At 35.6% G+C, this 144,179-nt stretch overlaps 1 protein-coding gene across 2 annotated transcripts; it reads right to left on the bottom strand.

The window, feature by feature from the left end:
• Positions 1-5,303: 5,303 nt before the first annotated feature.
• Positions 5,304-80,241, bottom strand: LOC149801961 (organic cation transporter protein-like). 2 transcript variants are annotated; one of them, XM_089956359.1, is made up of 10 exons: positions 80,130-80,241; positions 43,689-44,381; positions 40,349-40,580; positions 35,353-35,542; positions 32,777-32,909; positions 29,958-30,058; positions 26,982-27,202; positions 21,679-21,799; positions 19,919-19,991; positions 5,304-13,477 (listed from the first exon to the last, which is right to left on the bottom strand). In XM_089956359.1, exons 2-10 carry the CDS (start codon positions 44,058-44,060, stop codon positions 13,220-13,222), a joined length of 1,701 nt encoding a protein of 566 aa, XP_089812485.1. In that variant the 5' UTR covers positions 44,061-44,381; positions 80,130-80,241; the 3' UTR covers positions 5,304-13,219. The 2 variants fall into 2 exon arrangements, with proteins under 2 accessions (XP_089812485.1, XP_089812486.1); XM_089956360.1 differs by lacking the exon at positions 80,130-80,241 and adding an exon at positions 80,017-80,105.
• Positions 80,242-144,179: the final 63,938 nt, after the last annotated feature.

The raw sequence follows: 144,179 nt of genomic DNA on the forward strand, positions 1-144,179 counted from the left end.
ATGTCTTATTGACTTTTATGCCATGACTCCAAGTCTTGTTGACTTTTATGCCATGACTCCAAGTCTTGTTGACTTTTATGCCATGTCTCCAAGTCTTGTTGACTTTTATGCCATGACTCTAAGTCTTGTTGACTTTTATGCCATGACTCCAAGTCTTGTTGACTTTTATGCCATGTCTCCAAGTCTTGTTGACTTTTATGCCATGTCTCCAAGTCTTGTTGACTTTTATGCCATGACTCTAAGTCTTGTTGACTTTTATGCCATGACTCCAAGTCTTGTTGACTTTTATGCCATGTCTCCAAGTCTTGTTGACTTTTATGCCATGTCTCCAAGTCTTGTTGATTTTTATGCCATGACTCCAAGTCTTGTTGATTTTTATGCCATGACTCCAAGTCTTGTTGACTTTTATGCCATGTCTCCAAGTCTTGTTGACTTTTATGCCATGTCTCCAAGTCTTGTTGACTTTTATGCCATGACTCCAAGTCTTATTGACTTTTATGCCATGACTCCAAGTCTTATTGACTTTTATACCATGACTCCAAGTCTTATTGACTTTTATGCCATGACTCCAAGTCTTGTTGACTTTTATGCCATGACTCCAAGTCTTGTTGACTTTTATGCCATGACTCCAAGTCTTGTTGACTTTTATGCCATGTCTCCAAGTCTTGTTGACTTTTATGCCATGACTCTAAGTCTTGTTGACTTTTATGCCATGACTCCAAGTCTTGTTGACTTTTATGCCATGTCTCCAAGTCTTGTTGACTTTTATGCCATGACTCCAAGTCTTGTTGACTTTTATGCCATGACTCCAAGTCTTGTTGACTTTTATGCCATGACTCCAAGTCTTGTTGACTTTTATGCCATGACTCTAAGTCTTGTTGACTTTTATGCCATGACTCCAAGTCTTGTTGACTTTTATGCCATGACTCCAAGTCTTGTTGACTTTATGGAATGAGTCCAAGTCTTATTGACTTTTATGCCATGTCTCCAAGTCTTGTTGACTTTTATGCCATGACTCTAAGTCTTGTTGACTTTTATGCCATGACTCCAAGTCTTGTTGACTTTTATGCCATGACTCCAAGTCTTGTTGACTTTTATGCCATGACTCCAAGTCTTGTTGACTTTTATGCCATGTCTCCAAGTCTTGTTGACTTTTATGCCATGACTCCAAGTCTTGTTGACTTTTATGCCATGACTCCAAGTCTTGTTGACTTTTATGCCATGACTCCAAGTCTTGTTGACTTTTATGCCATGTCTCCAAGTCTTGTTGACTTTATGGAATGAGTCCAAGTCTTATTGACTTTTATGCAGCGAGTCTGTCTCTATTTCTTTTTGTATTTGATACAAGGAGTCATGAGACCTTCAGCCTGTGCAGATTTGATGATTATGTAGTGCTCATTAAGCTGTTTCATTTTTTATCAAATACTTTCTCCTATACTTTTCTGTGTATTGACAATTACTTGGGGATGGATTGTAAACTTAGGGTAATGCAAAAAAAGCACACCAACTTATAAAGCTGTAACTGATTTTGAATTGCTTGGACCATTAAGCTACATAAAATATAGATTTGTCAAAAATGGCCAGTATTCCAAATTTGTCACTACGCAAACTGATGAGGCAATTTGTACATTTGTTTTCTAAACTGTTACATTTAAAAGACAAAATGACTCATTGGCTTGCATATACCTGGCAAAATTAAGTGTAGCTTAGTCACGAATGCATACAATATGGATCACAGTGATCAGCTATTTGCTTTGATTGTCTAGTATTCATTATAATGGATCCCAGGACAAAGACTATGACTACAATCAAATATGTATGACATTCTACATGTGCTAAAGGTAAAAGAAATTACTGAAGCATGAAGTGTAGGTTACGGTGTCCTACTTTTGACATGACAGTTTAGTTCTCTCCAAGTTAGATCCACATACTTGACTTCAAGACGATACAAGTGAGAGTGCATAAAATATTCACCTTATGTAAAGTAAAACTAAACCAAGGAATGAGGGAGAGAAGCGCATACAGATGGATAAATTGGCGGGCAGATAAGATTACCACTAAATGCCCCAAGCAATTTATTGTGGATCATGACGAAAATAGTGTGTAACCTTTGAAAGCTGTCAGAAGTTGGTTTAAGATAGCACTAAAGAGAATTTCAAAACTATGACTTAATACAGCAAGCATAAAGCAAAAACTTTAATTTTTACTTTAAACTGTAATCAAGATAAATTAAAATTGTATTAAAAACTAACTTAAAAGGGCTGGAAAATGCTTGTAAAAAGATGAAACTGAAATTAACCAAACCCTTATACTTTAGCATGCTGTTAACATGTAAGAAACCTTAAATGCAGACTTCAACCTCATAATTTTTCTCCCATAATTTGCATAGAACAAGAGGCCTTTTAAGGAATTGACTCTCTTTGGGCCAAAAATAATGAAAGGAATCCAAGATAAGATCATTTCTTATTTTTAATTTCTAACTGTTGAAAGTGTTACTGATTTTCTAGAGTAATAAAGATTTTCAAGATGGCCACTGTCATGTAGGAAGTAAGCTTTCTGCATCATTTTAATTTAGGACCAACTCTACATCACAACAAGTCTTTTGCTGAAAATCACATGTCTATATGCTATATGACCATACATTCAATAGTAATAACAAGATTTTCAAGATGGCCACCATTCAGCAAAGAGTGTTGTGTCCAGAGTTGTGAAACTTGGTGAGGGAATGCATCCTGATGAGTACTGCTCATTCATCACAGAAGTAGGTCACTCAAACTTAGATTTCATGTTTTGCTGACTTTGTGTTGAAATTACGCTTTCAGTTTATTCTCAAGCTCTTTTCATGATAAAATCATCAGACTATTGATTGTGTGCATTACTGCTTGTACCATGTCCATACCACTGAAGAATGTCACTGTGATCTACATTTTACATTTAACTGACTTTGGTTTAAATGCTATTGCATTTAAGCTCACAAGAAAATAGTTTTTTTTTTTTGGTACCATGTATATATGCTTGTTACACCCAGATTAATGAATCTTGGTGAGGAAATGCACTTTGACGATTACTACCCACCTTGTCACAGTAGTAGTCAATCTGACCTATAATTCATTTTGTGTTTTTTTTTCTTCTCAAGTTTATAGAGTTTCATGGCTTAGGTAAAGTCTTTGCATTTTGCTTATAATAAATTGGTTTTTTTTGCGCCTGATATGCATACTGTTAGTCAAAATTCATGAAACTGGGGGAGGATATGTATCATTGAGTTATACACTTCTGTAGCAAAAGTTGGTCACTGACCCATATTTCATGCTTCACTGACCTGAATTCAGTATCGGGCACTCTTCATGCCGGAATCATCAAACTAGATGATTATGCATACCACACCATTACAACACATTTTACTAATTGATCAATTTTGCATTTAGCTCATGACCTAAAACAAAAATTAATGGAATTCCTTCCAATACCCGACTTGTTCATCAGAAGAGTGATGCATACCCTGCCAGTGTCCACCAAGACACGACTTCCATCCGGTGAGATAGATATTTTTGGACATGTATTAAGGAACCGCATGATAATGTTGCACCAGAGAAAATCTTGAACTTTTCGAAGAAATACAGTTTATAATTAAAAAAATTGACACTACATTTGATGAATTTTATATTTTTTACCTTTATCTGTTATTTTATATACATTTTTTCAAAACTCAGATTTTGATCAGACTTGAAATATGGGATTATATGATTAAAATTGTGGATGGATTTGATATCGGGTGAGAGTAGTGCATATTAATGATTTGGCAGATGCTGTTACCATTCTGGATGCTCTTTCTTATTGGAGTTTGATCTGATTTGGAATATATGCTTATGCTTACATGAGTTTCATGTGTGTTGGAATATATGCTTACATGAGTTTCATGTGTGTGCAAATGTCAATAACAAGTGGCCTTATTGGATGAAAAGTTTACACCATTCTCATTTAGGTTAAACCAGACATCATCATAAGAAGTCTTTTGATGAAAAATCCAATGTTGATCATCTATTGTGCAGAATAATAACATTTTCAAGCTGGTCGCTGTGCTGTGTCACACTGTCATTATTTTCATTTAGACTATTTAGTCTGTAAGACATCATAAGAAGTCTTCAAGTGAAAACTCCACGTTCACATGACTTTTTCATTCATGAGTGGCAAAACAAGATTTTCAAGCTGGCTTCTGTGGTGGTCATATTGGATGTCCAAGCAGCACATTTTCATGCAAAACCATCTAGACACCTTGGGATGAATGTGCAGGGCAATGCTCCAATCCGTTTACGTGTAGCAATAACTAACCTGTGCCAGTAGACAATGGGTCATCACACAAGTTCTTTGGTCTATGACTAGTAAAGCTATAAAAAAAAATGCTGAGCAGCATTTGACCAATTTTGACATAAAGCATAGGGACCTTTACATATTGAATAAATGATAAAGATGTGCAATCATGTATTAATGAAATTCAAAAACAATAGTCCCTCAAGAGACAAAATAAATTCCAGGAATCCAAGTCAATTTCAACTGATGAATATTGAAACCATCACACATGTATTTGAAAAACTCACCAAATTTGGTAACAAAACTATTTCTAAGTTGTCATGGTAGGAGACAAAAATATATATTTCACCAGGCTAGATATTTGTGGACAGTTTAACATTTTTGTTATTAGTATTATATCACCATTTTAGGTCGGTGATTTCCCAGGTGTTAAGTATGCAATGGATTTCACAAGAATCATTAAGGGTTAACTGTTGTCTTTGCCTGATGCATTATTTAACTATAATTTAGTGACTGGTGCATGAAAAATGTGCCACTAGAAGATCGGCATCCTACATAAGGAAGTTGTGAATAATGCAGTTCAAGAGAAATCAAGTGACCTACATATGGTAGTTTTGAGTAATGCAGTTCAATTGAAATCCAGTGACCCACATATGGTAGTTTTGAGTAATGCAGTTCAAGTGAAATCCAGCTATTAAGTTTTGTGACTTTAAACAACAGCAATGTTCAAAAGATGCAGTTGGTGCAGACACAATGATAGAAAAATAATTAACTGTAAGAGTGCAAGTTTCATGACCGCCTATCAAGCATTGTCTGAGAAATTGGTCTAAATGCAATAGACTTAAATATATGCCCACACTAATGCCACCAAAAATAACAAAAACAGAGATAATAATACAACTGGAAAAGCAATACCTTTGTTTGCTCATGTTTTGCAAGCATACATCATGACTAAATTTAAACCCATCTTAGATGAAAACCAGAAAAAAAATGAATAAATAAAAATATTTCTTTATTACACAAAGAATAGTGGTTCAAATACTGATCTTAACATGTTATTTAAATAAAATGTAAAACCACATAACATTACTAAACCATTTTTGTTTCATGTTTTGCAATCGCAAATAAATGAGAAGTGTTCATAGCAACATTCCATTAAGTTTGCCTCTTCAGACTGTATAAACATTTTACATAAAATACTTTGGAATACATTAGGCATAAAAACATTCACAAAAAAAGAATCCAAGCCATTTTGCCCACTATCCAGTTTGCACTCCAAGTCATTTTGGCCATGCCTTTTGCCCCTAACTCGTATACGAAGGACATTATTATAAATTTGTATAATAAATCTAATGAAATGACAATTTTGCTAATAAGAGTGTAACTTTGTGGATGTGTCTATGATCAGTTTATCTGAATTGTATGTTTCTTTACTACAATTCAATTACTCTATTAGGGCTCTGACCACTTTATTTTCTGCTGAAATAAAAATGAATGTTTGAGAAAATTAAGCTGTTTAGTGTGATTGATGACCAGCTGCATAATATAAGTATTTCTGGACTCTAGTTTGAAAACAAATTTAATAATCAAAACCGGGTGATTCTGTGAATTTTTTAAACAATAAATATTTCTAATATGGGGTACTGGTAAAGCTACCTTAATCAGCAGCCTTGCATTGGGTAATCACCATTTCTATGTAGAAAGTGAACTTACTGACGGAAGTCTCTGAAAATTAAAAGAAGCATTCCATGCTGATATTGCAACCAATTACTATATCCTGAAGTATTAAATATAGCATTATAGCATCCAATAATGATTCATTTTGAGACTGGTACACTGCTCAATTAATAATTAGTGATCTGATTCCTATACCAAAAATGTGATTTAATACTTCAGCCATATTACTAACAAACTAAGTATAAAAGCAATTGTGTCTCAATCCAAGTCTTCTATTTTGGAATTTGTGCAATTATTTGCCCCTACTGCAGTCACCATGTTTAAAACCTACTTTCAAAGGTTTCATGTGCACCAAATGTGTAAACAATGTGTAAACCCAAGTAGTTTGCTCACAACATGAATTTATTGGTTATATCGAGGATCGGTTAGGTTATGGCACTAGTAAGTGTACAGTAATGACAAAGGGAGGTAATATGCAAGAATTACATTGACAATGAGTGAACTTCTGGAAATGTTGGGATGTTTTGCAGCTATTCCATCCAGGATACTATTCTACTGGAAAAATTCAGTGTACCATACATCAGGGTGTATCATCATACATCAAGATGTATATCTGGCTTCAATCTGTGCAAAATGAGCTGTTACAGGAGCGGGAGATCACTGAGCCCATGACACCCTTTCTCTGAAGAAGGTAAATGCAACCCCATCTGCAAAACCATGCAGCTTTGTTTTTTTTTTGTTGCTGCAAAAGTCAAAACTGTTGGGTCTATTGTCATTTTTTCTCGAGTGTGAAATAGTTCTTAAATTTGTAGAAACACTTGGGTCATCATGGGTATGATCCACCCATATTAACATGGAGAACAGGAAGAAAGCTAATAATGTAAAATAAAGAAAATATTCATCAGATTCTATTTCAATTACATGATTGGTTAACATGCAAATAATTATTAATAACCCATGTTCCGACTCTTTGGAAACGGGTATATCCATCCATTTTCCATAAATGGTAATAAATGTGATTTTTCAAGGATAATTTTCAGACTGAAATGCAATATTTGAACCCATTACTGAAGTTTGGAAAGATGACAAAACCTTTTTTAATAGAAAATTTGTAAAAAATTGTTTTCATTATATTATTATATCCAGTGCACATGGAAAATTGCTATCATTAATACCTTTTTCAATATAAAGCACACAACAGTCAGGATTACAACTTTCATATTTTAAGAAATGGTATTTTGCAACAAATTAATTTACGTTTTGATAATTGGACATTCACAAATTACTACATGTAATTTAAATATTAATTCTGAATTGATATCGGATGCTGGGTTAGATGACCTGCCAAAATGAAGCCAAAAATTGATGCAAAGTTTCAGAAATGTTGGCTGTTACAGTACAAAATGGTTATAACAAAACACCATGATGACAGGCCTTTTGTGTAATATTTGTATTTTAAAAAAATGGGGAAGTATAACTTTTATGTTAGAAATCAGTGTTTGACTTTTTGGGCTACGTGACAAGATGCATCACCAGATCACTGGTAGTTTGGAGCAGAGATATTAATGAGACAATTCCTGTGAACTGTGGAAAAAATGCCTTCCCAACTTGAAGCTGGCAAAGCTAGTCATGCATATCCTCCTGTGAAAGAAGGATCTCAGCACAGAACAATATTCATACACACATAAGGAGCTGCTTGAACTCAGATTAATGCTTATATAACTAGAAGGGGAGTCAAACAATTATTTTAATTTCAATGGAGACCAAACAGAGTGGAGCAGGAAAATGGATATTTAAGTGTTAGGTAAATATTTAACTATGGCATTTCCCTACCCCCATTTATGTTCCCCTTGGTTTGCAGACAAGGGGAGAGATCCACTTCAGATAAAATTCTGTCATCATCTCTGCAACCTAGTTTAAGAAGCATTAAATCTGAACTCGTTTTATAAGTAAATTACAGTAACTCGATGTACAAGGGCCTCAACACCAACATCCTTTGTTGATGCATCTAACAAGTTTAGATAGGATGCAAAATGACTAGGGGTGAACATACTTGTAAGCAAAACTACCTGTTATTTATAAAACCACATCCTTTCTTCCTGAAAACATGAAGATATAATGCAAACATGTGACAAAGTGATCATTTATAAACACATTTCATTTCAATAAACTGCATGAATAAAATAAGCAAGATAGTTTGCCAACTGTCAGTTGGATTTACTACGAAAACAGCATCACACCAAATCAACATGCCATCAACATTTCAGTATCCTTTGATGTAGCTATGCACAAAAGTAAAATTTTTGAAAAAATATACTATCTACTTGCAAAACAAAAACAACTTACTGCAACATTTATAAACAAAAATTTGTTCAATTGAATAAGATACCATGTAAAGGAGCAACGAAAAAGAGAAGGAAAAAATATGTCCAAAAAGATTTTGTTCATGGGTGTGATGTGGATGGTATTGACAAAATGTATGAATCAGCAGCAGTATATCTTGGAAGGTTTCTAAAATGTCTGTATTTTCTGCTTGCATAAGTAAATCTTGCATGAGATTCATCAATTTCACCAACACAAGTCTTAATCTAGACTGAAGACAATTTTATGTAAGACAAATTTCAGCCAATCATATCACTGTCAAAAGGAACTATAACTTTAGGATTTCTTCTATAAAAAAAAGCAAATTAAGTAAGTTTGAATCATTCATAATAATACCAAAATAACTGTGTAGGATTTATACAAGACAATGCTGGCCATGATCGGCATGCTGTGTTTGCCCTGAGCTACCAGTATATTTCAAGTCCAAGTTGAAATAAATAGAAAACATGTTAACAGTAAGTTGAATATAAAATATGGCTAGATGTATGGATGGACACGTTATCGCTATGTTGAGCTTCAGCCAAGGCAGGTTAAACAAAATTGCTATGCTTGCAAAATATCACTTTGTCGTTGGGAAAATATAAATTTCTAATGCTGAAAACAGGTGACCAGATGAAATATAGTTGGAAACCAAAAATATTCAAATAGTATACAATGGCAATGTGGGTGCATTTCCATTTTTGTTAAAAACACTTGTAGAAAATCTAGCTATGATGTTACAACATTTCTAATTAAAGTTACATTTTTTAAAACTAAAACTGTAACAAATTGTTGATATCTGTGCTAGAAAAGTGCTGTCTAGGTTTTCGACAAATAGGCACTTGTTACTCCTCTCAGTAACTGGGGTGCATTCATGTGACTTCATAAAGTAACTCCACTTTATTGGACTAGGAAGATACAGAATAAGAAAATGCTAGCATTGTCTTGTACCTTAGCTTCATAATGATTGATAGTCATATCAAACTGATAGAAAATAATTAGTTAGGCTATATATCCTCCACATATATCACAATAAAATGTTAAGCAAACAAAAATACATTCTCGTGTACTGGACAAGGCACAATATACAATGACAGTTACGAACAAATAATAACAATAATGGGTAAATGTACTCCATCCAATGGAATACTAGTATTCAATACAAGCAACACTTTGGCAAAATGGAACCATTATATTGGCAGTCAATCAAATATTTTATTTGGTAGTATGAATAAGTGCTTGTCATGTCTCTGCTCAAGAAATATGAAACTTTGGTGGATGTGGGTGTCTCTCACAAGTTCTCATGCTATTTACTCTCCCATATAAGAAAATGGGGGATCAGTGGCGAAATACCAATGCCAATGTGTGCACTAAAACACAATTCTGTGAATTATTGTCCCCAGTCTACCATGCTGAGGTAACTAAAAGTACATGATGATGAAATATGACTGTTGTGATAGAGTTGCGGAATTCAAGTTGGGCAGAAATGGAACTAACAAGTTTCAGGGCTGTACCTTAAACGACATTAGAGTAAAAGTGCCGAAAAGAGGAAAAACTGACTTGTGATCACAACTATGATGCACAAGATGTCACCAATAAAGAAATGTAAGTGTAACATGGGTTCATATTTGAACATAAACATCGTTTAAAATGCAAAGCAGAAACTAGAAATCATAAAATATATATACTCGAGATCTTAACCTTGAAGTCAGGATCCCAAATGTAGAATGCAATACTTCTTCAAATGACAATGCACAAGAAGACAAATTTCATTTATTTATCTTAAACATATTATTATGTTATAGAGCAGAAGGAACAATTTTAGTGAAACCTAAATTAAATATGACCTTGACATGGTAGAAAAATCCTATAATGTGGTGTGCAACACATCATCTAGTGATGATACACAAGTATAAATTATTATGTATTCCATTATACCAACGGTTCTGATATTATTGAGTTTAAAGGAAACTGATAGAAAATTTAAAAGACTGATCCCCAAGATCCTTAACTTTCAAGAGAGATTTTCAATTCAGTACACTTCTTATGATAACACAAGAATACCAAGGTTTATCCCTTAATCTCACATGACTAAAAGAAAGGTGTGATGGGAAACTTAAAATACTTGTGTGTGACCTTGACAAAACCCCATAATGCAGTTGGTATGTATACACTGATTTGTAAGTATACGAAGCTGCATTAATTTCAATCAGCTCTTAAGTTGTAAAAGAAGGATTTGACAAAAAATTGAAAAATACTGACATAGACCTAGAGGTCTCAAATGTGGTATGCGAAACTTCTAATGATGATGTACAAGAATATAGAGCAGCAAGGAAAATGTGATGGAAAACTTAAAATACAGACAAATGAATCTGAACTTGAGGACATGACCCCTATATGCATCATGTGAAATGTCCTCAATGTTTAAGAATACAAACTTGAATTCCTTAACATCATAAGCAAGGATGCAGATAAAATATTTAAAGACAAATTTACCATCTTAATTTTACTATCTTAATTTAAAATTGTTGAAACCACAATAATTTATGACATTTTTTTAAAACTTGTTGTTGTTGTGGGGTTTAACGCCATTTTTCAGCACATGATAGGCTATACATGGCGGCCAGTATTAATGGTGGAGGAAGAACCCAGGAAAACCCCGGGAAGAACCACCAACCCACGAGAAGCTACTGGCAAGCTTTCTCACATACCCACATTAGCCGAATCCTAGACTCAAACTCACACAGACAGGGGTGAGATGGCAGTGATCCGTAATGGTGAGCGCTTTAGACCACTCGGCCACTCTGGGCCTCCTTTTAAAACTTTAACTGAATCTAAAAAATATGTCCATACAAAAAGACACAATAAATATGCTTTTATTACTGAAGCATCATTATCTTTTTTTGTGTTGGATGTGAGCATTAATTAAGCCCTTGGAAATGTGGTAGATGGATAAATATATAATATATTTAAAAATAAATAGAAAAGGGTTTAAATTGTACAGTTCTTGAAATATGGTATGCAATTTACATATTTTTTAACTCCATCTTTTATTATCAAGTTTATATGGGCATCAAACGGGGGAAAAATGAACAGACACAATAACACTATCAAACCTAGACAGAAAAATGTTCATAATCATATCAGATATAGATCCAGCGATTACAAAATTTGTACCATATTTGATTACAATGCAAAAATTTGAGCAGGAATGAGATCGATGGGTTCCAGAATGTAAAAGTGATCACATTTTGATGGATTTACAGATATGCAAAATTTATGTCAAGAAGAGTTCCATGAATGGCACATGATATGCCTGTCCCATGCAATAATCCACATTGTAGGTACTAGTAGAAATGGTTGACTCTGGGCATTATTGATCAATAGGTCTCAGCGATCTGGACCCTTTGGTCAAGGTATGCAGTCATGAAATAAACTTCTAAGACGGCCTACCATGACTGTGCCCTTCTAATCCTCAGAATCTATAGGTTTCTTTATTACCCTAAGTGCAAACTATCCTGTTTTGTCAAGGAACTTTAGAACCAAATTTACTGTACAATATTACATTGTTTAAAAATTATGTTGACACAATTACATTTACCCTCTTCTATGCCTCAAGTGCAAGCCTCCCACAAAATAAAGTTATGCTAAAAACATTTTCTTCTTTCAGTCATAGTGACCTTGACCTTTGATATTTAACCCCCTCCCCCGCAATTGATAGGCTTCTTCCTTACTAAAAGTGAAAGTCATCTATGTTTGATCTACAGCTGTAAAGTAAAATTAACGTTGCTGTGTGGAAAACATTTTTTCTTCCTTCTGTCAGTGATAATGACCTCTGACCTCTTGATGCCATAGTGATATGTTTCTTTCTTACCCCAGGTGCAAGCCATCCACAAAGTTTGGTAACTGCAGATGCAGGAGAACTCTAGTTATTGTAGGGAAACAAAACTGGTATCATCTGGATAGAACGACAACAGCATACCATATTTTGCTCCACTTTATCACTGGCATATAAGAATGCTAAGCAAATATGGGACATTAGTTTTATAATATGAATTTAGTTTGCAATGGCTGTGAACGAATCTTTTGTTATTATAAATACGCTTTTTTATGAAATGATGGCAGTTTATTGCTTTCATTAAAACATGGAGTCGAGATGATTTCATGAATAAAAGGTCATGATGTGAAATGAGTCATTTCATAACCTGAAATGAGAAATGTGTTCATGTAACACAGATGCCCCATCCTAATGGCCAAAAAGCTAAAAGTGAAACCTAGCTAAGTTGTGGTGGACAGACAAAAGGAAACACTATATGTTCCTACCAATGTTGAGGTGGGGCATAAGCCGACATGGTTGTATAAAATGTGACATCTGTGATAACAATGAGCTCGTATAATGCCTTCAGAATTAGGAATGTGTCAATATGACACAAATGCCCCCAGCAGCATGATGCAACTGATGGGAAATGTTTAAGGTGAAAACAAGGACCATAAGCCTGTAAAATCTGTGTCGGCTTATAGTGAAATTTGAACTTGATGTAGATCTTAATGCAAAACCTCATAACAAATTTGTATTGAATCCATGGAAGTCCTTCAAAAGTTACTGAGCTGAAATGCAATTGTAACTGAAGGACAAAACTCTAAACAGAGGCCACAACTCTTGCTAAATTTTGTCAGAATATGATGAAAATCAAGCTTGTCCTACGTCTACTTAAGATAAAACCTTGTAACAAATTTAGTGTGAAATCCTTTAAAACTTGCTGAACAGAACAAAATTATGATACAACTGAACAACATAATTTTAAATGAAGAGGAGGGGTATAACTCTTAAATTTTGTTGGAAAATGGTGTTACAAAATGGAATACATGTACTCTATTTCTGTACTGTATTAGATTCAGCATTCACTGAATAATCTGTATTGTCCAATGTTAGGGTCTGAAGTGGCACAGCTTCTTCCATTCCATTTGACACATTTGAATCGTTTGCTGTAGAAATGATCTCAATTTTTATTTCCAAAGTGTCAGGAAGAGATTTCCCTTTTGTCTCTGGTAGAAACCAAACAAGCACTCCAGCTACAATGGCAGCACAACCAAATATAGTAAATGGTAATGGGCTGGCGATGGTCTCACCCTGAAGAAATATGAAAAGACAAATACTAGTATATGGTAATGGGGTGACAGTGGTCTTTCCTCTGAGGAAATGTGAAGAAAAAAAATACCGTTGATTATGTCTCAGAGGAAACATTGAGGTAAAAAACCTGAAATTGTGGAGCAGATTCAACTTAATAGCTCATGACTCGTAACACTTACATTAAACAAAGTCAACATACACATAATGACTATTTAGGGGACCAAGTAAAAGTCGCGATTATTAAAAGATGAGCTATTAATATAACAAAAGTTTTAATAATAGCATTAAATAGAGTTAACCTGTGAATAATAACCACTCTGGGCACCACTTAAAAGTTGTGATTATGAACAGGCGAACTACTAATATCTCAAAACTTTTAATAGTAGCATTAAATAAAGTTAATCAGTGAAAAATAAGCACTCAAGCACCATCTGCAAGTCATGGTTACGAACAGGTGAGCTACTAATAGCTCAAAACATATAATAGCAGCAGTAAATAAAGTCAACCTGTGAACAATAACTACTCAGGGGATCACCCAAAAGTGGTGATTATTAATGGTGCCTTTTACGCAAATTTATATTAATGTGAAGTGGGATCTATTAAACCTGACCTTTATACATTGGTGACATTGTTATGCATGATGTCACTGTAGCAGATGTTTCTTAGATGTTCCTGCACTTTTACCAACCAAACTGAAGAATAAGATCAACAATTACTGAGTCTGTCGTGATGGCTTCTGAAGCAGATATAATTCGAATTGATGATTTTATTGTTTAGTATATTAATTAATGTCTCTAAAATGGCTAAATGCTATTTCTTGTCTGCAACCATCCAATAATGAACATATACTATTTAAGAATTTCCAAATTTTGAACACAACAGCTAAACAATGATGCTGTGGCTGATAGCACAGCCCATCACAGCCACTGATCTCCCTCATGCCATGTATGATGCTATGTCAATAACATCTAAAGAGTCACGCTGTTGCTGATAGCACAGCCTGTCACAGCTACCAATCTCATGATTTTTGTGATGCTATGTCAATAACATCTAAACAGTCATGATGTTGCTGATAGCACAGCCTGTCACAGCTACCAATCTCATGATTTGTGTGATGCTATGTCAATAACATCTAAACAGTCATGATGTTGCTGATAGCACAGCCTGTCACAGCTACCAATCTCATGATTTGTGTGATGCTATGTCAATAACATCTAAACAGTCACGATGTTGCTGATAGCACAGCCTGTCACAGCTACCAATCTCATGATTTGTGTGATGCTATGTCAATAACATCTAAACAGTCACGATGTTGCTGATAGCACAGCCTGTCACAGCTACCTATCTCATGATTTGTGTGATGCTATGTCAATAACATCTAAACAGTCATGATGTTGCTGATAGCACAGCCTGTCACAGCTACCAATCTCATGATTTGTGTGATGCTATGTCAATAACATCTAAACAGTCATGATGTTGCTGATAGCACAGCCTGTCACAGCTACCAATCTCATTACTTGTGTGATGCTATGTCAATAACATCTAAACAGTCGTGCTGTTGTTGATAGCACAGCCTGTCACAGCTACCAATCTCATGATTTGTGTGATGCTATGTCAATAACATCTACCCACTTATGCTACAGCTGATGCCACTGCCTGTCACAGCAACAAATCTCCCTCATACTTTGAGTGCAGCTATGTGGAAGAAAGTAACTGTAGGACCTGCTGGTTACACAGATCAGGAAGCTCCAATGCAAAGATAACTGTTATATGTCTAATTTAAAAGAATCCATTATTTTATGCGTCAATTAAAAAATTCAGAGACTGTAATTTTGTGCTTTCATTATATTTTTGATCTCATAAAAGATTTTTTTAAAAATGACACTATTTAATGTTGCATTGAGAGACATTAGGACTCAAATCCCAGACATTTTCATTCGTCATCTAATGCATGATTACTCTGCTGCATAATCTCCAAGTTCATTTCATGGTAACTGGGAATGTAAGATTTTCTGGGGTACCAATTTTCATCAAATCTGTGTGACCATATTGAGGGTTTGTCATATTTGAATTTTTAATGTAGCTTGAATACTTTTCCAATCATATCACTACAATGTCTGCAGTGTGAAAGTTTAAAGTGATATCTAGCAATGGGGCATCAAGTTGCAGACAAGTAGCATCATATCCCACCTAATCACATTATCCTGACACCAGGCTGCAGGTACCATTTTTACGAGTCTTTGATATGATGCAACAAGAACTTTCTGACGAAAACCCCATGTCAAAATGACTTTCCATTTAAGTGGAGTAGCCAAAACATTTTCAAGATGGCCAATGTGGCAGCTTTATTTGACCCCATTTCAGCACCATTTTTATTTAGGCCCAAGTGGACATCATAAGGTTTTTTGGTGAAAATTCAATGTCAATATGATTTTCTGTTCTCAGTAGCAGCAATAGAAAGATTTTTTAAATGGATGATGTTGTGGTCATATTGGTACCATCTAGGACCAAGTAGACATCATAAGAAGTGTTTAGTGAAAACCTCATGCTGATACAATTGTCCAATCATGATTAGCTATAACAAGAGTTTTAAGATGGCTCATGTATGGTGGCCATATTGGATGTCACATAAGCACCATGTTCATTTAAGACCAACTGGATATCATAAGAAATCTTTTAGTGAAAACCCCACATCAATATAACTTTATGTTCTGAAAAAAGTTGTGATAAAGAAGATTTTCAATATGGCTGCTGTGATGGCCATACTGGACTTCAGTTTGGTACCATTTCTATTTAGAATCAAGTAGAAACTATAATTAGACTTTTAGGAAGTCTTTCAGCGATATATCCATCCATTCAGGAGGTGTAGTGATTACAAGATTTTCAAGATGGCCACATTAGTTTCGCAAGCAGCACCTCTTTCATCCAGGACCAACAAGATCATGGGATAAATGTGTGTGTGAAGTTTCATGGCAATCCTCCAAGTAGTTTAGAAATAGTGTATTTATAACAAACTTGTTCTAACGCGCCAAAAGATGTTGATGGGTGATAGACGACAAACCACCTCATAAGCTCTTGTGGTCCATGACCAGTAGAGCCAATAAATGAATGAACACTAAATGGACAATGCCTTGCACCAGTCACAAAAAAGATTCTGAAATGTTCTCTTGTCACCACTATAAATGCCACAAGTAATGTGATAACCATATCTTATTATCAATACTCAATCAAATGCAGACTGGACACAAAACAAAGTGGAAATTTAATTACCAAATGAAAATAAACATTACTAGCCTTAAAGCTGTCAAGTAATTGCTAACACAGCTGCATAAAGCACTGGCAGATCATAGTCTATTCTTTTCACTGTAATTTCTATGTGTGTTTGATCTAATAGTTTATTATGAAATGACAGATCTGGGTCAACATCATTCACATTTGCATATGCACTGTTCACGTGAGTGTCATTAAGTTTAGTTCATTAAAATAAGGAAACTTTTCAAAAGGTTAACTAAGTTTTTCAGATCCCTGCTATTTAAATTTGTTAAAACTGAATTTGAAGCAGAAATGCTGTACGGGAAATAAATATTTTTCTTTTTCTTCAGTACCCTAAAATGTTTTGTTTCTCATGGATTTTTTCATCAATATTAGCATACACACAGGTCAGCTAGAACAACAAAATAAATTAAGAACTTGGAAAATACCTCTTACAAACCCTCTATTTTCTACTTATTTATTTTCCAATTGACAGATTTTTGCAAAAGTAATAATATTACCCTGTATGATGAAACAATGTGTCTATGCAGGCAACAGTCACCAATTTAGACCCATATATGACATCACATAATGTACCAGTTCCATCAATTCAGACTCAAAACCTCAAAATATAAAGTTAGACTTTGAGTTGCTCAATCACATTGAAATTTTTTATGTACAGTACACTTCATTACAGTCCATGGGTTTCACACACCAATTGTTGCCACAGGCCATGAGAGGGTCAATATTTCATGAATGGATGTGAATATTTACTTGTCCAACATACCTTTATAAAAAGGTCATTTTGGAGGTGCAAAACTAGTGACAAAAAAACCTACCTTGAATCAAACTTTTAACAATGGTGGCATCAAATTTAAAGAAAGTTTCTGCATGTAATTTTACTATATGGAATATTTTGTGATAAGGATGCACTGCACCAAAGACATTTAAGTAACTTAGGTAGAAGCTATTTTCTTTGGTTTTCTTGTCTGAGGTGTTTTGATCTCTTCAAACAGTTGTATTTTGGATTAGGAAAAAATGGAAGATAAATTATTTTCAATGTTACATTTGGCTGATCAGTACAGTAGGACTAAACTCAGAATACCAAGTCTTGTGTCGATGGGGTTCAACTCATGATATAATACCTAGTCTTGTGTCGATGGGGTTCAACTCATGATATAATACCAAGTCTTGTGTTGATGGGGTTCAACTTGTGATATAATACCTAGTCTTGTGTTGATGGGGTTCAACTCATGATTTAATACCTAGTCTTGTGTCGATGGGGTTCAACTCATGATATAATACCTAGTCTTGTGTTGATGCGGTTCAACTTGTGATATAATACCTAGTCTTGTCTCGATGGGGTTCAACTCATGATTTAATACCTAGTCTTGTGTCGATGGGGTTCAACTCATGATATAATACCTAGTCTTGTCTCGATGGGGTTCAACTCATGATATAATACCTAGTCTTGTGTCGATGGGGTTCAACTCATGATCTTGCTAGCAAGATATTTTATATTTATATAGTAAAACTTAAGTTCCTTGATTCAGTCTCTTGTTTCATGGCAATGGTCAACTAAATTTGGCAATTTACATGGTTTTAAGCCTAATAATGATAGTTAATTTATGCAGAGTGAGGGTGTATTTTAAAGTAAAGTTTTGTACATCTAAACTCTCCAAGTAAAATGTAACAATAAACTGGATACCATATGTACTCGATTATACACAGAGTCCAACTGCAAATGGCACAGACCAGGATCTACTTTCAGATAATGCACTGGCAAATCTGGGTCTGTGCAGTTTGTTCAAGTAATCAGTTGAACACACAAAACAGACCCTGGTCTGAGTGCACATTATGCTTTGGCGGATTCGGATCTTTGTTGTTTGCAGTTGGACTCATCTTATAAGCGAGTATAGATGGTACATCGAAATGTAAGTCTGGATCAGGCATATTTTTATATGATTAGTTGAATGATGCTAATTTATTAGGCTTTGAAACCCAGAAATTCCAAAATTATTCCATCTTATCATGCATACAAATCATAATATATACATGAAAAAATCATATAGGACAATGCCAATGCAAATTTCTGACTGCTAATTATACTATATGATCTATAAAGTAGGCCTAAAGGATGGGCCAGCTAGGCTTAAAGGATAGGCCAGTAGGCCTAAAGGATGGGCCAGCTAGGCCTAAAGAATAGGCCAACTGGGCCTGAACAAATGTACCATAGAAACCATCATTTCACCACGACTGATGTATATGATTTTTGCTTTGAATTTGTCACTTATCATTTGGAAACTTTTTTAAAAGGTTATGTCTTGAATCTTCATTATTGCAGGATTGAACAAGTGGCATCATTTTACAGGTTGTTGTTGTTGTTGTTGTTGTGGGGTTTAACGCCATTTTTCAGCACGATAGGCTATACATGGCGGCCAGTATTAATGGTGGAGGAAGAACCCGGAAAACCCCGGAAAGAACCACCGACCCACGAGAAGCTACTGGCAGGCTTTCTCACATGCCCACATTGGCTGAATCTTAGACTCGAACCGCCGCAGACAGAGGTGAGATGGCAGTGATCCGTAACGAAGAGCGCTTTAGACCACTCGGCCACTCGGGGCCCCCATTTTACAGGTACAGTGATGCCTGACAAACAAGGAATTTAGCATAAGTGTTATAGCTATGTACATTTGGAATGAACAAGTGGCATCATTTTGGCTTCCAAATGACTGTACCCATGATGATTTGCAAACTTCCTATTAGGTCTATTGCTTCAGTTGGCTGACACATATAGCCACAGAGTGTCCGTCTCTTTTTAGTTTCAACATAGCTTTAACAGTTTAAGTCATATAGCTACAATGTATGTAGTGTGGCAGTTTATAGTGATGCCTAGCACTGGGGCATCATGCTGCAGACATGTGGCATCATGTCCCACCCAGTCACATTATCCTGACACCAGGCTGACCTTCCCCCTAAAACTAATCTCTATTTGCTGAGCACCAAATGAGGGTTTTGTAAGTACCATTTTTAGAAGACTCTGGTATGACTTGGCCGGGGTTTGAACCCCGCAACCTCCCACATCTGAAGCAGGCACTCTAGATACTTAGGACACTGCACATACTGGTGAGATTGTATTTTTATTACATGTATGTCAATGAAGTATATACCACCGCAGTCAGGACTTACCAATAGCACAAACTGAGGGGCCACAATTCCTCCAACCCTGGCAGAAAAGGAGCAGGAACCAACTCCAATATTCCTGAAGAAAATTTAACACAAAACAAATGTAAAATGCATGTAGTTTTGTTGTTGCATAATGTTTTTGTAATATTTTTACTGCCAATCACAAAATATTGGCATTAACATGTGTGAATTTGTACTCTTCAGATATTAGAAGCCTCTATACTGTTACAGCTCTATGGTCTAAAACTAAGTAACAGAGCAAAACCAACAAGTTCTGTAAACATTTAACAAATAATTTATGTGCCTTGAATACAAAGTGAACAGAAATTGAAAATTAAAAGTTCTATCACAAGTTCACAATATTCTGAATGAATCCCAAGTCTTGAATGAGCTGATGTACCAATGGTCTCGATTTATCCCAACAATATAATCCAGAATGCCTTTGAATGAATTCACAATAATCCTAAAGTAGTGTTTAAGTCCAGAATGTCAATGAGCACTCAGCAATTGAAATTAATAATTTAAATAAATGATTCCTCTCAAATTAAAACTGAATAAAGTAAATGATTCCAGACAAAACACTCTTTTATATACAGTCCCATTTGACCCATGTCGCAAAAGCATTTTCTGAAAAACTCAGTCATCTTAATGGAAAATTATACCAAACTGTGAACAAGTTCGCTTTCAGAACCTGCTAAAGGTCATAATCAAGGCTTGACCTTGAGCTCAAATATCAGTATACAACTTATTTATAACTTACAAGACAAAAGTCAGTAACACTATGGAACTATATCCTCAATATTGGGGAAAGGTTAAGTATAAAATACAAATTAAATATACAGAACATAAACTAAACCAAAGATGTCAAACTAATGAGTAGAGAGATGGATGTGAGAATCTGTTTCAATCAAACACTGCCAAAATTGTTCTGTCTGTAATTTTATTTAAAATCCTTCACTGTCAAAAGGAATGTGTTATCTACCCTTCGACAGTATTCTTGTTTGAGTGAGTCATGGTAGGTCAGCACTGCACTGGTATATTCTTTAGAAATGCACATTTCCTCTGCATGCTATAGTCATTAATGTGTTACAAGTACCACTGCAAAAACCAAACCAACCAACAAGCATTAGAATGTGACCATATTTCTGTGCCAACATAATGTGAGCACATCACTTTTGTGCAGAACGTGTACAATCATTACCACAAACTTGTATTTTTGGTCATTAGTTCAAACTGCTTGGTAGTAATATGATGGAATTAAAGATTCACTAAACTTTAGCAGCACTAAAAATATTGTGATTTAGGGTTTGCATGGTCTGGCCCCTGCAATATAAACCAATAAGATGTAAAGAACCAAGATGCTGCACAAAACAGGAAAACACAAAGGAATCACATGTAGTATTAAGTGATTTACTCAGAGTCTGAAAATTCCTAAATAGGGTCCAGATAATTAGTGGTTAAGTCACTGACTAACTTCTATCACCTGTCAAATTGGGCAATGCAATAGGAAAACAAAGAGTAGAGGTAAAATGAGTGCAGTATTGGTTTTTTAATTGCCTACAAGTTCCATAATATTAAAGCACAAGAAATACTATCTTTTATGCAAAAAAGGAAAATGTTACTACTATAAGTTTTTTCACTATAAAGTAAAACCATGTTTTTGCTATTCAGTCTGAATACTGCTCGTTTATTTAAAACTTTTTGTTCAATCTGCGAAACGTTTACAAAAACACTGATTTGCAGTATACAAATATAATATTGACCTGATGACAGTGGGAAATATCTCCGCAGAGAAAACCTGAAGTGCGGCCCATCCCCCTGAGATTCCAGCTTTCCCAATCATGGCCAGTGTGACAGTCAGCCAGGGCATTGAGTCTGACCTTCCTGTAATGCAAAAAATTACATTTTACTGATACAGTAAAACCTGTTATTAGCGACCTCTGCTATGAGTGACCACCTGTCATTTCCAACCACATTCATAATGCATGGATCGATTTTATTATATAAACGCTCTGTTATAAGCGACCACCTGCTGAACGCAGCCAGCGATGTCACTGCTATGAACGACCGCATCACAAAAAAAACAAGATTGACACCACTGACCTTGACTTAATCATTTGTAAACACGAGAGCTCAGGATACATGTAGTACATGTAGTATGCATAAAAAGTGCACATTAAATAACACTACAGTTGAACAACCATATAGCGAGATAAACACCATTAACCATCATGTAATCCTTTGTAACAAACACAGCATAAATAGTAAAGATTGTTCTAATAAGGTGTTTATAAAATTTTGTTTGGCTAGCAACCAGTTTTGTGAAATTTACAAGTTCAGCATATGGTGTCATTTGTAAACTGCAGTAAACCAGACTAAAGTACATGGTACATGTCACTAACTGCCACTGAAGTGCCTAAGTCATGTAAATAGCCAGTAAGATTGACCATTTTTTCATCAAAGGGAGTAAATGATGGACATACACTGTCAATATAGAGGTTTGTATTTTTTCTTTATCTTTGTGAAAACTCACGCAATGCTGGTAGTCCTAATGTCCCAGTGAGAAATCTTTTGAAAGGGCTTCAGTGTTGGGTTGAGTCTTTCCAGTTAATCCGTAAGTGCCTGGTGGGTGAATGAGCTCTTTGTCTTTAATACTAGTAAGTGAGAATCATTTCTGGATTCTTTTTTATAAATTTCTTTTGTTACAGTGTTTAACCAAGCCACCATGTGTTTACCCGGGTGCAGATGGTCACAACCTTTGTTTATTGAGCTTTAACACTGGTGATTTAAATTTCCTCTCAAAATAAATGTATTGTTTCTTGATGAGTTAATTATGCCTTTTGGTTTCATTCATTGGTACATAATATATATTTCTTCCACATTTCCCCAACACCTGATCAAAACTGAAATAGATCTAGTCGTTATTATGTCAACATTAATAACAATGGCATAATCTTCAATGAAAAAAAGAAAAATTCTAAGACTGGAAGAAAGAATTAATGTAATTGAAAGAAGTGAAAATGGGGAGACCACTCACAAAATAGCAGCCAGCTTAAATGTCAGTAAAATGCAAGTTCAGAATGTTATCAAAGACAAGGAGTCCATTAGAAACGAATGGCAGAAAGGTGCACAAGCACAGAGGAAATATGCCAATGTTAACAAGGAAGCATAATGATTTTCTTAAAGAAAAGCAATTAAGTGCATAGAATAAGATACATATGTCATAGCTAACTGTGCAGTTTTTTTTACATTTGAAACAACTCTAAATGTATGGCCATGTGAAGTTACCTTATGGATATGATAAATATTACTTCTGTTCATTTCACAAATCATATACATGTACATGTACTAATACATGTACATATTCATGTGATGTTCAAATATAAATTTGATTCACGTTATTTGACAGATGTATATCTTTATTATGTAAAGTTATTTTGAGAGGAATACATGCAATATTTAACAAGATTTTTGAATAATGGATATGATACATGAACAGTGAGTATGGGTATTTTTTCTTCTTCAACAATGCTAACTATTAACCCTGGAAACCAGTCCATTTTCACACATCTCTTATGGGAGACCACCTGTCTTGAGAGGCGGCTTTTGGTTGGCAGAAGGGGCGGTCTCTCACAATAAGTTTTCCTGTAGTGCTTTAAAATTAGTTGAAATTTAGTGTCCATCATCACCATTAATCATTCTCACAAATGAAGATTAATAAAATGGGCTAGGAAAACTGCTGCATGTTCTGAGTGAAAGCATACAGTTACTGAACACTTTGAGAAAAGCATTGTTAAATGGTTATTTCTGCTCCCACAGCCAAAAAACACCCAGACAAAAGAACAATTGAAATTATGAATTTTTGTTGCATTTTGAAAATAAATTTTGTGAGCAAATTATGTTTCTCCAAGAAATCTTACTGGATCATATTAATGTTAGGAAATAACTTCCACTACCTTCGGATCCCAGAATGATGAATATTTCTTCTTTCACATTGATATACAATGCATAGACAAAGGGAATATACTCTTACCCATTATCTCCCCTTACCATAGCTAGATGGCTAACCATCAACTGGAAGTTTATCAGTTCAAGCTGAAAGATACATGAACATGGATGCTCGCATTTGCAGGGAGGCGTGAAAAGGTTCAGTAGTAATATCGTGTAATTATATTTTCCCCAAAACATCCTCGATCACATGAACATTAGAAGAACAGGTAAAAGGAGACGGAAATGAATGAAAATCCAACCAATAACATGAGCGCCATTCAAAGGAAGAATGACAGAATTACATATACGAAGGATAAACCACTCTCCTAACACAGCACAAAAGAATGTCATGCAGGACATGATGACCATACATAGATAGTAGGAAAACATGACTTTCTATTACAAGAGAAGAAAGGGAGAACCCAGCAAAAACACTGACCCCACACCCAACAAGAGATTGTGCTGATATAAAGTGTTTCTGGTGGTCATCTGAGCTTCATGCACTGGACCCACCAGATTCAAGTCTCATGTCTGCGACACTAGATCTCAGAGGTAACAAGAGTCCCTTGACAGGACTGATGCTTTACTGGCTGAAATGAATTTCCAGAAATTCAATAAAGACAATTTCTTTCTTTTAACTGTAGTGTTGAAACCCTCTTCAATATTCTTCAGTGATATCAAACTTCTCAAATTAGCACCTGTGGCAGACATATTGGATGTAAACTTGGCATTTTTATTTAGAACCAACAAGGCATTATAAGAAGTCATCTGGTGGAAAACCCCATGCTGATAGGACTTCCTGGTTTAGAGAATCAATGGTCACAAGATTTCAAGATGACTACTATGATGGCCGTATTCAATGCATTTCTAGACATGTTATACTGACTTTCTATATTGATAGGTACAAACAATGCAGATTTTCTTGGGGATTCAAGAGGCAATGCTGGACAAAGTAATGGGTAGAGTTTCTTACCTATGTCTACAGTATGGCGCACACGGTTTTTCAATTCCCAATTTTCACAATTGGGGTGAAGAGAGTGGATTGTGATGTGGTTATGGAATATATCTTGAAAGAGTTATGAACTGGTACCTGAGGCATATCAAAAGAGGTTTAGTGATTGTACAAAAACAACTGAAAAGACCTATGTCAAATTTGCATGGGAAAAATTAGGACAATTTAACAGGTGGCATGCACCTAAAAAGGTTGATAAAGATTAAGATAACATTAGGCAACTTACATTAGTTGAAGCTTCTTAGCAGGTTCTTAGGAAGAAACCAATTCTGTCTCAAATGAGTACTTACAAATTTCGATCTGGCAATATTTCAATATATAATATGCAGAAATAAAAAAAAATATGACTGGTACGTTGTCAATTTTAAGAATACCTATTATCTTGGTTTAACAATTTTATGGGTGCTTTTGAATTGGATTTATTACACACAGACACTCAAAAGGCAATCATCTTTGACGATGACTACAAAAAAACACCCACTTTTTATACATCTGCAGTACTGGAAGATTTGACAAGCACCAATCTATAAGCATTATGACTTTATGGTCTTAAAGCAAATAACAGAAAAGAGCAAAAGCCAACAAATTTGGTAAAATCTAATAATAATTTCTTTTCCTACAGTACAATGTAAACATTTTAAAAGAATTTACAGTATTGTGAATTAAATCCCAAATAATCCTAACAGTGTTATCACAAGTTCAATAGTATAGATTTATAGTGTTATAAATGAATTCCAATCTTGAATGTGTTGATGTACCAATAGCCTGGAATGTAATGATATGCAAAAAGTCTTGATGTACCACAATGATATAATCCTGATTGTCTTTAAATGAATCCACAGTAATCCCAAAATACTGATTTATCTGACAGTCATGGAGCACTTTATAAATCCAATGCATAACTGAAATAAATAAATCCTCTCAAACCATATCTGAACACAAGCAAAGACTGATTCCTCAAAAGATGTTTAAGATAGGAATGAGCGATTCTATGGTAAAGAACCCTCATATGAGAAACTAAGGCACAATCACAGAACCTGGATGAGAGTCACAAGTTCATTTCAAAAACATTCTAAGTTGTAAACAAGGTCAGGTCCTTCACTGAAATTTTAGAAGCAACCAATCAGAAATCAGGACGACCATAAAATTTCCAAAGAAGCAATATGTACAAAAAAGGATATTATTTTTAAAGACAAACCCACAAACATGGGCAAAAATTGCTATTTTCTACGTTGTTTACAAATTGACATTTACAATCAATAATCTGAGACACAATATAGATGTACATAAGTCATAGTACAGTTTCATAATAAGAAATGCAAAACTCTGCTACAAACTGGTGATAAAACAAGAGAAAAGAGATTGGTTATTCCGAAATAGCCCTGTTCTTTAAGGTCCCTTCTTTATACAATGGACAATCTCTATTACCACATCTTAATGTTGAAATGTGTTCCTATGTAAACCAAACACTTTTTAAGAAGGGCAAAAAAAACCTTTGGAACAGCATGTAATAAGCAAAATTCATAGAGAGCATAATTAGCTATTTGTGGTTTCTGGATGTCAAAAATGTTTTCCACACCCACTTGTTGCTATGAATGTCCAAACAATACTATAGAGGCAACCACAATTAAATTTTCCACAAATTCTGATCAGACATGACCCAAGAATTCTGAAGATGTCTCAAACGCCAAGTAGGGAAGTCACACAAATTCTTGGGAAACCTCCCAAAGCACAACTTCGGTGTAACATGTCATAAGAAGCATGAAGTTTGATTTAAACTGATCTCGGGATATAAGCGGAGATGCGGTAGACAACTTTTACTACTGTTGCTATGGAAACCAAATAGCTGCAACAGCTACCATAAAAAACCCACAACACAAGTCTGATTTTTAAAAACGTTGTAAGCTACAGTCATACTTAGTCTGATAAAAACTGACTTGACAGTTTTGGAGATGTCATGAGTGTAGTAAATACTGAAAGACACACGGAAAAAAACTTTGAGCCAATCATATGCTCACATGAACTCGAGTTAGGTAAGCTAAAAACAGGATTTCAAGTACTCACCTGTGACTTGTTCCACAATCAATATGGAGAAGCAAAATACTCCAGCTATCAACATCAACATGGAAACTGTAAGTCGTCGACCCAGTCGATTATGAACCAGAACAACAAAAACTAAAGCAGGAATTTCCACCAGTCCTGATATGAATATGTTCAGGTAAAAGTTCCCTGTCAGGTTCTTAGTGTTGAAATTTAATCCATAGTATACACAGCTTGCTACAAACCTGCAAAAAAGAGAAGCAAATTCTGTGAATGTTTGTCTCCTACTACCATAGTGCGGAGTTCACAATCATGAAATCCATGACCTTTCAGAAAAAGTTGTGACGTTACTTGGCAGACATTGACAATAACTAGGTTCCATTGCCCTATCTTAATAAAGCATTAGAGAAGTGAAGAAAAGAGGTAAAAAAGGTAGTGAATGGCACATTATATGCCCACTCAGGGTTTAATAGCCCTCTGTGTTGATATCTTTAATCTGTGTGCAAAAACCATTTTTCTTCTCTCACTCACAATGACCTTACCCATTTACCTTTTCATCTAAAATAAATAGTCTTCTTCCATATCTCAAGTGCATGCCACCCACAAAGTCTGGTCTAGGTCGGTGAAGTAGAACTAATGTTATTGTGCAGAAAACATGTCTTTCTTCAAAAACAGTGGCCTCAATCTTTAGACACCAAAACAGTGACATTCAAACACTGACCTCAATCTTCAGACACCAAAGCAGAGAGGATTCATCCTTATTCTACGAGTAAGCGATTCATAAATTTTGGTTCAGGATTGTGATGATGAACAATTGTTGTGGTGCAGAAACCATTTATCTTCTTTCAGTCATAGTAACCTTGACCATTGAACTTTAGACCCTAAAAACAATAGGCTTCTTCCATACTCTAAGTACGAGACGTTCTCAAAATCTGGTTGAGGTATGTGATATAGAAATTATGTTATTGTTCTGAAATCATTTTTATTCTTTTAGTGACAGTGACCCTTACCTTTGCACTTTTGGCTCTAAAATCAAATGGTTTGTTCCCCACAGCAAGTACAAGCCATCCACAACGACTGGTAACTGTAGATGGTAGAGAACTCGAGTTATTGTGTGGAAACTATTTCTCTCCACTCAGTCACAGTGAGTTTAACCTTTGACCCCGAAATGAAAAGAGTCCTTCCTTACTACAAGTGCAATCCATCTACAAAGCCTGGAAACTGTAGATGGCAGAGAACTAAAACAATTGTGTTGAAACCATATATCCTCATTTAGTCCCAGTGACATTGACATTTAACCTTTTGACCCTGAAACTGACAGTGATCTTCCTTGCCCAAGGTGCAATCTATCAAAAAAGTCTGGCAACTGTAACTGGTGAAGAATCTGAGTTATTGTGTGGACACCCTTTTCTTCTTTCAGTCCCAGTGACTTTGAGTTTTTGAACATGAAATCAATAGGGTAATTCTTTACTCGAAATGCAAGCATCCAAAAAAATTGGTAACTGTAGATGGTGGACAACTTGATTTATTATGTGGAAACTAACTTGGTAACAGATGGATGGAAGGACACAAGGATTACTACATATTCCAGCCTCTGTAGAGGTGGAGTATAAAAAACAATGCATAGAGAAAACAACAATTAACAATTAAGTGGTAACTGGAAGCATTTGGTAAATAATGCAGACATACCAATTCTATGCAGCTCACTGCACTAATGTTTTCAAGGGAAAATCCAAGACCCAGAACAAGTGATGCCATACATGATGACAGAATCTGTTTTAATGATCAAAGAAATGGCCATGACACAGAACTACTGATGCAATACGTGATGGCAGAATCTGTTCATAATCTGGGGAACAACCTTGACCCAGAACTACTCATGATATATGTGATGGCAGAATCTGCATTAATGATCAAGGGAACAGCATAGACACAGAGGTACTGATGATATATGTGATGGCAGAATGTGCATTAATGATCAAGGGAATTGCATAGACACAGAGGTACTGATGATATATGTGATGGCAGAATGTGCATTAATGATCAAGGGAATTGCATAGACACAGAGGTACTGATGATATATGTGATGGCAGAATGTGCATTAATGATCAAGGGAACTGCATAGAAACAGAGGTACTGATGATATATGTGATGGCAGAATCTGCATTAATGATCAATGGAACTGCATAGACACAGAGGTACTGATGATATATGTGATGGCAGAATGTGCATTAATGATCAAGGGAACTGCATAGACACAGAGGTACTGATGATATATGTGATGGCAGAATCTGCATTAATGACGCATAGACACAGAGGTACTGATGATATATGTGATGGCAGAATGTGCATTAATGATCAAGGGAACTGCATAGACACAGAGGTACTGATGATATATGTGATGGCAGAATGTGCATTAATGATCAATGGAACTGCATAGACAGAGAGGTACTGATGATATATGTGATGGCAGAATGTGCATTAATGATCAAGGGAACTGCATAGAAACAGAGGTACTGATGATATATGTGATGGCAGAATGTGCATTAATGATCAATGGAACTGCATAGACAGAGGCACTGATGATATATGTGATGCCAGAATCTGCTAATAATCTGATGAACAGCCCTGACCCAGAACTGCTGATGCCATATGTAATGGCAGACACTAATTTAATGATCATGGGAACCGGCTTGACCAAGAACTACTGATGCTATATGTAATTCTAGAATCTGTGTTAATGATCATAAGAACTGACTAGGCTCAGAATTGCTGATGCCATATATCATGGCTAAATAATGATCATGGGTAACAGTCTTGACCAAGCACTACGGATGCAGCAAAGGATGGAAGACACTGTGTTAATGATCAAGAGAACAACCTAAATCCAGAAATACAGATGAAATATGTGTTGATGATGTTGGGCACAAATAACATACATTATTTTATTAATGAAATTACATTGAAAGGTCTGTTATGATGTGATAACAAAATACATACCAGCCATACATCAAAATCAAAGTATTTTTAGTTGCAAGAGGTGTCCTGCACAGATGCCAGTAGCTGTATTTTCTCCTCCCTTCTCTCAGCTTTTTTTCTTTCTAAAATAGACATTAATTCATGTGTGAAATTTTAACAAGACAGCTCTGGCCTGCATGTTAAGCTCATGATTAAATTACTGCTGAAAAATGTGACCTTGATACCAAGGTCAAAAGGTTGAGCAAGCATACCACAGAATGAATTATCTTGACTTCACTTTGATTCATCTAGAATATGACGAAAATCCACCAAGGAAATTTTAAGTAAATAACAAATTTTGAACCCAAACCCAAAGTTTCTATCACTATTACTGTGACCTTGAACTTCAGCATAATGGTTCATATCAAATACTGAATTATCTCATATTCATAACTACTGATGTCACTAATAAACAAAATCGATCAAATGGTTTTAAAAATATAAGCAAATGAAAAATATGAAAGCTCAACCCAAATTTTCTTCGACTAACCCAAATTTTCTTCGACTAAAACCTTGATCATGATGCCATGTTAACATGTTAAATGGTGCCAGAGGACATATCATGGAATGAACTGTGCTGGCTTCATGATGATTCATGCAAGTACAATGCCAACCTATCAATGGGTTTAGGAAATCTATTAAATTATAGGCTTGAAAGAAGGCAACAAATGACAATTTTGAAGGTTTACCTGCAAACGTTTCCAATACATTTCAGTCAATGACTGGAATTATGTATCACCATTTCTAAAAAAAAAACTTCTGCTGACATCTAACAATCTTTGGGTTTTTTGCAATCATTTAAATGAAACAGATGAATCCTGTTTATAGACAAGTCGTCATTTCCTTCTGTAATTTTTATATGATATTATAAGAGTTATTTGAAAGAAGTTGGAAATCTACATGACATGATTATTATAACTGACAGTGTAGCTTGCAACATAACATCAAAGCATACAACAAAAGAACACACTGACAGAAATTCTACCCATTGTTATACAACATGCTATAGCTGCACTTTAAATAGTACTTTATTTCATGTGTATTCTTCTAATGTAATAAAACAAAATTACTATCATTTGTCAATCTAGCTTATATTTTTGGGTGTTTCATTGCAGAGCAACACATGATGGTTACTTAGAGTCAAGGCAATTGGAGACATGTGCTTTGCCCAAGGACACACCATGGCAGCCAAATAAAGCCATCTAATGGTAGGATTCAAACCTTAACTTTTCTGGTTGTGAGTCTGGCATGCTAGCCAGAGTCATCATAGCTTTTGCCTCTACTAGTCACTCTTACAACGTAAAAGTGGACAGGTCAGGCCTATTCTTTAGCCTGTGGGGTCATTGGCAAACTATAGGATTGAGAATCCTGCACATGAAAATGATCATTGCAACTAAGACATTAAATGCTGATTTCTGATAATGAACATCAACTTCAGATGTCACTTTTCATCAATCTACAGGAAGCTTTTTCAGAGTAAAGTGTGGTATTCAGCTGGCCTTTTACTGACCACAGGTAATATATTACAGTGAACCAAATGTCTAACGGTGGCAACAATGCAATAATGACACTCATTAAAGTTGAAAAGCAATCTTGTATACTGACTAATCTCCATAACAGGATCCAAACTGTAACCATGGCAATTTTATATACTAACCAATTTCCAAAACATGATCCAAACTGTGACCATAGCAATCTTATATACTGACCAATTTCCAAAACATGATCCAAACTGTAATCATAACAATTTTATATACTGCCATATCTCCCTAATAGGACCCAAACTGTTACCATGACAATCTGATACTTTGCCCAGTCTCCATAACAGGATCCAAACCCTAAACATTACAACATTGGACATTATAAAATTATGGTCCTTTGTTGCAGCCAATATGAAGCCCAATGAACCAGTAAAAATTATATTCAGTGGTGTAAAGCAGAGGTCAACAATAGACTGTATTTTCTGTTTGTTTCTGAAAGACAAATATTTCATCTAGTTCCTTAGACTTCATGAAGCCAGAAACAAAAGGCCTATAACTATATTACTACATTTGTATAATTATATTAGTACAATTGTATAACTATACTAGCAGGGCCAACAAGGGGGTGGGGGCAAACAGGGATATATCCCTAGGGCCTGGGCTGAACAACACTTTCTAATTTTATTAAAGAAAAATTTGTTTGAACAAGAACTAGGAGAGGCCCTGGTGTTTCTTACCCTTGGGCCCATGATCGCTCTCTACGGCCCTGTATACTAGTACATTCGTATTACTATATTAGTACATTAGTATTACTTTATTAGTACATTCATATAACTATATTAGTACATTTGTATTACTATATTAGTACGTTTGTATAACTATATTAGTATATTTGTATAACTATATGAGTACTTTCATTTGTGTAAAAAGTTGCAATTTAACTTATTTTAGGACAGTGACAATAAAACTGCAGGATGAAGTGAGATTGTGGTGAAAAGCACAAGTCAACTACATCCCAAGTCAAATTATTTGATTCTCAAAGATCACTCAAGACTTGAGTTTTCAAACTAAACAAAAGCAAAAAATATAGGACACAAAATTATGTCAGTTACATCATGAGTAGAACTGTTTATCACATATCACACCGAAATCCTGTCACATACATGGTTGTTAGAAACACTGACAAGATGGCTTAATAAACATTCAGTCTGAGTCTGAGTCATTCTGGCTCTTGCAATCATACTGAGGTATTATTTGGCCTACACAAATCATACCAGTGAGAACTGACAGTAAATGTGTAAAGAAAAAACTGAAGATTACCTCAGCAAATTGCCTGAGTTTTGAGAAATCTGGGATTGGTTTCTTGTTGTATTTAGCCATGGCAGTAAGTATCTTTACAGCTTTCTTTATTCTCCCCCGACTTAAAAGCCATCGTGGACTTTCTGGAACAAACCTATATCAAAAGAACTAAATTTTAAGTATTCCATGAATAAAACAAGTCAATGCATGAAAAGAATTTGTAAACAATGTTTTACAAATAAATTTTGATTAGAATTCTGCATAATGTTATGCCTATAAACAATGGCCATTACATGACAGACCTCTGCCCTCACGTGACACTTCTGCCATCACAAAATAGACTTTTGTCCTCATATGACATACTTTTACCCTCATATGACATACTTCTGCCCTCGCATACAGACTTCTGCCCTCAAATGACAGACCTTTGCCCTCATATGACATACTTCTGCCCTCACATACAGACTTCTGCCCTCATATGACACACATCTCCTTCACATGATAGAATTTTTCCCTCATATAACTCTTGTAAATAGTACAATGTAATGCTCAAAATCACATTCACTCAAAGTCTCATCAATATAAAGCATCATCGCAAATTTGGTCCTGGTATCTGGTGGCAGTGTGACTGATTTTCTTTTTTAAAATATGATCACTTTCTTGGCATAAAAAGGATAGGTCATTTATACAACTGACATTATCCCCTGAATCTCTCCCAGTCCTTGGGGAGAAGACAAACATTCATAACTTTACAGCCCCACCCTTACCATATATACACTAACTTGGTATTTCAACTTATGTTAATCCATGCAGTTAGCATGGATTTCTGAGTCTGTTATTACAATACCCCACCACCACACCTTGTGCCTGAAATAGTAACTTGGAAATAAGTGAGATATCCACCCCAAGGGAGCTGCAGTGGTTCACTGGTCAAGGTACTGGACTTGTGACCAGAAGGATCAGATTCAATACATTCTACTGACAGTAAGACAAAAATACTATACTATTTTATAGTTGAAATTTACTGCCTTAAAAAAGAAAACATTAATTTTTTTTAAAAAAAGGTATTTTTATGCATTCTATCCCTTCATTACAGAAACAAGTGGGAACCAGTCTCATGGGAACTGGAAATGTTATAGCATAATGACTGGTGAAATGATGCATGGCTGAGTGACCAGAGTAAGAAGGCTAACATGTACTTAACAAACTGTTAATTGATTACGCTACTGTTATAACATGATGAGTTTATGGCCAAATGTAGATGGTTTTATTAGGTGTTACAAGTAATAAAGGGATCAAAGGTGGGCCAAGTAGGCTTTTGAGTCTGAATAGAAACTGGCTGATCTTTGGCGGAGTTGAGATGAAAAGAAGCGACCAACCCATTAATTATTTTGGCAGAAACACCAAAGAATTTTGACTTTTTATTTTGTTTAACTGTTATTGTGTTGTTCAAAATGTTTTAGAGGAATATTTCAGGGTAGCCCATATATTTTTTAAAGCTCAAGTCATGTCAAAATACTGTTTCAAGAGCTTTCTCCCAATGATAAAAGAACCCTGGCTAAGAAATATGAGGTTCAGGAATACATCTTGAGTCAAACTCAGGAACATTCTCCTTGGGGTGAACTTGTCTGAGAGATATACTGGAGAGCAGTCAGCAGCCTTGAAAAAAAGTCACAGAAAAAGTGGAGTTTTAACTTCTCTGTGGGCTAAATGTGGTTGTTTAGTCCATGCCACATTCTGATGCTGGTATGGAAAGGACATAATTCCATTTCTCACAAATTAAAGTGATTCAAGGGGAAATCTGGACCAGAAAACTAGTACTGGCAGACTATTAAGTGTGAAACTTAAAAATCACAATGAATGACATTAGTGGTCACCACCAAGTGATCATGTGAAGGAATATAAAAATGAATGTGGATTTTATTTTGTTTAAATAATCTTTGCAGTGAAATATGATATATACAACCCTTTCTCATTTATTTAACTGACAACACACCAACTCATAGTAGCTAATCATTATTGTACCATTATCCATAAGACACTGATTCATGTTCAAAAATTGATGTTTTATTATAGTATGAAGGGAATACATACTATGGCCAAACAAATGCACTTGTTTTCTTCAATTCTTTCAAAACATTTTAAAGTTATGTCCATAAAAATCTACTGGTTTAGAAGCCAATTTACTCATAATTTTTTTTATAGATCTATTGGTTTGATGTCCTGGTTCTGTCACAAGCATGAGATTTCATTTACCAGGTCTGGTGAAAATCTGATCAGAAATATGGACTCTAGAGCTCTCACATACAAGATTACCTTGTTAATAAAAGATGATGTCACTCACAATTAAATTCATCCAAGATCTTGATATAAGCTTACATACCAAATACGATAAAAATTTATTAAGAAAAATACGGCCTCCGAGTGCTCAAAATTTCAGCTTATCATATGCGGATCACAACATGAATAGGTGCTTCATACAAAATGTACCTAATGTATTGGAATCCACGACTGTTGGTGCATCATACAAAGGGCAGATGTACACCAAGGGACTTTAGAAAGAGGGATACCAGTCAACAAACTGTAGTAAAACTTACCACCAGGAGAGAAGAATAAATGCACTTGCTGTAGAGGTTCCTATCACAAGGTACTGCCAGTCTCTGATAAGGTATCCCCACAAGGACATGAACATCAGACCTACAGCCCACAATCCAATACACCCACAGAAGGTCCTCCATTCTGGTGTCACAAGCTCCAGGGGAAGGACAAAGTTGACCACCAGTACACCTACAATATAAAACAGAAATGTACTGCACAAAAATTATACTATCATGTTTCAGAGAAGTTACAATCTTATTGATTTTTTAAAGTGACATGTTTACAACCTGAAAGTTTTGCCAAGATATCCCATTTTGCATTTGTATTACACCTCTCCCTCGATAACTCGTGCACAACGGGGTCCATAAATATAGACCACACTATAAGCAAGGCGTGAGTTACCGAGGGACCTCCAAAAACTGAACAAAAATGGCTTTGACATCAAGAATACTGGGGGGGGGGGGGAGCAGCATTAGGGAACTGGGCTGCTTATTGACTGAATCCTCATTTTACAATCATGTCCATAATAATATTTAATAATGTGCTTTTTGCTATTTAAGTTGTTTGTTATTCTGTTTAAATAAACATTTATTTTTAAAATGTCCAACATATTAAAGATTGTTCCAACTGGCTTCAACATCCATCATGTGTATGTGAAAAAATCTGTGTATTACATCACTGCTTTTTGTTTTCTTGACGAGTCTGGTTCCCTTAATGGTGTTTAATAGCATCTTGCCAAATCGGGAGTCCACAGAGCAGGGAACTAGACTAACTATTGATACACCACCAAACAAGATTTCTTTTTATCAAAAAACACACAAACATTTATTTAGTGAGACAATCATCTACATTGAAACTCAAATTTTGTATTGCTCAATTACATCCTTCAGGATATCTCTAAGTGCCAGTTCAAGAATTATCTGAAACTCGCTTGCCCACAATGGTCAGTATCTGTGAAATCAAGCTCTTTATTTTATGAAGTATTCATTTCTTTGTCTGCCTTGTTATCTTTGATCAGTTATGAAAGAGTCGGTTAATTTAAGGTAGTTTATGTTACATACACAATAACTTTTATAAGTGTTCAATTAATCAAATGAAGTGAGATCACCCAACATACGACAGGAGCTGCTAGATTTTAAGTTTGTAGGATTTTCATGCCTTTTAACTTTTCTTTTACTCCATCTCCTTTACTTGATTCAAAAGACATAATTAATGTGATAATACAAAGTAGGTCAGCTTTTAATTCAGTGCAACAATACAACAAATACTTCCAGAAGTCAGTTATCAAAACATGGTCAGCACTTAATTAGGTTCTCAGAGAAATACTCGCAGACATAGCTGTTACGCTAGATTGACGCATTTTACATTTAAGTACAAGAGGACACATTGCATTTATGACGATTACATTTAAATGGAACTAAAAGATAGAACTAGAACACAAATTTCAACTGATAACAACATTATTTAATTTGTATTTATTTATTAAAGTACTGCCTCCACTCAGATTGAGTGACATTTTTATTGATCAAAATTTCCTTACATATCATTAATTACGGTGTACTAGGAATGTCTTTTGGAAAGGAAATGTAAAAAATTGTATGACCTATTTTTAAATTTGATATTTCATAGTGTTGATTAAAACTTCCAGGTACTATCTACAGTTTTCGACGATAAAATGAGCAATACATCAAAATTTCTGTTACCAATTTTGATTGCCATTTTCTTCAAGTTCAACAAATAGGGATCAATTTTTGGGGTATTTTCTGGTTTAAAAAATGGGATCCACACCTGACCCCACATTATAAGCAGGTTTGCGAGTTATCAGGGTGCGAGTTATTGAGGGAGTGGTGTATTGGGGAAAAAATATTATTTTGATGATGAAGATTTAAAATGTTATGCTTGTGAAAATCACAAAAGTGATTATGGAAAAAGCCAGAGTTTGTATGTTACAACAGATAATATTCTTTAAGAAAACTTAGCAATGGTTTGTAGTTAAGAAAACTTATCATTGGTTTGTATTCAAGAAAACTTGGCAAATAATCATTCCTTCTTAAAAACTTAAGATAATACTGGATGCCAGATTGAATAAATGTAATAATTGACTTCATCATTGAAATCTGATTTATACACAAGTGTAATCTTAACTTCTTTCCACTTTTCTGAAAATGAGTATTTTATACAAAGATTACAAATGTAATACATCCAGAAATGAATAATGCTCCAGTTTATAGTAGGCTGTCAGTGACTGTGGATTTTGTGACGTCAATTTTGAAGATATTGGGACTATTTAACTCAATTCATCCATGGTATTTCAAGCAAAATATTTTCAAAATTTTTTTCTATTCACAAGTCATACCATATTTTATGATGAAAAGAAATGGCTCTTTAACACTTTTAGTAACAAAGAAATCATTAAATTCATGAGCAATATCTTGGTTTCTCTTGACAAATGTACCATCTTTTCTCAGCAAGAAAATGTTCTTAAAACTTTAATTAATGGAATTACCATTCCCTGTTCCAATATCACTGAAAACTTTCCTCATTTCCTGGTTGTTGTTAGATGGGTCAGTAGGTTACTGAAGCTATTTTTAGGATGAATGCATCAGTCTAACTTGATTCCTCATTTTTCTTGTACTGATCAACAACACCAACTAAATCCATCACATAGCTGTCTTAGGGGGTAATCCAGTTTGATAATCATCTTCGAAACCTTTGACAATGAAAACCTTGCTATTTTTCGTACAGGCTTGGTTGATCTGGTTTGTTGGTTTTAATGGCCCTTTTAACACAGTATTGGCTATATCATGCACAGGAAATTGGAGCCAAGTTTCCTTCCTCAAGGACACTGAATATTTTCAGGAGATTTTAAGCCACATACTTTCAACATCATTTCCATGATGAGCAAGGTACTTGACTTCCGACACTAACAACAGTGCTGCTGCTATGTGATATAAAGACCATAACTTGTGTAATTGCTTTCCTTCATAAATAAAGCTTAAGAGAATGAGGTATCAAACATGTGATACAAATTATCTCAATGCTGACATACTGCAACATAATATAATACAAATGATGCTGCTATATTTGGCAAATGCACATAGTTAAAAAAAGGGAAATTAAATAAAACAAATGCTAGGAATCTACAAGTACTTTGCCTCCAATAAGATATTCTTAAAAACTGAATTCATGGACGATAAATGAAATATCAATATGCATTTCCAAAGTCCCTTCTAGAGGCTAACAAGGAATTGGTGGAACAATTGTTTCACCTACCAAAGTTTTTGCACAAAATTTTAGCAGCCTTTATATGTTGCTAATAGCTGTTGCTGCTGGGCAAGAAATACCCATGTCTCCTTTACTGCTATAACAAGCAAGACAACAAACGAGCCCTGATGTTAAAAAAGCAACACATCAATTAAAAAGCATTGCTTTTCTTCAAAAAATAAACTAGTCCTTGATTCATGGTTACAAAAATCATAACAACTGTGCGAAAGAGAGTTAAGTTATACATGTTACACAGTGAAATTCATCAATGATAAGTGGTTCTTCATTGGTCAGATAGCTTAGCACTACAGGCCTGGCATCTTCAGTGTCCGGCAATTTTAGCACTGCAGTTCTGACATGTTCATGGTCTGACAAGCTAATTCTGCACAGCTAGCTTACATAAAAGTTAATTTGCTCAAAATATGTACTTTGAGTACATATTTTGAGGACAAAGAGGACAACATGTTTAACTCATTAAAAAAATTTCAGGGAAGTAAAAATTAAACTCAGGATCCAAAGGCTAACAGGCTGTCTCGTTTCAAAACAAAGGTATAATGTAATAATCTGACTGCAGTTTATTACCAATCAACATGCAAAATCTCAGCAGTTTTAACTCAAGGCAACTAAGAAGCATAATTCTGGTAAATGAAGTTGCTAAATGCTGAAAACTGAACATTAGAAGGGCTCATCACTATAGTCAGGAAGACCTGCTGGGGGGAAAAAGAGTTCTAAGCTGTTGTGGAATGATGGAAATCAGGCTCTTTCATGGTCTCAGCATTATAAAGCTCCAAACAAAATTTATTTGAAATCCAACAAACCTTAGTAAAGTTATGCTGCAAAATGTCAGAAAATGGGTAATAAGGGGGAATTATTCCTGTAAAGGGACCATAATTAAAATGGGTAATAAGGGGGGAATTATTCCCGTAAAGGGACCATAATTGCTGTAAATGATGGAAATCAAACTCATTCAAGATCTCATTAATATAAAGCTGCACACCAAAGTTGCTTGAAATCCACCAAACTCTTTAAACGTTTTGCTGTGGAAACAAAATCTCGGTAGAGCGTCATACAGGGGGTATAACTCACGTAAATGTTGTAGAACCCTGGAGATCAAACTCACTCAAGTTCTCATCAATACAGAGCTGCTTGCTAAATTTAGCTCTAGTCTTTCAATCCTTGGAGGGGCCCAGAGTTGCCGAGTGGATAAAGTGCTCTCCGTTATGGATCACTGCCATCTCACCTCTGTCTGCATGGGTTCGAGTGTTGGATTCGGCCAATGTTGGTATGTGAGAAAGCTTGCCAGTAGCTTCTCGTGGGTTGGTGGTTCTTTCCGGGGTTTTCCCTGGTTCTTCCTCCACCATTAATACTGGCCGCCATGTATAGTCTATCGTGTGCTGAAAAATGGCATTAAACTCCACAACAACAACAATCAATCAATCCTCGGAAAATTTAAAGTGCTGAAACAAAAGTTGTGGATATGCAATCAAGAGCCACAACTTTTCTAAATGATTACAGAGAATACTGTAAATCAAATTTTGCCACCAAGATAACACTGCATAAGAAATCTACAAATCAAAAGAAACTTCTCAGTAAAGTTATCTTGTGGAAACAAATTGTTAAAGGACAGACATATGAAGAAATAGATTTGTACCCTCACAATGATTTGCTAAAAGCTGATGGTAGGCATGTGGAACTTGTGTATTTGTCAACTGTGAAGATGCTAATGATTACCTCCAAGGAGTCCACCTATGATAAATCTAAGTACTGCATATGTGTACCAGTCGCCTGCAAAAGCACTGCAGAACCAAATAATGACCAACATGGCATGCTCAATGAAGAGGATGTGACGTCGACCAAACAGGTCTGCTAGCTGGCCTGTCAGGAGAGCTCCGAGAAGAACTCCGCCCATCTGGATGGATGTTATCAACTCTGTTACATAAGCATTCCCACAAACAAGGGACCACTGCAGAAGAACACAATCAGAGCTGCTTTCAAATAATAAATATAAAGCAAAAGTCAGTTGCTAATAACTCATGAAGATGAATAAATTTCTACTTTAACATAATGTTCCTTTTTTTTAAAAAAAATCTGTACTAAATTCATGTTTATTGTACCAGGATGCTACTGTGTAACATAACATGCTGTCAAGAGAGAGAAGTTATCTGGACAGTTCTCATACAAATTAAGCAATCTGCAAAAGAGGACAACATGTTTAACTAGTATCAATAAATTGTTCATGCACCCTTAACTAATTTGTATCAAATGTCGGCATTAGAATCTATTTATTACTTTCAATTTGACTGGAGTCTGAATGTGAAATCTGTTCTTAAGAAACATGGAACATATTCATAATTTTACATTACAATTTTGTATGTAATGTAGCAAAATAAGCACTGCAAGCAACAGTGGTTTTTTTATCAATCAATTTTAGTCACTCTCTTAATTTTCGCATATTATTGGCACAATATTTGCAATCACCAATGGGCAAATAAATATGATCTACACTTTTATACTATCTTCTTAGGATGGCCTCAAGGAAGAACACTCTTTGGCTAAGTGTGGCACCCTCTAAAAATAAAGTGATATTATTATTATTATTATTATTACCGTATATACTTGTGTATCTACCAAATAATTTAAAATAATATAAAGGCTGGAAGAAGGGTGGTTTGGCTTATTCATGGGCCAAAGTCTAAACGTGAAAATTTTCAAGATTTTTTTTGTTGACTATGATGATGGCTGTAAATCTTGGGATTTGAAAAAATAATTTTTTTCCGTGTCCTAATACATACATGCAAGTGATAAAATAGACATTCTTGGTGTCCCAACACTTACTAAACTGTTATAAACTATTATGACTGCTTTTGTATGTGCATATTTTCTGATTTCTCCAACATGAAATCAAATAAAGGTAAATAAAGACTTCATAATTCACAGGCCAGCTCAAGTTGACCTGGGAGACAAGACTGTACTATAATGTACAGTACTTACACAGTGCAAATTGTGCCTAGTGTCACTTTAATCCTTGTTTAGTCCCAAACATATTAGATGCAGATTTTGCTTCATTCATTGTTTCAACCAAATCGCATTCTTCCAGATAACACTTCAGCTAGTCGGTAATAGCTGCTTCATTTACGCTGACCCAAGCACTCATGAGTTACTCTTTTTCAATGATATAAGTGATGCTACAAACTGAGGTAATCTTTATGAAAAGGTACACATGTTCAATTATGCAAGGCACAACCAGCATAAATGTTATATGTTCATGAAAGAATGGTAATAATAAAGGCTACAATTCTGAATATAGATCAACCAAGATCATCATCAATCTATTTTACTTTTGTATTTTGGCAGAACAAAATCATAAATTTCCACAAAATGGAAAGCTGGATGTTTCTGTGTCTCCTTTGTTTATATTTGGGAGATCTGTCCTTTGTTTTCCAACAGAACTACAGGCAGGTTAATCATTAAAACCCTGAAACTGACTTGGGTTAAGAAGCAATTCTGACTGGCTACTATACCAGTACTTTGATCTGTAATTACCTTTCACTGTGTAATATTACTGTAGTACGATTACTGTAGTTTTGTAAAACGGGGTGTAAGGTTGCTTACATCAAAGCAAACTACAACTCAGTTTGTATGGTATAAGCATAGTTTTTGAAGCATTATTTCTGAAATGTTATTGTTGTATTTTGGATTTATCATTGAAGTTTAGTGCAGTGGTGCCTATGATTCGAATCCAAGGGATGTACTTTATTTCAGCTTCTGTTCAAACCTACAACATACATGCAGTTAATGAGTTAGGTATTTACAATTTCAAAGCAAAATAAAAACGTAATTACTGAATGATATAAAAATCTAATGGAAAAATGTATAAACAAACAATAATCGAGTCAAATGGGAGAGGTAGTGTTAGAGCAACCTGTGAATGCTCAATTCTTGTCATTATCCAATCAAGTTATACACAAATCTGAATCAGACAAAAACAACAAGAAAATAGAAATTTAAATAAATTTTTTGACTTTTCAAACAAATTTATACCATTTCTAAGTAATAAGCATATATGCCAATCCCGAGAGTTATACAAGTAATTTTTGCTAATGTACGTTTGCCTAAATAAATGCATTTAGAACTAACCGCATGCATTTTGTGATGTCTTGTCAGACATTTGGGTTGGTTTATATGCAGGTCATGCACTTTTTAGTGTTCATTCTTATTCAGTTGGGGAGGTGGGGGGGCGGTGTATACACAAATGGGAATATAAACGAGTATATATGCTAGTATTATATTATTACAGTGTTTTAGTGTGCTTGACACTACCTAAGGGAAAAAACATACTTCCTTGCATGTTATTCTGTGTCAGCATATACAAAGTGAAGTATGGCCATTTTATTCTAAAGAAAGTTATTTCCAAATGGTGCATAACATAAACTGTACCAACAATGAAGGATGCTGAAATAAAGTTATACATAAAACATCAGAAAATATACAATCACGCTTTACACAAACAGAAAAGCCACCCAGAAGCCCATCTCTTTTCACTTGTTGAATGCATCCTTAGAATAACATAGCACTTTAATTTATGAAATGGTGGCTACTTAACACGGGGTACAAACTTTCAGAAATGTCTGTCTGGGTAGGCACTTGCTTTTGTATCATGCACATATTTTTCATCACATAATTTGCTTTACAATAATTCAAAATGTAATTTTTGTCGACTTTACAAATATGATAATGGATACAATCCCATTCATCATACCTGGTTATTCAGATATACTGTATATGTGACGGGCAGAAGAACATGGAAACAACACTGGAATAAATATAATTGTCAAAAACTAAATTATTGTGATGCTTCAAGTGAAGGATATATTAGCAAAGCTTTCTTTTGAAAATTCAATATTGTAGAGAAAATTTATTCACTGAAATTTCTGAACATTATTTTTCACATTATAATCAGCTCATCATGTTTTTTTACCAACAACATGGTCATAATGTGACATCATTTATTTTCAAATACAGTAAACATTGGCAATGTAATGGTTTGTGGGCTTCAACAATAAGTACCTACCTGTGTTACAATAGAGTTCAATCCGTCTTCAGAATGAAATTTGATCCCTGGACATACTGTATTATTCACTGGACAATAGTTTTTTACTGAAGGAACTGTTATAATTGTCTCATTGCCATATACATAATGGTATATCTCATATTCATCCCAGGAGTTAATACTTAATGTTGATAAGTTCCCTGAACTGTCTGTATAATTGACATGAACCTGTGACCAGTCTGGGCAAAACCAGTCCACCTTGGTGTTTAGAAGAATTGGTGTCAACATTGCCCAAGCAAGGGGTGTTTCAAACATGCTGATTAATATGAATGCCCTGCGCTGATATGGCCCAAATGAGCCAATCTGGCGCAAAATATCCTCATACTCGGACATTGTTTTTCGCTATATCAGTAGCTCACGTGAAGATCCAAGTTTTATGCACAGGGTATATACTTGCAGTCCACAAGGTATACACTAGCAGTCCACAGGGTATATACTAGCAGTCCACAGGGTATATACTAGCAGTCCACAGGGTATATACTAGCAGTCCACAGGGTATATACTAGCAGTCCACAAGGTATATACTAGCAGTCCACAAGGTATACACTAGCAGTCCACAGGGTATATACTAGCAGTCCACCATGTGGAAAGTCATGATAGGAGCATTATATCATTTTCAGAGATGGACTCAGACACCTTTGTGTTAGCATGAATCTGTAAGGAAAAAAAAAGAAAACTGAGAGATGACAAATGATACAAATACACAATCAGTGAAAAAAAATATCAAAGAAATGTTGTATAGCCAGTTATAAATGCTGAAATTGTAGATAATTCTGGAACTTGTTGTTCATCCAACCTTATCAGTCTAAACCCTCAACTGATACACTTTTGGTCCTTAAGCAAGCAATTATCCATATAAAATGCATAACATACTGGGAAGGCATAGATCCAGATCTATGTTTACAAACTGCATTGGTACATCAGGGTCTCCACTTTATTTTCTAATATTTCTGAGTGAACCACATAGACCTTAACCAGTTAACGCCTTCTCTGATCATGGCAGATCTGGATAGATCTACACTGTTCAAAGCTGGACATACATTATGTATATATAAATAGAATAACCTATACTAGCAGTTCCACGGCACAAACACGTTTATCATGGACATTTCTGCCCGTTCCTAAAGTTTGCCATTCTAAAAAGGCTAGACTTTTTATGTTTTACACTTAGAAGAGATTGGAGTTTCTGCATTTACCTGTATAATCTAATAGTTAATTTAACTTAAACTGATTCTTTTCATTAAAAACACTGAATAAATCAAGCTGCTGAGCAAACAATTTTTACTTTATCATATTTGTCTAATGGTGAGCCCATTCCCCTTCCCATCCATCCCACTTTGAATCTTTTTAGCACAAATATACTAAGGATCACTATCTAACTGCAAGTACACCAAAAACCTGTTGTCAAATTTATTACATTGACCAACTGGTCCAATTATAGGAAAAAATACTTTAAATGACTTTCTAGAATCAGTACAATTCAATAAGTTTTCATACAGAAGTGATGTGTGGATAAGCCACACCAGATTTATCTGTGTATAACAGCTGGAAAGACGACTGATCAGGATGTCTCACTGCAATACGCTCATGCAGATCAGGGTTTACAGTGTTAAAGTGTTCGCTGCAAAGTATATCTAAAACCAACCACATATTAACGAAACTCAACATGAATTTCTTAAACTGATACATACATGTATTGAACAGTGTCTAAATGTACTGTTACTACAAAATCTCGTGTACTTTGACAAATATTTATTGTAATGTATCAAAATTCGAGAGAGGCCCCCAAGTGGCCAAGTGGTCCAAAGTACTCACTATTACAAATCACTGCCATTTCACTCTGTTTGTGGGTTCGAGTCTTGAGCTCGACTAGCATGGGTATGTTAGAAAGCTTGCCAGTAGCTTCCAATGGGGAAGTTCTTTCCAGGCTTTTCCTGGATTCTTCTTCCACCAGTTGTAGTGGCCGACATGTATAGCCTATCTTGTGCTGAAAAATGTTGTTAAACTCCCCTAGAAAAACCACAACAAAATTTGATTTCTGAAGCTGACGAGTTTTGCGAGGACCAGGTTAGATCTGTCATCAGGTCATGTGACTGCAGAGCTTATATTTTTAAAAAAATGGTAGTCAGATTAATAAGACCACTGTCAATGGCATAAATACTGTATTCAGATTAATGAGACTAATGTCAACTGTGTAAATATGGAAGTCATATTAATGAAACAACATTCAACTGCATAAATATGGCAGCCAAATAAATGAAATGACAGCCAAAACCATGAATATGGTAGTCAAAATAATGAGACCAGCCAATAACATAAATATGATCGATTAATAAGACCAGCCAATAACATAAATACAATAGATTTATGAGACCAGCCAATAACATAAATATGATAGATTAATGAGACCAGCCAATAACATAAATATGATAGATTAATGAGACCAGCCAATAACATAAATATGATAGATTAATGAGACCAGCCAATAACATAAATATGATAGATGAATAAGACTAGAATCAATAGCATATACACCACTCCCTTGATAACTCGCGCCCTGATAACTCGCGAACCCACTTATAACGCAGGTCAGGTGTGGATCCCATTTTTTAAACCAGAAAATACCAAACATCTGATCCCTATTTGCTAAACTTGAAGAAAATCACTATCAAAATTGGTAACGGAAAATCTGATAAAGAGTTTGTTTTATCATCTAAAATGGTAGATAGGACCTGGAAATTGTAATCAACATTAGGAAATATCAAATTTAAAATGAAGTCATAAAATATTATACATTTTCTTTCCAAATAAATACCAATTAAATAATTTGTTATCAGTTGAACTTTGTGTTCTAGTAGTTTTTTTAGTTCCTTTTAAGTGTAATCATCATAAATGCAACATGTCTTCTTGTAATTAAATGTAAAATGTGTCAATCTACTGTAATAGCTATGTCCACAAGCATTTCTCTGAGAACCTAAGTAACAGCCAACAGTGTTTTGATACATGGAATCAGGTCACAATTAGTACTTCCTGTTCAGTACCCACAAATGTAGTTCTAGTCTATTTTTAGAACATTTTTTCCTCTCTCATTTTGGTGGTGATAGAATTTGGTAGGGATTTAAAGGTACTTGTTTATTCTTGAGAATATGAGCTCAGGGTGTGGTTTTATGTGTGTATTTTGGCGACAGTGCACAGTGAGTAATAAGGCCTTGGTGATGATCGAGAAGTGAAATCTGTGTTCAGTTTACATGCTGTTCTGTTGACAGTCCAGCCTCTCAAAAAATGCAGGTCAACCTTTGACAAGAACTTCACCATGAAGTCATCTTTGAAGGTATTTTAGATTAACATATGATTTGTATTGATTGTCACACAGTGGAAAGTTCAGTATTGAGAAACAAATGTAGAGAACATATAGTAAAATTAATTGTGTTCTATGTCTATATGACTAGCGGAAGCATTTGTTGTATTGTTGCACTAAACAAAAAGCTGGCTTCCTTTTCTGTTATCAAATTTATTACGTCTTTTGAATCAAATAAAGGAGATGGAATAAATAAAAAATTTAAAAGGCATACAATTCCTACATGCTTAAGAACCAGTGGCAAAGGTCATATGTCGGGTAACTCATTTTAGTTCATCAATTGAACACTTATAAATGTTATTGTGTATGTAATCTAATTAAACTAACTTAAATTAACCAATCATAGCAAGGCCACCAAGCGAAATGAGTACTTCATAAAATAAAGAGCTTTGTTTCACAGATACGGACCATTGTGGGGAAAATGAGTTTCAGAGGATTCTTGAATTCACACATGGAGATATCCTCAAGGATGATAAGAAGTTTCAAAGTTACTTGGAATGAAATCACAGCTTCAATATTTAACTAATTAAGCAAATAAAAAAGTGACTTTCAATGTACATAATTGTCTCACGACATGTAGAGTGTTTTTGTTGATAAAAAGCAATCTTGTTTGTTAGTGTATCAACAGTTAGTCTGGTTCTGTGATTTGTAGACTCCTTGTTTCACAAAATATTCTAAACACCACTCTGGGTACCAGACTAGTCAACAACACAAAAAGTCATGATGTAATACACTAATGTTTTCGTATACCCCTGCTGGTTGTTGAAATCAGTTTTGGAATCATGTTATCGATCATTCACATGTTGGACATTTTGAAAATATATGTAATTTATACAGAATAACAAACAACTTTATCAGAAAAAGCGCTTTACTGACAATTATTCTCGATGCGATTATAAAAGGAAGATCCAGTCTTTAAAATGCACAGCCCCCGCCCAATCCCACAGTTCCCTGGATGTCTAGCGGATTTTTATGAGGTCCCTTTCTCTGAGGATACAAGAAAACAACAAACAATTTCTAAATAAACAAAACAATATATTTCTTCTTTACTACAAAAACTGCAAGTCCACATTTTCAGAGATCAGTTTGCCATTGCACTAGCATCTGATTTTGGATTACAATGTTCAAAGATTTGGCTAATGTCAAATAAAGGGGAGTCAGGTTTAAAAGCCACTATATTCAAATTGTTCACTGTATATTTGTCAAGGAATTGCCACCTGTTCTTCCAGAACGCTGAAAAGTTTCAGCCCAAATTATAATTGATTTCATCCATGACTAAAAAGGGGCACAGAATCATGTCACAGAATGAAATTTCTAAATTTTGTTTTGTTTCATCCCATGTATAAACATAAACCACCTTGGGGTTTAGAAACTAAAAGAAAACAAGAACATGAACCTAAACCTTTAACAGGTTCTTTAAGTACTCACTTGTAAGTTGAGTCAAACTGCAAACAACAAAGATCCTGATCTGCAGTAGCATAATGCACTCCTAACAAAGCTGCAGAGACCCAGATCTGCCAGTGCATTATGCTTAGGAACTTTATGATACATATACTTGCAACTGCATAATATTGTATAGAATTTGTCATTATTTACATGTATCTGCATGATATTATTGAATTTGTCACTGTTTACATGTACTTGCATAACAGTGTAATCAAGTTGTCACTAGTTACATGTACCTGCATGACACTGTACACAAGTTGTCACTATTTTCATACATGTACTTGCATGACAATGTATACAAGTTGTTACTATTTAGATGTATTTGCGTGATACAGTATAAAAGTTGTCATTATTTACATGTACCTTTATGACACTGTGTACAAGCTGTCACTATTTACATGTACTTGCATCACAATGTATACAGTTGTCACTATTTACATGTACTGGCATGACACTGTATACAAGTTGTCACTATTTAGATGTATGTGCATGATACATTATACAAGTTGTCACTATTTACATGTACTGGCATGACACTGTATACTAGTTGTCACTATTTACATGTACTTGCATGACAATGTATACAAGCTGTCACCGTTTAGATGTACCTGCATGACAATGTATACAACTTACAAGCTGTCATTATTTACATGTACAAACATGACACTGTATACAAGTTGTCACTATTTAGATGTACCTGAATGATACATTATACAAGTTGTTACTATTTACGTGTACTGGCATGACACTGTATACAAGTTGTCACTATTTACATTTACTTGCATGACAATGTATACAAGTTGTCACTATTCAGATGTATTTGCATGATATAGAATACAAGTGGTCACTATATACATGTACTTGCATGACACTGTATATTTTGTTGTTGTTGTTGTAGTGTTTAACACCTTTTTTCAGCACACGATAGGCTATACATGGCGGTCAGTATTAATGGTGGAGGAAGAACCCGGGAAAACCCCGGAAAGAACCACCGACCCACGAGAAACTACTGGCAAGCTTTCTCACATACCGACATTGGCTGAATCCAAGACTCGAACACACACAGGCAGAGGTGAGATGGCAGTGATCCGTAACGGAGAGCGCTTTAGACCACTCGGCCACTTGGGGCCTCGACACTGTATACAGGTTGTTACTATTTACATGTACTGGCATGACACTGTATACAAGGTGTCACTATTTACATGTACTTTCATAACACTGTATACAAGCTGTCACTATTTACATGTACTTGCATGACACTGAATCCAAGTTGTCACTATTTACATGTTCTCATCTCACTCTACAGTTATTCATGTTAAACATTGCTATTTATAATCTATGATTCTGTCCCGTGGCTCACATTATTCTAATGTAATTTGTAACATTGTCATGTGGCCTACATTAGTTGAATATACATGTAATTTGTGATTTTGTCCTGTGGCCTACATTAGCTGAAAGTAATTTCTGATTTTTTCCTGTGGCCTACATTAGGTGAATATAATTTGTCATTTCTTCTTATGCCCTACATTACTTGAATATATTTTGTGATTTTGTCCTGTGACCTACATTACTCAAATAAAACTTGTAATTTTGGCCAGTGACCTACATTACTCAATAAAATCTGATATTTCAGCTATGGCTTACATTACAGTACTTGAATATAATTTGTGCTTGTGGCCTATGTTACTTGAATATAGGGGCCCTGAGTGGCCGAGTGGTCTAAAGCGCTCACCGTTACGGATCACTGCCATCTCACCTCTGTCTGTGTGAGTTCGAGTCTCAGTTTCGGCTAACATAGGTACATGAGAAAGCCTGCCAGTAGCTTATCATGGGTCAGTGGTTCTTCCCAGGTTCTTATTCTACTATTTATACTGGCTGCCATGTATAGCTTATCCTGTGCTGAAAAATGGTGTTAAACCCTAGAACAACAACAACAACTTGAATATAATTTGAAATTTGGCCCATGGGATGTAATTAAGATTAACTGCAGGATAAGAATGACATGTATTTTCTAAATTGTGCTGTCCAGACTAAGAAAACAAAATGAAAAATAACCTAAAAACATGTATACAAGCCTGCTTACCCTAATTTTTTTCAGTGTGACCAGATCTCTCAGCTTTTTTCCATCTGGCCTTACATTCCAACAAATTTGGTTTAAATATTTGAATATTAATATATTGGAATAACTGTAAAAAAATTTAATAACTATGCACTTTTACTAGAAATTTTCCTATCCAAATTTTGGGAATGATAAGTGGGAATGATTCAAATCAATGTCAGATTCTTAAATATCAGAAGTAAACTGTATCTTAACATTGACGTTACTGTTTACTTTGCTTGTAACTCCCTGCAGCTTTTGGGGAGACAGAATAATGTATGCCTGCATGTCATAAGGTGATTGTAATGGACATAACAACCAAGATGGCTCAGTGGTATGTGTGCAGGACATGTGATTGAAGCCCAGTTTGACTATAGCAGTGTGTTCTCAGGCAAGGCACCATAAATTCCAACTGCCTCAGCACTAATAACCAGCATGTGCTGCTGTGGCACCAAAGATTTACTAGCACCATCCTTCCTAATTCATTTTTACAGTATAAAGGCTGTAATTCAGATGTCCCATAAACTCCAATACACTGCCAATTTAACATATCATGTACAAAAAAATTCAAACTGATCTGTTCACAAGTTTGATACTAAAACTGCTGATCTGCACTTTTTCTGCACAAATTTCTTTCATGGTAAACCCTACAGAAACATGTACAGCTTGTGCTGTACAAAATGTTACCCAATCTGTGTGCTTTAACTTTATATAAATATAACCTATTGGTATTAAATTTATTATCAACAATTTTGAAATACTTGTCAACAATCTCAGTACCACATACACTGTACATGAAGGTACAAAAATGAGACTGGCATACCAGGTTTTGATACAGGTTATGAAAGGTTAAACAAAAAAATAAAAATAAAATAAATGATGACAGAGGATTAAGTCACAGTAAAAGTTTAATAAAAGGATTGAGAGCATGTGACCCAAGGTGGTTTATCAATGGATGCCAATTGACAAAATACTCAAAAGAATGACGTCTGATTCTCAGAAATACAATTTCTGATATTCTTGAGTTTGGGAGTACATAATCAACCATTCACCTTGTATTTATAGGTTACTGCATTTAAATGGGAAAATATGAACAAGTTTTTCCGATGGAAATACTGCGCAACCTTGGGAGTGCAGTATATCCATCTTACAAAACGAGTTCATATTTTTCCATACAAATGCAGTAACCTTTCTATTATATGCTCATTTTCTTATTCTACATTAAGGCTTAATTATGTAAACAAAAATACACTACACGGAACAAAGTAACTGACTGTATGTCGTATTCCAAATGAAATACACAAGCGCAGATTCATAATAATACAACAACATTATTAATGCACACTTAACACTGCCCAGATAAATTTCAACTTAGTCGCATGCTAGACATACCTGTCAAAAGAAAATGGCATTTTGGTCTATTTAAAATTGAAATTTGGAGTCATATTGTGAATGAATGTGCATTGCAACAACTTTTCCATTTGATCTGGAATTAAAAGATTTTGGTATTTTTGTCATTTCTATGAAATTTCACAATTATGGACTGGATTTATGTGCAAATTCTACATGAAGTGCATTGGATTTCAGTGGTGATGGAGCTGCGTGTTGATATCTGCAAGTGTGTTTCTGTTCTGCCACTGAATATTTGAAATCATAATGTGGGAAAAATATGAAGTCATTCAATTTCAATTATCAAAAAGACGCTATGGAATATGTTTATTTCATTTTGACTGCAGTGAGGAGGATGAAATTGCACTTGGAATATAGTCGAAATTAAAGTACAATTTCGAAATGCGTACTCAAGCTTGAGAACCCATGACATGGCTCATGTAATTTGGATTGGCAGAACTAAGAATGTACATTTTGAGGAATTTCAGGGTGTAAAACTAAGTATATTTTTGGCCATTCTTATTACCAACCAAAGGAGACAGTTTATGCCTTGTAACTTGCATGTTATTTGTAGGTACCCACTGATTTTATGAAATCTGGCGTCTATCAGCAAAATCTGAAACACTATCAAAAAAGTTAATGCGGAATGTAGCAAAGCAGCTGATACATGGCAGTTGAAGAAACATCTGCTTTAGTTCATTCAGAAACAAATTTAATCAGCCAAAATGAAAAGTGTCTGCTACACGAGTGTACATGATTTGTTTACAAAGTAGTTCCTAATACACTATTGGGCACATGAGTGCAATATCGTAAAATATTGCACGATTTTGACGGTAAAGTTAATGGAGAAAAAAAATTAGCATATAATAAATACTATCACAGGACAAATATCCACCAAGTATATACTATCACAGGCCAAATATCCACCTGGTAAATACTGTCACAGGACAAATATCCACCTAGTACATACTATCAAAGGACAAACATACACAGAGCATATACTATTACATAACAAATATCCACCTAATACATACTATATGAGGACAACCATGTACAGTACTGTATCTGATAAATACTATCAGAGGACAACCATACACCTGGTATATATTATCAAAGGATAAATATCCAGCTAGTATATACTATCACAGGACAAACATACACCGAGTATAAACTATCACCAAACAAACATACACAGAGTATATACTTTCATGGGACAAACATATACTGAGTATATACTATCACCAAACAAACATACACAGAGTATATACTATCACAGGACACACATCCACCTATCATATAATATAAGTGGCAGTACATAGGACTAACTATATACTATCATGGCAGTGCAGAGGACTAACTATATACAATCAACGGCAGTGCAAAGGACTAACTATAAACTATCAATGGCAGTGCAAAAGATTAACTACCGTATTTGCCAGACTATAAGTCAAATCAGCAAATATGGTAAACTTTCCATCCTTCATCCTGGCATAAGTTGATGCTGAGTATAAGACAAGGCTAGATCAACACCTCTGATTGTGTTTTTCACTTTGTTCCACACAGCATCGCAATTTTTATCTTACCTGTAACTCAGTAACCTTTCCAGTCAGGATCACTAAATGTAATTAAAAGTACCTAATTTGTTTCACAAGAAGTATTTTAAATGTATTATGTACTTTTAGCTACATGTAATGATGCTGACCCGAAAATTTATTGAGTTACAGATAACATAAAACTCGCGATGCTCTGTAGAATTAAATTATAATAACTTCTGGTTTCATAAATATTAAAAGTAACACTGTATGCTATTTCAAATTACCAGCAACAGGGAAATTGCATCATTAATACTAAAATGCATTTTCCAGGAGTGGGGAGGGGAAGAGAGATACAGACAGAAGGATACATATGTATTTCATCGCATTTTTCTTTTTGCACCTCCTGATCAAAATAAAACATGGTCCAATATATGAGAGAGAGAGAGAGAGAGAGAGAGAGAGAGTTCAGCTCTTCGTGGATTTTTTTGTTCTTTTTTTAAAACTTATTGCCCCCATGTTGCTCAAGCTTTTGTCAAAAGAAAAACCATTAATAAATGGAACAGTAAATGTAAACTATGAAAATACATACCATACCCCTTCAGGGTTTAAATATTCACAATAGTTATATCCATATAGTCTCCATTAGGTTAAATCCCAAGAATGACCATTTTGCATGCTGTCTAATTTTCTTTGGAAGTATAACAACCTCTCCATTCTCAACGATTAAGATTTTGTTTAAAGTGTATGTACTCTTCCCGTACTTAGGCAGCAATTGTTTTTGATCTTTGCTCATGCAAGATGTAGTTTAAATTAGTGTCGGTTCCGTTGGCAAGTTCAAAAATGTCACTGGTCATGAAATTTACAATAGTAATCACCTGACATTTCCTTTAGCTACATGTATATGGTACGGTATTTATAATACCTATGGGTAGCCTCATTTCCCTATTAGTAGCCTCGCTAATCTAATCTGGTCTGCAGAATCTTGACCTCAAACAGGTGTTATCTTGGAATGAATGAATGTCACAGCATATTTAATTAGCATGTAAATACCACTGCAAAACCCTGTGATTCTTTAAATAATGGAAGTGGAAACAAAAATTAGAAGGAATTGCTTAACTAGCAGTATTAATTGATAATAGAATATGGTACTGCACTTGTACACAAGTAAAATCAGTCATCAGGTAAGTGAACAATACAGATTTACAATCGTGAAGACATCTGTCTGTCTCTCAATGCGGCATACGGATTATGTGATCATTAGGTGCAAGAAGAAAACTGTGAAGGAATACGTCTTTGTCATGGTTATTTATCTTCTAACTTGTAAATTCTAACGCACATATATGTAATTAAATTTAAATAATGTATATTACAAACAACATACATTACAAGCGCATGCTGCTTTAGCACAATTACATCTGACCTATGTTAATTTTGAATACTGACGATCATATAATTGTTTAAAATACTAAATATGGGATCCTATTTTTGTTCATACATGATTTCTTCCCCAAAATGAAATACTTTTTAAACATTATTCTTCGTACTCTTAAAGAATTATTTTCCATATGAAAAATATGATAAAGCAATTTGGATGACATAATCCATATATAAGTTGATTCAGAGTATAAGATGAAGCTAAGATTTTCTGGTCAAAAAGTATCGTCTACGGTCTTATAGGCTGGCAAATACAGTATACACTATCACTGGCAGTGCATAGGACTGATTTTATACTATCAACAGTAGTGCATAGGACTAAGTATATACTATCAATGGCAGCGCATATGACTAACCATGTACTATCACTGGCAGTGAGTAGGACTAACTATATACCATCGATGGCACTGCATGACTAACTATATACTATAAATGGCAGCACATATGACTTAATTTATATACTATCACTGGCAGTGCATAGGACTAACTACATACTATCTATGGCACTGCACAAGACGAAGTATATACCATCGCTGGCAGTGCACAGGACTAGTTTACTCCTAGTACATAAGATCACAAGTAAGACAAACGGACTCTTTCCCTTGAATTCACTCTATCATCGCGATTTTGATGATGTGTCAAATTATTAAATTTAATGGAGACAATTCGTGTCCACATCTGTGGCAGCTTGGTTAAATCACAGCAACCCATACACTTACAGCAGTGGAGAAAAAAGTCTAGATTTCTGAGGATCACGAACATGAAGACGTCATATTTCTTTTTAAATGGCTTTTCTTCAAATGAAACAACAATAAAGGGAAGGAACATCTTATACATTGACAACAAGACATACAGATATGAACAAAATAAAAACAGCCAACTGCAAAAACTGTTCATAAAACTCATAATCCATTAGTGATGCCTTTTAAATTGAATTATAATATATTCAGAGAATACAGCATAAGCCTGATCCAACTTAGTCCAACAAATGATGTAGCCATGAGCAAGGTTAAACTGGATAATGTATGTGCCACTTCTCTGTATGGATTGCATTTTCAAAACTCTGCCCATTTGTTATTTTATGTCAACAAATGTCATGAAGAAACCCATTTTACTGATGAGCCTACATGCTGGTACAAAATCATGGCTGCCCAGGCCTCTCACATTACATTACATACAGCTTCTGATAATGTAACTCTCCCATACTATGAAGACACATTCACAAAACATACATTTTATATCATAAAATGCCAAAAATGTACTTGTTTTAGTGATTGGTAGAGATGACGGTCCCAAGAGTGTTACATATACAGAGGTCTTGCTGGGATTTTAAAACTAGGAGTCCTGGACTCCCATTTTGGTAAAATTAGGAGTACCACCAGCAAAAGTTGCAGTCCCCTACCAAGAAACTACGCAAATTAGAAGAACTATTGGTTGCCACCGAGTTTAATTTCTATGTTATTTATAACACCGACATAGCTCTTGTTTGTCCATCAGGGTGAGACTGAATTTTGTCATTCCAAGAAAGGTCCTATCCCAAACACTAAGCAAGACAACACACTTTCTTACACTTAGCTAATGTCCCATCCAAACTTGCCACCCAACTATTGCATCATGTTCAGATGTACTCTTATAATTGCAACATGTACTTAAGGGCCTTTCTGCCACTGAATTCTATCATTGTAAATATCAGCACATTTTCCACCCAGCCACCAGTCAAAGTCTTTGAACTTGCTGCCCAACTATTGCATCATGTTCTTTTGATGTACTCTTATAATGGCCATAAGTACATCAACAGGCATTTCAGCCAATGAATTCTGTCATTGAAAATAACAGCACAGCAAATTGATCAAGACATTTTCCCACTAAGCAGATGGCTGAAGCAGGACTGGCACGTCTATGAATTTCACCGCCCACCTATTACTAGTCCAACAACGTAAGACATCACCTGATTTGTTTTTTTAGTACTAAGACAAAAACAACATGTGCTGTGTCTTACATTGTGGGACTATCCTATTACATGCGCACAGGACTCCCACCGAAGAGATTTCCTGCATTCCAGATAAAAAATTGGTGTCCAAATAAACATTACTACAACCTATGGTCTAATTTAACTATGTTACCTTTGATTTAGACGAAAATTCTGTTACCTCAACAAAATTGTCACTCCCCTGATCACATTTCATTCCACTTGTAACAACTTTTGGAACTCCACGAACAACATGGTCAATTGGCATTATCTGCACGTTTTAATGATGTAAGGTAGTGTCATCTGCTCCAAATATGATGTGTAAAGAATGATTTGAGCCCCACAATAGGTGATTACAGGACTACTCGGCCCATAGCAGAGTTGGCCCATGAATGAACTCGGTCCATAACAAACTTGGCCTACCCAAATCGGCCCTTTATATATGTGGTTAGCCTTATGGTCCATGATTTATATAATAGTAATGTGGATGTACAGTACTGTTCTTTTTTGTTAAACGACCATTTCTTTTTCTTCTTTTTTCTATTTGTACATTTCTTAGACCGCTCCAGTGGTCTAGTGGTTAGAGCATCCGCCTCGGATGCGGGAGGTCGTGGGATCGATCCCTGGCCAAGTCATACCAAAGACTTACAAAAATGGTACTAACAGCTTCCTTGCTTGGCGCTAAGCATTATGAGGTTAGTGTTAGGACTGGTCAGCCTGGTGTCAGGATAATGTGACTGGGTGGGACATCATGCTACATGTCTGCGGCATGACGCCCCATTGCAAGACATCACTATAAACTGTCATACTGCAGACATTGTAGCGATATGACTGTAAAATTGTTAAAGCTACGTTAAAAATCCAAATCACACACACACACACACACACACACATACATGTACTGTAAGTTTCTTTCAACAGTCATTTATTCTGCAATAGAACTATAGTGGGAAAAATCATAATCCCAGATTAATTAAATTATATACTGCATAATCAACATTTGAAACTATCCTTGTCCTCCCGTTGTTAATTTAGTTTTATGATTGCATGTTTGTTCTACTATTTGTAGCTGTAAACATGTTGACATGTGTCAATCTGGTTACAGTTGCAATTCCCATCCAAATAGCCTAAATTTTGTATCAACAGTAAATATTTTCCATTATTCTAGGTTTAAAACGTCTTTATCCTTGTAAGGCCATTATGTAAATTGACTTAAATAGATATTTTTTTTTTAAACAAGACATTTTGTATCTTTGCTTGTGTTTTTGCCCTGTCTTATTCCATCTCTCAATATAAAGCGTAATTAAATGTTTAATTATGGGATAGTACTATTTTTAAGAAATCCCTAAAATATAATAAAAATGAAATTTATAAACAGTAAAAGACACAAATCATTATGATGAAATAATGAGAAGACGTTAAATTTTCTTAACATGATACAAACAATTTACTAAATAACCAGGAAAATTTATTGCAAAGATGTTACATATTTAACATTAAGAAGAAAAAGTGGAATTTATCACTGCACTGATTCATAACAAGGAACATTTTATTTATTACTGTGTTGATTTGTTTCACTTTATTAATCATTCACCAGGTGATAATCTGAATGGACTGTATAAATTATACTGACATTTAGTGTTTAGATGTACAGATTTCCTTGACCAATTGATACTAGCTATCATACATTGATAAAAACAAAAGATTTGAATTTGACCTGACCAAATGCTGAATTTCAAGTAAGCTTTAAAATAGTTTTCTCCACATTTATTGTTACGAAGAAGAAGAAAAATCATTGAGCAAAAGATATTGTAACTGTCATTGTGTACGAAATATGGGTACCTGAAACTGATTGTAATATACCTGTATTACAAACTATGTCCTGCTTTCATTTCATAGTCAATAAAATGCTGCAATGTTTGCACTCAATAATGGTAAACTAATTAGTTAGTAAACAAGTTTGGATTAAATATTTCTTGTTCAGTTACAACAAATGGGACAAACCCGTACAAGATCACCAAATAATGCAAACTTTGGTCTCAAATGGAAATTGTTGGCTTTTTATTGTTCAATAGCAACAAATGATATGAAGCCATATAAGATCAAGAGCATGGCAGACTGATGTTTTCTTTAAACATTTCTTGCTCAATAACAGTAGCCATACAAGACCACAAACAATTCATAGTTGGGTCCAAAATTGAGTTTTACAAAGCCATACAAGACCACAAACAAAACAAAATTTGGTCTGAAACAGCATTGTTTTACGAAGCAATGCAAGATTAATCAAAGATAAGGCTTTCTTTGTTTTGGGCGGACTCTGTAATGGGCCAAATATGTTAATGGGAAATTTCTTAATTAAATTTGTATGGGCTGAATGTGTAATGGGCAAAGATCTCCAGTTACACCTATATAAACCGACTGATTCCGCACACAACGTTGTGGATGCAAAATTCAGTACACTGACATTATGACTCGTAGTTTCAAAATATGAAACTATTACGGGCTGCATCTGTGTTATAAAAAGGTTTTAGCATGTTTTATTATCTGTTGGCTATTACTGTCTTCCAGATGTCTTTGTTGTAATTTTACAGGACAATAAATAGTACATGATTTGGTGGACATGACGAGTTATATGCGTCACCAATATATCCTGTTCCTACAGTTTGCAATATTTTACAGATATATTTTGATTAAATTTTATTTTGTCTTTAATCAGTTCATAATGATGTATGTTTGTTGCTCCTAACTTTATTAAAATTACACACAGCTGCTTGAAGGAAAGTAATGATGACGATGTAACAAAATGGCGGTATGAAAATAGCCCAAAGTTTCTAATTATTTTGCTCTTACCAAAGGATGCAAACATTGTGATAGCTGATTGTGCATGCTGGACGTATTTTAATTATTACTGCAATTACATATCTGCATCTGGCCGTTCTTAGATAAACTTTGTCACTCCAAAGTTAGTAGCAGAGGTTCCCATGATCTCAGCCAAGCACTTTAATGAAAAAACCATCAACAGGTAGTAGAGAGCGATCACGGGCCCTGGGGTAAGAAACACCTGGGCCTCTCCTAGTTCTTGTTCAAACAAAATTTTTCTTTTATAATATTAAAAATTGTTACATACTCGGTTGCCATCCCTTCTTGTCGGCTCTGACCATCAACATGAATTGATATTTCACCAGGAAATTTTTGAATTTCTAGATTGGTATAAATTGGTTTATATAGGATGTACAAGCATACCAAATCACAGAACAACATAACAAAACAACATCAAGACAAAAAACATGGGAACATTACACATATAATCACAAGGAATGATGCAACATGCAGAACTTGTTCTTGAATTTAGGGATTCATTTTGGATATAATCATATTTATTTTGACGAGTATAACTATGTTTTAATGAGTATAATTGTGTCTATTTTACTGGGTGCAATTGTGTTTGTTTTAATGGGTACAATCATGTTGGTTTTAATGGATATAGTTGTGTTTTTTTTAATGGGTATAATCAAGTTTCTTTCAATGGGCATAAACATATTTGTTTTAATAGGTATAACTGTGTTTGTCTTAATGGGTATAAATGTGTTTTAAAGGTTACAACTGTTTCTTTTTATTGGTATAATCATGTTTGTTTTTATGTGAATAATCATTTTTATTTTTATGGGTATAATCATTTTTGTTTCAATAGGTATAATTGTGTTTGCTTTAATGGGTATAACTGTCATTCAATGAGTATAATCGTGTTTGATTTAATGCATATAATCATGTTTGTTTTAATGAGCGTATGTGTGTTTGTTTTAATGGTTACAACTGTCTTTTAATGGTTACAACTGTGTCTTTTAATGGCAAAAATCGTGTTTGTTTTAATGGGTATAATTGTTTTTGTTCTAATAACCATGTTAGTGATAACAGAAAATTAATTTGTGGGATATTATTTGTGCAATGATTTTGACGGTATTTTCTTCTTACTAGTGTACGCAAGTTTTCTTTAGTTAGTACTATAGCTGTTCTTAGCTAAACATGCTCTTTTTTAAGCACATGATTCCAACTAAGAATATATAAAAAAGCACTGGTACATATTCCTGTTTATAAATTGGACCATGCATTGTAATTCTTTTTCTCCACTCTTTTTCGAACTGATAGATTAAGATTTTTAAACGGACGATATATGTTTTAAAAAAAAAACTTGTCCAAAAGGATATCAAAAGCAGTTGAACTTTCGTAAAAATTATTATATAATCTCTCTAAATGTATTCATTTTGACCAAATTTTACAAGGATGATGCTAGAGTTAGAACTATTTGAATGAAATGCGAATATGGTGAATTACTGCTGTAGTTTTAAACTCAACTCCTTCATACCCCTCCTACCGACTGCTTGACCAAGATCAAAGTAGACTTACACCACAATGAATAACTGGCAAACAGGGTGTAACTTAGCTGTATTCTAACTTTCAAAATGTGAAACTCTGAATATGGGCTTAAGGGTCCACCTCCAAAGTTGTTCTAAAATCAAGTAATTTAAAGAGGTCTTCTCATTAAAGGAAATTTCAGTGGCCAATGACACAAAACTTCATAAAAAGAATATTTTTTAAACATTTTATAAATTTATAAACATTGATCAATTACTGGTATATAAAATTTTCAAAATATTAAAGAATATAAATAATTATTCATCTAAAGGGAAATATTTCAGAATGGAATATTTTTGGTATTACTGCAAATTAAACCACTCAAAAGTAGTCATTTATCCTAATCTTTTTACATTAGCAATAATTGCTATTTCTACTGTATGTATTATTGGTGTGCAAATGCAAGTTATCATTTTTTCTGTAATACCTTGTCTAGAAAATTAATATCTCTTTTGTGTACTGATGTGCTATGAACATTCAATGCCAACCAGAAGTAAACTATGGTACATTTTGTCCTTCGCTGCAAACACACACCCTCACTATGATAATGTTAGTGTATTTTCTTTATAAATAAAAAACACTGGTTGCAGTTCTGATGTTTGTTTATCATTCTGTGTGTGTAGACAGACTGCAGTTGGAAGCAAGCATGTACACGTACAAAAGTCTAGTTGCATCTATCCAACTGATTTATCTTTCTCAGTAAGAAAAACATCCCCTTTTCGCACATGTGTCCACAGAATCAAAACAATGGCACAATCTTAAAAATTGCATGGTCTCTATATATGGAAGGAAATAAGCCTGACTCTTAATATGGTATGTATTGAAAGTAAAATTATTTTGGCCCTTTCTGCATACTAGTACATGACAAGAAATTGTTTAGAATGTGAGAGTGGAAAGAATATGGTGCACACTCAAAGAAGAAATAGTACAGTCTGGATACAGTGTATGTGGATTAATGACTGTACCAAAAAAATTATTTACTGACATTAGAAAGTGACTATGATGTAACACAGCTGGTTTGTTTACAATACCTACATGTACTACTTGGAAAGAGTACAACACAGTAATTGGAGGTACACATCAAAAAGAAAGTACAAAAACAATATTATGCTGAAGTAAACACAAATATTATATAAATCTATGTAACACAAAATTTTATACTTACTACCAGAGGAAAGTCATAGTACTGTATGGAAGGATTCAGTACTAAGTTACATATTAAAAACACAGCTCTATAGGGTACTGTATTTTACTCCATTCTGTGACCACAAAAGAACTCCCCAATAACTTACCGGTATTGAGTCAAATGTCAATCATGCCTCTAAAATCATGTCAAACATCTTAGTGACCAAGACCAGTACAAGGTGCATTAGATTATGGCTTACAATGAATGTTCTCGCAGTGATCAAGAATATGTAATATCATTTCAAATGTGCATGGAACATCTGGAACTTCAGCTGATAGCATAGTTTCTATTGATTGAACAACCAACATAAAACACTGATAGTAATTATGGCTGAAACAACTCACTTGATTCAATAACATTATTTTAATGGCTGGGAACACTGCAAGGTCCATGCTAGAGGGCATTTCAGGTGAAACAGTCATCCCAGTGCCTGGCATTTCACCCAAATATGCAGAGAAAGCAACTTTGTTTTACTTTAACTGGCATCTTTGCTCCCCATCAAACACACTGCTAAATGCTTTTCAACTTAACAAATAAGCCTATAAACACTTTTCTATTCTCAGTTCAACTTAAACTTGGTGTCTTTTTTCTATTAAATGTGGAAAACTGGTGTAGCTTATTTCATAGAATGTCATACACATAATCCAAGTCATGGGTTTGATATATATCCAGGCCAGCATAGGTCGAATGCCTTGGTTTGTCTTTGGCAAAATGATATAATGTGCAATGAAAATCAAACCGCCAAACAATGAGCAATATACAACAGTTTAAACATAGTATTTCATTATTTTTAATAAACTTTTGTATTCATTGAAAGAATATTTACGTCTACAATGACATTTCAACCTACAAGCTTCCCCAACAAAAACAGATGCATGAAATTTCTAAAGTGAGTAAAATTCCATATATTTATAGCCCAATAAAACTTACTCTATGCAGGGCCAACGCAAGTTTGCACCAGACAAAATGGCATCCCAGAAAGTTGCATGTATCAATTGGCCCTTATGACAGCCCTGATTCTGTGCAACTATACAGGCTGACTGCTAGTAAAGTAAAGCACGTTTTCAAGGCTGTAATGTTTACACATGTAAATGGCAGTTTAATTTACTGCCTGTAAACATTTTAAAAAATCAATAACCATGTAAATATGCATGCAGGAACCAGTCATTCAAATTTCTATATATGTAATGAAGATGACTTTTTATTAGGATTTTTCCAAAACCCCTTCTTCTTTTACATGTTTGTTAACATAACTCCATTTAAAGTCTATAAGCCACAGAAGAGTTTCTTAGCCATGTTAGCTCTGACAAAAGCATCATTATTCAAACTATGCATGTCTAGGCAGTACATATGGATTTATTCAAGATATCTTATTCTGTTTTAGGCCAAGAAAAACTGTGTTTTCTTTTGCAGTCATTTTAAAATTAGGGTTGGCAGGTCATCTTTTAAAACATTAAATATATTTTTTTAAAAATGTTATTATTATTTCATTTTCTTACCATGGGGCCAAAAAGTGCTAGGGTCTGTAAAAGGAAACTGGGATGGTCGGCCGACCAGAAAAACATATTTTTCTGTTTTGTCTTCTCAAATGCATACATATAAAGTAGCAGTAGGAAATATAATCTTATTCATACCATTATGATTCACCTAACCTGTCAGAGATATCCAACAAAACAGGTTTTACAAACTGGATCCTGGAGAAAGGTACATCTCAAATGAAACAACTGCAAGTCAAGCAAGCGGTGGCATGCACATTACCAACATCTCGCATATCAATAGCTGTCAGCTGTGAACCTAATGTAAAACATGGGAGTAAAGTTGAGATACAATTCGGTTAAATTAAATGGCACAATTTCAGTTATTATATACTGTGTCCATGATTAGAAATTCAAGTAAATGTTTTAGCTTCAAAAGTTTATTTCATATTTCATCCTGTAGAAGCAGGAAGAATTTACTTTGACCTCGGTAACTGTTGCACGTTTTCAATAGTAACCAACTTTTGAGGCTACCGTATTTTGCAAGAATAAAATCAAACAATTACGCAGAATCAAATCAAAAAGGAGATTTAATATTTCCATAGAATTTCATGAATATTTAGTTTCTTTTACATCATTTGAATCAACAGTTTACTAAAACGACTGGTTTCAATAAACTGAAACACTTTAAAGGAGACTAGAAATCAAAATTTTCCTTCCACGTATGTAATTCTCTACAGATTTTAATTCGACTGTCATGTTTATAAATTAAATATCGTAAGCGGGTAGTGATTTTATTGCATGGAAGATACCACGATTCCGTAAATTGCCGAGTTTTTCCGAGCTTTAATGAGACGACAGATCACGTGGTACCGTGACGCCATACTAGCCAGTCCTCGAATACAAACATAAACATTGGCGAGCGAGGCAGACGGAAGGAGACCATTTTGGGTTGCACATTCAAAACTTGAATCTGCAGTCTGATATAATAGTTTATGTACTGTACTGGTCAGTGCTAAAAGATTTTTTTTAGGCACAGGCCCCGGGCTGGTGACTTAAATAAACTGAAGCCTGACTGAAATTCCACAAGCCCTGACAGTTCATAGGTCTGTCAACTCTCAAGCCGGGAGAAAAACCTCCCGATTTTGGGGGTATTTCCTCATCTACATCCCGATCTCGTAATATCTCTAAATTTTTCGCAGCCGGGAGAAAAACCTCCCGATTTTGGGGGTATTTCTTCATCTACATCCCGATCTCGTAATATCTCTAAATTTTTCGCAGCGAAGTTCCGATTATTACATTATGTCTGTCAATTTTCATTTGTCAGAAGAAAAAAAACCCAACCCCAAACCATTTATAAATAGATATAACGTATGCAATCCACAGTCTAAACTGCCACACTGCAGACACCGAAGTGATATAACTGAAAAATTGTTAAAACTACGTTAAAATTCAAATCACACGCACACACGTCTAAATCCGGCACTGGACGAAATAATTAATATCACACAACCGTTTTTTTTTTTTTTTTTCTTCTTCAGTAAATAGAACCTGAAAATTAAACATTATTCAAGTAAATTTCAGATGTTTTTACACAACTACAACAGTACTATAGTATAAAAAAATTAAAAGAATAAAATTGTCACCAATTAGCTTAAATGAATGGTCACTGTGAAATTTTCTCTGCAAACAAAATCGCATCTCCATTTCCGCCAAAGAAACTCGGCCAGTTAACACGTGACATTCCTCTACCGTATATGTAAAGTTTAATTACCATGATTAAATTACAAGGAATAAAACAAAATATACCATGCAGTATATGTGGCCTTTAAGAACTAATTCTAAATAAATATTTTGTTCAGCAAACAGTGTGTTACATGCATTAAGACTTAAACCTGAAGTCCATGGCATTGTAAGTAACAACAAAATAGGCATCGTTTATTTTGGCAATTTATTGCTGGAGCTTACACATACACACACTGTCGAACATGGTTTCTTTGAAGTATGTCAGAAGGGCAGTCCTTTTCACAAGATCAATGCAAGGATAAGGAGTATGTTCATTAGTCCCACCGGCTTTATTGTTTGCGTACTTAAATCAAAACTTTAGCTATTTTGCAATTTAGCCAGAGCTGACCAGAATATGCAAAATGGGCTTGTCCTGGGGGAATAATAAGGCATATCACATGGAGAAAAGGTACGTCCCATGGGCGCTTGCACATTGGGGCAAGGGGTTGGGGGTTGGGTCAATAGTCCCCCCCCCCCCCAGTTTATATTGTCAGCCATTTAATGTGAAACTTTGACCTCTTTTCTTTTAATCGCTACTATTTAAACTGCCCAAGGAATAGTTTTATATCAGTTCCAATCATTACAGATTACCGTTTATACGTACTACATGTATACAATGATTCTTTTTTTAAATTTGTAATTTTTATAAGATTACTGAAAATTGTGTTTTCTCGAAACACGACAGGTTTAGAATATTATTTTTGACAAAGCCTCCATTTAATTAAAATCAAATCTAAATTTCACCTTGGACAGTAGCGATTTGATTTAGATTGTGCCGTGTTAAGGCATGTATGTCAACATCTTGAAAATACATTTACTAATTTCACCAGCGCGATCCAAGCTTCCTCAGGCAAACAATTTTTGTTTCGACAAGCCTGACGGGCACCTCACTTTGAATACAGGATGGGCCGGAACTAAAACCAGAGGGGCCCAGGGTGTCGGGCTATCAGATTTATTTTTAGCACTGCTGGTGTAGATAAAAGATCTGTGAATTGCTTATTGCATTTTGTGGTCACTTACTCGGCCTTCTGCCTATTTTCGTAACTCGCACGTTTAACACTTTTCCCAGGATTTAAAATATTCAACATTATGTCTGGAACAGCGCCAACTTTTAGTCTAGGCCTAGCATTTGCGTATCCTTGAGCTGCCATTTTTTCAGAATCCCACTCGTTACAGTCCTTTGAGAAATGTAACGAGCAGATAGTGCTGTATGGTGTTGCTTTGAAATCAACTCGTTTGTAATAATGTATCCATTCTTTCATTATGCCTTTATCTTTCGGAAAAGAAAAAAAAAATGTTGTCCACAGGCTTTTCTTAATGTTCTATTACACCCGTAAGCAACGCAAAACGGTATTGTCTTTTACTCTGCCAACTCCCACTTGTGCTGCTGGAGTCGCTACTATGACGTCACATCCCGAAAGTAACCGAATAGGCGCGGAAATTTTGCATACGAGGTCACGGAAATTCAGCTCCTAGAAGATAGGCCAATATTTCAATATTGGCATTACGGTCGCAGATGATACTTCAGAATAAGGTTTTCTGCTATAGTACTTTTATTATTATTCTATATTTCCATTGGTTTCTGGTCTCCTTTAATTCAGGATCAGTCTATGCTCATTTCTCCTGATCTTCCCACTACTTCACTTTCATGATGGATAGATGTCACTTTTCCTGCAAATTTTTAGTTCCTTTTGAAGCCTTACTATGCTGTTCAATTTGGGACTACATGCTAAACGTATTTCTTTACTAGTTACTAGACATTTCTGAGACTTAAGCTAAAACTGAAACTAATTTCTAACCCAGATAAAGCACAATTTGTTTTCAGATGATACTGAAGTTCAAGCAATCAAGATTCTCTGTGGCTACATTTATTATTTTTCCTGAAATACTTTATCTGAACAACATTCTCTTCTGTAGTCTATAGCCTTTGAGCAGTAAAATTTGATGCTTCTGGTCTTTCTTAGAAGGAATATGAAGGCAATGAAATCAGTTCTCTCCAAAAATCCAATATATAAATCATTGTTTATACCCATCTTTGTCATCCAGAACAATAATAGTAATATCTTCCATTCATAGGTAACATGCTTCACTTTCTGCACAAAGTTATAGCTTTTGATATAATTAAACAGATGATCTTCATAAGGTGGAGACCTACAAATGAAGCCCAAGCAGGGGTTGGATATTTATAGTTTACCAGTACCTTTAAAGAATATCAAAATATGAATGCAGAATTTCATCAACATTCTATAAAAATTTAGAGGGGCATCATTCTATCTGACTTTGAGCTTCAAGGTTACAGTATCTTGTCTAATTTATTTAATTACATGTATCTTGCTTTCATTTCTGCCAAGACACTGGAAGAAGAAACCAATGACGATATTCCATAAACTTATTTTCATTTCAGCTTTAAGCAGGACACTACAACATACCACATTCACATTTTTTGTAAAGTTTCATAACTTCTTTGTAGCAGGTTCAGGATCAAAGCCATTAAGTTCTTGACAACCGTCCTCCATCACTCTAATTAGTTTCGTAACAGTTCCTTGTTTGAAGCATCCACTGCCTTTTGCCCTGATATGATTATCTTTGCAATGATATGATTATGTGATAAGAATCTTCTCTCACAAGTCTCGGATATTATAGGTGAATGACTGCTCAGGTGGCCTAGTGGTTAGAACGATTACCTTGGATGCGGAAGGTCATGGGTTTGAACCCCAACAGAGTCATACCAAAGACTTATAAAAATGATATTAACAGCTATGCCCTCAGCATTAAGACATTATTATTAGGACTGGTTGGCAAGGTGTCAGGATAATGTGACTGGGTGGGACATCATGCTACATGTCAGTGACATGATGCCCCAGTGCTAGACATCACTATAAACTGCCACACTGCAGACATTGTAGCAATATGACAGCAAACATTTTAAAGCTACGTTAAAAATCCAAATGCAAATCACAAACACACACATATTATAGGTGAAATCAGCAAACTCTGTGGAGACAAGTCAAAGTGCATAAGGCACGGTTAGATGAAAAATTAAATTTTAAAACTTGATGGGTTTTTTAATTGGTTTACTCAAGGTTTTAATTTTTTTGAGGTTCATGATTCAAAGCGGTTACAAGATTATCTCCATGCTGTGTGTAACAATAGAATTTTTACAATCTATTCTTTGAGACTGAAGCAAATGGACTCTGACCTGTGCAATGATGATGCAACAATGATATGCCACTATGGGTCTATCAAATGAATGAAAGAATAAAATGACTGAATATCTTCAGTTTTACAGAATTCATGTGCTTTTGACCACTATGCTAGCCTAATGAAAACGTACACAAAAGCATATTTTTGTGGGGTCAGAGTAGAGCCAGTCATTATTTTTTCAAATTATGTTTTTTTTTATATTAAAATGATCTTTCCTTTAGTTTGTTTTAGGTGTCTAAAGTCAAAATTGTTAGGTTTTTTTAAGTTTTAAGGTCCACTTCTAACCTGATAAAATTAATAATGTTTCATTATTGTACTGTTTAGATGGTCAATTTAAATGTCTTATTTCATGATTCTGTTGTAGTGTAGCTGTGTGGGGTTGCTGGTAGAGCAAACAAACAAACATCTAGGTTACATATTTATTTAATTCAAATTCAAAAGCTCTCTCTAACCATTTCTGCCTCTGTATATATATATATATATATATATATATATATATATATATATATATATATATATATCAGCCTAGCAGACTTCACAGGAAACATCCTGATATCATATTTCTATAACTGGCTTGATTGTTTCTGGTACACAGATCTGTGTTTCCTACATTAAACTAAACATTTGATATCTCACTAATGAGTTGTCTAGAAGCTGATTTGAAAACATATAAATGATTATAATATATCTGATCAGACTCACACTCACTTTCAACCTCTTCCTCAAAATATAAATGTTAAATAAATGTAGTTTAAGTGTAAGAGTTGGCAAAGATTGTCGGAGTTCAAGTATAAAATATCTATTTCTTTAAAATCTATATATATAAGTTACTATTGCTAATTAGATAAACTTAATCTACTATCGTATCTCTAATATCATCAGCATTTTCAAAATCTAAAACTAATTTAAGTCCTGTAAATAATCATTGAATTAATTTGCATAAACACAAAAGCCTGGTCTCACTTACATAGACCACAGAGCTAGACCTGTTAAACCAAATGATTAATGTCCATACGGCCATGGGATGAGTGTGCTGTAAAGGTTCTACTTGTATTGTTTTGGAAGATGTGGATTCTATTCAACATGACTATGTACAAGACTAGAAAATTGGAAAACTGTTAAATCATATAAAAAGTCCCTACTACAATTCTCTCTGTCTCTTTGACAGTGTTTTCTTTCTCAACACTAGATGCAGTAACTACTTTCTGTTAGCCAGATTTGTGAAAATCGTGCTTATCTGCTGTCTTGGGTTTGGCAGAAAAGGAAATTATGTAATGATGGCAATGAAAGCGTAAGTGAAAAATATCTAAAAACCGAATGTATATATCTGTAGATGAAAGAAAACTGCTGACTTTGATGGTGATTTATGACAATTAATATGGAAGTTCCTCCAAAGAAATATGCAAGTGTTCTAAACATTGCAAGAGGATTTAAATAAAATCTCTTGATCAAAACATTCACTATACACCAATAACTAACAGACCTTAATCTCCTTGTCTAAGATTTAACCTCTGTGGCTTCACCTAATCCCCTTACAATGACCTGAACTTTGATAACCTGCATAGAAATGGATTAAATAAAGAGAAGTTTGCCCAGAAAAATATCTGCACACTGTGGACTCAGGTGTTGTAATTTGTATGCATCCATAATTTCAATTACACACACTTCTTCAGCGTCCTGAAGAACCCTAATACTTAAATGAATGACCAATCAAGCCAGTGAGTTTTGTCTTGAAGGAATGATTCGGACAACAACCTGACTGACCCTGGTTAATCAAATTATTTCTGGATAAAATGTGCCGAAAACAAATCTTCCAGGAATTTTGCTAGCAATTGGTAGAACTGAGACAGATCTATAGTTATTGACACTCCATTTGTCTCCTGGCTTATAAAGGGAGGTACTTTTGCTTTTGTCGCTTTGTCTACAAATATATCTGTTACTATGGACTATTCAATCTGTAAATAGTTTTAAGACTTTTACAGACAGGCCATCTAAACCAAAAGTCTTTAAATAAGACAATTTTATAATTTCTTTTCATATAATATTTCAAACAACATCTGGTAAAGGTTCATTAGATAATACATTCAATACCAGGTAGCAATGAACCAAAGTCCTTACCAAAATGTAACCAAATACTAAAGAAACATTTTTTATGAAACTATTTGCAATTTTCATAAAGTATCAAAAGCTCTGACATCAATAGTAAAAAGATTAGTATAGGATAGTAGAAAATCTTTCCATTTTTTCAACACTTTTTTTTGCTGGATAACTGTTGAAAAACTACAGTTAAATAATTTCTTCCACAGTCACAGCTCTAATTTTTACAAGAACCTGATTTCATAATCTCTACAAAAGCCCAAACAATTTTTTACATGTATCTTTCCTGTCTATTGTTATGATCGGTGCATAGGATATCATTAATAATCCACTTCTACAATTTGATCTAATTCGACATTCTTTTAATACATACATGGATATATATAAGTATTTTGGTATGTTTTAATGCAGATCATCATCAATAAAAATCCTTAAAACACGGTAAATTGGCTCCTTCATTTATATTTTGGACTATTCAACAACAACATATAACTTTATTGTCACAGGGCTCGAAATTAGCGCTAGTCTGCTAGCCAGAGGCTAGTAGATTTCCTGTCGGACTAGTAACTATCATAATGTTAATACATAGACCGATGGGCTAGTAAGTTTCAGTTGTCAACAGTCAGCGTTTGTTTATGCCATTCCCTAATAAAGACTTTACTTCAGCAGATGTTCTGTAGAATCAAAGCAGTGACCATTGTAAACACAGTCGTAAAATATTAGCATGAGAAGATGAAGTCAATTTCTGCCTCGGAAAGGTGCGTTTCTATAAGAAGAAACCATCCGATTTTGTGCATTTCACTTAACAGTGCCAATTATGGTTCTGTCAGTAACAATGGAAATTTGGTAATTGATCCTAATTAATCTAATAACGAATTAAATGAAAAATGACATGGTATCACACTTTATTCACTTGACCACAGTAACAAACTACACAGCGGTATACCACACAAAAGAACATGGCAAAAACTATTCAAAGATCCCATGTTTGTTTGTTTAAGGTTTTTTGGTTAATTTTTTGGGGGGCTCGCTAGCCAAACACACCAAAAGTCACAAATGGGAAACTGCATATTGACACATTTTTTCCATACAACTACTTTTTCTATGATAATAAGAATAGTTTTTGTATTTTTTCCCTAACAAGAATGAACAAATAATTGAATACACGTGGAGATATCCAAGCAGAATGCTGTACATTTGTTGCAAAATAAAATCTCTGAGCATTGGCATCTAAGATTTGAAAATTTGCCGCCTTATTAGTAATTTCAACAATACATTGAGGTCTGATTAATTAGGAACAATTACCAAACTTACGCTATTAAAGATGAGACCATAATTGGAGCGTTGAAATACAATGAGCCAAGTCAGATAATTCTTTTGATGGGAATACACCTTTTCCAAGTGAAACTAACATTATCTTCTCATGCTAATATTTTATAACAGTGTTTACAACAGCCACTGTTTTGATCCTGCAGAACATTTCACTGCAGTCAAGTCTTTATTAAGGAGAGGCATTTAATTGTAGGGGAGGGGGGCAAAGGCACATGTTTTGAAAAGTGTTTCTTGCTCTGACTTTTTGATATAAAGGACACTGTGCCATTCCTTTTCTTACTTTAAATAATTCGTATCAGCTATACTGTAACATCTCATATTTCAACGCAAGGCACAATTCCCTCCTTCTAAGACAGGCAAAATGTGGCATTTAATAGATGGTGTTCAGCCACCAGAAAAAAGCAAAAGTTGAATGAAAATGACATAAAAGACAGGAATAATTCTTATGATAGTTAAAATCATAACCGAACATTTCAGAAGACATGGAAAAAGACAAGGAATGGCTGAATTATGATGAGGAAAATAACATAATGTGGTGTAACTGGTGTACGGAATTCACAAAAACAAACAGAGAGAAAACATCCAGTTTTGTTGCAGGTTGTTCGAACTTTAAAAATGAATCAGTTAACGTACATGAAAGCTGTGGGCAACACAGAAAGTGTTCAGAGAGAAAAGCAGCTATGCAGATACCACCAGAAGAATTGACCACTGGTAAGATCTTGGAAAGCTTAAATCGGAATGTGTTTGACCGGCATGTTAATTTGTTTAGAAATTATCATAAAGAACAGAAGACCCTTTGCTGATTTTGTATGGATGTGTCAGCTGGATGAGATGAAAGTAGTTGATATTGGAGAGACTTACAGGAATGATAAACAGGTTGTTATATTTACTCACTACATGGCTGAAAGTGAAAGGCAGAAATATGTCAAAGGTGTGAAAGAAACAAGGTTTCTTGCAGTAGTGTGCAACGGTTGTACTGACAGTTCAATTCAGAAGGAGGAAATTGTTTATTTAAGAACTTGCAAAGGAGGAAAGAATAAATCTTTGTTCCTAGCAATTGATAATGTAGAGACGGCAGAAGTGAACCTGAAGGTGATCACTGCTGCACTGCAATGTTTTAGGGAGACGGGTAAGGAGACCAGAACAAACCCCATATGGACCCCGAGTGCAGGTGGAGAACGAGAAAGGACACCTGGATCCCTTTCTGAAATTGGATCTAGGTTATCTTGAGAAACAAAAAATGTGAATTGACTGATTGATGATTTGAAGCAGGATTTATACTTCTGTACTTCTGCATTTCATATGATAATGCTATTTATGAAATAAAAAAGTTGTTAATGTTAATCTCAATACAAGTGTGTGACGTTGTTTTGTGGCCAGGACTAGTAGATTTCTCAGTATACTAGTCCTTCTGGCTACAAAGAAATTTGTGTTAAATTCGAGCACTTCTTAAGTGTCTGACCCTTAATACTTCCTTCATGTTCAGATGGGCAGTTATCAAACTATATGTGAATCATGTGATCAGAGCATGCCTTGCCCCATCCACAATGTAGGGGTACTAATATTAGTTCCCATCCACAATGTAGGGGTAATAATATTAGTACCCATCCATGATGTAGGGGTATGAATATTAGTACCCATCCATTATGTAGGGGTAATAATATTAGTTCCCATCCACAATGTAGGGGTAATAATATTAGTTCCCATCCACAATGTAGGGGTAATAATATTAGTACCCATCCATGATGTAGGGGTACTAATATCAGTACCCATCCATGATGTAGGGGTACTAATATCAGTACCCATCCACAATGTAGGGGTACTAACATTAGTACCCATCCATGATGTAGGGGTAATAATATTAGTTCCCATCCATGATGCAGGGGTACCAATTATTAGTTCCCATCCATGATGCAGTGGTACCAATATTAGTACCCATCCATGATGATGGGGTAATAATATTAGTACCCATTTGATGATGGGGTAATAATATTAGTACCCATCCATGATGTAGGGGTACTAATAAAGTACTATGTCAATGCAAGTACAGCAGGCAATCAGAAGATGAGACACAATATGGTGAATTGTTATTATAGATATTTGGGGTGATTCTGTAGACAGGATGATGTTAAGTACTATGCTTATAACTATGCATCTCATTAAGGGCTATAATTTGGTAATGCACAATTTAGTACAGGTGGGTGGGGGATGGTTCTTTTTTAAGACAGATAACAATTGTGGTAATAGTGGTGTCCCATTTATTAAAATCAAGTATCCTGCAACATTTAGCAGTGTGACTGTGTGTGTGTGTATGAAAGAATAACTTATAATAAAAATATTCCATACTTTTTTTGACATGACTTTGATGCAGTGTACAGCATTACGAGACCATGTCATGAGAATGAAAAGCCACTGACAGATATGAATAATCCATTTAGGAACAAAAGGTGGATTTTGTATAAAAATTAGAGAAATTAAATATCATATTTTTCTGCACATACTGTTTGCAAAAAAAAAAGGTTTCTAGTCAGTCCTGAACAACCTTGACAGTAGTTCCAAAATAACATTAGGGAGGCCTGTATTGTCCACAAGCATCATTTAATGATGATGACAATATGACAATTCTCCACATATTTTTGGCAAATATACTGATGTCAAAATTTTTCATCCCAGACATTAAGATGATGCCAAAATGAACAGTCTGGAATATTATTATATTCTTTGCTCATATCTTTCTGTACATGTAATGTGTTCTATCACAATTGGTAATTCAGTTTTCTATCATTTATTAATTAATGAATCTTGATTTTAAATCTATAACAACTTTCTCTGTATCCTTGTAGACAAACTGTACAAAATTTAGGACTTGTGTGTAAATTTATGTAGACCACCAGCCACATTAAGCTGCCTCCCTGTACCCTGCCCTTTAAAGCACCCCATGCCTTTACAAATGAATAGACTGTACAATAACAACTAATTAATTTACCCAGTGTCAGATGTCATACACAAAATCATATAAATAGCTCTGTATCTCCTTCTGGCTGTTAATTCCTTTCTATCAGAAATACAGAAACATATCACTAAATCGCTACTAATATGTATATAACTGATCATACAAATAAGTATCAACTCTTTCGATATACGTGGCTTATTCAATACACCAATGAATCAACTACAGAAAAGCAGATGGTTACATAAATGTCATGTTCATAGTCACTAAGCATGTTATGCTATACTTAGTTTAAACTACACGATTAGTGACAATTGTAACATCCAAAAGAACTGAATAAGTATTGTATTCTATAGTATACAACTGCATATACAGCTTACTGAATAAGTACTGTATTCTATAGTATACAACTGCATATACAGCTTACGGAATAAGTACTGTATTCTATAGTATACAACTGTATATACAGCTTATGGAATAAGTACTGTATTCTATAGTATACAACTGTATATACAGCTTACAGAATAAGTACTGTATTCTATAGTATACAACTGTATATACAGCTTACGGTATAAGTACTGTATTCTATAGTATACAACTGTATATACAGCTTATGGAATAAGTACTGTATTCTATAGTATACAACTGTATATACAGCTTACAGAATAAGTACTGTATTCTATAGTATACAACTGTATATACAGCTTACGGTATAAGTACTGTATTCTATAGTATACAACTGTATATACAGCTTACGGAATAAGTACTGTATTCTATAGTATACAACTGTATATACAGCTTACGGAATAAGTACTGCATTCTATAGTATACAACTGTATATACAGCTTACGCAATAAGTACTGTATTCTATAGTATACAACTGTATATACAGCTTACGCAATAAGTACTGTATTCTATAGTATACAACTGTATATACAGCTTACGCAATAAGTACTGTATTCTATAGTATACAACTGTATATACAGCTTACTGATCAGACCATAACTGTGTTTTTGTCTTAATCTGAATCACACTCTTGCTTTGCATGAAATGGCTTCTCACACCCTAACAGAAATGCATACCATAATTACAATAGTTCTCATACTTACCAATTCAAGATCATATAAGATCATATATATATATATATATATATATATATATATATATATATATATATATATATATATATATATATATATATATATATGTCCCATTTATGCATAAATATAAGAATTTTTGGGATATGTAGCTAATGGCAAGTACTTTTCATTATCTTTTGATGTGCATTAAGAATGAAAGACTGAAGATAACTAAATATATCAACTCTGGCAAATTAATATTTAGAGAACTTCATGTGGTGAAGAGAGGAACAGAAGTAAAATATAAACAAGCAAACAAGTCATTTTATAGTATGTATTACAGGAATATTTCGGATTTCTCTTATTATCAGTACCAACCACAAATACACTTTCAATACGGAAAATTGTACATATATAGCTACTGGGTTACAGGTATGTGTGTAATGTGACTGTCAGCCAATGGACCAGTTTACTTGAAGACCAATATGGCAGCACCCATTACATGGCAGTGATGTTTGCCCCATGTGTTCTACACAAAGCGTAATGTATATGAAAAATGTAACACTCAAATCATCTTGACAAGTCTTCATGCAACAGGATAATTACAATGCAATAGCTTGATACTACGTCAATGCTGTGATCTAATGTGCCTAAAATGCAATATCAAATTGCCATTTTTTGCTCATATAAATACATTTTCCACAAAACAGATTGCCCCAGAACATTTAAATGACAGTTTCTTTAAGTTTAAAAATCTAACATTTTTCACTTCTTACTATTCTTGGGATCTGGCTATATCAGACCTACCCCACCCACGGTTAAAACTACACACATTACCAATCTGAACAGGCTATAAATTCTTCTGCTATAAGGAAACACAATGGCATCTATACAAGTGAATGCTGCAGCACTGATAGCAGAAATACAATACAAATCAGCTGCTTCCAATTACTATGACTTTAGGCCTGAAGCAGAATTAGGAATTGGGAGTAACCATAGTATTCGCCTACTCTCCCATTTGTTTGTACACCCCCAACTGATTAAAAACAAAAAGCATCAAGAATAAAAACAAATGCACAAAACTAGTCATTTTGTTCATTAATTTATAATTTCTAACCTGACTGTTGCCATGGGGTCCCTAACACTTGATTTTTTTGGTGTTTCAAAGCAAATGGAAGCTCCTGATGTAAACAAGGAGATAGACTGTTTGCTATCCTTATCTGGTTTTCTAGAAGAGTCCATTTCAGTTAAAAAAAATGTAATCTGCATCAATATCTAGTTAAAATAATTCTAAAATAAATAACAAATGAATAGGAGTAACATATGTATGCATGCATTCAAAAGGAATACATGTCAATTCATCCCACTGCAAAATCGCTCCCACTTTTCAAAAGATCACCCCATTTCAAAATCACATAGTCAAAAACTCACCCATTTAAAAATCGCCTTCACCACAAATATTTTCAACTTCTTTATAAAAAAAATTAATATATACTAAATTCACCTTTAATGTTGTTTCTCTGATTAACACAAAACAAAGGTTTGGCCTAACTACTTTAATGGCTAGGTCAAGACTCTCACAAACAGAAAACATGTCACACCAGTTTCTTACGTTAATGTTATCATAAGACACAGGGTCATAACTGAGTATAGAGCCTGGAGTTGACCTTATGTGACCTGTAACTGTCAGATCATTTGTAGAAACTGAATGTTAGAACCGTATATTACCACACCGAAGAAAGAGTTAGAAAATAAACACGTGGTTTTAAAGTGATTCTTATGAGAAAGTATTATTTTATGCACACCCTTGTCACGCAATGAAACAACAATTTCCGTTTGCTCAATTGAATGCCTTGCATTGTTCCAAGATACAGTCAGTGTTCGACTGAAAATGGCATCAAGGGCAAAAAGAAATTAAAATAGATCTGAAACAAATGAAATTATCTTTTGGACCCCATTTCTGCCCAACCAATGATAATAGTAACATTATCGAACCAGTGGAGCCATCATCATCCAAAGATGAACTGACAGTCACTCGTAACATAAAATATAATTTTGTGCAGCAATGGTTGAAAACATACAGCTGGCTACATTTTCAAAAAGAAGTCAAGTCAATTCTTGGTCCAGAACTGGATCTTAACCACCTTTAGGAATAGGCTTGGGATTGAGAAACAGAGAAATCTGATGCTTAACAATATTGTATGATGTGTTTTGTGATTTGGATTTTTAACATAGCTTTAGCAATTTTTCAGTCATATCATATGATGTCTGCAATGTGGCAGTTTATAGTGATGTCTAGCACTGGGGCATCATGCCGCAGACATGTAGCATGATTTCCCACCCAGTCACATTATCCTGACACCAGGCCGACCAGCCCTAACACTAACCTCTTAATGCTGAGTGCCAAGTGAGGCAGCTGTTAATACCATTTTGTAAGTCTTTGGTATGACTTGGCCGGGGATCGAACCCATGACTCACACATCTGAGGCAGACGCTCTAACCATTAGGTCACCGGAGCAGTGTCTTATCAAGTTTGACGGGGAAGATAGAAGTACTTTCAATTTTGAGTAACTGAAGAAAACAGAAGAGAGAAGAATCTATAAACTTGAAAATATGAAATGATTTGTTAAACTGTGAACAGTTTACTGAGTCAGAGTTACATTCAGAAGACTTCCTCATTGAAAACACGGCATGATGTGTGGGATAAGCTCTTCTCTGCCTGCTAGTCAGATTAATACATTAAGTCACTACTACCTTGTGTAGTGTTTTCCTGTATAAAAATGTTTAGAAAGCATGCCTTGGCTTTAGTTACGTTATATAACTAATATTTCTGTCATGTATTTCAACAATAGAATTTTTTTAAAAAACTACTGAAGACTGATCATCGGCTTGAATAAGACTCATAGCTTTGGATTTTGACTCAGTGTTTTTTTTGTCATGATGAGTCAAATGACTTACATGAATCCATTAGTAGATAAAACACTCAAGTACATGGGAATTTTAACTGAAACTGCGTGGCAATTTTGTGAAAAACGGAGGCGTTTTTTATTGGTGGCAATTTTGCAATGGGGGTGAATTTGTGAAAAGTGGGAGCATTTTGTTTGGAAGCGGTTTTGCAATGGGGCGATTTGGTGAAATTTTTTGCGTTTTTGTCGGGGGCGAGTTTTCAGTAGGGCGTTTTCGCCTGTTTCTGTTCAGAGACGTACAGATCTACAAAATTTACAGTTGTTTAGACTGACAAAGATGGCGATCTACATTACATACGTTGCTCGAAGACACAGACGGCTCATGCAAATATGGCGACCGTGTTCCTAAAGAAACTAGTTTTTTTTTTTAATTCGAAACGCTCGCAATTTGACATTGTTTTGGACCCCTTGGCGACAATCATGTGAGAACTTATAAAGCAAATAATGAAATTACTAAATTCTGTGCATTTGTATATCCTTGATGCATTCTGTTTTTAAAATCTGTCAAGGGGTACAAACAAATGGAATGGTGTGAGAATAACTATACCAATGATAGGGAACACCACCAGTCACCTCATGGTCTACTACTCATGGTCCACCTGACAGTCACCGCCAAACCACACGGCCCCTGTTTACTCGAACAGAATCAGTTTCTTCTCGACTATCAACTACCTCTACCCGCTTACCTGTCGCCTATATATATAGTCCATAACTTACGATGAGTCAAAAATAAAAATAGAGTTTGACATTGCACCATGCACGTGAACCTTCTACTCGTACATCAACAATAAAAAAAAAAAAAATTCCGCTGTCTGATACTGTGATATTTGTCAAACCTTTCATGGACATATAATATAATGTAAGAACCAGACAACCAACAAAGTCAATACTAATTTTAAAGACAAACTACAATAAGAAATACGAAAACGGAATAAGATTTCAGTTGACACGAGTAAGCTGAAAATGCGGTTTACGTAATTTTAACATTACTTAAACATTTCAGTAGTGGCACTGAGATGCCAGCAAAGAATTGTGTACTACTGGACCAGTCGTACTATGTAAACAATAAGAGAAAATGTATCTTTTGTTTATATATATATATATATATATATATATATATATATATATATATATATATATATATATATACACACACACACACACACACACTAGATAACATAACGTCGGCGTCACGGAATTGTGTGCGCAAAGTTTTCATTATATTCTTTTTTAATATAAGTGTCCAGTTGCCACTTACATCATAATCTAATGTGAATGTTTTAGATCTGGCAAAGTATTGCAACATAGTTTTACTTAGTCCGATAAATAACTCAACCCCACAAATCTGTGCTGGTACTGATGGACGAGAATCCATATCATCACGGGTGAAGGGCTGATTTATCGGCTATGTTTTACTCACTTGGTGGACTGACTTGCCGCAGGAGTGCAAAAGAGTAGCCTTTAAGAACTCACCTCGTGTTTTCTATGCTTTCTCAGGAAGTTATCTTTTTCACGATACCAATCTGTCAGTTGTAAGGATGGATAAAAATTTCAGACGTTTTTATTTTCTTTCTTTCATCTGTATATAATAATTAGTCACTTTAAATCTTTCGGAATTTATCCTAAATTTCTATTGGTCAGACAACTTTCACATAGCAAAATGCCATTAGATTTAAGATAGCATGTTTCAGGATACAGTCGTATTTTTATATGAATTGACAAGTTGCGCAGGATCATATACGTTGTGTATAGTAAACAATGACAAAAGTTGCGGTTATTCTGTTTCCAAAAGAATTCATGTATGAACTTGTTTTTTCTTTAATATAATTCCATATCGTAATTCTTAATGGAGAACAGTTTAAATATTTCACAGGTCTTTTTGTGTACTAAAAGACCTAATACTATAATCCATGTTTTGTTATGTATACAATCTGATGCGTAAAGATACATGGTCAACGTGTTGAAAAACTTATCAATACATTGTTCTGGAAATTGGTCCTGTCATTGAAAATGGAAGTATTTAGTGTACCTGCAAACTAATCTTGGAGAGTATTTGTTTAATCTAAATTAAAATCTAAATTAAGTAGCAGACTGGAATTTGATCAATAGCTTGGCGGTATCAGAACTGCATGTTAAAGTGTGACAGACTTCATTACTCTACACATAAACATTTGAGACAAATTACGCCATTTTCAAACTGGTCTTTGTCTCATGACTAACAAAAACACTCAGTCTATCCTGTGTCAGTCGGTGTCTAGATAAAATGTATATATCCGTATAGGTTCGAACGGGATAAAAGTGTTTTCATCATTACTTGCCTTGAAGAAAACAGAATAAACGTCTTAGTTTGTAATTTGTGGATTTCAAACATAACAAACTATATTATCCAATGTTTAAGAAAAGATACCTATTGACAGATTAGAGGTACTGTTGTTATCTATAAAATATGTAGCATCAACGCTGATAGCAACGTGGTTAGAACATCAAAGTTCAAAGAAGGCATACACAATGTGTTTTTTTTTTAATATAAACATACAAACTTCTATACGGCTACATTTACAATACAATATCACGAACTCGAAAGCATTAAAAAGGTAATATAATACATTTTGACCAAAAAAAATATGAAAAGCAAAGATTGATTTAAATTAGTACATGGTGTATTTGCATACTAAGTGCCTATTTTTGAATGAAAGATAGGAACGGTAAAAGTCTCCATAAAGCTGAATTATTCATGAGTTTCAAAAGCTTTCAGAAACATTACATATTATTTTTCTTTTATAAAAAGTTAAAATAAACGTTCCTATTGTAAATGGCATTCCTGTTCACTTCTTGATAACAACTAACGAAAATTTATCAAACATAAAATATTTTAAAGATAATTTTGTTACAATTTGAAATTACTGACAAAGAAGTGTAAATCAATATATCTATAGTACAATTGTTTACACAGTCAGTTAGGGGAATAAATGAAACGGAAAAAAAATGAAAACCAAAACAATCTTTGTTAGTGATGTGTATGCCTAGTGGCAGGTAAATATAGTTGGCATACAATCATACTAAGTAGACAAAATTGATATAAGTGCATTACAACAGCAACAGCTGTCTTCTCAGAATACGCATTGGCTGATAAGGAAAGCAAACAAGAAAGGAAAATTACACCTCGAAGCTTGTAGAAACAAAATCATCAATGATATAAAGCCAGAAAAGGTACAGCTTGATAAAAGAAACAATGTTTGTAACCTTTTAATGCTGAGCGCCTAGCGAGGCAGCTGTTAGTACGATTTTTTAAAATAAGTAGTTAGTATGACTCGACCGGGGTTCGATCCCGCGACCTCCTATACCTGATGCGCAAGCTCTAGCCACTACACTACCGGAGCGGTCACGAGACTTTTTGTGTACGTACAGCTCATGTCATGAAGTGTCATAATCAAACAACATTCGTGCAACAACGTGTCAATCAATCGCATCCTTTAATTTCTCTAAGATATACTGCTGTTTCACAATGGCAAGTTTCTTATCGTACACGTACGCACATCTAAGAAAAACTCCTTGTGGCTACTGTACCACTTTCTTAGTTTCAACTGCTGCGAAATGTCCACTGTCCTGACATGTAAAAATGCGTACAATTAATATATTTGTTGTAATGTGTATACAGGATATACTTGAAACACATTGGTTATTTTTATTGACCTTAAATGTCTTTTTTAAAAACAATTATCACTTAAAAAAAAAAAATCACCTTGTATATGGGTAAATGGCATTTTATACACAGATCGTTTCGTATTAGGAAATCATTTGCTATCTGCCATAAATTAACTCGAAGTCTTGATATTCCGAATTTCCAAGGAAACGCCATGTCTAAGACGAACACTGTCCACAAGCACATGACATCTATGTAGTGTGGGTTGCTCAGACCCTTAAATATGTAACAAATATATTCTTTTTCTTAAAAAGTCAAATTTTCTAAAACATTCATCAAAACCAACGTTCAAAATCATTGCACGTGCATTGCTTAATACAGTTAAACGACTCTTGTGTCAAAAGTTTCTAATAAATTTAGTACCTTGATTTTGGAACTGTTAATTAGACCAAACATTTTTATTTGAGCCTTTATTTTTAGTGGTAGTTTTGTTTCCGCAGCAGGCGAAAGGACAATACTCAGCTGCAATATTGGTTCCCATAAATTGTACGTGCTTAACAGTGTACAGAACTTTAACTTCTACTTTGTATTAGCTGAGTATTGCACAGGTTTAAGAAATTATTGATACTGTTATTTAGTTGGAAGGAATCACATCTTTAAATCAAGTTGTTATTTTGTTTGTTTGTTTTTTGTTTTGCAGATAACTGGTTTTCGAAACGGTAACTCAAAACGAATTGGATACAGTCCATATAACACTACTGCTGTACAATTAAATATATAGAGGATTTTGTAACAATCCAGGGCTTTTACTTGACCGAGCGGTGTCAAACCCTAGCGCGATTCCGCTGGAAGTCATAAGTTTCCCCTTAATTCCAAAGACTTCCATACAACTAATGTTGTAAACTGGAAAGTCTAACGTGTATATTCTATAAATAATTTTACTCTAATTAATACAAGGCCACATATCTCACAACTTTCCAATTGTCTATCAATCACACAACTGCATGGTTTCTCTTTATTAACTTTCCGTAACGTACCGTCAGCATTTCAAGCCGTAACACTATACTACTCTGTCAACTAACACAGGGAAATATTTTTCTACGCCACCTTAGGCCAGTCAAATCATAGTTTTAAGCCACCTTTCGGCTGTAAAATTGCATTACATCTGCCACCATGGCAACATAAATGGTCCTTGTCGACGACGGAACAGTCCGTTCTTGTTTATTCCAATGCGGGATTTTTGAACGACAGGGACAATTATGCGACTCTGACCTGACTCAACCAAAAGTAAACCATGGCATCATGGAAACTCACTAACACTTCACTCCATGACGTTTTCTCATAGTAATTGGCTAATTGGTTTGTGCTGAGGAATATGTCCACAGTACAGAGTTCCCATAATAAAACAAGTAATCTCAAAAATCTAAGAATTCCTTCAAACGGAGCGCTATAACAAAATGCGCATACTCCTAATATATAGAGGATATACACACTTTTTAAGTAGATACAAAGAGGATCTCAGATAGGTGTTGATTTAATACTGAATTTATAAAACGAGTAACAATATTAATGCGCACATTGTACCGGCCAGCGACCTTTGAGTTGCGCGTTGGACATTAGTTTAAAAAAAATTATTGTTGTGGTCTACTCAGAATTGAAAGTAAGGGTCTTATTGTCATTGAAACTTTTCCAGTTGGTCTGGAATGGATGGAATTTGTTTTTCTGTTGATCCAACTCAATTTTGCTTTTCTGTTTGTGGTAGACTGGATATTTTTTAATTTATATATATAGCTGAGTCAAATCCGTACGATGTACATTTGATTTGAGCGGTGGACTAGCATTGAATCAACTTCACCTCTGTTTCTGTTCTATCATAGATTGTTTGGAATTATAATGTGCAAAATATATTAATTCTTTTAACTGAAATTATTAAAAGACACATTGGAATATCACATTGTTTTGTTTTGAGTGCAGTAAAGAGAGTGTAATATCTGTTGTAAATATAGTCGAAATTACAGTACAATTTTGTGGTGTGTATACAGATTTAGAACCCTTGACCCCGGCCATGTAATTCGGATGTGCAGAAGGAAGAAAGTACATTTTGAGGAAATTCAAGAAGCATAAATGAAGTATACTTATTGACATTCTTATTACCAACTGAAGAGGACAAGTTTATGCCCTGTCACTTGAATGCTCTCTGTTGGAGGGGCGCCAGCTGAGCACATGACCTGTATTTCTTATATCGCTAGGCTACATTCAAAACATTGTAACAATACACTTAAATGGGGAGATTTGCAAAGCAGCTACTGTGTGAGAAGTGATATTGCCACCAAGTGATACTAACGTTTCAAGGATATTCAATTATCGATGTGACGACAGTTTAATTATTACTACGGTTTAATTTACCATTGTAGTTCTGTGATCCAATAGTTCATTTTACTGTACCATCGATACAGTATAATTTTATCGTTTCAAAGGTGATGGTATTGTTGGAACAATAAAATATACCGTTGCAATAACATACAAACACCGCCGCATCGGTGTCTATATATCATTGCAACAGTATATACGGATACAGTTTGCAACAAAACCAACGTTACAAAGCACTTGTAACATCACATTTGTTATTGCAACAGCTAAAATTATCTTTGCATCAAGAAATGTTAGCTTTACAGCGAAAAGCGGACACCGTAACAACGCTATATTGATCCCTGCGAAAAGATACAGGTAGCGTTGACCCTCTTACTGTCCCCATACTTTATCATCTATGCACGCAGATCCTGGTGCATGCCATGTTAGCAAAGCATTAAGCATTGTTAGCCACTGGTTGGTATAGCAGCAGAGGAGGTGAACAGACCTTTTGCAAAACGTCATTTTTGAAAAAATAAGGGTTCCTACGAAAATATAAGCGTAATATCGTCAGACCAAAGCCTATAACTTACCAATATTTTCTCTAACTGGATTAGTTTTTTTTGTTACTTTATCTTAGTCGTTAGTGTTTTTTTTTCTAAATTTGTAAGTGTGTTTTGTTTACCCGCCGAAAGTTTTATTGAGGTCGCACCTCCTCTGCTGCTATAATTAAATCATTATTATATCAATAAAGACATCGGGAACGGAATCTTATATAGCTAGGTTGGCTAGAGAAAGATTAGGAGCAATTAAAAAGTTTCTTCCTGTTCGTGATTATGTTAGACGAAAACTTCAAAAACGTCAAGAATCTCAGGCAGAATTTGTGGAAGGTAGAGAACAGTTATTTAAACCTGTTACAGAGGTTGCTGAAAGAGTTGCAGAAGCAACTGAAAAATATCAAAAAGAACTTAAAAAAAACCAAAGGAGCTTTTAAGAGATCTTCCAGCTGAAATAGTTGCTGATCAACCTGCTGCTCAACCACCTCCCGGGGATGAAGGTATTGAGGAAGAAAAAAAAGAAGAAGAAAAAAAAACGAAGATAACACTCAGAAAGGGAGAAAAGGAATTGGTTTTATAGAAAAATTTACTGAGGAAGGTATACGAGTAATAAAAAAAAACTTGACAATATACGCGAATTAGATGCGTTTGCTGCCGAAAGTATTTCTCAAAGGCATAAACTTTTAAAATCTAAATATGTTAGGGGTTTAAATTGTGAAGCGTGGCATAATTGGGTGTTTTGTATAAACCAAGGAATTAATCAAGCAAGCGTGAATGATCCGATGTATCAAACGTATCTTATGAGAGTAGATGAATATGCCAGAATGATGGAAGAAAAAGGAAAACAAAACCCATCAAAATTGCCGAGGAAGTCAAAATCTTCTCAACCAAAACCTTCTGAGCAAGAACCTCATGAGCAAGAACCTTCCTATCAACTTCTTCCACCTCAGCAACAAATAGAACGACAAACACAACTTTCTAAACTAAAATCTTCTACTCCAATTCTTCCATCAAAATTTAAATCTCCTCAACAAACACTTTATTCACCACAACAACAACAAGAACGACGTCCATTTCCTCCTACATCGTCGCTAAAAGTTTCTTTTCGAGAAACACAACCTTCTCAACAAGAACAATATTCTACTTCCGCTTCCTCCAATGCTTATAGAAATCTTTTTAAAAAAGATTTCAATCAATCATTTAAGATAAATATATAGCATCGATTACTGCTGGTTCATTTTAAGATAGATGACATTTTTTGAAAGGCAAATTTGTTAAACATCCATAACCTGAAAAATGGATTGCTGAGGTATATGCAGCCCATAGAAATCAAGATGTATTAGATACTGCTAGTCAGGATGTTATTGAATTTAAGCAAGGGGTAGAAGAAGAACGCATGCGTAGAATTGCTCGTTCTTTTGCTGCAGTAGAAGGAAATGACACTGTTGAATTTCTTGGAAAATATAAACCTAAACCTCCCCAGCTACTGGAAGTGGTTATTCAATTACGCCAGGAGGATGTGAAATAGGAACTTGTCCTGACAGTGTTCTTGCTGATGTTGACCGACTAGAAATTCTGATCGGAGGAAAACTCGCAGGAAATAATTCTCGAGAAATAATTAATGAAATATCTGATATTTGCCGAAGATTATTTACTGGCTGTGTTATGGATCGTAATATTTATCATTCTCTCATTAATGAAATTGTTGATGATTATCACAGCGATTGAAAACAGTTAATTAATCAGCATGTAATTTAAAAATGATTATACACAATGCTCAACTTGTACCTGCAATAGTTAGGGTAGTAAACTCACGATTGCCAACTTACAAAGCGGTTTACGGAGATAGACTTGGTGATGTTGTTCAAGGTTTATTTCAGAGACTAGCTCCAAAAGCAATACCGATTGCAAAACAATTAGGTATGAAAGCTATTGACGCTATTCTGATAAAGGTATTGGTGCTGTTGTTGATGTTGTAAGTAAAGCATTTTCATCGATCAAACAAAGATTTGCTCGATTAGTACACAGCCAATAGTGAAACTGGCCAGCACTGAAGTTATGATGCAAATGCCAGTAAAATAATAAATCAAGCTGCAAATAAAAAACTAGCAGAGTTTGCTAACATATCCCAATCAGAAAAAGAAAAGAATATAACGGCAAGTTTAATAGCAGGAAGTGGTCTTCGTATTAGACGATAACAATTATAATAAAATGTTCAAACGTGTATCCGATCCAACGTTTGATATAGAGGCACCGGTTCTTAAAGAGGAATCTATACGCGATTATCAGTATTATTCTTATGACGCAAGTGTACCAAATCAGCGTGGTCGGATCGAATTACAAGTTCAAGATATAAGCAGATATTTGTTACCTGCTGAAGAGTTTATTGAAGTAGAAGGTAGAGTTTTGAAAGCAGATGATACAGCGTACGGAATTAGTGATCGAGTTGGTTTTGTTAATAATGATGTCATGGCAAAATTTAACAGTGCTATATACATGATTGACGGAAAAAATATTGAATCGTGTCTCGAAAATGTTGATATTGCTACGACGAGATTGGGTCTGGCAAGATACAGCGATGATTACTAGAGGTCATCTGGTACTTCAATGATGTTTGCAAAGTATACCACTGATCATCCCGAGAGTACCAACGTGAGACTAAATGCAGCTGGAACTGAAGTTGTATCAATGAACGAAAGTTTCAACTTAAGGATTTTCCACAGGTAGATCAATGTTAAATGGAGACGAAAATTTGTCATACAATTCCATTATCACATATCTTTGGATTTTGTAGAAATGTTAGAAAAGTTATATTTGGAGCTAAACACACTGTGGTACTCGTGAGAAAAGCCACTGACAACGATGCAATATGGCGACCTAACGTAGTTGATGCTGGTAAAGTAATACTTACAAAACTGTCCATGCGGCTGCTGGTAATGACTCCATCGCTTGGTAAATAGTTGTTATCATGGTTGATAATGACTACAGATAGCGTTCAAAGCAATGTGGCTGTTTTATTTACATGGCAGATATCATCACAGCATGGACTTTCTGAACCACGACTTATATTCATCGCATTTCAGGAAAATGCCAGAGTAGATTCGCAGGAAAGAAATCCAATGGTATTTGACACACTTGGAGTTTCTGAAGTTGCTTTGAGGATAAACGGACATCAAGAACCTTCTGAAGAAGTTTTGTTAAATTGTAAACAAAATCATGTTGCACGTGCTTATAATCGGTTGATGACATATATGGGGCGTGATCAAAATGTTGACACCGGTTTGCAGATATCTCAGCGGGATTTCACAACATTATATCCAATCTATTACTTTTCGTTGGAACATTTAGATTTATTCAAGCAATCTATCGTTGATATACATTTTCGAGAACGTGTAGCTAGACTGTCTGCTGGTGGTTACAGAGCAATTGCAGTTATACTCAACGATAAAGCAATGCTACTCGAAGATGTTGGACGAATGAGAGTTATCGATGCTCCTGTAGAAAACATGTACCACCATGTCGGCCAAATCTGCGCGTCGGGTAATTCTGCGCAACGAAACGTCATTTCTGTAAACACTGGATCACGTGTTATTTTGAGTCAAAAATCCATTTTGTATCAAGAAAGAACGATCGCAATTTAATTAAGAAAAGTGATATTCATAAAGTGTACAAATATATCCGGCATTTCGACTCGAAATGCATATGAAAATGTGATTCTAAATGTCAACACGAAGACCCACTCCGTGACCTTCTTTAACCGGTAACCCAGAAAACCAGATGTACTATGTATCTTTTAGAATCATCCCAATAAATATATTATATAAAAGATGGAAATGTATACCTTAAAACGATACTGTATTTTAATCCAAGTTTCCATTTTATCAAGAAGTTCTCCCACACGTACAAAACCGTCTGCTACCCAACGTGTCAACTTGCCGCTAGAATATAAATTCGCAAGAAATTCACTTGCGTATATTCTCTTTCTAAATTCTGTAGTACTTTTTTCCCAATAAATAAGACTTTGTAGCCACATTACGTCCTATTCACTATTGTTTCTCTTCCACATGAAAGATGATTTTTTAAATAAAATGTTGAACTTTACTAACTTTTTTTTACAAGATCGGTTTTGTTAGCTTAATATATCTTGCCATTTACTGGCATAATTACCTCGAATTTTGTAAAACTAGCTATAAACCTGACCTAATTACTCGGCTGAAATGCTGACAAACAGTCCAAATTAATGCATTTCATTTCTATTGCCCGATTATTAAATGTTACATCTTTTCAACGCTGTGCGCAGAATAGGCCGACATATCGCGAGTCAGGAAAACTCGTGGGTGGTATCCCCTGTGTCCAAAATTAATATTATTTTGAGCAGAATATTCTGGTGACAATTGCCTCTTTTTAAATGGTAAGCATCGCTGTATTTTATTTTCGTCAATCGGTCGAATTCGGTATGCGTTTTGCTTCAATATTGGAGACGGATACCTTAAGTGCGCAGAAATGCACGACAGCATTGTAATTAAATCGCTCATGATATTATAATGTCAGATCATCATGTTAGTGTCAGTCTCACTCCTGGTGAGATTAAAAAGATTCAGTCAAGTTCAGCGAAAAACTACGGAATGAAAATATCCCTAAAAAAATATCAGATCACAGGTGGTAAAAATAAATTATCATTGTCAGAACGTCAGCTCAGACATTTCAATCGTGCCAAAGATTAAAAAAAAAAGGCGTTAAACTTAACCTTTCTGCTGGTGCGATTAACGACTCAATTAAAACTGACGGTATATTTCCACCTCTTGCAGCAGCTATACCAGCTTTATTAGCTGTAGCTCCAGTTATTGCAAAAGCAGCTGCACTTGGTGCTGTTGGAGCTGCTGGTAAAATGGCTTTTGATAAAGTAGTAGAAAGAGGATTTTAAAAAAGGGTAATGTGTCTAAGGTTACCAGAAACCCCTCATTGGTACGAATAAGGTCTGAGACTTCCAGGAACATTTCATTAATCCGTCCAGTGTCTAATTTTTATTTATTTGATGCTGATAAAAATTAAATATCAAATATTTTAGAGGTGATTTTATGCGTGATCAATTACCAGAATCACCAAACAATATTGAAACCGGTATCATCAATCTTCTGGTCCTGGTACTCAATGGGTGTCAAATAATCGGGATTTAAATAATGTCAACTCCGAACGAATTACTGCAACATATTGCCGTTAATACAATTTCGTCAAAAACTACAGTGATATCAGTAAGCTCAAATAATCTAGAATTTAGAGTTAATTTTCCACCTGCAATTCCAGCGAAAGAAATAGGCTAGCACAATTACGAGTATATCATAGTTGGACAAATATCAGATCAAAATCGTTTGGTGGATTACCAGCAAATAATTCATTTGTATTTGCAAATAAAAATAAAGATGATGGGACTCCTGATTGGCAAGTTGTCAGAATTCTCACAGGTAAAAGTCAAATTGAACAAATCAATGATGAATTTCAGCGCAGAATCAAATCTATAAACGGAAGAGTCAAAAATAGCTATAACATTTCTCGAACCAACTTTATCAGTTGCGATGGAAATATATTCTCCCGATTATGTTGCAGATATTTATCAATCGTCAGTCAGATCTGTTTTAGGTTGGCCTGAAATTCCATCAGAGTATAAAAGACTGCCGGCACCTCAACGAGATGATTTCTCTATTAACGATTTTTTAAATATATAAATGAACCACAATATCGACAAGGATATCTATGGCGTCATTATACAGACAATGGTATTAAACTTTCGGATGGTAGAATATTTCCTAAAACACCGTTTTCAATAATCGATTTTGATATAAAACCTTCCGATTATATTGTTTATGAAAGATATTTCCGATCAATGGCTGATAAAATTAAAACTGAACATATAACTATATCCACGACATTAGTACAGTTATTTAAAACATATATTATGGAGCATCCTAATAACGATCTAAAAAAAATATCATTGAAACAATACAACATTTAAATCAAATTGTACCAGACCATGAGTTTGCTAATCGAATTATTATTGAGATAATAAATTCTAGTACTTATGATATAGGAAATAAAAAAAACTAACAAATATCAGGCAACTATTTATTAATCATTATAAAATAGCTGAAGCAGATTTATTGAAATTTGTATAAGCAGGATTTAATACCGATGAACTAAAGGAATCAATCAACGATCGCATCGATGAATATTTCCCTAAAATACATGAAGCATGGAGAAAAATAAATCCACCGGCAGATATTCTCAGACATAACAATGATCCATACGGTGGCGGCAGACATATTTCACCAAGAATTGTAAATATATCTTCAACGATTGCAATCATTCTTGTATGTGATGCAAATGATGACAGCTATCAAATAAATCTTGAGAAATCAAATCAAGCTCAGCAAGGATATATTTTATATACATTTACGCCACAAGTACCTCCTGGATATTTTATTGTACAAGAGCCTATTAATCCTGTTTACCTGCGTTGTCACAAACCGTTATTATCAAGAATACATTTTAAACTTACTGACCAGTCCGGACACCTAGTTGATTTAAGAAAAGAAAATTTGAATATAAATCTCTACGTAAGATCTTAACGATTTTTAATCATAAAGATATTTTTTTGTGTGTTTTACAATTAATTATTTAATCAAGAGGTATTATATAATGTACCAACATGTAAGAGTTTTTATACACGACAAAGAGGTACTTGAAAACGCCATCAAAACAATAATGACACCGCCCCCCAGACAATACAGAACAATTTAGTGTTACTATAATTATTGACGAATACGGCAATGAAATTTTTGTTGACGCAAGAACAATTAAATGAACTGCAGCGAGAACATATTATTATTATTACATGCGACAGAGACCAGATTATGAATTATGCACATTCTTGCACTGAATTAAATCGGCTTAAAAATACTGTCTAATTCTTTCAGATTGATGGGTATATTACCATAAACTAAGATAAAAAATACAGACTTATTTTTTTTAAATACTTATCTAACTTTCATCACTCTTTCCACAAGTTGTTGCTACAGTCACTGACAACACTTTCGCTTCACTTTCACTAATGACAGAGTTTTTGTTTTCACAATCTGACATAACCTTTCCTAGTTTCTTCATAGTCTTGATGAATACACGTGTATTCATCATAACTTTTTTCAGGTTTAAAATACATATATTTCTGTAAAACAGAAAGATCTAGAAATAACTGAGATGTATTGTAGATGTACTGGCGTGTGCGACATGTTTTCTGCATTGCTTTTGTCAATAAGTTAGAAAGTACAAAAATTCTTCTACTAATTTGAACCATTATAAAATTATGTTGCTCCACTGATATCAATGATCACATAGATGGTTAATAATTAATCAAGATGATAAAAAAGCTCTACCGGAGAAAAATATGCTACAGAGTTATCTCTCTTCTCGAGATCAATACGTAGTAACAAGCAAGGTAACTACTGAATTACTCTACCTGAGAGAGCATTATCTTGACAGAGTTATCTCCCTTCAACAATACAATTCTCACAATGAGTATAATAATACAAAAAAAAAAAAAAAATAATTAAATAAATAGTAATATAATATCAATGGCAACACTACATAATTACTCTAACGGAGATATTTTATCTTGACAAAGTTATATTCCTTCAACAAGAATAAAAATTATCTTTTGTTTATATTTTTCCGAAAACTTCGATTTAGTAATATTATTTGCGACGCGCTGAACCGAAGACATGCAAATATCAAAATAATTTCCAGCTGCGTTCATTGATTGAATTATAATTTCTTCATCAGTTTATGTATTTACGGATTTAGCCCGTTTTATTTCTTCCAATTGTTTGAATTTTTTCAGTATTACCAAATTTACAATTCTCGCTATGTGTGACTACTCGTAAATCAATATGATCGATCACAAGACCGTCTTCGATTACCCCGTGAAAAGACTCGTATACAAATTTATGACAAGGATAATTATTTTCCCACCTGCATTAAATCTGAGATAACCAAATTTATTAACATAACCGACTGGTTATTTTAATCGACAGTGTCTGATGATACCATCACGAGAAGCCTCGTAATCCTTGATATTAGGATGACTCACACATTCCTTTTGTTCCATTTATATAATATCATTTATTTAAATGATTATTTATCTAAATTATTATTTTGAAAATCTAGCAAGATACTCTTTCACATTTCTTACTTTATCATTATTATCAGAATTATATTTTTATCATAATATCTTTTGGGCTCTCTGTATTTTTAACACCATATTGCACATACAAATGCGTGTTTCGTCTAACACCAACACCACATTTCAAACCCGGGTTATGTCCTAAATCTCTCCCGTACACTTTGTAAATGATATCCGCAGAATTCATTTACAGAAGGAGTTCTAGAGCCTATCATAAGCCATTTACATTTGTTGTTTGTTTCTTTATATATCAATTTAAATATATACAGGTCTTAATTATAATATGAACGAGATACTATCCATTATTAAAATTAACCCAACTAAAATTAATTTTAATCTTGACAGAATATCCCCCGACTTGCCGATGCGAGCTCTGGTTGATCCGACGAATAAAACTTTGATTAATACTATTCATGAAGCCAAGAAAGAATTTAGTAAAGATGGTGCATCTCATGTGTGGTCGACATTTAAAATCATACGCAACACCGATGGTGTCGAAAAAGTCGTCGATGCTACAATGAACCACCCACGAGTGACAACGATTATTAATTATCTCGACAATCTAAGACATTTTTTCATAGTAAAGTTTATTATATTAGCAGAAACAAACAATAATACTTGGATTATCAGTGACAAGCCTGTCCTTCATAATGAAAAAAAAATTGCCGGTAATGACAAAAAGCATTTTGAAAGAGCATATCCTGTGACCGCGGTTATTCATGGATTTTATCCGATAAATGATAAACCTAGCGTCAATAATCTAAAACCGATGAAATTTTCAAAAATAAATAATGTAGCTGAACGAGTAATGGAACATTTTACAAACGCGATACTTGGAAATGGTTGTACGGATAAAAACTAGGAACGAAATTAAAATTCCCGATAATGGTAAGAACAACTACCGGAGAGATTTTATAAGAATCAAAGTATAAATCGAAAGGAGCTTCGATTGAAATTATTGAGCATAATGCGCATGCGTGGACTAATGCAGCAATATACCACGAAATCGAATTGTTAAATTTTACCAAGGAGATATATTTTAATTTATTAATGAAATAAAAAAGAATGATTATTTACTAGCATGGTTATTTCAAAGTTCAGATAATGGAAAATATGATCAGTTTGAACTGCCTAATGGAGATATTTATCGTACAGAATCTCTCCACGAAGAAATGAAGAATATTGGATTGAAATATACCCAGAACGATTATGAACAATTACTGAGTAATTGTTTTGGTGGCGCTCACCAGATAATATGTACTTTTGAGAGAGTGACGTATGTAAGGTGAAGTAGTTCGCATTTAAAACATGCACAGTGGAGAGAACGTTTGCATACCTCTATGCTACATTAATGTAATGTGGATGATATTTCTTTTGGATATTGTACTTTTGGAAATTTTACATGATTTAAGCACACTGCTAACTAAAATGACTGCTCCCTTGTGTTAAAAAATCAGTCTGAATTAGTCTAAAGTACACTATAGATAGCAGCTATTAAAATAGGGAAAATGAATTTTGACAGACTAGACAATACCAGCTTCTGAAAGTGCAATGAATGAATTACCAAATATATAAAATGTAAAAAAAGTTATCAGCTCTTTTTTTATACAATTGACCTCTGAATTTCAGGAAGTGAAAACGACCAAAGTAGAGCTAGCACTTTTTTGAAAGGTGCACATTTGAAGTAAGGCCAAGCTGTATACTCTATAACCCGTAGTACACCCATCAATCATACACCAAAATAAAGGGAATTAAAGGTTCTTTGCATTATACCTAAGATATACAAGGTCTTTTTTAAATAGCCAGTATAACCAGTGAGGAAAGCCGGGGACATTCTTTTTCTTTAAATTCCTAACCCTATGCAAAATGCGAAACTGTATAGCGCCACCTTTATCGTTCCGTCAGTTTCTGCTCATTTTGCTAGTGAGAAAAATTCGCGGAAACCAACACGAATGGATTTTCTTGAAGAAATACAACGCAGTTGTGTCGAATATGGACACGGTGGATTATGGAATACTAAATACGATTAAATAATGTTATTTCGGTTGAAATGGTTGTATGTTATCTCGGAAGTTTTCTTGGAATGGGAGGGTGTTCTAAGTATTTTTAGCGATTTGGAATCCAACACACGAGATGATAACAGCAGGCATTTTTATCTCCTCAGACTGGTTCTCAAACTCTCTTTCTTTACAATTGTCTATCAACAGGGCATCTGCACGGTTTCTTTTCATCAACTTTCCGTACCTTCAGTATTTCAGGCCGTAACACTATACAACTTCCCAAAACACAGGGAACTGTTTTTACTACGTCACCTTAGGCCAGTCGAATAATAATTTCGGGCCACATTTCGCCTGTAAAATTGCATCACATTGCCACCTTGGCGACATAAACGGTATCTGCCGAGTCCCTTCTTGTTTATTCCATCGTGTAGTTTACCAGTCTCATACCGTAAATACTGCACCTGCAGTCACATAACCAATGTACACCACCAGATTTTAATAGGGACTATGGAACGACAGGGACACTCATGCGGCTCCACCCGGAATCACCAAATTGTATATAATTGCATCATGGAAACTCACTAACACTTCACTTTGCTCCACAGGGCCGAGTTCCAATAATGAAACAAATTATCACAAAAAATCTAAGAATTCCTTAAAACGGGCACTATAACCAAATGCTCATACTCCAGATATATTACAATATTATTTTTTTCAATGCATCAACCGTTTGCACAGTCCTTGTTTGTAGTAGTCACATTAATTTTTCTAATGGATTAATTTGTCATTGACTTATGATGTTTCATGTTTCAACTTCCTTAGCCTTTTAAGATTTATGATCCATGCTTTGTTCCTTCTTGCTTATACATCAAACCCATGTTTTGTTCCTTCTTGCTCATACATCAAACCCATGCTTTGTTCATTCTTGCTCATACATCAAACCCATGCTTTGTTCCTTCTTGCTCATACATCAAATCCATGCTTTGTTCCTTCTTGCTCATACATCAAACCCGTGTTTTGTTCCTTCTTGCTCATACATCAAACCCATGTTTTGTTCCTTCTTGCTCATACATCAAACCCGTGTTTTGTTCCTTCTTGCTCATACATCAAACCCATGTTTTTTCCCTTCTTGCTCATACATCAAACCTATGTTTTGTTCCTTTTTGCTCATACATCAAATCCGTGCTTTGTTCCTTCTTGCTCATACATCAAATCCATGTTTTGTTCCTTCTTGCTCATACATCAAACCCATGTTTTGTTCCTTTTTGCTCATACATCAAATCCATGCTTTGTTCCTTCTTGCTCATACATCAAATCCATGGTTTGTTCCTTCTTGCTCATACATCAAACCCATGTTTTGTTTTTTCTTGCTCATACATCAAACCCATGTTTTGTTCCTTTTTGCTCATACATCAGACCCATGTTTTGTTCATTCTTTCTGAACTGCAACATTCATGTTACGTCTTATTGAAAATACTTCCGCCTCTAGTCTTAAAACATAATTCATCGACTCATTCATGTATCATGATACATATTTTTTTAACAGATACTGGTATACGAATTGTTAAGGAGGTTTGTCTATGCATCTGTGATTAAATAAGTGTACATTTCAAAAGCTTGGACATTTAGATTTTGTTAATCTTAGGGTGGATACCTTTTTAAAACTTAGTCAATTTAAGATTACTGGTTCGGAATTTATTATCAGGTATACTTCACAAATAAATCCAGATACATTGATACTCTGTAATATATTTCTTATTCAAGCTGGTAATTTCAGTTGTTCATGTTCTTCATGACGTAAATACATTTTGCCTCAAAACTGGTGGAGGTCTCGACTCCATTTAACTCATTAACCCCTGGCGCCACGTTTGCTCGGTCATTTAAGATATACCACAATGGGTGGCATTACAGAAAAGTAGACAGACGTAGCTCTTCAAGGATACCAAATAATCTGGAATTTCTTCTCGCTTTACAAAATACAGAGGGAAATACGGAATTTTTGAGACCCGATTTTTATACGCCCGTTGTCGGATTCATATTTTGTGGAAATTTTAGACGTTTGGCCTCAGCTCTTAGGCAGACAGGTCTGAACTGCACACAGAGACTGGCGAATATTTGCAAAAAAGAAGGATGAGTTGGGAATTTCAAGTAAAATGTGGCCACCAGCTAGCAAAAAAAAAAAAAATAAAAAGAAGAGAAAAATCCTCCAACTCTTACCCTTCTGCACATACGCGAGCGAAATTGCCAATAAAAAAATACGTTTACTACAAAACTAGGGATCAGGATAAACGTAAATTTCTTTCACGCAGATTTATTTTGATGTATTCAGGAGCAGCCCCCCCCCCTCGCCGAATCCGTTTCCAACTGTCACGTTTGTTAAGCACAGTTAGTAAGTCGTGTACAAACTAAAGTATTATTACAAACCATGGTTTGATGTTTGAACATTGTTGCAGGCTAGAGTTAATCTCTTACGGAAGGTTACTGTGACCAGAGAGAAGATCAGACATCTTGGATCATCACATGTGTTAGATCAAGCGACTGCCTACCTATGTGTTACAGCTTTTTCCTACGGTTAGAGGAACCCGCGAGGAACGAGGCGTGTTCTAAATCCGTCTCCACGTGGACAGACATCAAGAAGGACATTGCCCGCTAAGTTTGATTGGATCGGGTCAAAACGACATAGGGTTACTCCGAGAGAGCCATTCGTAATTTGGCGGTAAAACATAGAGAGAAGATTCTAAGGAAAGACAAAGCTTCGTAAAGGTCAGTAAGTTATTTGCGCAGCTTTTGCAGAATGTTACGGCATTGTAATTGTAATTTTGTGTAGTATACGTAATTACAAGGATCGTTTAGTACGTAGAATTACCTTTGTAGTGCTTAATTTACATGCGTATTTGAGAAATGAGTTTGAGTATTATGTAGACAATTATGTAGATTGTTAGCTTGTGGTCAGAATTAATTTTGTAATCGCTGTTAGGTTACTTCGTAGTAAACTAGTGCATTTATTCATGTGATATGTTAGTTTTTACACATGCTTGAATTGTGAATTTTGAGAATGAAGTTTGTAAGATTAGTTAATATGGATGTATGGATATATCAGAACATGGATATCTGAATATTTGTGGACTTTGTATGAGAATTAATTTGTACAGTGTTTTTATTACGATGTTGTTTTACCATACAAGAGAATATGAGTATTTCGATGTGAATGAATGCGTGACGGAAGAAATTTAATAGCCATTATCTGATGATAGGCTGGGTGTAGTGTGAGACGAGACGGCTAAGGAAAATATTGTACCGTCCTTGTGTTTCCACAGGAAGCTTTTTGGGGGACAGTACTTCCGGTTAAGTTAAGTCCCGAGTCTCTAAGAGGGGAGACGGAAGTGAGACTAGCAGAGCAGTAGGAGTCGACAAGTCTAGTCGTAATAGAGAGTCGAGGAGGAGGAGGAAAAGGAGTCGAAGAGGATAAAGTGGATAAGGAGGGGGTGTATAGAGAAGTCGAGGAGGAGAAGGAATTTGGAGAAAGTCGGGAGGAAGAGGAGAAGGAATTGGAGGAATAGGAGAGAAGATTACACATATGAGTAGAATACAAGGACAGGTGGAAAGCCATCTCACACTACTAATCAAATGATGCAATAGGCTATCACAGGGTCGAGCGAAAAGAGAGTACTTGGGAAATTTTAATCATTTAGTTATTGAATTGTCATTAAATTCGTTGAATTTCACTTTTTTGTATATTCAGTCATTTAACCGTCGGCATCGCTGATTGGGGGCTCAGAGCTTTACATCTATCTTTCACTAATTTAACTTTCAACCAAAATCTGGCCAGGGTGGGACTTCTGTAATAATTTAAATAGAATATTGGGAGCACCCCACCTCAACCATAACACACCTACCACAGTGACGGCATAACAACCCGTCACGCCACACTTACTCGCATTTAAGGCGAAAATGACAAAATTCTCCAGGGGTTAATGAGTTAAGACTGATACTACCATTACTAATCATCATCATCATCATCGTCGTCGTCGTTGTTGTCGTCATCATCATCATCACTTTATTTCAAACTTACGTCCGTTGGCCAACAGCAGCATTTTCATGCAAAGTATGACCAAAATAAGTATTAATACAATCATTTGTTCCAACCAAGGCCAGATTAAAGGTGGATCAAATGGAGTAGTTGTAGTCAACTTAATCCTGTCGTGGTCCCAACGGTCAATTAACGATGAATTACGACAAGGTGCAAAGTGAACACTACCGTCACGATTCTATTACTAGCCATTATATTATTTACACCAATAAACTCTCTATCTAAGTAAAACGTCAAGTCTGCAAACCTTGTTATTCACAGACGTTCCAGACGCACTATGGCCCCTATCGTAACCCATACAAACCCAAATCCATTGTTGCAACATACATTTAGCCGCATCATTGTGGTACGTGAACAATTTGTTCAGAGAGTAAGACAATACAAATTCCAACAATACAATTTGAAAAGCAGTATTTTTACATCTGTAGTACATGTTTCAAAAGATCTTAAAATATATTTAATCGTAGACAAGGAGAACGATATTTTCATTACATCTTGTAACATCTAACAGACAAATGACGTGCCGTAGGCCCACATACGCAATGACAAACAACATCATTTCTCCGCAAAGTCCAAACTCAGTTATGGATAATATTTTCACATTTTGTGCTTTAAAACACATACATACAGCTTTATGAATTGTATTCAATTATATTCGCTAAAGCAAAATGAACACATATTCTTTACAAGTTTCTTAATCAACCATTACATGGCTACGTATAAACAAATTATCATCAAAACTGAAGTGATTCATAAATAAATCGCCAATGATGCGTTCAATATCAAATCTATTCTTGCCACAATTAAGGTCATCACTATATAACACTATTTTGTTTCTCACAAATCAATCCAAATGCAATGGTAGTCTGTAAAAAAATATGTTTGTATTTATGACATGAATGCATTTACCTTTGTAAACTGTTGAAATCTTGGGAATAAACCATATTAAGCTGAGCGATTTTGATAATTTATAAAAAAAATTATATTGCTGGGTTAAAACGTTTTCTTAACCAGTTTCCCCATTAATTTTACAAAATACTAAGCCACCATTTAAGCTCATTTTAGGAGATCAAGGCATGTTCCCTAAAGCTGATTGGAGCTGTTGTATTGAGAATTCCTTCTCCGTCGATTAAGTCATACAAATACTTATACAGTTGATTCCCTTTGTACTTCAAATAATTGTTTTTCAGTTCTTAATCTTGATTAGCACATTTTATCACTTAAGAGCTTCTTTCAATGCAATAGTGGATCTCAAATCCTGAGGAAGACATACAATGATACAATGGTGGATCTCAAATCCTGAGGAAGACATACAACGATACAATGGTTGGTCTCAAATCCTGAGGAAGACATACAAGGATACAATGGTGGGTCTCAAATCCTGAGGATGACTTACAAGAATACAATGGTGGGTCTCAAATCCGGAGGAAGACATGCAAGGATACAATGGTGGGTCTCAAATACTGAGGAAGACATGCAAGGATACAATGGTTGGTCTCAAATACTGAGGAAGACATTCAAGGATACAATGGTGGGTCTCAAATCCTGAGGAAGACATACAAGGATACAATGGTTGGTCTCTTTATTCTTTACAATTTGAGATATCTTATCCGATTGTTAGTATTTATGTAGTTGTGTTCTTGTGATACCCTGACGTTTTCATTAGCAATTCACCCTTGGCTTCATTAATTCATGTTGATAGCAAGTTCTATTTATTTCTAACAAATCTTGATCATACTACAAGTTTTTAATTACACGCAACTACGGTGTCTGTTAATTTTAATGAATTTATTGTCCAATTTAAGGCATTTTTTACGCCTATATGTTCTGTCTTAGTCTCTCTGCTTTTGCTCTTTTGAATGATATTGAGTTTAATCAAAGTTGTCTTTCAGTTCATGGATTTATATTATTGTTTAAAGTTACCTTTAGTATTTTACGCATGCTATTTTAATTTCCATTTTCACACACACACACACACACACACACACACACACACATATATATATATATATATATATATATATATATATATATATATATATATATATATATATATATATATATATATATATATATATATATATATATATATATATATATGGTAGTGGGAAAGTGGGAAAAAATAGACGTTCGTATTGGGTAGAACTCTATCTCTTCTCTCCCTCTCTCTTTCTACATACATACATACATACATATATGGTAGTGGGAAACAATAGACGTTCGTATTGGGTAGACCTCATTCTCTTCTCTCTCTCTCTCTCTTTATTAATAATTAATTTCTGATAGAAATTAGAGGTCCATGTTTTTCTTAAAATAAAGTATCTTTGGTAATTTATTATTAAATTAACATTTACAAACCGTAGTTTACCTGTTATGAAAATATGTTAAGCTCATCAACATCGTTTATTTTATATATTGTACCGATAATTTTCAAAACATAAAACCATTGCACAAATAATTGAACATGATTTTTTTTCCCTCTCCATAAAGCTAATCAATATTGATTCTGTTTCTGTGCATTCCCATAAAAATTAGATGAAGTTTCTACACACGTTTTGCCAATAAATAAACTTGTTTGATTATGTTTCTAGTTATATTTCGAAAAGTGTGTTTGGGTAAAATTCTGATATGTCTATAAAATTAGATATTATATATAAGATTCAATATTGACACAATTTATTTTTGTAGATTCTTATTGCATTTATAAGCCTTGAAATTATAACTTTATTTACATACTGTGAGATAAGATATTATATATTCTTGTTGGATCTTCCTTCGAAATTTGTGTTTTATTCATTATCAGATGGATAACATAACTGCACATAGAATAACGCAAGAGCGTGAGGATAGGGGACATCTTTAAGCCATTTAATGTCAAGCTAAGATGAATAACACATTATTTACTATTTTATTTTCAAAACAGATTTTTTTCTTTTGAACATCGTTCCGAATGTAAAGTGTCTAATAGTTTATCAATAAAATGATATGTAGCAGAATTAAAACTGTTAATGTCAAATGAAGGAAGGAATCAATCATTTGTGATTGTCATAACATTTGTAGAAAACATAAGGTGGTAAAGAGTATAAATATTATCTTCTATATATAATTCCTTAATGAAAGCAGTTCTATCATTATTAATAATGGCTGGAAGAACTTACTTTATCTATTTGCGATTCGTATTTCTTCAATTTTGTAAGCGTTGCTGTGTAAACAAGTGGATTTTCAATTTTTCAAATACTATTTGCTGTATAACGTTTTAAAGGTTAAATGGTCACTTTGACATAGACATAACGTGCAACTCCTCAGCATTATCAATGTCACTGTACTGACAAAATATGGATGAACATCTCTTGAAATTAACGTTTTAGAAAAAATCAGATAAACTCATCTGCTTCTGGGTCCTGCTATTTGGTTTTTACTTTTGACATGCAGTTACTTCATGTACAGATATAGGATGATTCAAGGCTGCTTACTCTGCATGGTCTAGTCTAAAGATAACTCTTATATTGAAGAGAGAATCGATATCAGATATATTTATTTGATGACTAGAATAAACTTCTGATTTAATTTGTTCCAACAACACATTCTGATTTTCTTTCAACAATGAAGCAATTTAGTTGACAAGTTCATAAAGTGCCTTAACTGAGCTGCTTGTCGCCAAACGCGTGCCAAAATACATGCAAATGTGAAAACAAGATTTCGTAAGACTTGTCAGTGAGCTCTTTTAAATAGTTGCAGAACTTATATTAAGGTTCTACAAAGACAATTCTGTCATACTTGTATTTCGTTTCTACGAGTGGTAGATGTAGTCAACTACCATACGTTAAGCAGTTTTGATCTTTGATCTATTAATTCAATGCCTGTAGTAAACCGGTCCTAATTTTTAAAGTTATTACAATAATATGTGAATTCGTTAACATCTGCTTCTTTTATTCAAGCCCAAACTGTTTTTTTTTCCTTTGAAAACGACAATGACAGGTTTACTATAAAGATATATTCACAAGAAAAGAATTCTTTTTTTCAGGACAAGCTGTTTCTATACTACAAAACACAAAATATTAGTTTACTGACTTCCAGACCTGTGAATTACTAAATAGAAGATTACCTCGTGTAAATGTTTATAATTGCGTTAGAACCGCAAGACCTCAGTATTACTAAGAATATTTCCTCTTCTTTCTGGATTTGGGCAACATATGAATTCTTGGATATTAACGTTGTTAAGTCAGGCTACAGTAGGTTATGGTTTTCTCAATAGTTGAATCTATCATTTCTAGAATAAACTTTATCATTTTCAACAATTATTTTTTTAACAAGCCACAATAGTGTTCTAGAATTGGGAAAATTTCTATTTAATGTATCACTAGATCATATACTTTTGTGGTTAATATTTTGACTAATATAATATAAGTCCCATAAGCCTAACATTCTTGAAAATTGTGAATAAGGCCCTATTGATTACCCTGTTAAAATAAGTATTCTTGAGGAAAGTTTTCAGTCAGTAGACGTAATGAGTTTGAAACCATTTGGTCATAGAATGTTACTTACGTTGTCACTTTGAAATACAGTGACATAGACTAATGTTCTATGTTAATACGGAAGAGCTGTTGGAATTTATGTATACATGTCTGTTAACAAATGAAGAAATAATATTAACTTGCGCAACATGGAATTGTCGAGTATGCATCACGCTGAGCTGTGCAGTTTGTAGGATATATGCTAACTATAGTTGTCATCCGACGCTTTATTGCTTGTATCCATGTCTTTCCCTGACTAAATAAATCAACAATATTGCTAATATAGATTGAAGATGATGCATCAATTATTATACAATTTACAGTTTCAAAGATATATCCATTTCCGATCCAAGTGATAGGCTTCCCAGTTGTTAATTAGCGGCCATTACACTGGAAACTGTTATAACAGCAGCAGAGAGACTGAGCCCACCAACTATTCCGTCCAACAGAACCTTCTATCGAGAACAATTTTGATAGAGGATCTAATTTCACAAAATAAACCCTCTATTCAGAAAACTATGATAAATAAACCTTCTCTGCTGACTAGAAGAGTTATTTCATGAAAAATAACTAACTATAAAAATACTTCTTGACTCTAGGGAGGTTAGACGAAACACTTGGTGGCCTAGTCTCTCTGCTGCTAGAAATGTAAATATTTTTAATCCTTCAGGATTTCTATGAATTAAAAAATTATAAAATCAATAATAATGGCAAATATCGGAGAAGCATATAGTGTTAGATTAGCGCGAGAGCGATTAGAAGCAATTAAAAAATTTCTTCCTGTCCGCGATAGTTTTAGAGAAAAACTTCAACAACGACAGCAAGCACAACTTGAATTTGCTACGGGTACAGAACAGTTATTTAAACCCGTTACAACAGCTACTGAAAAGGCTGCGGCGGTCACTGAAAGAGCTTTATTGGGAGATATTACGGAAGAGGAAAGAAAAAAAGGTATTCTTCCAACGCTAAAACAAACCGCTGAGCAAACTGAAAAAATTGCAAGGAGAACTAAACAAACAAAAAAGATTTTACAAAAACTTCCAACTGATATAGCTGCAGCTCATCCTCCTGTTGGTGAAGAAATACTTAACGGGGACAGTGAAATTCGTACTGAAGTAGCTGGAGTAAAAGAAAAACTTACACCTAAACCAATAAAAGAAAATGTTGCAATGATTAAAAAATTTAGAGAAGGGTTTGTCAAAGATATTAGAAATACTAAAAGTGAGGAACTACCTGAAAAAACATTAATTAGTATATTTAATAAATCCAGTATCTTAAAGTCTGGCTTTGAAAAAATAAACGATGATAGTCTTATCAAATGGATATATCGTATATATAAAAATAAAAAGCAAGCCAGAGATGATGATTTAGAATTCAGAGGGTTTTTTAAAGAAGTAGAGAGACTTTATAATGAGAAAGTGAAACAAGCAGAACAACAACTATCCACTCAGTCACCTCCGCCACCAGTAGAAAGACAGCTACCGCCTTCACTTCAACGTATTCCATCCCTGCAGCCTTTACATCAGCTTGATACACCTCTACCGTCTTCATATCAACTTACTACACCTCGGCCACCATTAGAAAAACGACGGCGGGAGTTAGCTAAGGAATTTGAAGAAGGGGGACCTCCCGGTGCTACTGGTAGTGGTCTTGGTGGTCACATTACTTGTCCTGATAGTGTTCTCAATGATGTATCGCGGTTAGAAGTTCTCATCGGAGGCAGACGAGCTGGTAATAACTCACCGGAAATAATTAATGAAGCAGCTGGTATTTGTCAGCGATTATTTCAGGGTGGTATCATGGATGTTCACGCGTATCGAGAACTTATCGATGAAATCATTGACTGAAATCATCGAGTTGGATAAAAAAATAAATAATAATGATCATACATAACGCTCACCGTGGACCCGTCGTGGTCAGGGTAATAAATTCACGACTACCTGTTTATAGAGCAAATTACGGAGATGGACTAGGTGATGTTATTCAAGGTTTATTCAGAAGACTAGCACCCAAGGCAGCGCCGATTGCAAAACAACTATCAATGAAAGCTATTGATGTTATTAAGGATAAAGCTCCTGGTGCTATCGGTAATATTGCCAGCAAGGCATTTACTGCAATCAAGGAAAGATTAGCGCGATTACGCAGACCAGTCAAATTACCAGGCACCGCAGAGATGCCTGCAGATGTCAGTAAAGTAATAAATCAAGCTGCAAATAAAAAACTAGCAGAGATACTGGATCAACCAATAAATACAAGTATGATATCAGGAAGTGGTTTTCGTTTTAGATGACTATGATTTACTATAAAATGTTTAAACGCGTGTCTGATCCAGCTTACTATATGGATGCACCAGTACTCAAGGATGAGTCTGTGCGCGATTATCAGTACTATTCTTATGAAGCACGAGAACCAAATCAGCGGGGCAGAATTGAATTACAAGTGCAGGATACAAGTAGATATTTCTTGCCCGCGGAAGCATTTATTGAAGTTACAGGTGAAATCGTAACAAATGTTGTCGGTAATACACCATATGCAGCTGATGTCCAAGTTGGCTTTGTAAATAATGGCATCATGGCACTATTTTCCAGCGCCAGATATCTCATAGACGGCAAAGAAATTGAGACAATTCAAGATAATGTTGATGTTGCTACGACAATTATTGGGCTGGCAAGATATTCAGATGATTACACTAGATCAGCTGGCCCAACAATGATGTTCGCCAAAGATAATTCTAATTTTCCTGATGGAAGACCTAGCATCGTAAGGCGACTACAAAACAATGCCAGAAATGCTAATGCCAATGTGGAAAATTTACCCTTTTCCAACCCTGAATACAACTTAGGGTTTGGAACACGAAAATTAATGTTGAAAGGTGATAATAGAGAATTTTTATGTGCGATTCCACTGTCTCACATCTTTGGATTTTGCAGAAATGTTAGAAAGGCCATTTTTGGAGCCAAACACACAGTTGTACTTGTGAGAAAAGGTGATGACAATGATGCTATCTGGCGAGCAGCTGGCGTTGCTGACGGTAAAGTAAATATAAAAAGACTTGCTCTGTGGATGCCGGTGATGACTCCGTCACTCGCTGAAGAACAGCGGTTAATTTCTTTCATGGATCAAGGTGGTAAATCAACACTGTCGTGGCTAACAACAACTACTGACGTTAATCAAAATTATGTTGATGGGCTATTCACGTGGCATATATCATCACAGCAAGGTGTTGCGGCACCAAGACATGTCTTTGTTGCGTTTCAACTTAATTTACGATTAAACAATCAAGAACGTTCTCATATGATATTTGATCCACTTGGTATCACTGCAGTATCCTTGCGAATAAACGGACATCAAGAACCATCCGAGGATATAATATTGAATTTTGGCACTAATAATGTAGCACTTGTATATCACCGTTTGATGACATTTATGGGACGTGATCAAAATATTGATACTGGTTTGCAAATATCACAGTTGGATTTTACGAGTATGTATCCAATTTATTACTTTTCGCTGGAGCATCTTGATTTAGCTAAACAATCTGTTGTTGATTTACACCTCAGAGCTAGCGTAAACTCAGGTAACCCTTACAGAGCAATCGCGGTCATACTCTCTGATAAAACAGTGCTACTTGAAGGTGCTGGTGGACGAATGAGAGTCCTTGATGCCCCAGTGGAAAATATGTAATATTTTCCGAAAATATGTAACATTGCTAGCAGCAATGTGTAAACAATTAGATCAATCTCGTATTAAATAAAATGTAATACAGTCATGTTAATGTCACTCTGACTCCTGGTCAGGTGAAGAAATTACAATCGAAGAACGCGAGCACATGTGGGACAAAAATAACACTAAAACACGATCAACTAATGGGCGGTCCAAACAAACTGTCATTAACTAAAACCCAACTAAAACATTTCAATAAAGCAAAGCAAGCAACGACTGGAACTCAACTTGATTTCTCTCCAGCCGCGGTCAAAGATATGGTTAAAACCGGCGGTATATTTCCTCTTCTCGCAGCCATACCAGCACTGATAGCTGCTGCTGCTCCCGCAGTCGCAAAAGCAGCCGCGTTAGGAGCTGTTGGAACCGCTGCTGGAATGGCACTAAAGAAAGCAACAGGAAATGGATACAAAAAAAGGGACGCGGGCTAAGACTTCCAGGAACTCCACCATCATGGTACCCAAAACGGTTTTGAAAAATGCTAGCGTAAAAACACATAGTGTTTTCACACCGATGTTGAAGCTTCCAGCGAGTAATTTTGATTTGCTTGATGCTGTTAAACAATTAAATATAAAGAACTTCAGAGGCGTCTTTATGCGAGATCAATTACCAGCACGACCGAATAATCCAGAAACCGGAATTATTAATCTTGATAACAGTGATGGTCCAGGAACTCACTGGGTTGCTTACGCGATCGATCCACGTGGAATTATCTATTTTGATTCGTACGGGCTAGCACCGCCAATTGAGTTTCTTCGATATACAAAAAACATCCCCCTGACAGGTAAGGTTTGGTATTCAACGTTACCAACACAAACATTAACCGATCCTCCGATATGTGGCCGTGAAGTATTAAATGTTCTTGATGCGATCTCAAATCATCGAATTCTCCTCACAAAGTCGTGCATGAATACACGTTGAAATCACAGATGTGATTTCCAAATTTAAACAACCCCATAACTAATAATGGTTGATATTTACGGAAGATCAAGCAGAACAAAGGAAGAAAAAAAAGATATCGATTTATCGAAGTATGCGACCAAAGATGAAATCGATAATCTTTTAAATCTAACCGGAATAGACCCATATGAGATTGTAATTTTTCAAGATCGACATGGCAAGCTAAAAACCAGTAACATTAAGTGGAATGACATAATTCGCAGGGTTATTGGAGCTACCACGGACAACATCGTTGTATTCACTGACAGAGGCAGAATCAGAGATTCATCGATATCAATCGCGGCGCTTCGAGATGATGCACGAAAAGTCGTAGGGGAATGTGTATCGAAGACCGGTGATACAATGACAGGTGAACTCAGCATGAACGGTAACAAAATAACCGTTTTAAGAGATCCAACATCCCCGGAAGATGCCGCAAACAAACAATATGTAGACACGAGTGTCCACACAAGCACTAGCGCCGTTGACAGTAAACTAACCACGTTGCGGGCAGAGTATGATGTTCACGTGGGCGCGTTTACAAGCCTTCGAAGAAACTTCGCAAAAACTGATGAGGCCGTGGATAAGTTCTTTGGGATTCCTCCAGTCATCGATATGAAACTTTCTGAAATCATACCAAATCTTACTAATAACGCCAACGATATCAACAAGATTAATACCCGGTTAGGTGTAGTCAGAACAGATAGAAGTTTTTCAGATCAAATCGCGTTGATACAAAATAGCATTGACACGATCAAACAAACACAGCAGGATATCGTAAGTGGAATTCCTGAGATCGTTAACAAAACCAGTTTGATTAAAGTCCCCATTGGAGTTACTCCCGGGCATATCACCAACATCGTATACACGGTATCATCGGGATTCGCAACATGGTCCCGACAAAATAATACTATCAAATATACAGTAACAGCCACTGGTGTGTATAGGCTGTCTGTATTCAGTGTCGCTAAGTTTGAAATCTTCACAACATATCCCTGGAGACATTCCACCGATAAGTATTCCGGGGTTGTGACTATCATATTAAACAAGGAAACCGAAGAAACATTTATGCTGGAAGCCTCAGACAAGAAATTAACCGCAACATCTTACTGGTGGTGTTTGGAATTTGTAGCTGAAACGCCTCAATTGGTTACGGCGTAAAATAATAAAATGACAGAGTCATTAAACACTCAACAATACAGATACGATCAAGTACGTGAATACCAGTCAGAGTTAAAAAATATCATCAACGGGTGTACGGTAAAAGTAAAAAAAAATAAACGTCGAGTAACCGTGTTAGATGTGTTAGTGTATTCTGTTTCTATGGTTGTTGCATCAACCGGAGTAGTATTATCAGCGTTGACTCCGGTTACAGCAGCTAGTATTATCGCAAAAAAAAATATCATCTTGCGCGAGTAACAAACTCCGTGAATGCACAACTAAATTAGAACTTACTCAGCGGGGTTATTCAAAACTTTCTAACGCGTTATCGGAATGTATCGCTGACAGCAATATTTCCACGTCGGAGTTCACCGAGCTCACCAAGATATATGAGGATTTAAAAACATCACTGATAAATAATGACAGAACCACTTCAGCATCGAGCTTTGCTCGACATAGCCGCAAACACAGCTCCGGTAAAAACATCAATGATAACAATATCTTCGACGCAACCAGAGTTTAATATTAATTTTTCAACTGCAATTGCAGCAAAAGAAATCGCGTTGGCACAATTACGAGTATATAACAGTTGGCCCAACATCAGGTCGACATCATTTCACAGACAGTTGCCAAATAATTCACTTGTATTTTCGTGTAAGAATAGCACTGACGGTACTCCAGATTGGGATGTCATTCATTTACAAACAGGGTCTTATCAGATAGAAGAAATCAACAAAGAAATACAGCGTCAAATGAAGCGTATCACCGGAAAAGAAGCAAAAATATCAATAACCGCCCACGAGCCAACGTTGTCAACGATCATCGAAGTCGCTTCACCGGGTTACGCCGTAGACATTTATAACAGTTCAATCAGAACAGTATTAGGATGGCCTGAAAATCCACCACCGACACCACCGACACCACCAGAACCAAAAAAGTCTGATTATATCACTGATAATAAGTCATATCATGAAATTCCCCTGTCACACAAAGAACGACTGGATAAAGTAAAAGGTGCAACGGTGGGTATCTGGATTTCCCCACCTAAAGATAGCAGCGATATTGAGTGGCATTTTACTTATAAAATACAAGCGGGGGGGGGGGGGCGCATGAATCATTTCTTGTTCGTCTAAGCGAAATTACTGAATATTGTAAAATTGTTAATGTGTCACATAGAGCGCAACTAGCGCATCTACGGCAACGCTTCCAAGAACATGTTTCCGATGTAACAGGTTCACGTGAAGAAATTATTAAACGAATTGAGATATTAAATCAGATTGCCGCGGATATGGAATATTATAACCAGCGAATGATTCAGGTAGTAATTGACAGTAAACCCAGCGATAAACAGTTATTTTTGGATAAGTTCTCGCTGAAAGAAGCTGAACTACCGAATTATAAATTACCAGGATACGTTTCCCCGGTCATCTTGAAAAAATTTGTTACTGATATCGTCGATGAGTACTTCGATGACATACTTGAACACCACAAGCGAATATTGCCATCGCCAGCTATCCTCAGACATGACAATTCCACAGCCAGTGATGGCAAACATATTTCTCCGGGAATCGTAAATATCACTGATGTCGTCGCGGTCAATCTTGTGTGTGACGTAATCGATGGCAGTTACAACATAGACACAACAATATCAAATCAAGCCCAGCAAGGGTTTATATTATATTCATTTACTCCTAAAGAACCACCTGGGTTTTTGATTGTACAAGAGCCAATCAATCCAGTATTTCTGCAGTGTTTAAATCCAACTCTGACAAGGATGAATTTTAAAGTCACTGACCAACAGGGTAGACTTTTGGACCTGAGAAATGAAATTATTAGTATTAATTTGCTGGTGAAATCGTGAAACGATTTTCAATTAATAATATCATATCATAATAATGTCCCAAAAATCTTCGACTTACAAGAAATGCAAAGCGTTTCCGAGAAATTCGAAGAATTACCAGAAGTATGATGATGATGATGAAAATGTCTCTGACATTTGCACCTGCAGTGAAAATGTCTCTGACAGTGAAACACAAAGTGTTTCCACTGACGGTGATTTTATTGTTAGTGACAGTGAAACACAAAGTGTTTCCACTGACAGTGACGACAGTGATTTTATTGTTAGTGACAGTGATGATGACTCTGTCATTAATGACTCCGTCATCACCATCAATGACAGCACTGTCACAATAAATTATATTAAATGATAAAAAAACATATAGCATGTATCAGCACGTGAAATGTTTCATATACGACAAACAAACACTGATGAAACAATGATGAAATTAGGTGAAGTTAAAATAGTTATTGATAAATACGGCAATGATAATTTTTTACTGACAGAATCGCAGTTGAAACAACTACAAGAAAATCATATCATAGCGATCACATGTTTTCCAGACCAAATCATGAATTATGCTCACTCGTGTATTTCGCCGGATCATCTTGATAAGATACTGCAGTGAAAGTGCAAGCACTTTTAACGCTAGCGTTTTTGAAAATTCTTTAGAATTTTCAAATATTATATATATATTTTACAACACTGACAATTTCACTGGTTTTCATAGGGTATTTGCTAGTAAAAACCAGAGAAAATGTCCAAATTGCTAATCTTGATAGGGTATTTGCTAGTAAAAACCAGAGAAAATGTCCAAGTTGCTAATTTTCATAGGGTATTTGCTAGTAAAAACCAGAGAAATCGGACAATTGCATAATTTGGACAGTAAAAAAAAATATTACTTTTTTTTAACTTTCGATTTCACTTCCAAGTACTCGATTTCACTTCCTTGATTTTATCGAGGTAAAATGCAAAGCATTTTTGAAAATTCTAAAGAATTTTAAGATGAGGTATCTACTTCAAAATCCGAAGGATTTTCATCCGAGGGATTTTCAGCGGACATACAATGTTTCAATTTTCGGACGCGATTATTTATTATTTTTTTCATCTCATACTCGCCTGCCAATGCCAGCCTGATCTTTTCAATTGCACGAGACAATGGAAAAATTCATTTATTTGTGCGTCTTCTACGGCAGCTAGTGATTTATACAAATTATTTTATCTTTATGAATCGATATTGAGCAGGAAGAATATAACGCCCTGCGCATTTAGATCCATATAACGATTCAAAATCAGACAGAATTGTTTCAGGATTTAGTGATAAATTAAATCCTTGTTTTTCTAATTTTTTAATAGCATCAATCACATTATTGATATTTTCGTGATTCATATTTATATATATTTTTATATATTTAAAATAAAAAAATAAACATTGTCATTGATGAGCGGTTAGTCTTATATTGGCTTATGGGTCTCTACGAGGTCCTTTCAGACTTGAGATTTTTTACTTCCTTGATTTTGTCATTGAAACACTTTGTCAAGGTGATTTTTTTATTTTTCAGATTTTTTTTTATCTCAGTCTTACAGAGCTTTTCTTATAGCTTCTCGGCATCCTCGTGATCGGTTCTTTTAGCCATATTTTGTTTTTGACCGTAGAGCTTATGCATCCAATGACTACTGTTTATTTCTGGGGGCTCCAAGCGAAAGTGAAACTGTCTGTGTACATACCCCCACCAAATCGAATCCCAGGGGTAAAACGTACCCCCACGATTCGACGTGGAGGAGATATGTACACAATGCCCCTGCTGGAGCCCCCATCTATTATAAAAAAACCCAAATAGGCCCGTCGAACAATATGTCCATGACGAGGATTCGAACATGGCATTTGATAGCGTCGGGACGAAAGTCAAACGCGTTACCACTGTGCCACTGTCCAATCTGATAATATAGGATTTAAAAATTATTATATACTGATCTACCTGTTGTGAAATTTATACAGGTAGGCCTCGCTTACAGGTAAAAAAATACACCTTAAGATATTGTGCAGAAAATCGTCTGCTCATACCTGTGAATGCGGAAGTGTTATAGCGCGCTGTCATCCTTGACGCTGTCAAGGTGACAAGGGGGAAATAATTGTATCATTGACTTCAAAAATCCTTCGGATTTTCACACAGTCACTGCAGAGTTATCTACATAAAAAAATATAATCCAGCTATCAAACTTACGTGAAAAAGTTGATTTGATATTTTCTGCAACACGTTGAACCGAACGGGAGTTAATACCAAAATACTTCGCAGCTGAGTTCATTGAGCGAAATATATTTTCTTTATTAGTATTTTTGTTGAGAGATCTGATAGCACTGGGAATTTTTACAAATTTACCAGTGCCACCTCGTGCAGAATTCTCGCTCTGCGTGATGGCTTGTAAATTTTGGAGAGAGTTATTAAGTTTATTATTATCTTTGTGATCAATTACAAGACCGTCTTTGATCTCTCCGCGAAAACACTCGTACACGGCCCTGTGATTAAGATACCTCTTTTTTCCAACAGTAAATCTAAGATAACCAGAATTACTAACAACACCAACTGGTTTTTTCGACCTACAATGTCTCACTATTCCCTCGCGAGATGCTTCGTAATTCTCGATGGTTGGATGTCGAACAAATTCTTGATTCATTTATATAATAATATATTTGTCTAATTTATAATTTGTCTGAAAACTTAGTTATATAATCACTCTCGGATTTCAGCGCATTTCCATTATTTTTTTTATTGTAAAATTCGCTTGAGTTCACGGTATCGTTTCCCCCCGCATCCTGCACATAATTGTGTTTTACCCCTGACACCAATGCCACATCGCAGGCAGGGAATAGGTCCTGTGCTTCCTCGTTTGATGCTTTGTATATGTTCACCGCAGAATTCCTTCCTGCAGGGCCTATTACAGACTGTTACAAATCCAACTTTTAACCACTTGCAGTTATTCATTGTATATATAATATTTCTTATTTAAATATTTGTCTTAAATATAATATGAAGGGTTTATTTGGCGCTGGGAGATTTGATCTTGACAGGCTAAACAGAGACTCACGACGGCGGAATCTAACTGATCTATTTAATATTATCAGGGAGGGTAAAAAAGAATTCCGCGACGACGGCGCTTCTCATGTATGGTCGTCATTTAAAATTATCCGCGATATTGACGAAGTCAATGTCGCTGACTTTGTTGACACCGACGAAGTCATCGATGCTACAATGACTGATACCCGAGCAAAAACAATTATTGATTATCTATTTGATATTCATCAAAGCGATGAACACAGTAAGAAATATTTTTTCAGAATAAAATTTATCGTCAACGTTGAAGACGATGAATGGATTATCCGTGACAAACTCGACCCCGTTCTTGCTAGCGGAAAGACCATTCTGTTAAGTAAAGATTCCAAACCAGGAATACTGACCGGGATTGATAAACCATATTACTCTCGAGCGTATCCTGTAACCGCAGTCATTTATGGAATATATCCGGTAAAAAAACCAAAAATTGATAAACTCACCCCGATGAAGACGTCATTTGTGCTGAATTGTGTAGCCGAGCGAGTAATGGAACATTTTAAAAACGCAAAACGAGGAAACGGTTTAACCGATCTGCGACGTGAAAAAATAACAGCATGTGCTGAGCAAGTCAAGGATACTGGAGCATCAATAAATGGTGTTGCTGTGCTATCAAGTAATTTAAAATTTTCAATGACAGTAAAAACACTAACCGGGGAAATATTATATAATTCGAAGCATTATAAAAAGTCAGGGTCACCGATTGAAATTATTGATCATAACTCTCATGCCTGGACTGATGCGGTTACAATATTTCCACGAGATCGTGTTGTAAAATTTTACTCGGAAAACATATTTGATGTTATTTACACGCTGAGTAAAACCGACCCTGTGTCAGTGTGGTTATTTAAGAGTTCCGAAGATGGCGAATATGATCAATTTGTAAAACCCAACGGTGAATTATACCGGACGGAGTCGTTGCAACAACAAATGAAAAAACTCGCAGAGAAATATGTAAAAGAAAACATTGAGCAATTTTTGGTTAATTGTTTTACAGTTCCAAGTGTTGCCGCTCACGCCGCAAGAGAAAGAAATTCGTGGAGACCAACCCGAAGTCAGTTTCTTTCGGATATACAATTAAGTTGTGTCCAGTATGGACATGGCGGGTTGTGGAATACCCGGTATGACTACCGGGATATGATTTCCGTGGATATGATTGCTTGCTACCCAGGAAGCTTTCTCGGGAAAGGCGAGTGTCGCGAATACTTTAAGCGATTTGGACATCCCACGAACTCGTTGACACGAGTTGCTATAAACGGTCCTTTACCCGACTTTGATTTGACAGGATTTGCTCGTGTGACTTCGTTTGAATTCGCCGCGAGACTTCATCCGTGCTGTTATGTTTGGTTTGGCAGACACTTCAGTGAAAAGCGCTGGGCACCAATACTGTTATTGCGATATATGCTTGACAGCCGAATACTGGTATCGTTGACTGTCAGTGAAGCAATCACATCATATCGACCGCAGACCTCAGTGCCAACACCGGAGCGTGTCAGTGTAGATGAAGTTATCGGCGAGTATGCACGAGAGAGTCCAAATACACCGATGGATGTCATTGTCAGTGAGGCTCCTAAAGTTCTCAAGATCAAACTCGGTAATAGTGAAAAAACAGCAAAAGATCTTGGACGAAGAATAATTGGTAAATTTACTCAGGGTGCAGCATTTGATCATAAAATGCATCACTCGCGACTGATTATCGATGATGCTGAATTGGATTTTATAATTGCTGACGCTGTTGCGAGAAATATATTTTGTAATCGGGAGGATGTGTTCTTGTCCGACGGAAGAAAGTTGGACACAATTGTAAGTTATATCGACGGAGAATCGCCTCAGTACACACATTTAAGATCTTCAATGCTGGCTTATGTTTCTATAAATTTACTATCAATGATAAATCGATTTCCTGACACCGCAGTTAGAGTTGCAACGGATTCATTTTACATCAATAAAAAATATTCAGAATCACTGGCTGCTATAATGAAATCCGTAGGATTTTCGGATGAATGGAGTTCGTGGAGAATAAAAGCGGAGATGTTACACGAATATTGTGAATCCGCTGATGTTGCAATTAAGGATGATTATTGTAAATCAGAAATGTCGACGACAACTTCGATGTTGCCATCTGTGTATGATCCAATCACTAGACACAAAACTGTTTATTTAAACGGGCCGGGAGGGTCTGGTAAAACAACTCGAGCGATTGAATTATTTGGAAAATCGGATATGATTGTGCTAACACCTACACACAGGCTTGCCAGGGAGATGAAACAACGAGGAGTCAATTCTTGTACTTATCACAGCTTTTTCAAATACAGCGGCGGTGTGTGGACGTCAGATCGAATGGGAACAAAATATATTCCCGAGAAAATGATTTGGGATGAGATATGTACGGTGCCGCTGGAAACATTAAAAACATTTCTTGATTGGCTGCTAACGAAAAATACTGCAGTGATTATGTGCGGCGATCACGGTCAACCACCTCCGTTTGTCAGCGCATCTCCACATGATTGGTTAAAAGATTTCGTTGATTATTACGAAGAAGTGTCTGATGATCATAGAGCACTTGATGCAACGTTGAAAGAATTTAAAACATTAATCAGATTACAACCGAATAAAATTCAATGTGAAATTATGTGCGAGATGATTCCTGAAACTTCGATGAGCGACTTTTGGAGCTCGTGGAAACCAGACGATTTGATAGTAGCAAGTAGAAAGATAGTCAGAGACACACTTCAACAGCAGTTATTTCAGTTACAACAAGAAAAGTTTCCAATGCTGCCAGTGCCGTTATGTTATAGACCAGCTGATACGCGGTTACAGAATATAGATGTTGATATTCCTGGGAAAACAGAGAAACAGAATTTAGTACTGAATGATATTGTGTTAGTTGATATTAATACTGTCAAAGATGCACTAAAAATGAATAAATCCCCGTGGACGCTAGGATACGCAATGACAATTCATTCATCTCAAGGACTAACTATCAGTGATACAACTGTCTGGATCGTTGATGATCGAATCGAATGGTCAAACTTAGTCTACCTAGCGGTGTCCAGAGTCAGAAGAATATCTCAACTGCGAAGAATTGTCTTGGAAGATTCAATAGCTGATAAAATTAATAATGAAAACAACAGCATCACCTATGGTGATGTAATAAAAAGAAAACTCGCCGGTTACAAACAGAGTGACAACAAAAATAATCGCGACTTTGATCTTGATGTTGAATTTATTATTGAGTTAAAACAACAGCAGAATAATCACTGCGCGAGCTGTAATTGTATAATGCTATGACAGTATTCGAATAAAAATTCAAGACAATTTACCGTAGATAGAAAAGATAACAGTCGCGGTCATACACGTGATAATATCATGTTGACCTGTCTTGAGTGCAATCGACGTAGAGGCGCTAGTTAAGTGATCGCGGTGGTAACTGTGTGTCCTCGGGAATTACCTATAGTTCCTCACGTGTGAATCCGCGTTGAGGAGCAGTTGAATACAGCCTATAGATTGCTGGTCTACCAGTGGATCTTGTCACGGTGGATATCTTGTGTGTGGTAACACTCCAGATAGGATCAGTTGCTCTTTTTTTACCACCTTCAAGTTCACCCGGTTCATATAAATATCTAACTGTAACATTACCCAGTATTGGCTGCGCTGAAGAATCACGTCGTACGGGTATATGTTTTTTTGTGATCGCGATGGCAGGTTTCATGTTGGTTGTTCGTGTGATCTCGCTACCCATTCACGAGATCTCGTATCCTGTATAAATTCCTTCGCGTATTGATATCCAAATAACCGCTCAGCAAGTGTTCGATTGAATCGCTCAACAATTGCCTGATCGCGATGAATTCAGTATGTCCTCGTCTGATGGTGACGTTATGTTGCTTCATCAACGATGATACTGCACCCTGAAATTCTTTCCCAGGATCAACTTGTAATAGATTTGGCCAACGTAGACCACGTTGATAAATTCTTTCAAACGCAGAACCAACCTCGGATGCTGTTTTAGTTGATAGCGGTTCAGCATCTTTGTATCTACTTGCAACATCAACTACAGTTAACGCGTACTTGTATGTACGTCTTCGGATAGTATCATGTGGTAGAAATAATGTATCAGCCTGATGAACCTCATTTGGCACACTAACATCAAAATGTGCAAAGTGAATTTGTTTAGGGCGCGGTAGATAAATTTGCCATATTGCCTGTCGGGATAACCAATTTTTAGCAGTAACTTTTGTAACTTTTGCTGCACTGGCAAGTTTACTAATTGCTGCGCTACCTCTCCAGTATCCTCTTGGGGAATAATAAATCGACTCCATTATAATTAATTACCAGCGCCTAATACAAGCTTAGATTTCATCGCAGATTTTATCAACCAGGATGATAACTTTTCTTTGAAAGATTTATCAGTGATGGCATTTAACGCATGAATTAATTTCACATCCGCGAGATGGCGCTGTTGCAAATCCTTACTTCGGTAAGCTACATCATGCGCATGACACGCCTTATCAATAGCGTTTATCGGATACTCACCTGGTTTTGGTTGATCCTGAGCATCAAGTCTGATATCAAGTCGGGTTCCAGGACCACAGTAATTATATCCTGGAAGATGTTTTTCTCCTGGGTATTTAGCCCACGGTGTTCCTGGTAACTTGGCTAACTTGGCTGCAATATCACCTCCCTTTTTTTAAATAATAAATCTAAACTTTTTTATACCGCATCGTTCACCCTTGCCTGTAAGCGCTTGTCGATTATTTTTTGTTGTAATTGTTGTCATATCCGCAGTTGGGGTATGTGCTCGGCAATTCACACAATATAAATTCATATTTATTTTATGATATATCTAATGGAGATCACTGACGTTTCTGCGTCAAAGCGACGAGAGCCAATTAAACATAACTCAGTGCTACCAAATTCAATTAGAATGATTATTATAGGCCCATCTGGGTCGGGTAAGACACAGTTGTTACTTAATTTAATAATGAAGTGGATGAAGTGGGATAAATTATATTTGATAGCACCATCAGTGGACGATCAGCGATGTTATCAGGTATTAAAAGATTTTAACGAAAGTGCAAAATCGATAAGTGAAGAAGATGTTGTTGATTTTATAACTGATATTGATGAAGCACCGAGTATCGATGATATTGATGGGAGTATTAATAATTTAGTCGTGTACGATGATATCATGTTGGACAAACAATCAAACCCTGCCAGGATATTTTCTCGCGGTAAGCACAAAAACGTTGATGTGATTTATGTAACTCAACGGTATACACAAATACCAAAAGTGATTAGAGATAACTGTAACGTTCTCGCGGTATTTAACGGCGTTGACGCACACACGTTACAAAATATTCATCTTGACTTGGTGCAGCGGTGACATGGACATAAATAAATTCAGAAATTTCTTTAGTCGTGCTCAGGCAAAACCATACGGATTTGTAACGATAAATTTACATGATCCTCGGACACGGTATCGAGTTGGGTTAGATACAATTTTTAGTTAGAAATCCTGAACGATTAAAAATATTTAGATTTCTAGCAGCAGAGAGACTAGGCCACCAAGTGTTTCGTCTAACCCCCCTAGAGTCAAGAAGTATTTTTATAGTTAGTTATTTTTCATGAAATAACTCTTCTAGTCAGCAGAGAAGGTTTATTTATTATAGTTTTCTGAATAGAGGGTTTATTTTGTGAAATAAGATCCTCTATCAAAAGTGTTCTCGATAGAAGGTTCTGTTGGACGGAATAGTTGGTGGGCTCAGTCTTTCTGCTGCTATAACTCTTGATAATCATTACTTGCTTCAGCTAAAATAAAATGGACGAACATTACTTAAAGAGTAAGCCTGGGGACATATACTTGCGATATACATTCATATTGTCAATTCAACCTAGAAGATGAGTCCGAAGCAGCTCATCATTGCAAGCACAAATTTGGTGTGACCAGACCATTGGTTACCTTTAAATATGTTCAGATGTGTTGACACGGTTGGTCATCATTTAAGGAAACGGGTTCATGTTTAGAATTCAGCTGAACAAGTCTCAGTAAACACACACACACACACACACACACACACACGCAAACATTCACACTGAATAAGAGACCGTCTTGCTGACCCGCACACAACTTTACTGACCAGCTCCCCTATAAGAAATAAACATTGTGGGGCACTGTATTATTCTATAGACAATAAACAAGATGGAGAGAAGAGCAAACAAACTTGATGACAGAACCCACTCCTCCATAATCCAAGAAGTACCGCAAATTATCAATGTGAGTTTGTAATACTTTTATCATTTTGTGTAGCTCTGCATTTGGGACTGAAGTGCTACTTATTGTAATACGCTGTTGGTGAAGGACAGCGAGAGTTTGATGCACTAGATAAGGGCGTAAGACAAGGGTTTTCTGCAGTTTAAGGGTGTTGGAATATACATTGTTTATACTATTGGCCACAACAGTAACTGTATCTGAGAAAACCTGTGATACTGTGACAGCGTTAAAATAATTCTGGTCATGATAGACATGAATGTATTTTCCTGTTGGAAAATATAGTCCGTGAAATAGATCACTACGAATGACTTGACTCTTAAAATTTCACATATAGCGAGTGGCTAGAACTTCTTAAATTTTCTGTATTTTGTGAGGTCTACACGTTGTCTTTGTCGATAGTCTCGCTTATTCCGCAACTTCTTTTTTTCTGCGTTATTGGACTGTCCGATTTGATAATGATCACCGATAATCGCCCATAATTGCGTCCACTCGTGTGTATTTCTTTTCTTTGCACGAGGTCTAGCCAACACAATCATTCGAGCTAAACACATCTGACATTGGTCGCTGTTAAATTTAACGATATCGCAATGATTCACATGTAAGACTTTTCATTTTGCGCTGCTTGGTAGAGTTCAAACTAGTGTCATAAGAAGTGTAGCTTTTCTATCGGTCATTTGAGACTTTGTTGGATTATCTAACATTTTGTCCAAATTTAGAAATAGGTCAATGCAGCAGGTGTACAAAATACGTTACATACTGTAATGAGTGATAAAAAGTTGCAAACGATCTTGATATTCAGCTTGGCACTGTCATTTAAACTCACCTACCATATATTCCAATATGTCTGTGATAAATACAGCTGCTTTCTCTGCAGGAACTTGAAACTTCATTTCTTTAAAGTCGACAGATTAGAACTCCTAATTACGATGGTGGTATCGTTTTTAGTCAAATTGATCATCATGCAGAAATTTTAGTTGAAATTTAGCCCGTCTAGTATGGACTGAATTAGAATATTTAGTTTTTCACAAAGATTATGAACGGAAATAATAGCTGTAGTGGTGTTAAAGGCACATCAATATATGGAGATAGCAATTAAGAGTTACCGAGAAATTAATGTGTTATATCTGTTCCATCATGCATGAATCATCTTGTCTTTTAATTTTTCTGATTTATAGTTTATATTGTTTACTCAATGTGTGGTAATGGTTTAGTCAAGCCAAGACCAAAACATTCTAATCCCAATCTCAGTCCCCCTCCACCTCTCTCAGTCTCTCTCAAATTAGCACCTGGAAAGATAACATTTTTCTCACATTTACAAAATTCTCAGTAAATTAAAATTCGCTCAAGAACGATATTTTGTTGGGATCACAATGGTTATCAGTTTTGATGCATTTCATTGCATAAATATTTAACAACTTTCCGGAAAACATTCATAATTTTTTTATGATCTCGAGTGGGAATGCATAGACCAAAAAGATTGAAGAGTAATCGCGCGCTTTGGAATACTTAGCGGATTAGAACTCATTTGCAATGAATTCATCGTTTCAAGAAACTAATAATTTCAATACTTTCATAGTCTTTTTATTATAAGTTCATACGTTTGCGATATTACAGATGAGAAAGTAATGACAACTTACAAAAAAGAACTCAAGGATAGCGATGTAATCAGATTCCGTATTGTATTAGTGAAATAAAAGCCTTTTATAACCTTGTCCAAGAAACGTTTCTCCTTTAATTATATTTTTAATTAACAGTCGACAAGGTAAAATATCACAAATAGTGCGACAAAAATATCACCTTATTTTCTTTGTTATTCGTAGCGAACTCTCGCTGTCTTTCACCAACAGCGTATTACACTGGGTAACATTTTAGGGTATGTTTCAAATATATGACGACAAACACGAAAACAGTATTACAAAATGAGGAACCAAAGTGATATTGGATAAATAGCAACATAATTTTTGCAAGTCAACGCTTCTTATAAAGTGTATGTGTGTTCTTCTCTCAGTAATGTTTAGTAGTGTTGGATTTGGCGTCGTAGATTTCGGTAGCTGAGATAGATCAACTCCTTCTATACTCCATGACTTTTCTTCTGTTACTCTGATGGTCCCACATGAGTGCAGGCTTCATGGGATAATCAAAGATAAGAAGATAATTACACCAGACAATAATGAATGATACAAATTAATCAACTCAGACAATATCGAAGCAACCCAGCCATATCAACGCGCTGCCACTTGCTTTGCATCGAAATACATATATTTACTTTTGTTGATATTGGTTTATAAGGGGGACAAAAGATGGGCTGAAGGTATTGTAACTTCAATGTTCGTCGCAAAAATAATCTCTTTAATGATGATTTACGAAGCACAAAATCCTTAGTTTACAAGTGAGGTTAAGTTAGTGGTAGCATGGATGTCGCAGACAAAGTTTATTCGAGTTTCACTGCCTGTAAACCAATTACCTGTTTTTGGTCACTACTGCCTCGGCTTCGTATCTTTGCCATTAAAACCAGCACCATTTCGAACTCACACATGCTAATCATTTCATCATCGATAGCCATCGAGTAGAGTTCATTAATCGTTCTGAGACTACTTTGTTCTGCTTCAAGAAGTTCTGAATATACATGTATTCGTGAATGTAATCGTAATAAAACTACAAAATTATTTTACCAGCGCCATCAGCCACACCTATTACTATTGATATGATCCCAACAACAATTCCAATTGGTGTGCTTTTACTAGCGAGTCCCAACACGCCAGCTCCAACGACTGTTGCTGCGGAGACTTTACAAATATGCTCTATAACCTCAGACATGGAATTGCATTTCATAAGCATTACTGTTTTCTTGGTGATTTCATTTCGTAGCTTTTGTTCCGCTTCGATTGTTTTCTCAGGTCGGTAACATCGAGAACCATACATAGTTCCTCTATTAATAATGGAATCTCGAAGTAAAAGTGTTCGACAGGCTGGCTTTTGACATATATAAGACGCACATACATTTCTAACCAATTTTCCCTTTCTACTGGTACAACTGTCATAAAATCATAGAAAATCAAAGCCTGATGGATATTTCAGTTTCCGTTAATTGTGTGTTCTGGGGGCCTAGTACCACCTTCATATTAAACCTTACTGACTGCATCCATACGGAGTGCCTGCAACGATCGTTATCGTTTCTGCCCAATACTTGTTATACGGACGAGTACTTCTTTGATGAATACAAATCGAAACTGTGTTATTCTTAGTTCAGTAATATTCGTTGAAGATAAGTGACGGAAACACAATCGGGATATTATCTTTCGGTGAATTCGACTTGTAGAAATGATTCTTTAGTGTTTTCATGCATAGCTGCGCAGTCAGCGACTAGTCACTTTTCAAGTCTTAATTCGATAACACCATGTCGACCTTGAACATGTATTGGTACATCAGGGTGATCCCAACTGTCGAGTTCTACTTGGCTCTTAACAAGATTATATTTAAGTGTATACAAGCGTTTTTTAACACCACATTGACTCGTCGATAAGTAGAACAAAGTCACTATCGATGTTAGTATCGTCTGTCAACCGGTCTAACACCCTGTGGGGAAATTCCGCAACTGTCTCCGAAGTCAGGATCCATCAATTATTTACAGTGATGAATCTAATCTTAAATACAAAGGCCAAAGATGGTTAAGTAGCCTACCGGATAGATGGGGAATGCTTCAAACATAATTTTGTCTTTAGTTTTTAATGACATTGATGTTTTATATATGAAAATTTTTGGATGACCAGTGTCTGGTTCGTTACTTAGTATTACAAGTATACCAGGCTGATTGTTTATCAGTGTTGTTAATTGTCCATCCACTAGCATGACCGCATACAATAAATAAATACGATCCTGACTAACGCCTTTATCAAAGAAATTTACTTTATCGACAATATATTATTTTATCTCGAACCTTTTTCTCCCCTTCGCTTGTCAGCAGTGTTGGTATTGTGTAAACGTAGTTACTACGCATGGTGGTTAGAGCACCTCAGCGATCCTTCCATCAACATGTTGCTTCGTTGCCGAAGTCATCATCAGCATGCATTAGGTGAATTCAATTTCCACCCATGATAAAGTTTCTACACATTTGATAGTCAGATTCTTTGCACCAACGTTATTCAGCTATGTAACAACATCGTCAATGTGTAAGCTCGATGTTTAAGTTTGCCAGCTTGAGCTCGCCCACGTCAACAACAACCCAGTTGGGTAAACTCAGTCAAATCCGGTTAGGTGGCAACCGTACTCAGATCCGTTACTGTTAAAAACAGGCATTTGATATACTATTAAGTGTAATTTCTAAATGACAAGTAAATCTTTCAATAAGTAATTGTGGTATTGGGGAAAGCTCAAGTGTACACAATGCTTGAATGACATGATGTAAACATATGGGCCTGTCCAGAAGAGTTTGTAACAGCAGAGTAGAATACAATAGTGGTAGTCATTCTCCACATCGGGTTACATAATAAACAACGTCAACGATACCAGTTTCCCTTGTGCGTGGGGCCATTGATGCAAGGTCACTCCATAAAAAAGACGACACGGAATAGATTGAGTGACTTTTCCATAACGAGTGATTCAAAGTTGGTTAATGGACACGTGGTCTTTTGTGAGTTATACCGGGTAGTCGAAGATCTCAGTATGTGGGTATTCTGCGAGGCGTCACGGGTAATCGCAAACCTTTTCCTTTTTTGTTCATTTACGATACGCTATGCGGCTTCCTATCGCCTTATAAAGCCATTCCGGATACCCTTCTGACTGCTCCTAACGCAACCGCTTTTGCAACCACATGAGCTTCAGCAGATAACAACGTTGAATGGCCACGAGGAATGGAAAGTTTTGACCGTTTGTTTTTTAATTGTGTATTTCAGACATGGATAACAAAATGTCACCGAGTTGTTATTTTCTTTGACCTTATTAAGCTGATTAAGCTGTGTTTCGGTCAAGCACATTTCCAGTTAACAGTGTCCGAAAAAGTCTGATTGTGACACCACAATAGTGTTTTACTTTTAGAAACTGTTTTTTACTGAGGCCAACTGTGTGAGAAGTCAATATTGTTTGAAAACGTAACAGGTCTAATCATTAGGTTAAAATTATGTTAATGTTCTAACCTGGCATCATGGACCTCCTGCATACCTTTTTACGTCTGAATGAGTTTCTTTACCACAAAGTAAATATGATAACGTAATAGATGCAATACTGCTCAGTGTTACTCGTCGGCCTGTTCCACCATCCAGGCAGTTGGAACGTCTCATCCAGGCAGTTGGAACGTCTGACTGAGCATATACAATGGCCAATTTCGGCTCCTAGACAGTCGGTACAACAACTAGTGAGCATATGCTAAGGTTTATTTTGGCTCCTAGGAGTAGGATTGAAACTTTATTAAAACTTCAGACGGATCCAAGGCAGGATTGTGACTGTTGTCATGTTTCGTCTCATCGCCCAGGCTCCCAGTATCAGACTGCCTGCCAACTCAGACTTTTCTCTGGTGCAGTTTGTTGTTTCCATTGTTCCCACTGGGCAGACTTTCTCTGCATAGCTTGACGTTACGCTCACTTACAAAAGGGGACAAGGAGAGGCATTGGGTTGCGTCTATTCCAAAGGTGGCGTGGTACATACCACAAGGAGTGCGATGTACATCAGCAAGGCCAGTGGAACCACGTCCGAAGCGACACAAAGAGTGTTACTAGGCTTTTTATAAAGATGAGCAAGTCAGGCAGGACGGAGAACCATGATTTTCTTAAACGGAAGCAGAGTGCGAAAAGACCATATAAAAGTGTTTTATTTTACTGATAAAGAACCAGAGTATCTCATCGACGCTGTGCGATGCGCACAATATCGAGCCTGGCGGTTCGATATACCTCAATTGTGTTTATTCAAGCTCCTAGGGCTATACCCGGTGATAATATCTGTTCATTATAGGTTGCATTGAAATACTTTCAAAAGGAAGTGATCCCACTGACTGTATACTACACAACACCCCATACACGCTGACCATTTTGGTTGCTTAAATTGGGGTCCATCCTGTGGCCGTCTCAGTATAGATATGATAGTCAAATTACTGTCCCTGCCTCTGTTATCCAAGTATGACTGACTACAAAAGCCCATCTACTTTTACATGGTACAGGTTGAAAACGCCCGACGGCAAGGTGTGACTTTGTTTTCGTCACTGTCATCGTATACGCCCCGGGGTTAGGGATATGATTCACGGTACTCAGAGAGCTAGGGATATGATTCACGGTACTCAGAGAGCTCATCCCAGGCAAGACCGTTCTGAAAGTAACATTAAGGTCCTATGTAATTCGTATGCCTATCATTGCACATAGTCAGTGACTGAGACAAAAAGTAAGTAACTAATCTACAGACTAGCTGGCAAAAGCTAGACCAAGGCATCACTGGGGGAAGCTCTAAAAAGTAACGTTAAAATGACGAAATTGTCCCAGAATTTAAAGGAAAATAAACATATCCCCGAAAATTAAGTTGCAATGGTTTAGACTAAAATGGATAAAATTAGTAACTACTTACAATATCAACTTCTGTGACGATCGTGGATAAATACCTATGTATCTATAATCAGCTGAAATTCCTATGAAATCCCACTATCTATTTATAGCTCCAACTTGTGGGTTTTTCCTTTGGAAAATCCCACTATCTTTTTATAGCCTCAGCTTGAGTGACGTTCCTGTTTATGAATTCTAGTATATATGTATAGCTACAAAATGTGGAAATCCCCAAGTCGATATTTATAGTCTCAAAATTTCCAGCGTCAGTGACGTCACTGTACTGAACACTAGGGGATGAATGGCAACAGTGTTGCAAGTGGCTGACCTGAATACACGCTACTGCAGGTAGGTAGGTAGAGTGTATCTGATAGGGATAAAGTGAGTTTTTATAGGGACAAACAGAGACCAATACACACACACACACAAACACACACACACAACGTACGCGCGCAGACACACACACACACACACACACACACACACACACACAGAGGGAAGAGGAAAAAACAAATCCCAAATATACTATCAACACAGAAGGGAGATAATACAAAACCCCAAATAAACTATCCACGCAAACGTACGCGAACGCATACAAACCCCAAATATACTATCAACACAGAAGGGAGATAATACAAATCCCAAATAAACTATCCACACAAACGTACGCGAACGCATACAAACCCCAAATATGCTATCCACACTCGGGAGGAAGAAGAAAAAAACAACCAAATATACGATCTACACAACGTACGCGAACACACACACACACACACACACACACACACACACACACACACACACACACACACACATACACACACACAGAGGGAAGAGGAAAAAACAAACCCCAAATATACTATCAATACAGAAGGGAGATAATACAAACCCCAAATAAACTATCCACACAAACGTACGCGAACACATACAAACCCCAAATATGCTATCAACACAGAAGGGAGATAAAACAAACCCCAAATAAACTATCCACACAAACGTACGCGAACGCATACAAACCCCAAATATACTATTCACACAACGTCGCTAACGCATACAAACCCCAAATATGCTATCCACACTCGGGAGGAAGAAGAAAAAACAACCAAATATACGATCTACACAACGTACGCGAACACACACACACACACACACACACACACACACACACAGAGGGAAGAGGAAAAAACAAATCCCAAATATACTATCAACACAGAAGGGAGATAATACAAACCCCAAATAAACTATCCACGCAAACGTACGCGAACGCATACAAACCCCAAATATACTATCAACACAGAAGGGAGATAATACAAACCCCAAATAAACTATCCACACAAACGTACGCGAACGCATACAAACCCCAAATATGCTATCCACACTCGGGAGGAAGAAGAAAAAAACAACCAAATATACGATCTACACAACGTACGCGAACACACACACACACACACACATATACACACAGAGGGAAGAGGAAAAAACAAACCCCAAATATACTATCAACACAGAAGGGAGATAATACAAACCCCAAATAAACTATCCACACAAACGTACGCGAACGCATACAAACCCCAAATATACTATTCACACAACGTCGCTAACGCATACAAACCCCAAATATGCTATCCACACTCGGGAGGAAGAAGAAAAAAACAACCAAATATACGATCTACACAACGTACGCGAACCAACACACACACACACACACACATACACACACACAGAGGGAAGAGGCAAAAACAAACCCCAAACATACTATCAACACAGAAGGGAGATAATACAAACCCCAAATAAACTATCCACACAAACGTACGCGAACGCATACAAACCCGAAATATACTATCAACACAGAGTGAAGAAGAAAAAGTTTTTTGAAAGCACATAAGCCCTCACCTGCAATGACCAACTCTGCCAAACACCTACACCCCACTCCCCACTCCCAACACTACAAAACCCATTTAACCCGTTATTTTATGGCATCAGTGTGTGATTTAGGAAACATCAAGACACAAAATGATGGATGAATAGACTGACTATTGTTTACCGACTTGCATGCCTAAAGAGCGTGCGTGAAGGAAAACATCCTTCCATTTCAATTCTAACTAAAACATGATCCAGAGGGATAGAGAGAGGTGAAAGAGCACAATTTCATAAAGTGTGAGTAAAAACAAAACACGCCATCCTTATTATACAATGTCAAGACCAAGAGACACCTACGTTTTCTTTCTGGTCTATTCTCTTTTAGAAGGTAGTATGAAATTTCACATCAGGGCCAACGCATCGGCTCACATTGTCAATTTTTCCATTTCCATGTCTTTACTGGCACAAGTTCTTCATCATCTTCAATTTCTTCTTCTTCTGAATCCCTCTTCTCTGTTTCGTCTTGTTTTTGTTTCTTCTCTTTTCTCGTAGGGCACTCTGAATTCCAGTGTCCTTTCTCCTGACAACGATATTAGGTATCTTGACTTTTGTCTCTCTTTCTTAGACGAAGCAGGTATTCTGGAGACAAATACCCATTTACCTTTGCAGATATAGCAAACTTCATTAGCACTTACACACTTTCGTATGACTCTCATCAAATCAACGATCAAAAGACTAAGTTTTGTTGCCACTTTCGCATGTGAATTATGCTTTCGTATGACTTTTAGCAAATATTTGATCAGCAGGTCGATCTGTACTGACTCTTCCATCTTCTTGATCGTTTGAGAGCGGAATGAATACTCTGACGCTAAGACTCTCTCCTTATATACAGGGACCTGCTGCGTATGAAACCTAGTCAAATGTAATTTTGCAATAAGATGAAACGATTTCATTGATGAAGTAAAAAGCAATGATGTACCGTATCGCCTCACACAAAACCTGAAGTGTTAGTTCAAATCCGTGTCAGCGATTTCGAAGACGACATAACTGAGCTTTAATCAATGCTCGCCAATTATGCCACAAAACCACGAGTCCTGATTCACGCCAAAAGAAATTTCGTTCGGTCCATAAAAAATAGTATCATATCTGAGAAACGCAAAAAGGAACTTCCAGAAAACTGAGAAAGACGGCTTACACCTACAACGTAAATGTATGAGTTCAAGTAGTGCGTAAAACTTAGTCAAATTAAATTTTTATAGTCAAGACGAAACGATATCTTTTCAAACAAGAAAGCAGACACCAAGCGACAATGGCGATCCGTGTCACACAAGACTTTTCAAAATGTATATTATCAGAGGTTTGTTCTAGCGATCTGCACGGTTAAATTAAATGTTGATGTATTTTGCAATAAGACGGACACAATTTCCATGGGATCGCCCATGGTACGAATGTTCGTGCATTAGTTTAATTTTTTAAAATATTTTTTTTATATAAATCGCCTATAGGATAGACCCAGTAAAGCATGGCCATTCTCGTCACTGTCTGAATAGCTACTCAAGTCAATTCGTAGCGAACGCGGTAAGAAAATAAGTATAGCCAATGAAATGGCTTACAACGGGTGATGCATTGTTTTGTTCTAGGACTGTGTGGCATAATAATCCCTATGTTCTTGCGTTGTTACCATTACAGTGCAGACAGACTGAAATGTGAACTTACAAGCCCTCTTTGTGTGTGTTGTACCATTTCCTCTTACCACATCAAATTACTGAGCGTCACAGTATTGGTTCGCGTTTTCAAACTGACCATTTTTTTATATCTCACTTAAACATTTCGACATAAACACTCACACTCACATCGGTAGAGTCAGAACAGACGTGTTACAGTATTGAGGGGCATGTTATCTTTTCGTTTTCAAACTAATAAATTTGGGGCTTGTATGAAGTAAAGAACCGAAAGTACAGTGAAACTCAAGGATGATGACCCAATCTGTCTGTCTATTGATGCGTGTATTTACTTAAGAAGAAATATGACCTCTAAAACACAAAGAGATACGGCAAGCATGATTAGATCAAACACAACGATGTTTTCCTTCACGCCCGTGTAATTTAGAGTTTCAATCGTCTTTGAAGACAAACTTGGTCTCCTTTTGTAGGGCTTGAAATAATAAAAGAAACTGAAAAATCTTAAGCACTTTGCTTTAGATAATTTCATCAACAGACTAAACAACATAAATACCGTTACAACAACAGAAAGCCTTAAATCTTCTATCAAAAAGAAATGCATGAAAAAAATTAAAGATTAACGATAACTAACCAATGAAACCGAATTTAACAAAGGCAATGACATGTGAAGAAATGCTTCTCACTTTGGAAAGGTAGGCGAATGTACTCTGTCATGCACCATCAACTTGAAAAAAATTATAAACAGAGAGAAACCTGAATTCAAAATTCAGTTGTTTCTTTTTCTTCAAAATTGTTTCGTTTCTTTTTTCTTTTTTTTGGAACAAATCTAAGCACTAATATAGAGTGGAAAAGGGAAAATGCACATACAAGCTTTGATATTTCTGAAAAAATGAGGGGATATTCCTAACGTTCATAACCACCTATATATGCTTGGACTTGTCTGTGACTTATCCACAAAACAAGATGTACATATTTCTGGTCAAGCTGCAAGTGTGTGCGTGTTTTTGAAAATGGTAAAAATGGGATATACAATTTTCTCGTGACACTTATAAAGTGAAGAGTCTGTGCAAGTGTCAAAAGCCAAAGTCATATAAGTTTTGTATTTTGTACGGCTTGTAAAGATTTCCACTTTAGAAAATGTGAAGTATCACAAGTTATTATCACAAACAGAAGTGGAACATAGGGGCTTGCAAGAAAGAAAATAACCCAGACAGTTGGTGTCATCAAGAGTGCTAGAGACGGTACCCGAACTTGCTTGCTTGCTTACTTGAATTAAAGTGAAGCTATGGCGATCGCTTCAAGTTCCCAAAAAAAATTTCAGGGCTACCCCATACTCTCGAAAAGAAATAACATTCCATTGCCTATGATATGTTAGTCAGTTAGAAGAAAAAAACTGTACACAAGCTAAAATGTGCGGGGATGACAACAATTCCCTTAAGTGATTGAAGGCTGTTTATCATTCTGTTTCCCATTTACTCTGTCATTACACGATTGCGTTTTTTTTTTTTTTTTAAAGCCTCTATCTAATTTCCTGGCATGACGTCGAAAGGTGGCTGGGCTATTTGAAAAAAAAATCGTCATAAAACAACAGTCATTTTAGACAAAACCTAGGAACTTTCGTACCTCATTTGCACTTAAAGGTGTTGAACAACATATATTTTTCTCAATCTTCTCATGGATGGCTTTAATCCATCAATTAAAACTCTCTCTTGCAGGATACTATATTTGTTCGGTATTAGTATTCCAAGCTGGCGCTGTTAATCATATAATTTTATAAACCGCTGCAAATATGCATTATACATTGATGAAAAGCTGATCAGATCGTCAAGAAAGATGGAAAATATTTTCGTATGCAAATTCACAATAAATTCGTGAACGATTCGCTTGTAAGTGGCCCGTGAAGTAGATTGTAATAGTAATTGCGCGCATTATATAATGGGGGCATGTGCAACTTCCTCCATGGTGCATGCAGGATAAGTGATTTTTAAAGCACGTGCCTGGTCTAAAGTAACCACAGTGCACTGTAACAGTAAGTAATCCATCTGAGAGTGTCATGGAAGCATTGATTTAAATAATAATAATAATAATAATAATAATAATAATAATAGAACATAGGAGAAATCATTACACAATGCAGATTTGCAAATAATACAAATTAGTTAAATTGACAAAGTTTACATACGTATGTATATATGCAAATCTGTACACGTACCTGGATTGGTGTATGAAAATATGGTATCATGTCCGTTGCATAAATTCATTTAAATTCCTTTTGAAAAATGAAATAAAAATATATGAAAAATAAAACAAAATGAATATTTAAAACAGAAAGGCAACCTTAATATAGAAAAAACTAACATGGCAAATTAAAATACAAATAATGTTGACAAACTGAATTTATACAAATAAAAGTGACATAATGAATTTATATAAAATAATATTGACAGACTAAATATATTACAAATAATACTGACAGAATGAATTTATATAAAATAATATTGACTGACTAAATATTTCAAATAATATTGACAGAATGAACTTATATACAAATAATACTGACAGACTAAGTTTATATAAATAATACTGACAGAGTGATTTATACAAATAATATCGACAGACAAAATTTATACAAATAATACTGACAGCCTGAATTTATACAAATAATACTGACAGACAAGTTTATACAAATAATATTGACAGAGTGATTTATACAAATAATATTGACAGAGTGATTTATACAAATATCGACAGACAAAATTTATACAAATAATATTGACAGAGTGATTTATACAAATATCGACAGACAAAATTTATACAAATAATACTGACAGAATCAAATTATATAAAATAATATTACTGACTAAATATTTCAAATAATATTGACAGAATGAAATTATATATAAATAATACTGACAGCAGCAGGGAAGTTTAACAGACCATTTTTTCCAAGCAAAATAAACGCTCCTACGAGAACTTTCTCCGTAGAAGGCCCAGAAATCAAAAATAAAGCCTTCCACGAGGATTAATTTTCGCGCATTCCAGACTTGGTGCATCAGGTGTGTGTGCCAAGTGTGTCATAAAATATAGTATCCGAGACAGGAAATAAACTAGGCGGGATAATTTTTTTGTTTTTGTTGTCACGCGGGGGCTGCTTTCTCATGAATAAATTTGATCAAGACCGATACGATACCGACTACGTGGATCATGAAGATTTATCGTGATGAAACCATGCGGCGTCATCTGGGCGCGGCTGAATAGATTTTTAAATTTATTCATATCCATGTCACCGTTGCACCAGGTCTGATGGATATTTCTCAACGTGTGTGTATCTACGCCGTTGAACACAGATAAAATATTGCAATTGTCCCTGATCACCTTTGGAATTTGCGTATATCTCTGTGTCACGTAAATAACATCGGTGTTCTTGTGTCTGCCACGCGAAAATATTCTAGCCGGGTTAGTTTGTTTATCCAGCATAACATCGTCGTATACAACAAGATTATTAATATCACCGTCCAAATTCTCCACGGAAGGAGCTTCGTTGATATTTGTGATGAATTCGATCGTACCTTCGTCGGTATTGTCGCTAAATTCCTTTAGCACTTGGTAACAACGCTGATCGTCCACGGATGGTGCAACCAAGTACAACCTATCCCATTTTAGCCATCTCATAATCAAATTCAGCAATAATTGCGTTTTACCTGATCCTGATGGGCCGATGATTATCATTCTGATCGAATTCGGTAATGCCGCATGATGTTTTACCTGCTCGCGTCGTTTCGTGGCTGAAAAATCAATTACATTCATGTTAATAAAATACATGGATGTATATTGTGTTAAGTGTCGCACGCACACAGCTACGATAAATCCAACAGAAATTGTTACACGTAACAACAGGAATGCAATCGCAGGAGAATGCGAAGTTTGCAAGACGCGTAAATTTAGATTCACAAAAAAATAAGTAGAACCGGAGGAGATATCGCAGCTTCCTTAAAAACTCTACCTGGATTACCTTGGGCGAAATATCCAGGAGAGAAGCATCTACCAGGATATAATTATTGCGGACCTGGAACTAGGCTCGATATCAGACTCGATAATAATAAACTACCAAAGCAAGGCGAAAATCCAATAAACGCCATCGATGGAGCTTGTTATGATCACGACCTCGCATATCGCAGCGGAGATTTACAACAGAGGCATCTTGCTGATATCAAGCTAATTCATGCACTAAACGCGATTCCTAATAAAAATTTCAAAGAGCAATTAGCATCCTGGCTGATTAAAGGCGCGATGAAAGGCAAATTAGTATTCGGCGCTGGTAAATAATATGGAAGATATATATTATTCTCCGCGAGGATTCTGGCGAGGAAAATCAGCAATCGCCAAACTCGCCAAGGCCGCATCGGTAAAACAATCCGTCGCTGAATCGTGGCTATCAAAACAGGCAATTTGGCAAATATATCTTCCTCCACCTAAAAAAATACCATACGCGAGTTTCACCGTCAGTGTCCCCAATGAGGTCCATCAAGCGGATCTAATGTTTCTTCCTCACGATACCGTCGACGGAGTCACATATAAATACGTCCTGACTATTGTCGATATCGCCAGCAGGTACAAAGAAGCAGAGCCATTATCAAATAAAACAGCAACGGAAATTGCTAAGGCATTTAACGAAATTTATTCCCGATCCCCATTAACATGGCCAAATCTTCTCCAGGTTGATCCAGGTCGAGAATTTCTTGGCGCGGTTACTTCATTGATGAAGAAGAATAATGTTAAAATCCGTCGCGGTATTGTAGGTGTTCATCGCAATCAAGCTATCGTCGAAAGATTCAATAAAACGCTCGCAGAACGATTATTCGGATACCAATACGCGCGTGAGTTTATTCAAGATAATCGATCTCACGATTGGGTATCAAGATTGCCTCATGTAATCAGCGCGCTAAATAACGAGACGACTCGAACAATATCAATGAAGCCTGCAATTGCAATTACAAAATCGAATATACCACTAAAGCGAGATTCCACAATTCAGCCTGTACTAGGTACGGTCACAGTCAGGTATTTATATAAGGAAGGCGAGGCTGAAGGAGGAAGAAAAAGAGCAACCGATCCAACCTGGAGCGTCACAACACACAAAATATCCGCCGTAACAAGATCGTCAGGAAGACCAGCGATTTATATTCTAGATTCGCTAGCGCCACAACGCGGATTTACCAAAGAAGAATTACAGATAGTACCCGAAGATACTCAATTACCACCAGCGTCATTAATGTAGTTTACTCGAATTCGTCCTAGCTGAGATAATTTTCTTACTCTCGACACGGCCAAATATACCAAATTTGACCAGGAGATTCTATCATCGACGATCCAAACTTGGCCATCTACGGTTAATCCCTGCGATGAATGTATCGTTGTTGCGTAACCTAATTTCCATGGCGATTTTTCTGTATTTAGCGCGTCACTGACAAGATTAATATCAACAAGGATACTATCATTCAGGACCAAGTTCTTCTCCTCTCCATATGGCAAAATAACGCTGATATTTTGTCGTCGAGTATTAGCGGGCCTGTAGCATAACGGTACCTGCAGCGTTGGAAATTTCTCACAATGTAACTTGAATAACATTTCCTGAATAATATCACGAATAATTTTTCTACTAGCGACGATCAAATGATCAGGACGCCACAAATTTAGAAAATCGCTCATCGGAGTTTCATCGATTATTTTCCTCATGACGTCACATTGAATCTTATTCGGTTGTAATCGAATTAATTTTTTAAACTCGGTCAACAAAATATCCGTCGATCTATGATCAGCGTCGATTTCCTCGTAATAATCAACGAAGCTTCTAAGCCACTCGTGAGGCGATTCACCATCGATAGGATTAGGTTGGCCATGATCGCCGCACATTATCACGGCGGTATTCCCCCCCCCCCCCCAGCCAGGCTAATATCGATTTTAATATAGCTAAATTCACCGTGCAAATCTCATCGAATATTATAATCTTGTTGATATATTTATCGCCCATGCGCACCGAGTCCCATGATCCACCGCTGTACTTGAAATAGCTATGGTATGTGCAAGAATTAACACCACGCTGCTTTATTTCTCGTGCTAATCTATGCGTCGGAGTCAGCACGATCATGTCAGAATTTGCAAATAAATTTATTACTCGCGTTGTTTTACCGCTACCGCCAGGTCCATTTAGGTAAGCAAATTTACTGCGTGAAATTGGATCGAACGCAGATGCGGCTTTGGAAAAATCTTCAAATCTACCTCGGTGGAATTCATCGCAATCTTCAACATCGGCGTCCTCACAATAATCTAGAATATCTTCGTTTTTTATTCTCCAAGTTCCCCATGAGCTACCGTCGGTAATTAAATTTTCCAACTTGTCCTGATATTTTTTATCGATATAAAACGAATCCGTCGCAACCCTTACTGCGATATCGGAAAATTTGTTTATCATCGAGAGTAAATTTATACTCACATAAGCGAGCATCGATGATCGCAAATGTGTATATTGCGCTGATTCTCCATCAAGACAACTAATCACGGTACCTAACTTTGCTCCATCAATGATAATATTCTCTCTGTTACAAAATATTCCTCGTGATACCGTATCGGCGATTATAAAATCCATCTCAGCGTCATTGATAAACAATCTAGCGTGTCGATGCTTGTGATCAACGGATCCACCTTGAGTGAATTTGCCGATTATTTTTCTTCCTATATCTTTCGCGTTATCACAATCTGTCGGCAACCACACATCGGTCTGTTTCCTATACGATATAATCGCCTCACTCACCGTCAACGACACTAACATCGATGAATCAAGCATATATCTCAACAACACCGTAGGAACCCAACGACGCTGAGAGAAATGCCTGCCGAACCAAATATAGCAGATTTTATGTAAATTTTCAGCAAATTCAAACGACGTGACACAAGCGAATCCTGTCATGACAAAATCAGGCAACGGTCCGTTAATTGCTACCCTTGTCATTTCGCTGGTAGGATGGCCGAATTTAGCAAAATACTCGGCACAATTGCCATATCCAAGAAAACTTCCAGGATAACATGCGCTCATGTCAACGGAAATCATATCCTCGAAATCATACCTGGTATTCCACAATCCGCCATGGCCATACTCGATACAGCTACGTTGAATATCAGCAAGATATTCGTTTTTTGTCGGTCTCCACGAGTTTTTCTCTCTGGCGGCGTGAGCGGCAACGGACGAAATTGTGAAGCAATTCGTTAGTAATTGATCGGGATTTGACGAATATTTCACCGCGAGTTTTTTCATTGATTCATGTAATATTTCGTTCCTGTAAATATCGCCGCATGGTAGGATAAATTGATCGTATTTTTCCTCGCTCGAAAACAGCCAGATAGATATTGGATCAGATACGCTTAATTTTTTGATAAATCTGAACATGTCATCGGAATTATTATTCTCCGCAGCATCCGCGAAATTCGCGGTGTCCACAGGATAAAATTTAACTACACGATCCCGCGGAAATATCATTACCGAATGTGACCACGCGTGGGAATTATGATCGATAATCTCGATTGGCGCTCCTCGGGATCTATACGGCGACGAGTATAATATTTCTCCCGATAACGTTTTCACCGTGATCGGAAATTTTAGTTTTTTACTCAACGCAGCCACGTCATCTACCGATGCACCATCAGCGACGGTCCTTGCCCACGCATTAATTTTATTCAACCTCAATTGTGTCAAACCAGATCCACGTCGAGCGTTTTTCATGTGTTCGATTACGCGCTCAGCCACGCAATTTATCATCGGTGATTCTTTCATCGCAGGTAGGTTTTTTATATCCGGGTTGTTATTTAGCCGATAAATTCCATAAACAACAGCGCTGGCTGGATACGATCTAGCATAATAAGGACCATCGATTCCCAATAACAATCCTGGTTTAGAATTTTTATCGAGAATAACGTTTTTCTTGCCACCACGCACTGGATCTCGTTTATCGCGAATAATCCAGGTATCGTCAGGCATTTGAGCGATAAATTTTATTCCAAAAATAAATCGCTCTTCGGGGTGTTCGATCTTTATGTGCTCGATTATTTTTTTAGCTCGCTCCAGGTTCATCGTGGCATCGATGGAATTCGTTTTCCAGGTCGACCAAGTGTGAACCGCTCCATCATCGAAAAATTCTTTCTTCGCTCGATCAACCTCAGGAATAATATATTCTGCCTCATCAAGATCAAATGCATCCATGATTATATTTTAGACAAATATCTAAATTAATAATGCATTGCAAATGGCTATTAATCGGTTCAACAAATTTTTGTGACAAATCTTGCAGAGGTGATTATTGCGGCGCTCATATACATGCGATTCGGCGTCGTAGTAAAGGACCACAGCGATGTTTAGTTTGTCAAGTTGGCACGCGAGGAAAAACTCGATTGTGTCTGGCGTGTGGAGGAAAAAATTACAGGGAATTGTGGCGATATTATGAAAAAAGATCTTCCTCGGTTATAACTTGTGAAGAAGATTATATTAATCGATTCAGAGCAAATAACGATTTAGACAAATAGATTATCTTATATGAATCCAAAATCAACGATTCCAGAATCAACAATTCCAGAGGAAATGACATACGAGTTTAAATCTCATCCTACGATCACGGGATACGAGGCGTCGTCCGATGGTACCGTTAGGAATACTAAAACAAGAAATCAAATCGGCAACGTTGATAAATTTGGTTATCTCAAATTTACCGTCAACAAAAACAAAAAACGAAGATGCGCAGGTTATTTATGTCATAGGTTCGTATACGAGTGTTTTCACGGACCAATAAAAATCGGTCTTGTTATCGACCACATCGACGGAAATAAAGTTAACAACAAACTATCAAATCTTCGGGCGGTAACTCCGAGTGAAAATTCTAAATTTGGTAACGGCGGCGGACGACCAGCCAAGGCAGTTAAATCGATAAATCGAGAAACAAGCGAGGAAATCATATTCACATCGATGAATGCCGCTGCAAGATATTTTAGTATTCATCCAGCATCGGTACATCGTGCGGCAGAAAAAATGATCAGCGCAGCATTTTCCTACAAATTCGGCGTATGGGTCGAATTTTACTATATTCCGATAATATCAGATTAAAAATAAAGAATCTTCGATTCTTCAAGATTTTCTAAATTTAATTAAATATTACAAATTTGTATAATGAACGAGGAAAACATAAACAATATCATCGAAGCCATCGAGGATTTGAAAAATAAAAATATAAATTTATCTTCGGATTTGGACGCAGGTAAAATCCGGTCCGAATTTGAAACGATCGTCCAGGGGAAACTCGAATACAGGTACACGCTACCATCCGAATACACATTTATAAAGAAAATCCAGATTGCGATGTATCAATCACTCGCGATTGTCAGCGATGATCAAATCGAGGATTTCGTTAAATTATCGACGCTGGTAGAAAAAGTTAGATCAAGTTTATCTGATGAGTACGAGTCAAGAAAAATTACTAGCTCGCGTGTTAGGCAGCTAAAAAAGCTAGTAGATGAAAGTAAAAATTGAAGATTTTTAAAATTAGAATCGAAGATTCTTAAATATAACGAAATTGTTCAATTTTCTTGATTTTGACTACCAACTACCCCGTCAGAAACAAGAAAAATTGATATTTTATTTTACAAAATACAAGAAAAATGTACAATTTTCTTCATTACGACTACCAACTACCCCGTCAGAAATAAGAAAATTCTAACTTTGTCAAATTATTTTTATTCTTCACAAATAAATTTTATTTATTAAGAATATTATTTTTACTGAAGATTTATTTTTTTTACTAAATATAACGAAATTGCTCAATTTTCTTCATTTTGACTACCAACTACCCCGTCAAAATAAAGTAATTTGTGTGTTTTTCTTTGATTTTGACTACCAACTACCCCATCAAAATCAAGTAATTTGTGTGTTTTTCTTGATTTTAGTAAAAAAAAATAAAATTTCAGTAAAAATAATATTCTTAATAAATAAATTTTATTTATGAAAAATAAAAATAATTTGACAAAGTTAGAATTTTCTTCATTTTGACTACCAACTACCCCGTCAAAATCAAGTAATTTGTGTATTTTTCTTGTATTTTGTAAAATAAATATCAATTTTTTCTTATTTTTGACGGGGTAGTTGGTAGTCAAAATCGCGCATTTGTAAAAAAATATTATTTTTCCCTGATTTTTATTTATTTTTTTGGTCATTTTTCTCTGGTGGACAGTTACGATCTCACCAGTAAATTTATACTAAGTGTTTCCTCGCGTATATCAAGTAAATTTCCATTTTGATCCGTCAGTTTGAAATTTATCTTCGACAATAATCGATTGTGACATCGCAGATAAAACGGATTTACTGGTTCTTTTATTATCAAAAAACCCGGAGAGGCGCTAGGTGAAAACGAATATAAAATGAATCCCTGCTGTGCCTGTTCTGACGTGGACGCATCTGCGTTATAACTACCTTCAACGACATCCGCGTGAAGATTAATCGCGATAACTTCCGTTATATTAACGATACCCGGCGAGATATGTCGTCCCTGCCCGGTTGGATCATTATTGTGCTTGAGAATCGATTCTGATTGTATTTTTTTAGTCCACGCGGCATGTAATTTCGGAAATAAATCATCGATGGTATCAGTGACGAATTTTCTCATTTCATCAACGTCATAATCAGGAAATTTGAAATTTGGTAACGTTTCTTCGGTTAATCCGAATACTGTCATGAATTTTTGTTTTTCTCCCGAATTTCTGATCAATTTGAAGCTGCTAATAGGAAGAACGTAATCGGCAATTGATATATCATCAATTATCGCCCGAATGAACATATCGTGATAAAATTCAATATCATTCGCGAGTTGATTTAAAATCTTCACACGTTCGATAATTTCGCTGCATGAACCTGATTTATTTAAGATACATTCATGAAGGGATCCCCGCAGTAAATTTAATTGTAATTTATGTTCTTGATTAAATTCGTCGATGGTTCTTCTTATCAAGATACCGTCTATGGGGGCTATTATCCTGTTAATGTTGGTAGCGTCGAAGATTTCGACATTTGGGGGAATTTTAGGAAGAGGCAACCACGAGAGAATTCTTTCGTCCCTGAAAGTAAAAGCGAACATTACCAGGTTAAATTTGTAGCTGTTCATGAGGTTGATGGCATTGTGGATTAGAGGCTTGTGTCTGATAGTTCCGTACCATCCTTCATCGGTAATAAAATCTGATTTTTTTGGCTCCGGTAGCTCTGGAGGAGCTTCTTCGTGCCAACCTGGAATAATAAAATCTGGTTTTTCTGGTTTTGCCAGAGGTGCGATTTCGGGCCAACCTAGCACGGATCTGATCGATGATTGGTAAATATCGACGACATATGGCGATTTTACTTCGATTATCGATGACAGCGTTGGTTCATGCGCAGATATTTTTATTCCTGGCTTATCATCGCCGGTTATATTCGATATTCTACCAGTAAGTTCCTTGTCGATTTGCTCAATTTCGTAACTGCCTGTTGGTATACCAACGACGATCCAATCGGGAGTTCCATCGGGGCGGTTTTTATTGGCAAAAACAAGCGAATTGTTCGATGATAATCTATCGAATGATTTCGATCTAATATTGGGCCAGCTATTATAGACGCGTAACTGTGACAGCGCAATTTCCTTGACGCTAATTGGTATTGGAAAATCGATACTAAATTCTGGCCTGGTTGAGCTTGCCGATATCAGCGTTGTTATCGGTGGTGTTGTGTTTGTCACGATTTGAGTTAGTTCGGACATTATTGATATTTATTTGTTCAATCTCAGAGTAGATATTTATCAGCATGGAAAATTCGAGATCGGATATAACTCCGTCATTGAGACTCTCAGAAAGCAGCGATGATAATTTCGAATACGCCTCGTTGACCTGGGATAGTTTACTCGTGTACAGGGATAATTTTTCATTTGTGCATGAGGATATTTTTTTTGTGATAATATTAAGAACACCCGCGATTGTCGTTGTCGACGATTGTCGTTGTCGACGAGATTATTATCGTTGCTACGATCGGCGCAATTGTTGTTACCGCGGATAAGATTATTCCTGCGCCGCTATTACTGCGCTTACCGCGTAAACGGCGACATCGATGGCAACTAATCTACGCTGGTATTTTTTTATTTTTGTTTGATACTCGTCGAGGAGTTTTTTTAACGAATCCTGCCACGAACGCGC

Source organism: Sinohyriopsis cumingii, chromosome 4 (assembly GCF_028554795.1).
Source record: "Sinohyriopsis cumingii isolate HCF-2022 chromosome 4, ASM2855479v2, whole genome shotgun sequence".
Taxonomy (NCBI): Eukaryota; Metazoa; Mollusca; class Bivalvia; order Unionida; family Unionidae; genus Sinohyriopsis; species Sinohyriopsis cumingii.

Bases quoted from the DNA above. Each gene is read 5' to 3' on its own strand.
- LOC149801961 (XM_089956359.1), bottom strand. From the start codon at position 44,060: ATGTCCGAGTATGAGGATATTTTGCGCCAGATTGGCTCATTTGGGCCA. The intron at 27,203-29,957 runs GTATGTATTTTG...TCTTTTTTGCAG, and splicing joins TTGATTTTGATGTATGGCTG to GTTTGTAGCAAGCTGTGTAT. The intron at 21,800-26,981 runs GTGAGTACTTGA...TTTGCATTACAG, and splicing joins GATTGTGGAACAAGTCACAG to GAAGGTCAGACTCAATGCCC.